This window comes from Paramormyrops kingsleyae, chromosome 22 (genome assembly GCF_048594095.1).
Source record: "Paramormyrops kingsleyae isolate MSU_618 chromosome 22, PKINGS_0.4, whole genome shotgun sequence".
NCBI classification, from domain to species: Eukaryota; Metazoa; Chordata; class Actinopteri; order Osteoglossiformes; family Mormyridae; genus Paramormyrops; species Paramormyrops kingsleyae.
The window spans coordinates 3,688,151-3,800,288 of NC_132818.1; the positions used below are offsets into that span (position 1 = coordinate 3,688,151).

Consider the following 112,138-nt stretch of genomic DNA (forward strand, 5'->3'; position numbering starts at 1 on the left):
CCATACTGTGGTCTGTGTGGATCCCAATGTCTCAGTGCAGTGATGGGGACACTGTACCGTTAAGTGTTGCCGTCCTTCAGATAGACATAAAACCGAGGTCCTGACTGTCCCAGGTTATAAAAGATCCCTGGGCATCTTTCCAAACAGTAGGGTTGGTACCCTGATGTTCTGGCTAAAATTGCCCACTGTTGCCTTATCAAATCTTACCTAAGGTGGCTTATCAAATCTGGCCTCCTAATCATCCCCCGTATCTAACTGGTAAATTCTCTCCTGCTCCTTCACCACCTTAGCTACTGTGTGGTGAGCGTAATGGGGCAGAACGGCTGATGTCACATCATCCAGGTGGGTGCTACACAGTGGAGGTGGCTGAAGTGGCTCCCTATTGCATCTATAAAGCACTTTGGGTGTCTATAGTTCTATATAATGTAACTTTCATTCATTCTTTCATGAAAAGTAATGAAATCCTTCAAAAACAATTCATTATGACAGCTTGCTGGAATAGCATTTAAATAGATATAATTTTGTCTTAAGTATTTCTCTGTTTATTGATGTTCCACTAGGATGTCCAGAGGACAGCCACAGGATATCCTTCAGCTTTGACCTTCTTTGAAAAAAAAATTAAAAATTCGTTGAAATATATATTTTTATTGTAAGAACGTTAGAAATTTTCTTTAAGTTTCTAATTTAACAAATGGCATTAAGAAAAATACAACATAAATATTAAGACAACACATTTTAAAGGTCTTCTTGTGAACATTTCATTGTGAGTCATCAGTATCGATGGCCGGATATTGCTTCCTTACTTCAGAACCTGTGCCCTGTAACAAAAGCATTTATGGAATGTTTGATCCCAATCCATTGATTACTTCATTACTGCTGATTAAAACTGTCAGCACAGGCGATAGATATCTCCTCAACTCTTCCTAGAAAATGCATAGCGATACCGTTAGCTCGTTCTGACAGGAATTTTAAATGTTGATTTAATCGGTTTAATACCAATGACACTAAAAAATAATGTAGGATTACGCCTAAATGTGTTTCAACCCATCGTATTTTATCACTTTATACACGTTAATATGATACTTAGAGGATTTTATTAAAGTTTTATGCACAAAGAAGAGTGTCGCGTCTTACCCGTGACAGTGCTTTGAACTGCGCGTGAGGGTGAGCGAGGGAGCGCGAGCCGCAAAAAGCGTCCCCATAGCAACCAATCCTAAAACGCAGCTGGCCTAAGTTTGAATCTGACTGCAATTCACTAGCATGTAGCATGCAATTCACTCGACAGCCATGCATATCCAGTCAGTTTTTATATATTTATAAATACTGTTCCTGCGGGCTGTCATAATAAATTGTTTCTGAAAGATTTCTTTATTTTTCATAGTGGCACAGAAGAACGGGCTTCACTCCTATAGTTCTATAATTGTTAGAGAGCTAGACCACAAAAAAAAGAATAAATCAAGTTAATAAACCGTTACATAAAACCGTGCGACCTCTTTTTGTTACTATATTTTTCATAGTAACACGGACTTCCTTGGGTCATCCTTAGGACGTCCTCAAAGGACGAGTTTTGGACATCCTGATGGAACATTAATAAAAGGAAGTACTTCAGATAAAATTATTTATTTAAAATGCTATTCCTGGAAGCTGTCACAATAACTTGCTTTTGAAGGATTTTTTTATTGTTCATAGTAACACGGTCGTCCTTAGGTCGTCCTCAGGATGTCCTCTTTTGGTCCGGAAATCGTCCTCAAAGGACGAGTTTTGGACATCCTGATGGAACATTAATAAAAGGAAGTACTTCAGATAAAATTATTTATTTAAAATGCTATTCCTGGAAGCTGTCACAATAACTTGCTTTTGAAGGATTTTTTTATTGTTCATAGTAACACGGTCGTCCTTAGGTCGTCCTCAGGATGTCCTCTTTTGGTCCGGAAATCGTCCTCAAAGGACGAGTTCTGGACATCCTGATGGAACATTAATAAAAGGAAGTACTTCAGATAAAATTATTTATTTAAAATGCTATTCCTGGAAGCTGTCACAATAACTTGCTTTTGAAGGATTTTTTTATTGTTCATAGTAACACGGTCGTCCTTAGGTCGTCCTCAGGATGTCCTCTTTTGGTCCGGAAATCGTCCTCAAAGGACGAGTTCTGGACATCCTGATGGAACATTAATAAAAGGAAGTACTTCAGATAAAATTATTTATTTAAAATGCTATTCATGGAAACTGTCACAACAACTTGCTTTTGAAGGATTTCTTTAGTGTTCATAATAACACGGTCGTCCTAAGGACGTCCTTAGGACATCCCCAAAAAAGGGACGTATTGCGGACGACCTAAGGACGTCCTCTGGATGTCCCTTGTTTGTTTGTCACTGTCACTACCGAAAATGTTACACCTGTAACTACCGAAATGTAACTTCCGCTACTACGCATGCGCAAGCTTATGACTTCTGGATTTTTGATGAGAATGTCGACAGCGAGAGGAAAGAGAAGATTTAACCGGATAATGATGGAGACCTAAGACTTTAAAAGATTTTATTTCGCACAGGGCATTAATGCCCAATGTGCCTCAGAAGGAGCGACGTAAAATACGGCGTATGGCCATCAATTTTACAGTCAAAGGTGACATTACTTTAATGTTTTTCTCTATGTGCTAAATGAAATTACCATTATGTATTACACGCAGTTCCATGTGCTGTGAAGTTACTTAAACTAAGCCTGCTTTTTTTCTCCTTAGTCATTTCTTTTCTTAATTGTATCAGTGTAATTACCACACACTCGTGTCAGTTATGGCAGTTGTGTCTTGTGGTGCTAAATGAAGCAAATTATATTTGTTTCTGACAGACGACCGATTGTTTTATCTTGGGCCAAACCGTACACACATGCGTTTGGTTGTTTATGTTGTGCAAATAAAAGTTCTTAACTAATATTTTGGTGTGATTTTTTTTTTAGGAAATGCTGTACATACTGTATATCACCCCTCGATCAAAATAAGATATAAAATGACCTAAAGTATAATAATAATAAAAAAAATAACCAGATGTACAGGAATTAGGGTAAATAATGCCCATGTCCATAACTAAGGGGAACATTTTTTATTAGCTTCCTTTCCCTTCATTTTAGCCCAGCAGGCAAAGGAAAATGACTTCCTTCTTGAAACACAAGGAACAACGGACAGGTTAAGAATTTTGTTTCATGAATAAAATTAAGAACTTATTTTTTTTTTAATTAGGATTCAAATATGGGTACACAAGATTGATATACACCCCAATTTTATTACGTCTAAAGAAAAGGCATCTATTCAGCAATACCATTGGGAAAACCTTATGTAAGATTACTGTCAGGCACTTAAAGCAACGCGCACACAGATGCAAATATTACAATCGGCAAAGCAAAATGGTTTAAATACCACAATAAAGTGATGGCTGAACTACAAATATAAACATTTTTTTTTTATTTTATTAAGCAAACGGCAAGTATACAGCATATAAACAGATGAAGTATACAACAGAATACAGTAATATAAACAGCCGGGGGTGTTAATTATACAAATGAGTGCAAAGATTTACATATATAAATCGTTTTGAGAGCCTGATATTGATTTTATATACAACTCCACATCCTTAAGGAAATAAAGAAAAGATGGTGTTTTATTAATAAATTTACATCTGTGGATAAAAAAAAATCCCAGAAGAATTAACAAATTTATTATAAAGAAACATTTATCATTATTTTGGGGATTTTGAAATAACAAAATAAAATATCCGTAAGGAAAAGTCCCTTAAAATATGGTTCACAACAAACCTGCTAAATTCTTTCCAAAACCTCTGTATGAAAGAGCAATACCAGAAGAGATGAGTCACAGTTTCCGGATGATCCCCACAAAAACTGCAGTTAATATTTATTTCTCTTTTAAATTTTACCATATGGTGCTTAGCCGGATAACATTTATGGAGAACTTTAAACGACACTTCCTTCACCTTATTTACAATTAAATATTTATGGGGGATCATCCAGACCGTTTTCCAGTTTATATCTGGAACATAACAGTTCCAATAAGACGTTACATACGGGCAGGGGCGTTGCTAGAGATTTTGGGCCCCATGAAAGCATACCATATTAGGCCCCCCAGTCCAAACCAATCCAGTTATTTTCCTAATTTTTTAGGGCCCCTGTCACTCAGGGGCCCTTAGAATCGTCCTAGCTTTCCTCCCACTTACGGCGCCCCTGCATACGGGAGAGAGAGACGATATCCCTTTTGGAACAAACCGCGCACTCTCTTATTGCTATATATTACTAAGCTCCTGTGAAAAACAGATTTTTCACACTATTGACTCGGCTGGGTCAGGGAGGGCGACTGAAGTAGATAGAGAGCTGTCAATGTTTTTATACAGCATTAACGTACCTGGGGGTATGGCCGCAAGTACCACTGAAAATTCCCGGGGACTAACTGGAAAATTATATAATGAAATGAATTCGTTGTACGTGAGTAGTTGTTCCTCTCTATTAACCAGCTAAGCCACCAATAGGATTCCATTTTGAACCCATGATTCAAGGAATAGTGATGTATTTTTATATAAAAGATCTTTGTTGTTCCAGATGAGGTATTTATGTGGTGAGAAGTTATGTTTATAAATGAGGGTCCAGGCTAAGAGGACCTGCTTATGGAAGGATGAAAGTTTTATAGGGAGTTTCTCAAAATTGTAATTACAATTTAAGATGAAGTTAAAGCCACCAAAACGAGAGAAAATATAATGTGGTATAAGGTTCCAGATAGAAGCAGGATTTTTAAGAAAATGTTTAGCCCAATTAATTTTGAATGTGTTATTCAAGGTAGTGAAATCCAAAAAGTTAAGCCCACCTGAGTCGTAGTTATTCATCAGAACAGTTTTCCTAATATAATGTGTACGATTTTTCCATATAAAGTTAAAAAGCATGCAGTCAATATCATTACTAATCTTCTTATCCAGGTGCAAGGAGAGACTAGCATATGTCAATCGGGATATCCCTTCAGCTTTAGTAAGTATAATGTCTCTCGGCTAGCCTGGGAACGCTTCGGGATTCCCCCAGAGGAGCTGGATGAAGTGGCCGGGGAGAGGGAAGTCTGCAGAGGGACTTATCTCTGAAAGGCAGAGTATTAGATAGTCCCTCCAGCGTGTCCTGGGTCTTCCCCGGGGCCTCCTCCCAGTGGGACATGCCCGGAACACCTCACCAGGGAGGCGTCCAGGAGGCATCCTAATCAGATGCCCGAGCCACCTCATCTGGCTCCTCTCGATGTGGAGGAGCAGCGGCTCTACTCTGAGTCCCTCCCGACCGACCGAGCTCCTCACCCTATCTCTAAGGGAGAGCCCAGCCACCCTGCGGAGTAAACTCATTTCGGCCGCTTGTACTCGCGATCTCGTTCTTTTGGTCACTACCCACAGCTTGTGACCATAGGTGAGGGTAGGAACGTAGATCGACTGGTAAATCGAGAGCTTTGCCTTTTGGCTCAGCTCCTTCTTTACCATGACAGACCGATGCAGCGCCCGCATCACTGAGGACGCCGCACCAATCCGCCTGTCGCTCTCCCGTTCCATCGTCCCCCGACTCGTGAACAAGACCCCGAGGCAGGGACGGATTACGGACCGGGCCAGCGGGGCCGCTGCCCAGGGGCCCTTGGGGTGCAGGGGACCCCTAGCCCAAAACAATTTGCAACGCTTATGAATGTATTTTCGTTTGTCTATTTTAGAGGGCCTACATTCTTTGATCCTCTGCCTACAAGGGCCCCTGACCCTTTAGGGCCTCTGATGGAAACATGGAGGGAGGGCGTTTGGCTGCCAAGGGCCCTTGAATTTATTTGTTCCTGGCCCTGCGCATGATATGACTGCCCCCTAGCTACGAGGATGTAATTGTCTTCTTTGGGAAAGCTGCAAAGCAACAATTGCAGATTATAACAGGTAGATGGCATTTTGGTTCACTTTTATAGACATTTCCATTTCTATTTCGAACTAGCACATTCTGGATTATTCAAACAGATAATGTTTGTTATGGTACAATCTGGTTGTGCTACGTTGCTACCTGTCTCTATAAACAGAGATGTGTAACCTGGTGCTAACATTAACGTGAGGTAATGGCATTAGGCTGTACTGATTATAATTTGAGATCCAACTTACTGTATCAACTTAAGCCACCTTCTTTTCACTTTTTCCGAGGTAAAAAGCGGCAAAAGATAGTTTTGTCAACATCATTCTGCTTTTACAACACGGTACGCCGCACTAGTTTGGACCCACAAGTGGCATGATGACGTAGCAACTAGCCATCCCAGACAATGTTGGCGTTTTTTTTTTTTTTGGGGGGGGGCGCCCTCGCGAACGTTTTGCCCAGGGGCCCACACAACCCATAATCCGTCCCTGCCCCGAGGTACTTAAACTCCTCCACTTGGGGGAGGACCCCATCCCCCACCTGGAGAGAGCATTCTACCCTTTTGCAGATCTAAACTGAAATATTCCAGAAAGCAGATTCAAGTTTAAACATTAACACTAACACTGTGGTAAAGTTAGCTTTATATTTTATACTTTTAAAATATTTTTAAATTTTATATTTTTTCTGTTTTCAGGCTATAATATCTTTCAATGTTTTAATATATTTCAGTTTTTGTGTTGCACTTCATGTTCAATAGCCCACCTGTCTTGCTTAAAGTCACTGGCGGTGAATGGACACAGTGCAATTATTAATAAATGAATGCATATACATATAAACACGTAATATGAAAGTTACATAGTATACATTGTCCCCCATAGTTTTATTCTTAAAGTACACTATACAGGACATGTCTGTAGTGTTTAGGGTTATATTTTTTAGTCCATAAATAAATTCCATCTTTTATACTTAAAATGGGCATTGTGCAGATATTACAGTTTTTCTCTATTGCTTTGATGCTGCAATCAACTCAAACTCCACATTTTCAAATCAGTTAACACACAGGCCTAAACAGTGGCACTCATGGTCAAAGTGGCACGTTTTGTTTGCAAAAGGCTCTAACCGTGCCAAAACATTTAAAATATGAAACAAAAGCAAATTTTGCCTTCAAACAACACAACTTGCAAATAGTGTTGTTTTCGTCAACGAAATTTTTGACGAAATATCTTCGTCAACGAACCTTTTTGACATGACGGAGACGAGACGAGACGCAACGGAAATGCTGGTCATGCGACGATACCTATAACGAAATATATCATGTAATATTGTTGACGAATAAAAACGAGACTAAATTTGGCTTACAAAATAAAAACTATACTAAAATGTCTCTTCATTTTCGTTGACGAGAGCGAGACGAGACGTTATTTCCTCTCGTCTAATCGCGTTATTATTATTATGCAAAATTTCTGTTTCCTGTGTCTCCCATTTGGGCGCACAGATGGCGTCACTTCCTCAATACGTATTCGCGGCATTTTTTAGTTTTCAGTGGTGCGTTAGCAGATGGCTGGGAGGAAAAGACGAAGCGACCTTTGGACGCACTTTCTATACATCGAAGTCGAAAAAAAAACAGAATGTCTGGTAGAAAAAAATGGGGAGAAATGCGGCCACAGAATGTCTGGAAAAAACACTACAAATCTCAAACGACATCTTAAGGCATTCCACAATGACATTCAGGTAGGTAAAGACATTAACGTAACGTTACTTTCTATTTTAGAAAGCTCGTGCCAATTGTGGTTAACATGTTATCGTTAGCAATAGATGTTAGCCTGCTAGCTTTAGTCGTTTTGGAGAAAATTATATTTCATAAGCATGGACACTTGGCGATCTGTACAAAACATCCTTTCTGATAAGATGTCTGATAAGAATACGTGGGTAAAGGGAACATTTTGAAGCTATGTAGGCATTTTAACAAGCTAAAGCTAAGTAGCAAACTGAGAAGGACACCTCAGTTGTCTTGAATCCTGGCGATCTAAACGTTCAAGCTTTCATTACTGCGTGACTAGATATATGTCTAAAGGGGTAGTGTTTGAAACATTGAAAGAGCGTTTTTCGGAACGACGTGTGTGGGTCTGGGTAGTGACCTTCCACGTAGAGGTATATTCTCTGGCTACAGCTCATGTAAATACCTGCTAATTGTGAAAAAATGTTCTTGTGGAAAGGATGTTGGTGAATGATTCAGAGCATGATGCATTTTGATTGGCATCCCTTATAGTCTTGTGAGGCTATTTTTTTAAACAATTGTTGCTGAAATAAACAGCCAAATTACAACCAATAGTTTCAGTCATTGAGGGCAAAATAGGCCTAATAGCAAGGATTTATGCTACTATTTACTATTTAGTTAGATTTTCCGGAGGCTGCATCTATCCTGTATCTATTGTATCTATTCCTGTGCTAGTTTCCAGAAACAGCTTCAGTAAAGAAGGTCCTATGCAAGAAGATGGACAAGCCAACTATTGCTCAGGATTTCTTTGCCACAAGGAGGTACAACGACAATTCTTCAGAGCAACGAACCAAAGAGGAGGGGATAGCGCAGTGGATAGGCCGCACAGGACTCCCAGCACACATGGTCGAAGATGAGGAGTTCATCGCCATGATGGCAAAAATGGACAAAAAGTTTAAAGTGCCAAAAAGACGTAAAGTTTTAAACTTGATTGAAAAAATGTACAATGAAGAGAAAGAAAAGATCAAACAAAACCTGGCCACAGCACGCAGAATAACTACAGGGTTGGATATTTGGACTAAAAAGGGGCTTACAGCTTCCTTGCTGGCAGTCAGTGCCTGTTACTTCAACCCTGAGAAGAACAAGCCTGAACACAAACTCCTGAACTTGAAGGAGATGGTTCACCCTCACACCGCAGAGTCGATTAGTACACTTGTGGAGGAGTCAATGCAAGAATGGGGGATCCCCAGAGAGAAGGTCCTTACAACGATTACTGACAATGGCAGCAATATGGTGGCTTCATTCCACACACATGCAGAAGTTGCCACAACTTCTGAAGAGGAATCAGAGATGGAGGAACAAGACAATGGCAATGATGATGATGACGAGCATCAGGAAGGGGAGGGTGACAGGTCTGTGTATGAAACTATGCTATTAATTAATTCAACATTTATGTAACTGGTCATATTTTCTATGAATAAAAAAATAATTCCATAGAAAGTTAAAAGATAAAAAATTATGCCTTTAATTCATTCAGCATTTATGAAACTGGTCATGATATATTTTCATATACATAAAAACTAAAAGGTTCATATAAGTTAACTAGTAGAACTGTTGGTTCAATAATGTAAGGGCTAAAATGGTCAAATATTTTTTTTTTTGTTTTTTTTTTTTTTATATATTTCCATGTAGGTATGACTATGGAGCCATAGAGAGGACCCCATGTGTGGTTCACACAGTACAGCTTGTAGTGAACATGGTCCAGAAGGAACCCTCAATCCGAAGGCTGTTGGACAAAGTGAGGCACTTGGTGAACAAGTTTAGGAAGTCATCTGTCGCCACAGAGCAGCTATTGCAGAAGTGTGCTCTGGTTCTAGTAAAAGACTGTCCCACCAGGTGGTCAAGTCTCTTTGCTATGATTTCGCGCTGTCTTGAAGTCAAGGAGCACCTCACAGCTGTGGTTGAGTACATGGGCTGGGACAACCTGCAGCCCAGTGAATGGCAGAAGATCGGGATGCTGAGAGAGCTGCTTCTGCCATTTGCGGAGCACACTAAGTCACTTGAAAGTGACACTCAATCACTTTCCCTTGTTGTGCCAGCACTCCTTGATCTAAAAACCACCTATCAGAGTTCTCTCTTGCACATGGGAGAATCTACAAAGATGCTGCTGCTCTGGCTCAGAAGATGCTTTCCAGCATGGATAGGCGCTTTAGTGTGTTTCTTGACACAACAGCTGACAACTTTTCACCACTTCCTGCAGCAGCATGCTTTGTGGACCCTTGTGTAGCTGAAACCCTTCTGGAAAATGATGACAATGAAGTACAGAATGTTGTCAGAAAGGCAGAGGACTACATTGCTCATCTTGTGCCACGAAGAGTTCACGTACGAGAAGAGCATTTTACAGATGATGAGCAAGTCGCAAATGAGGGTACAGAGGAGCCAGAGTCAACCCCTGCAAAACGGTGTAGATTTAAGTTCTTCAGTTCCAATCGTCCATCGAGGCCCAAGGCAGCCAAGACAATAAACATTAGGCAGGAGATTTTAAAGTATAAAGAGGGACTGTCTGCTACTAGTGCTGAGGTTGAAGAATCTGGCATTGAATATTGGTTAAGTCAATGTTGTTCCACTGTGTTTCCAACACTGAAACCTCTAGCTTTGGACCTCCTGGCCATGCCAGCCTCTCAGGCATTTACAGAAAGGGTCTTTAGTGTAACTGGTTACCTCTCTTGTGGCCGCAGGAACAGGGCTAGAACCATTTTGGAAAGAAGCGCTTTCCTCAAAGTAAACAAGCCTAAGTAGTAGTTAATGACTAGCCTGAACAGACATGCAAGAAGCATGCATGTACTTTACTGTATACGCACACTGAGGGTGAAGACTTTATGGCAATAGACATACACATTTTCATTTTATTTGCACTTTTTAGTGATGCGATTATTTTGTTTATTTTATTTAAATTTGTGTGTGCTAGGTCGAACATGTTTGGTTGGCAAAATAAATGTTATAAATTCAAATCAGAGCGTCTTCCGTGTCTGGAATGGATGTAGAGTATTCTTGAGTCTATAAGGTAACAATAATATAATAAGAACCTTGTTTTAATTGTGAAATGCGTTTGACTAAAAGAATTTTGTTTTTGTCTATTCTACTAGGTACTTGTACTATATTGACTAGGTAAAATAGAATTGCATTAGTAAAATGAAGAGACTAAAATACAATTTTCATTGACTAAAACTAGACTAAAATGTCATCAGTTTTCGTTGACTAAAACTAGACTAAAATAGCCATGGATAATTCTGACTAAAATATGACTAAAATGCTCGGACTTTTAGTCGACTGAAACTTGACTAGACTAAAATGAGTATGACGTGACTAAGACTAATAACTAAAATGACTAGACTAAGACTAGACTAAAACTAAAATTAAGACAGGCCGCCAAAAACAACTATACTTGCAAATAAGTGTATGAACTCTTCCAATCAATCATTACACAATGGACAACGAAATACAAAATGCAGCGCTCAGTGCGAATCAGTGCACCATTGCTTGTCATTGTAGCCTATTACATAGCTGTCATGCCAGTGCCATCTGTTATCTTTCTACATAGGCTGTGTCAAATTTGACTTCTTGCAAAGAACTGGATCCAGAATCAGAAATGCTTTGATGCAAATTTTATTGATTCCAAGACATTCTTTTTTTTCAAACTGTGGCTAAAAACTGAAATACTGTAAATATGACAGAAAATGCATGTAAACCAAAATAACATCTATCAGATGTTAAGAAAATAAAAATAAAATCTATTACAATAAAGTATAAATAAAAAGAAATAGCCACTATTGATACTCAGTCTCTTCTGCCTTGACGATGGGGCCGCATGGCTTCATCCACATCACATTCAATATCCTCTCGTGCACCCGGTGAAAAACCTTGATATACGCCTTGATTTATAGGTGTACAGATTGATTGCTGATTGCAGATTTGTGTGAAGGAGTGTCAAACAGGTGCTGTAGTGATTTCATACTGATCTAGGTAGGTTCTAATAGTTGGGTATAGATGGTTTCTGTTTGGTCACCATAGTTAAAACAATGGCGTTTGGGCAGCTTGAATGACATCTATGATAACTGTTTTGAAAAGGCCCACTCCTGGCACGCCCTTATTGCTCCCCTGGGCCCAACACCACATTTCACACAACACTAGGGCCTTGAGGGGCGGTGGGGAGGTGTGCCGAGACACTGCCCCTCAATTTTTACTTGCATGTCAGACACCACATGACACTAGGGCTGAGGAGGTGGGTTGAGCCAGGTGGGACTCTGCCATCTGCCAGCGGTGGGGTGCCCATACCTCAACTGCTCGCCCACTTTTTGCACCTTAGTCATATATACAGTCCATATTACATTAGGGCCTTGGGGGTGTGGGGAGGGGGATGGGGGACTCTGCCATCTGCCAGTGGTGGGGCCCTCATACCCGAACTGCACCCACTAATTTTAATGCATTGTAGACATAAACACACAACTCTCTCACACATGTACATGCACACTTCACACCAACATGGGTCGGGGAGGGGATGGGGGCCGAGGGGCCCCCCCTAACTCTCTGTCTCTGGCCCTGCGTGGGTGGGGTGGCCCGCCGGGTGGAAGACCCATAATGGGGGGGTTCGGGCGGCTCTGGCGGATGTGGGCGGCCTCCTCTCTTGGGCTGCGGCTACTTTTTAGTATGTTATAGAGTTAGGAATTGAAATATACATATATAAGGGTACGATCACGTGTGTGTATGCTACATATATATAATACCGATTTGTCACATTATTAATTATTATACTGATGTTATAATTTTTGTTGTTTGATGAGTGTTATGTTTCTTATGCTTGTTTGTATTCTGTATTCCCCTATACTTCATTTTTTTCCATCCCACCTACATTATTAGTGTTGTTATTTCTGTATACCTTTTTTTCTTTCTCTCCCTCTCCCCATGGTGATTGATGCCGGTTATTGTTACGCTTGTTGCTTCTGTATCCCCCCCTGTTTTTCTTTTCTTTTTTTTTTTTCCTTTTTCCACGGGACGGGTGAGTTCGGAGCGGCCACACTCTTTGCTCTTGAATTTAATGTGAAATAAAGTTGTCCTCCGAAGAGGGGGGGTGGTGGGCAATAAAAAAAAAAAAGAAAATGGGTGTAAAAAATGTGTGAATCCAACGAAAAAGTGTTAAGACATTCGCAGGACGTGACTTCAGGTCTGCTGAGATGGTGATGATGAAGACCCAGTTGATCCCAGTTTCTTTCAGCAGGTCAAAGCAATCATGAAAAACTGTAATGGTGATGGAAAAGTATTGCGAGATTGCAAACGTTTTTGCGGGATTTCACAAAAGTCCATCCCAACTTTGTGAGATTTCGCAAAAGTGCATGTTTTATTTTTAACCACCAATTTTTTTTTCTTCCATTTCTCTTCCGGGGCTCAGGTACAAAGTAAAATGGCAGCGTAATGGCACATTTAAAGTTCAATTATCATTTTACATGAACCTCAACTCAAACGCACTAAGGATACTCTTCTTCCGAAACATACAGGTAGCACAGTGGGTAAGAAGCCTTGTTTATTTCAGTAGTAGTTAGTATTGATTATGATAATACTCAGTGCTGTGCGGGTACTATTTATACTCTGGCCTGTTGTTTATATGTTTGTACTGTTCATTTTACACTAATACCATTATTACCACTAATACCATAGCTATTTTGACTACAGCTCTTTATCAATCATTTTTGACACCAGGTTTCTGTCATTATATAAATATAAAAACATACATTAATTACAATAAAAGATACAATGATATAAATATCTGTGTTTACATAATGTAGTGTAAGTGTGGGAAGCCCAAAACAGTGTGATAACTGTTTAAAGTGTGTAAAGTGTCATGCTGACTATTAAGTGCTCATTTAGCATACAGACAGACTGTTTAAAGCAGGGGTGGCCAATCTTATCCGCAAAGGGCCGGGGGGTATGCAGGTTCTTAGGATAACCTGTAGTTCTGCTGTTCAAACCCAGGTGTGAGGACTCTTCAGCCAATCAGTTTTCTAATGAGTAATATAATTAGGGAGTTGCAGCGAAAACCCGCATACACACCGACCCTTTGCGGATAAGATTGGCCATGCTGACTATTGAGACTTCATTTAGCATTCAGACAACCGGAGTGAATAATTGTTGGCCCTCAGGCTGTGGTGATGCCTCCCCTGGCTCTTATTTGGTTGGGTAGGACATTTATTTTTTTTTGCCTGTGCAGGTTAGGAAGTACAGTGCTGATAGTCTGTTGAACTGAACATGTCACTCTGCACAGGGGCTGTGCTCATTCCCAGTCTGGATTCTTTCAACTGGACAGGGAGTAAAATGAAATGATGCTTTATTTGCCATTTGTACAAGTATATGAACTGGGCTAGGTTTCCTGATAACAGTGACTCTTAGTGTCTTATGAAGACTTGAAAGGTATATACCTTACTAAAATTGTTCACATTTTCACCCGAAAGACATTGCTTAAAAGAGGTCTTCTTAATTATGGCGTTCCTGGACACTGGAACACCTGATTGGTTGACATCCATGACTCAAGAATCGATTATTCCCTCCCTGCAGCAATTGCTTGAATGCAGCATGAGAAAAGGTGTTATTTATAAATATAGCACTGCAGATATGCTTCAAAATGTTGCATTATCTAGAACTGGGGAGAACCTAAAAATAAAATACAAAATTAACAAAGTTTCACTGATTTGGTGCACAGACCCACCTCCCCAGATTGTAGTATCACCATTTTATTTTTATTTGTCCCATAAAACACATTTGCGTGCAGCAATATTTGTGCATGTCATTGATATTGCGCTGAGCATAAGCACAATGGGCGAATGTAAAGTTGCGTTACTGTCTTAATGTAAGAGAATGTCCAGTGCGCTTCATTATTGACTATTAAGGACTATTCCAGGGTGTTTTTTTGGGGAAAATATATTAGACTTACAGTACATGTAAATGAACCTGCAGTGTCAACTCATCAGCATCATGAATCAAAGTTTTGATTTACTGTGACTTTGGCACATTAGAGAGGTATGTGCATTCCAGGGGCGCCAGCAATGGTGGGATCCCCCCCCCCCCCCCACCACCACCTTCCCAACAAACAGACAAAAAAATAATCAACATTGCGTTCCTTATCTTTCATTATGAATACACGCAATTCTGAGGCCAATTCTCTGCACATTCAGAGCGCAAGGACGAAACCTAATGATGACTGCAGTCTTGTATCAGGCAAAATAATGTTATCATGTAGATCAGTTATTTTTTATTTAAGTGATTATTAGTTGTGAAAATGTACCCTTAATGATGTTAGTCTTATTTTAAATGATGGCATATTTTCTTTATTATTTGAAAATTATAATTAAAATGTTTCTTACGTTGCATCCTTTCACAATGTGTTGCATGTCTATCGATTGCGCTGTCACAATATACACCATACCCCAATCATCCCCACAACTGTTGAATGATTAGAGTACGTACTGCTTAACAGCATTTTGCTCATTTCAGAGCCATGCAGTCTGAACAGTGGGGGCCAGTGGTATGAACTAACAACAGTGATAAGAAGAAAAAGCTAAGAGCAGCTCAGACCAACCTTAGTAAAGTATACTTAACTAAGGAAGTTTTCTGGGCACGTGGGAATGTTAAGGTAGAACTTACCAATAACATAGTATTAAGAAGGCTTCAGGACACCTACAAGACAACGTTACCTACAATGGAAGGTATCTTTTGCTCTCCTCTCCAACATATACAGGGGAGAGCAAAACCTGGGGTCCAAGCACCAGATCAGCCAGAAGGCAGCACCCCTGGAGCCTCAGCCTGCTGCCATTTAGGCATATCAGCATCAATCTTTGGGCCCCAGGATTTGAACCAACGACCTTCCAATGATGAGCACATAACCAACCCACTGAGCTACACACCATAACCCATAGTCAAAACCTTAAGACAGCATGAACCTCTGCCCCCTACTGAGGTAGTTGAAGTGCTCATGTGCTCGTAAGCAGTGCCCATGTCAGCTCCTCTGTAAGGTGGGTACACAAGGAAGACAGCAGGCCACTCAGAATATAACCTTAGGCAGTGTAGAACAGATGTGATTCTTGAGTAGAAACTGCAAATACTGCATTACTGTTGAGGAAAGTGCAACTGGACATACTGGGTCATGTTTCTTGGGGACGGGGATGATAGAGGGCATGTTGAAAAACACTGGTATTCTGGCTTGGGACAGCAGGTTAAATATATCTAAGAACACTGGAGCTGGTTGGTCAAAGCAGGCCTCATTCAGGAATGTCATCTGGTGTTTCATTCATGCCAAGTTGGGGGTTTTTTTATGTCATAAAAATGCACCACAAGCATTCAGTAAGTTTTCAAGGTGCTGAACCTTGGCGATGGTACCTGGTGTCAGCAAGGCCATCTGCGTGGAAATGGAATTCTTTGGGACCCAAGTTCTTTCTGAGCCACAAAACCTTGTCAACCTTTATGCAAGTTGTCATTTGTTTATAAACAATGTTTACGTCTTCACCACAGACCCAGATTTGGTACCTTGTTTATACTGCTTCTATTTTTATAGTAGAAATTTCATCAGCAAGGAGTAAACTCATTTTACTGAAAATGCTGCCACCTTCAGATGGGTAAGTCATATACAGTATGCGCCTTATCTTAAGACAACCCTAAAAAGCCTACAATATTTACAGTCTTCCAGTCTGTAAATAGATTTCTACTGCTGCTTCATGCCAAAGATCCTGTTTTCTGCTCAGCAGGGTATAAATCAGTAATTATTGTTTAGTGTTAAAATGATATTTTAGTGTGAAAGTGATCATTTTTTGCTGGAGTTTGTTAGGGTTAGCTATCCTTTGAGCAGCAGAATGTGACCTGCCTGCAAAATAATTTGTATCACCAACTAATTTTCAGAGGAAGTTGCTACGGGCAGGTCCATTTGTTGCTAAATGAGATTTGATGCCTATTACATGATGACATTATTATGTAATGATGCAAAACTGCATTATTACATTGAGTACTCAACAACATACTGTCACGTCCCTGCCCACTTCATTTGTTCAACCCTCTTGTTTCCCCTCGGGCGTGGCCTCAAACATGCCCCACCCGATGTTTATGAGCCTTACCTTTCCTCCAGCACCCAGGTGTATGGCTCTAAGATGTGTCTTGTTAACCCTAGTCAGTGATTGTATTTAAGTTCCACATAGTCGTGTAGTCCTGAGTTCTGTCGTTTTGCTTGTTCCCTGGACTGCTTAATGAATGCCCCAATCACGGGGTTTCACTGCATCAGCTACATTGTGGGTCATGCTTCTCCCTGCCGATGTGACAGAATGATCGAACTCCATAAACGAACCAACAGTTGTGTTCTGGATTCACCAATCCCACTCTGGATGTGCTTGCTTGCCCCTTGCCCTGGTAACGATTCTCTCCTTGACCCGGCATCCTACAATAACCAGGAAGAGCCCTGGGGATCGTCGATTTGGTGAGGAGATCATCTAATCTCCTAAGAGGAATGGATCCGAGGAGTATGAACTTGACCCTCCATCTGCTGATTCCAGGCCCCTGGAGAAGGCTCTGCCAGCCATTTCAGTGCAGAGCCGACGCTGCCTTGTCTGCCTCTCCAGAGCCCCACGAAGACGCTTGGCTCTCTGTGTCCTCACCATACCGGACTGGTTTTACCTTGTTTATCTCGGCGACTAAGCTTTTCACCCTTCAGGAGCTGTACTAGAGGCTGGTGGATGATCCCCTCACTCAGACTTGTCCAGAGGCAACGGACCTGCTGGAACGGATTGACCGGGGGGATGGCAGCCATTACCCCGCTCTCTTCCTCCCAGGAGTTGCAATAAATTTCCGACGGGAAAGGGAGGTGCGTCACCTACTGAAAGAGGCAAGCATGCGATCCAGTCCATCGCATCGCTCTGACCTCTTTTCACCTCACCTCCCATTAGAGTTGCAGCAGGAGGACGTGCTGATCGCAGGAAATGAGGAAAAGCAGGCACCGTCTCGCCAGGGCCTTCCACGTGAAGTCCAGGTGAGGCCACCTCGTCCCTGGCTCCCAATGTGGGAGAGCTCACAGTCACTTTGCAAGCACCCTACCCTGCAGAGGCTGCCGCCACTCTGCAGATACCCGGCCCCGATGTGCTCTCCACTGTTCCACCTGGTCCCTGCTGTGGCTTGCTTCCTGCTTCAGGGTCCCGCATTGCTGCACCAATCACCAGACCTATTCAGAGTAACTGCTCCACTCACGTTCTAGCCCCGGTCAGCTCACCCACCAGCTTCAGCCCGGACAATTTCTGCCGGCCTGCCTGCGGCTGTCGGCCAGATGGTTCCAACCTGCTTGCCTGATCCCCTGTGGCCATCACCTCGTCGACTCCTGCCTACTCACCTGCGGCCCTGCCTTGTCCACTCCTGCCCCAGTAGCTGTATAGAGCTGTGGCCATAAGGTTGTTGGTGCCTATCGCAGTGGCAATCCCTAAACCTGGTGGTAGACACCAACAATCAAGGGAGCTGTCAGGCTGAAGAAGGAGGCCTTCTGCACTTGACTGTCTGGTGAGACTCTGGACAGCTGATAAGTACTGGCAGGCCAAGTGGAATGCATCTTCTGAAGCAAAGAAATTTGGAGAGGCCATAGAAAATGACTTTCGTTTAGCCTCAAAAAGATACTGGCAAACTGTCAGGCAACTCAGAAGAGGGAAGCAGAACCCATGATGTTTACAGTGAGGGGGATAACTTGACCTCAACTGGGGATTTAGTCAGGCAGTGGAAGGAGTATTTTGAGGGCCTCCTGAATCCCACAGATATGCCTTCTCTGGAGGTAGAGCTAGAAGCCAGAGCTAGAAGACTCAGAGGAGGACTTATTTACCCTGAGTTCTTGAAAGCTCTGGATGTTGTTCGGCTATCTTGGCTGACACGCCTTTGGATTAGCAGACTGGGGTGGTGGTCCTAATGTTTAAGTAAGGGGACCTGAGGATGTGTTCCAATTTCAGGGGGATCACACTCCTCATCCTCCCTGGGAAAGTCTATGCTGGTGTAATAATTTACACTGAGCAAATTTTATGATCAAAATTTCAATGTGGAGGGCAGACAGGTTATGGCAGGCGGGTGCTGCTCCTGATGGCAGGCGAGAACGGTGGGCACAACGTCTCAATTTTTATTTTTTTTTTGGGGGGGGGGGGTCTCCAGGCAGAATAAAAAGTGCCAACAAGACCATATCATCTGCAAAAAAATGAAGACACGATCCTGAAGTCACCAAACCAGACCCCCTCCGCCACCTATGACCTCAAGTTCTAGTATTTAAACTAATATTGAAGTAGCCATTTGACCCGAACATCATCTAGACCTGTTACAATTTCAAATGAATGATATATGTCATTTAGATGTAAAATGCATGCATTTTAGCGTTTATATAAATATCAATAAGTTGCTAAGAGTTGCAAAATAAAATTTTCAAGTGCCTAAATTTTGTTGCTAATCAAGGTGTTAAACCTAGCACCATAATTGCTAAGTTGGCAACACTAAGAATAGTTAAGCTTTTCTTTAGGCTGACCGCGCTGTCGCGGCATTGGCTAATAACGCTGAATCAGGGATGATGTGCCGTTGCTTTCTGCACTTTAAAGTTTGGCGAGGAAATTTTTGTGTGTTCTGCTTGTTGCATCAAAACGGAGATGTGTGCTTCTATTTTGTATTTGTGTACGTGTTATATGTGTTATGTCTTTGTTAAACTTTTTTGTTAGCATGATAGTAATGTGTTTAACACTAATGTTCGAACTGTGTGTCAATTCAACTACAAGTCAAATTTTGCCAGTGCGTTATTTAAATCTTTCCTGAGGAGTACTGTCGATATAAATTTTAGTTACTGAGTACTGCATCGATTAACCTTAGTACATGTTAGTTTATGGTAATAGTAAGAGCTTTGCCAACTTTGGTCAGCTGGCTGCACTCACATGAACACGCATTTAAATGTAGGTAACAGTTTTATTACCTTGTAAATAGTCTGTACAGTACGGTGTGCATACTACCTCAACATTAATTTTAGGTTTATAATGGAATAAACATGTGGCTTTGCAGCGCATGCTGCACTAAAATCAAAGCATATTCTGAAGCCCCATTTACTCCAAGAGACACTAAGCTTCCCTGGAAATGAAGCTTTGAAGCATTAAATTACCAATAACCTTAGCATATGTTAAGGAGGACGGCACATTTTCTGTGAATGGGATCAGAAGTGCACGATTCATTGTGGTGTTTAAGCATGCTGTCAGTGTTTACGCATGCTGTCATTGTTTACATTTTGTTTCCAATGCACCATATCTTATGATTGAGTTGGTGTTGTCGTCGTACAGTCTGCATACCTGTCATAGCCAAGATTATTAGATCCATATCGCACAGTGTGAGAGGTAATGATTTTATAAGATTACTGAAATCACACATTGTGTACCGGGCATTACACTTTAGAAGCATGGTGTGGCACGCTGAAAGTAAGCATGTCTTCCCTGCATTGTTTAATATGACTGTTTGCAGTTACAGTAAGCTGCACTTACCTCTAGATCAGGGGTATCAAACTCCAGTCCCGGAGGGCCGGTGTTCTGTCGACATATGCTGCCTTGTCGAAAAATGCTACCGTAGTGCTAATAGATAGCCCTAACCCTAACTCTTATTATAACCCTAACCCTAACCCCCCAAAACCCCTAAAACCCTTACCTTAACCCTAACCCTAACCCCTAAAACCTAACCCTAATCCCAAAACGGTGGAATTGCACATGCGCAGAAAGGCTCGATAGCACGTCTCGATAGGTAGTATTTTCCGACAGAACACCTGTCCTGGAGTTTGACACCCCTGCTCTAGATGTTTCCTTAGGTTGGACATGGACTGTTTAGATGTCGACAACATCTTTACAGCTGGTAAACACGCACTGCATTGCACAGTTAAATTTGTGCCTTTTTCCGTAATGTATCGAAAATGTTTTTTATATTATCAGCAATGGAATGCATTCCTTTACTTGTCTGCCATTGCCTGCAACAGAAACTCAGACAGCTCAGGCAAGTTAATTAGCAAAATGCAAATGTAGCGCGACAGGATAACCAATCAGAAGCATCGAATAGTTTCAAACTTTCGGCTTATGGAAGGAAATAGCAAAGGAGGATGTTTCGCATAAGAAAAACATGAAAAGCAATAAAAATACTGTTATTAAAGATATTCACATGGTTTTGCATACAATCTTATGATGTAACTAAAATTGTAATCATGAATATTTCCATAAGTAACTAATTTAATTACACTTTTTTCTCTAGTAACTGTAATGGATTACAATTACATTTGTTTTGTAATTAAATTACTTAACACCGTTACATGTAACTCGTTACTCCCCAACACTGTACTCAAGATACCACTTAAGCTTCTGTTACGTCACAGCTGGCGTCATGGAGTCTAACCCTAAGCCAGGGATCGCAGGGTGGACCCTGTTTCGCTACCCTTAGTTAACAAGAAACAAGATTAAACCATGCTTTGTTTTTTAATTGTGTTCTAATTTGAGATTTTTTATTGGATCTTAGGAAGATTAGTTCAAGTTTTAACTAGTCTTAAATATCCTCATTAACAGAGGAGACAAATTTTCCTGTTAGAAAATATTTTTGTGTGTACTGTACCTTTAAAATAGTACACTGGAGGATGACAACGCATGAACCCAGATTAAAGCATCCAGCTGCATGAAAACAAAGGCGAGTCTCTCGCTGCCATCATATTGTTGTCAATGTTTGACTGATCCTCCGCCTTTGCTGGAAATTTTTAACATTCCTATGGGAAAGCATGCACTCGTGACAGTCATTTCAGTGAGATCCAAAGGTCACCTCACCAGCCTGGCACAAAACCTCAGAATGTCTCCTGTGCTGGTCACCGCTTTATTTCTCTGTGTCTTAGGCAGGACTCACGCGGTGTACAAAAAGTGGGTCCCCAACACCAATTTTGAGAATGGAACTAACTGGGACAAGGGAACAGTGCCTTGCAGTAGTGATCGGATTCAGTTCTTACCTCAGAAGGAAGTGTCTGTGTATGTGGAAACCATCCACGGCATTCAGGAGATGAACCTGCCTGTGGACGGGGAGTTTATTTTGCCCCAGGGGGCAGGTTTCGCTGCCAGCAACGGCCAGAACGATGACTGTGGACCGGGATCTGAGGTTACATTCAAGGACACTGAACTGCTGCTCTGGTTTGACCCAGCCCAATGGCAGGCGGCCTCCTCCTGGGACAACCTAGAGAAAGGTCCTTTCCTGTTCTCAGTGCATGGGGAAAGCGTGCCATGCCCGCAGGACGACGTGGTCTTCTGGGCGGACTCCTCATTCCGGGTGGACACCACGGCCAACCAGCTAAGCGTGCCCGTGAAAAGCGTGTCCGTGCTGGGGAACAGATTCAGTTCCTCTGACGACTTTGCTCAGTACCTGAGCTCACACTCGGGCCGGCTTCAGTTCCATGGAGCTTCCAAAGTCCATGTTGGTGAACCAGGCTGCAGCGACAAAATGGGCTGTGTTTGTGACAATTCTGCGAACCATGACAGGATCTGCTCGGCCGTGAAATGCGCGCCCACAGACTGTAAGAAGCCCCTGAGAGCTGCGGGACACTGCTGCGATGTGTGTGGTGCAATCGTGCATTTGCGATGCAAAGTTGGCTTTGACCTGTCAACATACCAACAACGGCTGCATCACCTCTTCCTCATCCAGCCATCCTATCAATCTGTCCAGCTGGCCATGTCAAGGCTCTCTACATTATGGCCACTCAGGCTGTTATCTCAGGAAGTGGTGGCTGAAATTCAGGTGCTGATCCTGGATGGGGAAACGGGGGGCGAGTCTGGTAGGGTAGCAGAATCTCTGGCTCGTGACATCCTGAGGGATGTCAGCTCCCAGGGAACACGTCTAGGCATTGAAGGTGCAGACTACCAGGCGTCATCAGGCGGCAGCAGTACAGAGGGGACCAGCAGCAACGCAGGAGCTGTGGCAGGAGGCGTGGTGGGGGTCCTGCTACTGGTGGCTTGCTTGCTCCTTCTGGCCGTCCTCATCCATCGGGGCATCATCAAGACCCCTAGCCTTCTCTCCCTGTCCAGCTGCAAGAAGGGCAGCGAGATCGGGGAACTGGGTGGGCCCCTGGATCATGGATTTGACAACCCCATGTTCGACAAACCTACACTGATGCCAGCTGAGCCTGAATTATACGTCAGAGAAACAGGTGGCTCCATTGTTATGACCAATGCAGGCATTCACTTTGTGAATCCCAGTTATGATGAAACCGATTTTGAGACCTGAGCTTTTTCTCAACATCACTGATTTGACTTGACTCAATCTAGAAACACCTACGATGATCTTCCGAAGCATTTCTCTGGCTAATTGTCACGACTTGTGCTGTTTTGTCTCCAATCAGTAAGTTCAGCCTAAACTTGATTTTAACTTACTTTATCTGCTATAAGAAGAAGATCATATTATTTAAATATCAGCTCTGTGTTCCTATTTAGAGTTTTATACATTTTTTATGTGAAATTTCCAGAGTATCTAGTCCATTTCATGTGATCTTTGTCACCTAAGCATATTCCATTATAGAAAAACACAAATAAAATCTTCTGAATGTGAATCTCTGAAATATTGTCATAAACCAAACATCTTTCAGTTTTGTGCATAATTTACGATAGGAACACTGACTGTAGTGGTCGTCTTCGGTTGCGAACGTTATTCTTTTTGGCACAATCTAAACATTTGACCACTTCTGTGAAATGAACTGTTTTACGCGTTAAAATGGTAGGTTACCAGTCACGGTAAAACAACCGTGTGGCTCCCAACGTCCACGTCTTTATTTTCACATTCAAAAAAAACTTTATTGTTCCTCTGACCCATATCCCTTACGGCAGTCGCAAACCAAATAAACTAACTGGAGAAGCACTTTCCTGTATGAAATGCTACATACATTTCAAATTGTAATGGCAGGTTTAAAACAACATATTCTAACCATTTAATTAAACAAAAATTACACCATTCTGCATAAATGGCGCTTACACTGACCTGGACTTGGATGTATAAAAGTAAACTTACTAAAATGTGTACTTTGACTTTATTACTGCAAAAGCATGTGTAATGACAATGGTTTAACAGTTAACAGTAATTAGTGCTGGTATAAACATTTAGCAGGGAGTGCATGTTTTTACTGAGGTTTTCCAACACAGAAAACTGGTACCACTGTGTCCATGTACCTTTGCTTAGTTTAAATTACTTATTCTTAGAAATGCATTCATCATTTAATGGTGGGATTATTTTCCAGTTCAGTGGTTAGCAAAGTGGCCCAGTATCTAGATATGTCACAAAATATCATTGGTTCTCAAAAAATAAATGAATTTATTCTGTACAAAATATCTATCCATTTTGCAACCAGTTATCCTGGTGAAGGTGGCAAGGTGCGGCCTGGAATGTACAGGACTGGCGTAGACCCAAACAGAACCGTATAAATCAGCAACATCTGAATTTGTTAAGAACATAAGAACATAAGAACTATACAAACGAGAGGAGGCCATTCGGCCCATCGAGCTCGCTTGGGGAGAACTTAACTAATAGCTCAGAGTTGTTAGAATCTTATCTAGCTCTGATTTAAAGGAACCCAAGGATTCAGCTTGCACTACATTATCAGGAAGACTATTTCATACTCTGACTACACGCTGTGTAAAGAAGTGCTTCCTTAAATCCAGTTTGAAATGTTCTCCCGCTAATTTCCACCTATGGCCACGAGTTCTTGTATTGGAACTAATGCTGAAGTAACTATTCGGTTGAACAGCATCCAAACCTGTTAGAATCTTATAGACCTGGATCATGTCCCCCCTCAGTCTCCTTTGCTTGAGGCTGAACAGATTTAGCTCAAATAACCTTTCCTCGTATGACATTCCTCTAAGACCAGGAATCATTCTTGTGGCCCTACGCTGAACCTTTTCTAAGGCCGCTATGTCCTTTTTAAGATATGGTGACCAAACCTGCACACAATATTCTAGGTGAGATCTCACCAAGGAATTGTATAATCTTAGCATTACCTCCCTTGACTTAAACTCCACACACCTGGAGATATACCCCAACATCCTATTGGCCTTTTTTATTGCTTCCCCGCACTGGCGAGAATGAGACATGGAAGCATCAACATACACACCAGCTGTACTGTATGTGAGCTGCTTGTTGATAAGAGCATCTACTAATCAAAATGTACACTGTGAATGGATGGAGGGTGACAGGGAGGAGGGGGCTGGGTGGAGGGTGACAGGGAGGAGGGGGGCTGGATAGAGGGTGACAGGGAGGAGGGAGCTGGGTGGAGGGTGTCTATATGGAGGGAAACTAGGTGGAGGGTGACTGGAGGGAGGGAGACAGGGAGGATGGCGATGTGGTGGAGGGAGACAGGGTGGAGGAAGGTGACATAAGTGGGGAGTCCTCAATTGTAGGGGCCTCTTTGGGGCTGAGCAGCAGGATGGCACCCTCCTTCTTGGGGAGCCAGACGGCTGGGTGGAGAGGCTCCAGGAACTCGGCTCGGAACTGATGGAGGAGCATCATGCTGTCGGTCACACCATAAAAAGCCAGCTGTCCTCCATCATAGTCCACATAGACCCCGATGCGCACAAGCTTGCTTGCTGCCAGGGGCATCTCTACATCCGCATGCCAGGCAGAGAAGCCGTTGCTCCTCCACTGTAGACACCAGGAAAAGTCGTTGCCCGTGATACAGCCATTGCTCTCTTGGCTCTTGCGGTTGATTCTCTTGTAGCTGAGGCCCATGTGGGCACCATCCCCCTTGGCTTCCACCTCAAAGTAATGGCGGCCAAGGTAAAAGCTCTCCACGGCCAATGCCTGGCGCCAGTGCTCAAATCGTTCAGGGGAGTCGGAGTAACTCTGCTGCCACGGTGTGCTGTTGGTCACTCTCCTATTCTCCATCGTTAGGCGCAGGAATTTGTGAGCAGTGTTTGGGTCAAAGGTCAAAGAGGCACCATCTACAGGGTATGCCCAAAAAATACAGCAGGTTATGCACAACTGCTCACAGGTGTTTGATTTAACCCAGTTACAAGCTTCCACAAAGTTATGGAGTGGGATTGTCCAATGTCTGTTTAATTTTGAAAATTCTAATTGAATTATATTGCTGTTCTGTTCAGAAGAAATCCTACATGCTTTTTTGCACTTTTAAAAAATGTCATAACAAAATTCATCAATACAGTAAGAGCACTCACATTTCAGGAAGTCCTCTCGAACCTGGGGGTGGGGCTCAGCAGCAATGACTGAGATTGTACTTCTTATCGCCAGCTTCTCTGGATGGTGGAGAAGCAAACAGACTGACACAACATGACTGCTACAACATCCTTTCATCAGAATCAGGCCTTTGGCTTCGTAAGGGTGGGGAAGGACCCAGCTTTGTACTCCATTTGTATAGAGTTAGTATATAAAAACGACAGTAGAGTTCAGCAATTGTGTAGCATGACTGTATAACAGGAAACTAACACCTAATTAAATTAAAACCTACTGCAGCAGCACAGGTGAGCTTGGATGGTTCAGGGTGATCAGTTCACACACACCCAGTGAACGATACATAATGACAAAACGATTGTGTCTGACAGGAATGTGTGTGTGTGGTTAGATCAATCGGAGGAGATGTGCTGTTGAGAGGTAAACAGATTTTTCTTTCTCTTTGTTCATTTGGTGTTTTGTGAGACTGTGTGTGATTTTGTTGCCATGTGAATTGTTACTCTCCCACCTGGTTTCCTGCTGACCCACTCACACTATGATTTCTGGCTCCGCTATTGATAATATTTTTTATTTTAATCAAAATTAAAATGAACCAACAAACATAATACATGAAAACTAAACTGAAATTAAAACAAGACACTCCTACTAAAAATCAGCAGGAACAAAAATTTGTAGTGTCCGTGTTTCAGCTTCTCCGTTATAAAAGCCTGTGTCTGTTTTACAGTGCTCAGCTTTGCCATTATTCATAACACATAGTGTGCTGTGTGTTTTCATTTCAGGGCCTCTTTCTTTTAAAAACTAAAACTCCCTGACTAGAGGTCCCCGACTTTGGAACTCCCTTCCCCAGTGACATTTGTCTATCAGTTATAAACCTTTTTCTTTGCTCAAGCCCGATGTTCCTTATCCATAATGTGCTTTGTGGTCTTGTTATCAGTTTACTTTATTCTATGTAAGCCTCTCTGAGATCATGAAAAGTTGACATGGGGGGGGGGGTGTCACCAACTGGAATGCTGAGATGTTTCCCTGTGTGGTGAGCGCACCAATGTGAGGTACCAGAGCATGATTCCCAACCTGTCTTGAAATGACCTGCTGTATAAACTGTATCTACGGTTGTTAGTTAGGTAGCTAACATGTTAGCTATATATGCTAATTAACAATAAACTACACAACAACGTTTTTCCTCGAAGTGTATTTGTATGTGGATAGAGCCCTGCCCAGGCCGTCATTCCCAGAGGCTCTCTTAGCTAGTGTGAGCAGCACATGCACTCACCCCTCTTGTGGGTCTCGATGAGCTTCTCCTTATACATGGAAGGCAGCTTCTCACACAGCTCCTGGGTGGATTCAACAACCACAAGGCTCACTGCAGCCAGCTGCTCCGTCAGGCTGATGTACACGCCAGGGAGACTGAAATCCAGGCTGCCTGCCTTCAACTGCAAGTACTCCTGCAACCACCAGAGGGAGCACAGACGAGCTTTTAATGCTCTCAGCAAATACTTTGTCAGGAAATAAGCAAGACTCAAACAACCAGAAAAAGTAACTTAATATGGGAGAGCTTTCTCATTCGATTTCCTTAAATTTTTATGTCTTGTGGTCATGTCGGACTGGCTGTTGGGAAGTTTGCGAATTTTCCCAATGTGACAGTCTTGTCAGGGCCGATCTTCATGCCAAATGTCTGTATAATTTAGCATACATGATCTCGACCAAATGTCTGCTCCTACTTGTGGGAACTTGTGGACAAACTTGGAAAAAACAAGCCAGCAGGTATTTTAGAAAATTTCGAACAACAAGGCATGTGTTTCAGTTTTATGTCAAACATTTCAATCTTTATATGATTTTATCTTTGCTTAGCAGACTATGTCAGTGAATTTCCTTGTTTCCAGCTTTTTTTTCCCCTCCAGATCACTGCAGCTATGATCAGTGATGAGCAAATGGTGGGAAAAGACTCGGAAGTCCGGTTTTTTAGTTCTTGTTAATTATCTGATCAGTAGGAGGATGGGCTCCCCCTTTGAATCTGGTTCCGAGAATGTAAAGTGCTTTGAGACAATGTAATATTGTGAAAATATGCTATATATGCATTCTTTCTCGAAAGTGATCTCTGCTCTGCATAGTCCTGGTTCTTTCTGCTGTCTTTCAGTCTTTTTGACCCACCTGTATGAAGTCGATATCATTATTATTCCTGCTCATCTTGTCTATCTGGGCCCGTATCTTCTTCAGATCAGTGCTCTTCTGCTCCAGGTGTAGCCGGACGCCCTCAGCTTGCCTTGTGGCCTTCCTCACGTCCTCCTCCAATGCTTCCGTCATCGCTCTGTGGGCCTTCATCACAGCGGCCGCCAGCTCCGAAAATTGACCGCTGATCAGGTTGAAGACGTCGGCCACTGAACGCTAAGGTTGGGAAGATATGGTAGAGCAATAGTGAGGAAGTGGTGGTCATGGCATGCAGGCACAGGATAGACTAAATTCAACCTGGGTTTGTATTTGCGACACCCCCTGAGATGATGAGATGGTTACAGCAATGCAAGTCATCCACTTAACTGGATCTATGTGTCCTTCACTAGTCATGTGAAAATAATTACAATCACCAATGGCTGTAGGTCAAAGGTTTAGACCCCAGAAGGGGCTATACTATTGTTTCTTCCAAGTATCCTATCTACAACACCTATTATTATAATATAGTACAGTGCTGTAAGGACCTGGAGGTTCAGCAGGCTGGACTGGGCGGACAACACAGCAGCACTCTAACAGAAAGGCCAGAGCAGACTCAGGTCTTTTTTGCGTGTAGTAAGCTGCTGTGTATGTTTTATCGTTCATGTTTCCCTGGCAAGCTGCAGTAATATTAACATCAACAAACATGAATGCCACAACATGTGAATTCAACATTATTCCCTTCAACTGAAGTATATTTTCTGTATATTGCAACGGACACGCAACAGGTGTGCCACAAAAGAGAACTTTAATGGAGTCTGTATGGCCAGAACCCACATCAAACACAAACCATAACGAAGAACACTAAACTGCTAGCTGTCTGCTCTTACCTGCCTCACCCCCAGGCATTCCCTAGTATGTATAGGGTAGTGCAGTGCCCACCACTTCTCCTTTCCCCCCACTCCGCAGGTGCCCCCATTCCTGCTATCTCTGAAACCACCCAGAGATAGGCTGAAGAGGGCCAGGAGGTCTGCCCTTTAATAAGCACCCCAAGTCCTCCAGCCACTACAATATCTTTAATGTAAATAGTTTCGATTTCCAACACAAAAGAGAATCTTTCAAGTTATGAAACTGTCTTTCAGTTTCTGATTGTTCGATATTTCCTGTCATGGGGGGGGGGGGGGGCAGTTCAGACAGTTCATAAAACTGTAGTTTTATTACTATAGTTAAGGCACAATAACTCTGTTGCCAGTGAATATCAGGTTAGAAAATACAATTTTAATGGGACTTCCGGTATAAACCACACCCACTTCTGGTCTTCTATCTGCATACAGATACAGAGAGAGATCATTTTGTTTGTTGAACAGATACAGAAACAGATAATGACATCGCTGTGCAGCTCTACTCTCCCTTAGCAGCTCTAGCCACTGGCTCATTCCACCATGTTGGGCTAAAAATGCTACTGGGAACCGTTCCTCTTTGCTCTGTGTGCTTTGCAGACGAATTTCCTCATGGCATTAATTAGGTTTACTTAATCTAACCAACTTCAACTGAAGTAAAACAGTTGTACTACATTTCTATGTGCATGTGCTCAGTAAGGGCGAGGCTGCAGTGTACCTTCAAGGACATGATGTTGTCCTGCAGCTTGACGATGGCATTCTCCGCAGAATTGGCCACTTTCTCTACCTCTGCCTCTTTTTGCCGTAGCTCTTTCTGGACACATATGCCAACAGGCAAAAGGCAGGAGAGATCGCTCTTAGAGATGGCAGGACACGCACAGACATGACACACCGAATTCCATCCGCTGAGAGGTGCTACATGTGATCAGAGGCATGCTGTCACTGGTGGGCTTTTCTTCCCCAGGTAGCTTGCATACCATTCAAGGCTCTGCATGTTAACTGATCATGTGTCAAGATAAATATTTAGATTCAGAATTTGTAGCCACGGTTTAACTAAAAACAAAGCTAGATTAAATGGATTAAATTTAAGAGTCGAATCTCCAATAAAAAGCCAAGCGCTTTGAAAAGTAAAAGTTAAAATAATGTTAATTATATTTGGATAAGTGCTTAGTGTGTGCACTTAATATTTGGCTCATCATTGTGAAAAGCTATCTTCATTTTTACTTTCACTTTGCGGAATCCCCAAGCATGGGCCTGTGACTATATTGTCAGGCCTCATGTATCTTACCCAGCTTTCAAAGGGGATTACAGGTTGTGCTTTTCTTTAAAGAATTAATATGGTATCTGAATGATGGCAATGTAGCATGTTCCATAACCATGGCCTCTGACAGCTATGATGTCTAGGAAACAATGTGCGAAATACGGATGGGGGGTCCGACACCCCGATTAACCCATCAGACACCCTGAAAGCCTCAAAAGCAAAATTTTAAGGTGGTCTCAAGATCATTATTGTGCAACAATAGGGAGATGGGGACCCCCCCGAATATTGACAGGTATTTCACACACTGCCAGGAACCATCCTGTTAATGGTTAATTGATGCTGGTTAATGACTTAAGTTTTTCCAGGAAGTTATTTCCTCTAAAACCATTTAAATCAAAGGCATACAAGCCCTGGAGCTTTCATGCAATTTGGTGTGTTTGGAAAGCCCCACACCCTCTGTGTGTTCTGGCCTTAAGCCTGGAAGGTCGGCCCATCGTGGACATATAATGACTAAAAAATGACTGGATATTGGTATAATCCAAGAAGTTATGAAACATGCAACCCTGGGATTCAGTTGCATTCCTACTTCTGCACAGTCTGTTCCACAGCCGTGGACACTGAGGGCCACTAGGTAAAATCTACTTCCCAGTTACTGAACGCCAGGATATATGACTATAATGTACTGTAGAATAAAGGAAAAAAGGAAATAGATCATTTCCTGGAAATAGAGAGGGACTTATTCTACTGCATGCTGGTTAATAGTAATTTAAGTACATGGTATCAGTTACTGGTCTAAAATGAGACCATTCCCAAGAGTAAGGAAATGCTTCTGTAAATAAGCAGTTACAACTGGGACACACCTTTACTTAGGACTATTAACAGAAGAAAAACACAATAGTATTGTACAGCAATGAATAATACCTCCATCAGTCTCCCATAACTGCTTACCCAGTACATTATTACACAATTATGGGATATAATTCAATTCCGCACAATGATGTTTATTTAAGGGATTATTTTAGTAAAAACTGGCTTTTGACAGGTTTCTTGCTATGATACTTGTAATATTAAAGTCTGCCCTCTTTATTTCCGCACCAGCATGGCTCTCGGCGTGACTGCTGTGCTGCATGCACCCCTACCTCCATCTGCTTGCGCACCTCCCCCAGGGGTGTGACCTGGTGGCCCTGGTGATTCTCATCAGCGCATGCCCTGCACATGCAGCAGCGGTCCTGGTGACAGTACAGGTCCAAGGGCCTCCCGTGGCCCTCGCAGGCAGGGCCCTCAATGTTGCACAGCGGTTCGACCAAACGGTGTTTCTGGAAGCGCGTGTTCTCCAGGTGAGGCCGCAGGTGCTCCAGGCAATAAGACACCTGGCAGGTAAGGCAGGACTTGAGCGCCCTCCTGGGGACCTCGATGCATGAGTCGCACCTCACCCCGTCTGTCTCCAAGCTCTCTGCTTCACCCGCCTCCTGCGCCTCTTCCTTTTTGGACTCGGCTGGGCCTCGAGGGTCTGCTGAAGGGAAAGGTCTCGATTCTGCACTGTTGTCCCTTGCACTCTGGCAGGAGAGCCATTCCAGAATATTTTTACCACTTGAGTCACCGTTCATGTCTTCAGGATCTTTCTGGTTCTGCTGGTTCCTGTGCTGCAGGGACCCTTGCAGGCCGTCCTTCGATCGCATTGCTCTGGTGCCCTCGATTGCGGTGGCCGGGCCTGAGACCTCTGCAGTGGTGTCTGCCATGACTCCACAGACATATACTCACTCTCGTGTTTGGCTGAGCTCTACACCAGGGAACCCGAGAATGAAAAAGTTAATCAGGCCACACCTCCAGCGTGCTTCTCGGAAGGGCCTCCCCTCTTCCCTCCTCTCCTGCCTTCAGCCCTGGGGCAGTGCAGGAGGAATGGGAAGACAACCCCGAAAATCCCATCAGCAGAAATGCTTTGTGTGTCTGTTGTCTTATGTGTCCAGTGAAATTGGGTCAGGATCAGGTCAGTATCAGGCCTAGTGTCTGTCTGAGATAATATGCATACAGTAACTGGATAATTCTGGAGACCAATGCCAATCGATCACTTATACGGATCGAAAAGGAGGCACGTTATTTGAAGGGGGAAAGAGCCCATTAAGTGAGTGTCATAGTGGGCCAATCCAGTTAGTCACTGGCTATTGCTGACCTGTAATCACATATTTGCATGTCAGATAGCAATACTGAGCCCTGATTACACTGACATGTTCAGGCAGATTGAAATTGAAAGGCCCAAAATTGTTCAGGGTGTCCTTTCTGGGGTTGCTCAGCTGTGGGTTGGGAGCAATAGAACAATTTCTTTGGCTTCACATTAATTGTGTAAATACATTCTTCCCCTTTATCCCCGGGAGCGTATATCTGGGTGAAGAGGTCCAACCTGAGAGAGTCCGTAATGATCCTGGAGCGTCTCTGCTGTGCCTGAAGAAGTGGGCTCCTGCAACATGAGCTTCATATTTGTTAGACTGCCATATACATTTCCCTACACTTGTCTGGTCTTGTAGCATAACCTAATAGTCTTTTTTTTTCATTTTTTATGGGCTGTGTAATTCAGACAACAGAATACCTCATTCTTGGAAATACGTATCTTGCAAAAAACGGGAAGGGGCGAGGGCAGAATGTGGGGGCGGGGGGGGGGGGGGGGGGGGGAGGCAGCAGAGGCAGGAGCTGTGACTAAACTGACAAACACTCAACTCTATGTTAAGTATAAGGCAGGTATGGCTGGGAAAGCCATTGCCTCAAATACCCACGGAGCATGTCACCCTTCAGTGGCTGCTGGCACTTAGACTCCCATGTTTTCTGGAACGTTCTTGCTATCAGGTAACCAGAGAAGATGTCGCCACAGGAAACAGGCCCTGCCCCCTCCCTGCTGGCCCCTGCTGGTGTGTGTTTCAAGCCTGCAATGGGACTCAAGGCCTTGTAGCCAGGGAGGGACACCTAAGCCCCCCTGGAGGGCGTGGCCTGAGGGGTGTCCTGGACTGAGGGGTGGGGCATCCAGCCGCAAAGGCAGTGGTGCTGACTGGATCTAACCTGGTCCCACAGGCTGGTAAAACAGCCCCATTATGCATAATGACACATGTGGGACGAGCTCACTGACATCTGCAGTAAATGTATATGGAGGCTTTATCTCCCATTTATCAAATTATCCACGGCTACAGTTACAGCTGCATGGACGCAGAGGCACGTATACTGGGGCAGCGTGATGGATGGTACGGGGGGGGGGGGGGTGCTGCAGGGCAGCCTGTGTGCCTGCAGGAAGGGAGAGGATGGCCGAGGCTGGGCCCCTCCCCCACCAGCTGCTCTTTCAGGGTGGCCTTTGGCAGTGGTATGTTCAAGACCATCTGTTTCGAGATCAAGACAAGATCAAGATTCATCTAACCCAAGACCAAATCAAGACCAAGACCCATCCCAACCAAGACAAGATCAAGACTTTTAATTCACAATCAGAATTCAGATGTTTTTAGGTATATTCCACCCATATTGGGGCTATATTTTCATTTATGTAATTCCAAATGACACTATTATTGAAAATGTTTAATGTTCACATACTCTAAACAATAATGCAGATATAAAAAACACACAATATAATGAAATCATATTGTTTTGTTTTCTGGGTGGTAGGCAGTGTTAAATAGTTCATATTAAGTAATTGATGGTTTAGGTTACAGCAAGTTATGTGGAGCTATTTTATGAATGTACCTTATTGAATGAATTTAGGTCTATGTCATAACATTACTGAGCAGTAAAATATCATGGGTGTGAAGCATGTTACCTTTTTATATTATGGATATATTATGGCAACCTTCCCAGCGTCTTTCATGTTCATTTTTAAAGGGCCCGTTTGCTTAATAACTCTTCCCAGCAGCCCCTGTGCCCTCTGAAGCTGTCCAATAGTGTTATACCGCCAAGCCAGCTGGAAGATGTAGTACATTTTAAGTAGCGCTGCTACAAGAGGACAGCGCAGGAAAATTTATATCGGCATTGTGAGGGGAAAGAAGTATATTTGCATATCAATTCAGATAATATGTTTTGTGGAATTTCAAGACTTATGGCCCAGACCAAGGCAAGATCAAAACAAAATGGGCTCAAGACCGAGACGAGGCTGAGGTTAGGTTCAATTCAATTCAAATTATTTTTGTATAGCGCCTTTCACAACAGTGCTTTGCATGGATGTGTTACATAAAACATCAGGTTGAGCCAAGACTGGATCTCGAGAAGTACGACTTTGGCCTTTGGACCAGCCCTCTTAGCTCAGGGGCTTCTCTCCTGACCTGTCGTTACCCTCATAAGGGACATCTCAGGGCTTGGAGGCCCTCTGCTTAGGGATGGCATGTGGCTCAGTGAGTTAATCAACCTTGTTACTTTGTTTAGGCCTGTAATTACTCTGTTACACACATCTTGGGTCACTCTCTTCTCCCAAAATAACTCTTGGACACGCTGCTGATTTGTACCTGGCTTGGCCTCTTTGCAGATGAAATCTTTCATCATGTGTCAAACAAGCTCAATGGGCTTCAAATCTGTTTAATTTTCATATACCACACTGTCCCTCATTGCTTGACAATTTCAGTCTTATTACTTTGTTTAGGCCTGTAATTATTGTATTGCACACATCTTGCGTCCGCCTCATCTCCAAAGGGGGAAGTAAAATAAAATTCTAATTTCATCAATAAACTGACTAAAAACACATTTTGCTAGTTTTAGGCCATCTTTGCCTCACAACAGAAACAATTTCTTAAATTTCACAGGCCATTTATTGCAGTGTAGTCAGTTTATTAATGAAATTGGAATTTTGTCTAAATATAAGAAAATTATACTTGCTTAGATTTTCATTTTTTGCAGTGGAGTTACAATATCTGATTTCAGGTATCTCACCTGATTTCAGGTAAGTCACTTCAGCTTTCATAATCACTGCTCTCTCTGGTGGATGGATAAATCATTGCAAGTACTTTACGCACAGAGAGTTAAGGGGCGGATCATGCCGGCCCCCATGTTCATTACATCATCGTGGGGGATCTCATTACAGTCAAGGTCCCACCCAGGACCCAGCAGGGACCTGTCATGGACCAGCCAAGGCCCCATCCTGGAAACAGGGGAAAATTCAAGTGGCTACATCTGTAGCTCGCTGTGCCTGTGATTGGAAGGTTGTTCATTAAAACCCCATGGTTACATAAGAAATTTACAAATGAGAGGAGGCCATTTGGCCCATCAAGCTCGTTCGGGGAGAACATAACTAATAGCTCAGAATTGTTAAAATCTTATCTAGCTCTGATTTAAACGAACCCAGGGTTTTAGCTTGCGCTACACTAACAGGAAGACTATTCCATATTCCAAGTGCTTTCTCAAATTCATTTTAAAATGTTCTCCTGCTAATTTCTTCTTATGGCCACGAGTTCTAGTATTTAAACTAAAATTGAAGTAGCCATTTGGCTGAACAGCATCCAGACCCGTTAGAATCTTATATACCTGGATCATGTCCCTCCTTAGCCTCCTTTGCTCGAGGCTAAACAGATTCAGCTCAGCTAACCTCTCCTCATAAGACATTCCTCTAAGACCAGGAATCATTTTGGTAGCCCTATGCTGAACCCTTTCCAAGGCAGCAATGTCCTTTTTATAGTATGGTGACCAAACCTGCACACAATATTCTAGGTGGGGTCTTACCAAAAAACCATCACCTCCCTTGACTTAAACTCCATACACCTAGAGATATAACCTAACATCCTATTGGACTTTTTTATTGCTTCCCCACACTGGCGAGAGTGGGACATGGAAGCATCAACATACACATTGAGGTCTTTCTCATAATCAGCTACCTTTATTTCAGTCAAACCCATAAAATATCTGTACTTTATATTTCTGCTCCCTGCATGGATTACCTTACATTTATCTACGTTAAATTTCATCTGCCAGATATCAACTCAGTTGCTAATTAATTCAAGATCCCGTTGTAGCCTCTGTGCTGCTAGAGGGTTGGTAGAGTGGCGTTGCCATTGGGCCCCAGAGCAAGGCCTTTATCCAGTGATTGGCTAGCCATCAAAAGCTCTCAAAAACGCATATCACTTTAGATAAAAGTGGCTGTTAAAATAAATGAATATTCTTGGTAGGCTCTTTATTAAAACCCCACAAGTGCATTTTGAAAAGTGAGACAGGGAGCTTTACCAAGCAGTAAGGGAGGTAGATTAGCTATGTGATTCCTGCACCATCCTCACATCCGAGTATGAGAGCTGGCAGCACAGTCAGCCCCTCCCCTCTCTCAGATCAGCCTATCAAAATCCCCGAAGCCTCCTGTCACTCAGCTCCCCCAGTCACCCCCTACATCCAACACAAACAACACAAATAGCCCGAGGAAGATCACTTTCAGCTGCTCACCGATACACCACATTACCTCATTGTGTCTCCAGCTTCAGTCACCTCCTTTCCAGGCACTCCTGTGGGGGTTTGTGTGTGTATGTGTAAATGCCAGTCAGTGTGTAAAGACACTGAAGCGAAGAGTAATAAAAGACGGATAAGGAACTCCAGGACCTAAAGAACAATACTGCAAACAGTATTGGATCGATAAATGTGACATCTTTAATAAAGTCTGCTCATTAAGGATAGTCTTCATTATAAAACAAAAGATATATCATGTTGACCTTCTAAATGATCACCATAAATATATATTACAAAAAGACACTGGTTGTAAAAAGGGTTTACACAATGCCGAACAACACGGAAAACAGTATATCAAGCTGCCTACATTGTTCAATAACCTACAGCAGGGGGAGGTATAGAGCTTTATACAGTAGGTGTCGCAGAATGTAGTAAATGGACTACATGTTTTAAACAATCCTGACATCAATCCTGACACAAGAGGAGCCGAGAAGAGGCAACCATTTTCAGGAAATGACCCTGGACAGAAACTCATACATACGGCGAGAAGACACTCAGAAACATGTTATGGTACAGCACAGGCAGGACATAAGAGGCAGAATATCACTCTTGCAGGGACTGTCCATGGAAAGGTTTTTAATAAAATCTTTACAAAACACAAGGCATCTCAGCCAGGTCCCTGTAAAACGGGACTTGATCCATTCGATCTCACAACTTTCATTTTTGTGAAAGTTACAGCAAAGGCTTCACTGTGTTTTCTCAAGCACTACACCTGGACAGCATGTAAACTATGGTCATGAGCTGCAAGCCTTGGCCTTTAGTGTGAGGATGTCAGCATTTGGTCAAAATGGGGTTTGGCGGGATTATCTGTGTAAGAAACGGGTGAGTGTCATTCCAGGGATCCATACCCCTTAGTGACACCTCTGTGAAATGACAGTGACAGGAGTTAATGAGCCAGCCACCATCCCCCAGGTGACACTGTACCATGGAGGTCTGACCTGAGGTCAATGTCTGTAAACATCTTGCAGCAACACAGCTGACACATCACACATCTGGTCAGGCAGCTTGGTGGATAAATGAAATTGCGAAAATAAAAGGATTACATTTACATACAGTAAATCTACAAACACACTGAAATACCCAGTGTTAGATGCTTCCTGAAACACAGGCACAATGAGGATTGTATCCATACCCCACAGGGGCAAATATACTGAGGCGATATTCATGCAGTGGTGAGAAGAACACCCCCCACCCCCCCATCTCCACGATGTGCTTCTTCAGTCCAACTGGCGTAGTCCAGGGCGTCAAGCTTCAGTCTGGCTCGCTACATTCCTCCATGCGCCCCAACCCCCCTCCTGCCACTGGCTGGACAGGCACCAGCACGAGCGACACACAGTGCAGCTGCTGGCATCACCCTTGGCAGCGGTGCTTGTCCCATACGGCCAAATCAGGCTATTTATCTGAGTTTATCTGAAACTCAAACAGCACAATCATCTCAGTGGAAAATCTGATTTATATCAGGATTACCATCAGCCATTTTTTATCTGGTTGCTTAGAAGACAGACTTTACCAAGACAAACTGCACCTTTATATATCTATATATCCTGCAATATTTTACTAAAGTAGTTCAATGACATTTCCACCAGGAATGCAGTGACCTTAAGTACCTTTGAGACTACAACGGTTAATCTTTCTCTTGGGACCCAGAACCTTAAACCCCAGAGGACATCTAGTCAGATGCACTGTAAACTGTCCCTCCCATCCACCAGGTATCTCTACCCAACAATATAAGGGGCTCATATTAAAGGCATCTGGTATTTCCCATGAGAACCTCCCCACCCTCTGGTGACAGTATTGTCTCTCTTTTTTAACTGTATTTATTCATGTATCCCATGCTGTTATCCAGACAGTGTTTTTCATTTTCATTCATTCAGTGAAACCTGTACACTCGTATTCCTGTGACATACCAAAAGAGGCCAGAGGGGTAGCTGGGGATACAGGGTGGGGGTTAGATGTCAATGGGTACATCTTTGGAATCAGGCAAGAATAGGAAACGATCCTCTGGCACGGTTGATGGGAAGACTGTGACGTCACAATGGAGTGAGCAGTTAGTTGCCTCCGCTCCAAGATTACAGTCCATGCAAGCCCTCTGAAGGCTACACCAACAATTTCAGTTAAAATTTGGTGTTTCACTTGCTGTTAGCATAGCCACTGATAATAGGATGATGGCGATGATATTTCCATAACCAACCCCAATAGAACTTGTTCAAGTCAGAAAGTGGTTAAGAGACTAGAAAAAAACTGTTTCCCCATCTACCCCTGAAGCACCTCAGTGCCGAGGATCTACTCACAGCTCAGTGTCCTCCATCATATCGGGGTCCTCTATAGTCTCTGCACGTCGCTTGCAGGCATCCAGGATCTTCTTGCGGGGCCCGAGCGGGATGTGGATGCTCTTGAGGTCATGGTCAGAGCAGAGCAGTAGTGCCTCCAGGTCGATCTTTTCCCTACGGAACACTGGGATAAACTCATTCATGGTCAGGGAGGCCAAGAAGACCTCCAAGGGTGTGGTCTCTGGCTCATCGTCATCCAGGCCAAGCTCCATCTCTTCCCAGGGTAGCTCCTGCAGGTTGCGCTCCTGCAGGCTGCCGGCGCTGCCGATGCTGTCGTCCAGGCTTGGTGAGCGGAGCAGTCGGCTGCGCAGGTGTACATCAGCTGCCCGTCGCGCCACACTGCCCTCATCCCGGGAGCCAATGTCGAACAGGCCGCTGCTCACATAATTCCGTCGAAAAACCATGGTTCCCAGGCCGGGCCGGTTGAAGAGTGAGTCACGACCAGAATCTGCACTGACCTCCGAGTAGGCGGCATCCACAGCATGAAGGCCTGGCTCGCTGATGGCACGGGAGATGGCATCGTCATTGCTAGGGAACATGTCGCGGACGTTGCGCCGCAAGCGGTCTTTGGGGCCAGCATAGGTGCCCTGCTTCACAAACATGACATCGTTTCCCAGCTGCAGACCCGATAACGAGCGCACACTCTTGCGTCCATCTTCGTAGATCTTGAAGGTTCCATCCCCCTGTTTCTTCTTCTGCAGCTTCTTCTGGATCTTAGTTTTGCCTCTGGCCGTAGCATGGAGGGTGGCCTGTGGACAGAGTGCAAAGTCAACATGCTGTTATTTCAGAGATTGTTGTGCCTAGTAAATATTGTGACCCAAATTGATCTACGTAGCGTGAAATTTGAATCCATACATCTAAGCATCTAATGCTGTGACTTGGGGTCTAGTTTAAAGGCTGGGGGTTCAGCCTTCACATACCTGGGAGTATGGCACACTGTTGGCAGAGGTGCCCAGCTGCTGTAGTTTGCGGCTCAGAGTGCTGCTGGCATAGCTGGAGAAACTCATGGCATCCGAGATGGAGGCCTCTGACTCGCCCTTGAGGAACTTGCGCTCCATGCGCCGGTGGTGTTTCCTCTGGATCTTCACGCACTCCTTGATGCGGCGCTCGGCCTCGCGGAAGGCACGATCTTTCAGCTTGCTCACCAACTTGGGGTTGAGTGCCGTCTGCTTGGCAGCGATGGAATCTAAGTAGCGCACGCAGTCCATGTGGCTCTTCATGGCCGCCATGTCCAAAGGCGTGTGGTAGTCATTGTCCAAGCACCACACATTGGCACCGAATGACACCAGGAAGGAGAGGCAGTTGAGGTGCCCATTGGCTGCAGCCAGGTGGAGTGGGGTATTCCCCCAGATGTCGCACTTGTCCGGGTCACCCCTGCAGGAGGAGTAGAGGGGGCAGGAGTACCATGTAAAGACCACAGGAATGAGCTACGTGGGAGATGGGGGAAGAGAACATCTGTATCTCCCAAAATCACTTGCATGAGCAGCATATAAACACTAATGTTTTCCATGGGTTTCTCCCGTATTACAAGGCCGTCTCCCAGCGCCCTCCCATTTTTCCATGGGTTTCTCCCGTATCACAAGGCCGTCTCCCAGCACCCTCCCATTTTTCCTGGGTTTCTCCCATATCACAAGACCGTCTCCCAGCTCCCTCCCATTTTTCCTGGGTTTCTCCCGTATCACAAGGCCGTCTACCAGCTCCCTTCCATTTTTCTCTGGTTTCTCCTGTATCACAAGGCCGTCTCCCAGCTACCTCTCGCCTTCTTGTTTCTCCCCAGAAACTCCAATAATTTGCATAGCCCTCAAAGTTTTATTTTGAATAATCATCATACACAGATCCATAACTTGTGTATGTCTGTCTGATGTTACTGTATAAAACACCTTCTAGACACATAACCCACACACTTTATATAATTTCAACCCATCACCGTAACCTGGCAACCCACAACCCGATTCAAGGGGTGTACACAGCTGCTCTCTGCACAGGCCGGCAGGCCAGATGAATACTGACTGAACTAGCTAGCTAACTTAGCAGGTGTCAAAATGTCAGGACATGACAGTACAGCGTTCCATCGAAAATACCAAATACACCTAAACTGATCTTAATATTTTGTCATTACATAAATAGGAACTGTTTATTTATTTGTTTGTTTGCTTGTCCTCCCCCAGCCAAAAAAAGTCCTGTATTTTGAAATCCAATGTTGGCAGCCAGTGGCCTTTCACCATTTCATGCCCTGATTACTCTCACAAAGCCACTGGCAGAGGGCATGAGTAGTTTCCTACATCTTTTTCCAAGTAGTTAATAACAAGATTAAGGAACATCCTCATTATCTGCAAGGCTATACAAAAAGAATAAAGATCTCATAATCATGCACACACTTATAATGATTCAAATTATGAGAGTTGTATCCAATCTCAGATAAGATCAATGGTGTTTTACCACTGTCCAGGAGAGGGCGATGTTAGTAACTGTCATGCAAAGCGAGTGATAAGTGGCTAAGGAAATGCACAAGTAATAAATAGATATCTTAAGCTGCTCTACTGCTACACCAGCTTTACATTACCTGAGTAAACTACTGGCAGTTAGTTTAAAATTAAACACACACATGAGCAAAAAAAATTGCTATATTTTGCAATCAGAATGAAAAGAACACATCATAAAGTAAACATCTCTGTTTCACAAAGGGAGACGACAGAGGGAAATTACCCAGACAACTGAGGAAACGATCACATTAGCCAGGCCCATAACATGCAGAGCTCCGCAGAGGCCACACCTATTATCTTTCACAATGTTCTTACTACAGTCTGATTAGATGTTGCTCAGTGAGGAATGTATAATTTATCTCTCAGACTCCTTAAGGCACAGAAAAAAAGAGTAATATGGGTATGACACACAGGCATCAAGATCCCCCCTACCTGCCCAAACTAACAGTGCCATATTCACAGGTCACCAGGAGGCCTCTGTGTATCACCTTTCAGGGTACCCCGACAGAATGTCACATGACCCCAGAAGTGGCGGTGGTCACGTGTGGGATGGCAGCATGACAGGGCTGCAGCTCCCCCCGCTCACTGATCACGTTCATATACAGCCTGTTAAACGTGACACTCTTACGATGGCTTTACAGCTGTAGACCTCATATATTTAGTCAGCATCAAAGATCAATTATATTTTCACCCACATAGCTTTATCAGTAAGTATAATAATAAAGTTATTATAATAACATTACGACTAACAAATACTGATAACAATGGATTCCGATAAACCTTTATCCTATCCAGAGTGGCCACTGTCTCATGCCCGTGCTTCCTGGAACAGGCTCCAACCTCACAGTGAACCCGTACTGAATAATGCTTAAAATGAGCTTTTTGTAATTTTGACAGACACAGACACAGACCACAGGTGTTTTACTGCCTCATCATCTGAATTGCTCTATAAATCTCCCCCGCTCACCTACTTCACCCACTACACATAAACAAGATGCAGTTTAGGCCACCTGCACCCCTCAGCTGGGGCTAAATGTGTTTGGGGTGTCTTCAAAAGGAAGCACGTTTAAGGGACATCGCGGGGTGACATGCAGCTGCGGAGCAGCTGGGTGGTGCCCCTGCCTGGCCTGGCAGAAGGCTGAGAGCGCGAGCATGAACATTTCACGGGCTTGCTGTGAAGCAGAGCTGCGTATTACCAGAAATGGGTTGGGTTAACCCTGTGTGAAATTCACCAGGCAGTGAAAATATTGATAAAAAATGAAGGACAGGTTTTTCTCCGCCCGTGCCCCCATACCCTGTAAGGCCATCCCTAACAAGTAGGGGTGTATCGATTCTCCAAATCCACGACTGGGTTCAGACCATGATTCTTGAACCACAGTTCAGTTCATACCTCAGTGTTTTGTTTTTTTTTTTGGGGGGGGGGGGTCAATAAGAAAAAACAGGGAGTTTTTTTTTGTTTTATTAATCACAAACAATCTGGAACACTAAAGGGGGTTATTACCCATCTTGAGATAATGAAACTAGCCTAGCTTGTACTGCATGCATGATCACTCAGTCATGTTTGGAATAACGCAGTTGGGAAACAATAAAATAGGTGCAATGTGTAATATTTACCAAATGTACAGCTGGCCCTAATTTTAAACAGAATCGTGATTTACGTACGCTGTAGTGTAAATTGTGAAATGAAAAATTAGTTGTGTAACAATAATGTAATGACAACTGAACAGGCTGCAGCAGTGGCAGTGACATGACATCACTTCCTTATGATCCTAGTGGTGCCAAATGAGACCCCCATTCTACCCCCCCCCCCCCCCCCCCAATTATCATACTCTGCTAGCAATGTCTGTATTCATTTATATTTGATTTATTCAACATATGTTTTTGTGAAAGCAGAGTCAGACAGTGAGGTTAAGGGGTTTGCTCAGGGCTCAATGGTGAAATGACTCTGCCGACTATAGAATCTGATGTGAAGACCTTCCCGATCGTGGGCACCATGCTCTAACCTGCCAAGCCACATTCCACCCCTCATTAACCCAATAATCAACACTGGGGCATCTTTTGTTCTTTTCCTTTTAAGCCTCACAAAAGATGAAACCCCACAAAACACAAAGTGAACAGATACCTAATAAAAGGGTAACACTTTACTCGAAGGGGAACAAAACTTATTAGTAACTTAGTTTCTACTGAAATATAAATCATGAATCATAGTCGCTACTTGAGATAAAAAATGGGTCACGATTCACGATTCATTAATAATGAACAAACATGAGATAACATTTGTGTTATTCATTACTTGTTCCTTCAATAGTTCCTTCAGTAGTTCGCAAAGTTTACAGAATTAACAAATATAGTAACATATAGTAACTGCTTGAGAAAAAAGATGTGTGCGTCACAATTTATTAATAATGAACAAACATAAGGTCAGTATGTACTGTAACTAAGACTTACTCAATTGGTGATATTTTACCCATGTGGCAGAAATAATATTGTATTATAGTCTTACTTATGTATTAATTAACCACAAACTAACATTTTTTGCCTTGTTGTAATCATTTCACATTGAATTGTGGCATTATTGCAGTTCCTGCTTCATTGCAGCTTAAATAAACAATCTTTCAAAAGCGATAACTCTATCTCTTTGCAAATATCATTCATAGGCGTACACTTCCTTATACAGCACATTCAGGTTTTGCTCTGTGTGGATTTATTCCCTGAGGTGTCTGTTTCAGCTCACTTCCCTTTGCCAAATGTCAAAAGGGTGCAATAAATATGGGAGAGCGAGGGCATGATCGATATGGAGGCAGTGGAAGGGGGCCTCACATTGCCCCCACATCTTTCACAGTGACCTTTCAACCTCCTGTCTGTCATTCCTCAAATTACAATCGCTTAATTGCCTCTCGCCCTATTGCTCCACCAATAAACCTGTCAGCCAGGCCATCCCATCATTGTGGCTAGTCTCATCGTCGAGGGCAACGGTGGCCATTAACGTTATTATACCATACCACGAAATGAGACTGCTCCCCACCTTTCCAAATGGGGTGTGTAGAATTCGGGGGCATCTTGGGGCAGGGAGGAGGCTTTGTTTCTGGTTAAGCTTACATTAGACGGGAAGGCAGGGTGACCCCTGATGACCGTGACAGGTCCAACTGGACTTAGAATGAGAGATCAGAAAACATCTGAAATATGCTAAAAAACACACCAGCATGCAACCGAGCACAGTGACCTCATCTCACCAGGCTGCAGTGTTCCTGGGCAGTGACTAGGAGCTTAAAATCCAAAACTCACCTGTTCCAACTCTACACGGGTTAAAATCCGCATCCTTCGCCCCAGTGCTTGGCTGACGGCAAATCTGAAATTGAGGTCAGTGGGTTGCACTGAGAGGCAGCCTATTGTGTCAGACTGTTTCCCTGCTAATAAAGGGGTGATTTTGTCCCTTATAAAATGGCTCTTACATAAAGCAAACACCATGCTGTTTTGCCAGAACAAAGGACACACACAATGAGGCAAAAACCACCTCATTAGAAGCAGGAATCCAATCAGGGTCCTGTCAATTAAAATCAACAGCTGAATACTAGACCCCGACAGACTATTAGTTAGGGACGTTTGAGGAACATGCTGTGTTCCTCACAATGGACCAGATATAAATAAAAATATAAATGTAAATATAAATATATTGCTTTACCCGACAAATCTGACAAGGACTAGAATAAGAAAGGAGGTTGATGATAAGAAGGCCTATGATGTCATCTACTTAAATTTCCAAAAGGCTTTTGATATTGTCCCCCACAAGAGGCTCTTACTTAAACTCAAAGCGACAAGTATTTTAGGAACTGTAGCGACCTGGATTAATAACTGGTTAACAGATAGGAAGCAGCGAGTAGTATAAGAGGCACAATGTCACAGTGGGCCTGCGTTCATAGTGGGGTACTGCAGGGTTCAATTTTAGGACCACTATTGTTCCTAATTTACATAAATGATATAGACATCAATATATACAGTAAACTGGTGAAATTTGCAGATGACACCAAGGTGGGTGGTGTAGCAGATACTGAACTAGCAGCTCAGCAGCTACAGCAGGATCTTGATTTAATTAGTGACTGGGCCGATACCTGGCAGATGAAATTTAACATAGACAAATGTAAGGTACTCCATGTAGGGAGCAGAAATATAAAGTACAGGTATTTTATGGGACCTACTGAAATAAAGGTAGCTGATTATGAGAAAGACCTTGGTGTGTATATTGATGCTTCCATGTCTCATTCTCGCCAGTGCGGGGAAGCAATAAAAAAGGCCAATAGGATGTTGGGGTATATCTCCAAGTGTGTGGAGTTTAAGTCAAGGGAGGTAATGCTAAGATTATACAATTCCTTGGTGAGACCTCACCTAGAATATTGTGTGCAGGTTTGGTCACCATATCTTAAAAAGGACATTGCGGCCTTAGAAAAGGTGCAGCGTAGGGCCACAAGAATGATTCCTGGTCTTAGAGGAATGTCATACGAGGAAAGGTTAGTTGAGCTAAATCTGTTCAGCCTCAAGCAAAGGAGACTGAGGGGGGACATGATCCAGGTCTATAAGATTCTAACTGGTTTGGATGCTGTTCAACCGAATAGTTACTTTAGCATTAGTTCAAATACAAGAACTCGTGGCCATAGGTGGAAATTAGCGGGAGAACATTTCAAACTGGATTTAAGGAAGCACTTCTTTACACAGCGTGTAGTCAGAATATGGAATAGTCTTCCTGATAATGTAGTGCAAGCTGAATCCTTGGGTTCCTTTAAATCAGAGCTAGATAAGATTTTAACAACTCTGAGCTATTAATTAAGTTCTCCCCAAGCGAGCTCGATGGGCCGAATGGCCTCCTCTCGTTTGTATAGTTCTTATGTTCTTATGTTCTTAAGGATGGATGGATGGCTTCACTGCTAAATATGACTTCCACAATGTCTATGATTAAAACTGGTTTTCGAAACAATAACAGATTTCAAAACTTCAAGCACTCTGTCCACCGATGCCATGGGCACCGCATCACATTACATTTAAGGCAAGGTAACGATACCACTTTAACAGGCCTATGGAGGAAACTGCCACTTAATGTTCTGTATGTCTGGCTGTGGCTCCTCGTGAAAAAGAACAAAAATGTAGCATTCCTGCAATTTCCGGTTAGAAACACCTGAAGCCAATCACCCAAAGGACAGCTATATGATATGGGACACTGTAGGGGATAAAAATTCTCTGATAAACAGTCAGCAGTCAAGCACAGTTACAAACTGTAGCATTAATGAAAAACACTGCAAGATCGCCTGGTGTGTATATGGCTCTCACTGCAAGATCGCCTTGGTCTGTATACGGCTCTCACTGCAAGATCGCCTGGTGTGTATACGGCTCTCACTGCAAGATCGCCTTGGTGTGTATACGGCTCTCACTGCAAGATCGCCTGGTGTGTATACGGCTCTCACTGCAAGATCGCCTTGGTGTGTATACGGCTCTCACTGCAAGATCGCCTGGTGTGTATACGGCTCTCACTGCAAGATCGCCTGGTGTGTATATGGCTCTCACTGCAAGATCGCCTTGGTGTGTATACGGCTCTCACTGCAAGATCGCCTGGTGTGTATACGGCAAGGTGAAGAATGCAAGGTCAAGGGTAATTTAAAAGAGAATTGCCTTGGAAAGACAATTTATGAAGGTCCAGTTTCATATGACTCATGGGGGACTCATGGGAATGACCAGCTATCTCTCACTCTCTCATGGCCATCCTCACATGAGCACTGAAGCATGCATGGGCTGTCATGCCGACCTGACAGGAAAAGATTTGCAACGTAACTATCGCTGACGCCCGACATACGGTGATAATAAAATGGCGAAAGAATCAGATATACAGCTCTTGAAAAAAGTAAAAGACCACAGCAAAAATTTCAGTTTTACTCATTTCTCAATTTATGGGTATGCGTCTTTGTAAAATGTTTTTTTTTTTTTTTGCAAACTCCAGCCTGGCTTTTTCCTACTTCTCACTGATGAAGGGCTTCTTCTTGCTTTATGGCTCTTCAGTCCTGCTTCCAACTATCCTAGCAGTGCACTTCACATCACTTTTTGTTTCCCATTGTTTTTGAAGGTCACTTGAGGTCATCCTCCAATTTATGAGGCACTACCGGATAAGCTGACGATCATCTCTGGCATTGGAAAGTTGCTTCTGCCCTCTACCTGGCTGGTTATTGGTCATTGCCAGTGTCTCCTGCTTCTATACCGCTGTCTGGAAGCAGCCTGCCGTGCAGTGTAGCTTTCTGCCAGCAGAGCCAGGATTTATAAATGCAGATTTTAAAACAATATAGAGTGGTCTCTTAATTTTTTCCAGAGCAGTATTATAATACTCTTTTTAGGGGCAATCCTCTCATACCAACAAGCAATACGTATCCAAATGCACAGGTTCAGCAGTAAATACACACACTGTAACAAAATGCTGTGGAAAAACAGTGAAATTATTATAGTAACATACTGTTTTTCAGTAAAACAGTATAATACTGTAGAAAGAAGCATTTTGGGCAATATTTAGGGGCACCTGGCTATTTCCAATAAAATACTGCAATATACTGTAATTCAGTACATGCAATGAAAAAAATAACCTATAGAATTTGCTCAAATAAAATGAGGTAACAATTTGCAGTTGCTTTTTGGGGTAAATTTAAATTATTTCTTATGAGTAGTGTAACCTCATCAACATTTGATGCAAAGCAGTACCAGGCTTTGCTGGCGAGCCCATAGAGATGTGACTATCCTGCTGTGTCTGGGCACAAACTGGCAACCTTCTGACCACAGGACAAGACTCTTAGTCTGCTGAGCCACATGCTATCCCCCATAAAAAAGCCTGGTCTATAGTCAATGGTGCATCATTTCACTGTTATTTTAATGGTGCACTGAAAAAAGATGCTATGTAGAATTTATTTTTAAAAATCCTTGTAAGTTTTTGCACAAGCTTTTTCTAAGTAAGTTTAACTGCAGTACTAATTAGTAAAAGTCATTTAATTTTAAGCCTTAAGAATCACATGATATGCGTAACATTTACTTTGTTGTATATCTTAAATAAAACCTGAATAAATTCTCTCCATCCATCTACCTCCCTACACTAAGACGTATTGTTGGATGTGATTAATTTTAAGACAAGTGGTTACATGAAATTAATTTATCTAAGAACAGTTATGAATTTTACGTTCATAGTTCAATTGTATGTTATATAAACTAATTTAAGTAGTTTGCAATTATCTTTTTTATTATTATAATTTCAACAGCACCCATGTTCAATCTACTTAAATGCAGTGTTGCACAAGTTCCAAAAGTAATCCATTACAGACTGAGGTGAAAAGTTCAGGTCCAGAAAATACCGATCCAGACAAAGGATTTGTTTCAACCAAACAGATAAGTATTGGGATTCTTTATGGCATTATAACAGTAACATACTGTAAAGTAGATTACAGTGGATGAACTGTAAAATTAACAAACTATGGGCAACTCTGCTGCCAGTAGTTTACTGTTAATTTACGTGACAATTTTTACAGTGATACTGCAAAAATAAATGCACACTTCACTGTATGAACAGTGAAGGAGATACTGAGACTGGTGTTAGTTTCTTCGCTTGCAGGGGAAATCGGGACTCAGTACCTCCAGCCAGGCCCTGACCTTTTGCTTCAATTTAATCCCGACCATGAGAACTTTAGTGTAACAGTCACGGGTAATATAACGATAAATCTCCAGAAAGCACGGTACTTAAATCTCAGCAGAGCCTGCAAACACTGCCCGGGTCGTAAAGAAATATTCCTTGTATTGTTGTTTATATTTCTTTATGAAACGTCATGAATAATTTAAACTGATTATTTTGTCATTTAGATAAAGGACCATAGAGACAATGTCAATATGCAATATCACCTTCTCCATGTTTGCAACTTTCATTGCTATGCCGACTGCGCCTGCTAAAGGCGCGTCTAACGGCGACAGTTTTCCCTGCGTAGTGGGATCCGCGGGTACACGCGTGTCCTGTTTTGCGCGTAACCGTGACTGCAGGGCATGCCTGTTAACGCGCACAGTGTGTCACACACAAACCCGCCGTGAGAGACAGGGGAATGCGCAGGCAGTCAGTACACGTTCTCCCGGCTCTAATGGGAACTCCAGAAGGGTGATTAAGAACGAGCGTAATATCACTTAAACTTCCATGCTGTGACACCGTTTGATATTTTGGGTATTTTATAATCTCCCTACGAAAAGCCTCAGAGCAAAAAAAAAAAAAAGAAAAGAAAAAATGGCAACTGCAGCAGGAATGTAACCAAATGGCGAAGAGTGCGCGAGACACAAAACTGCAGATGTACAATAAATGTCAAAAGCATTATAAGACACACCTTTTAATACAGCGTCTGGCATAACGTGATATTCTTAAAGGCATGACGTTAAGCCGCTATCATATTGGGTGGTCCTCACTAAAGGTCGCGGTGACGCACAGTGGGTCCCGAACCCACCGCCCCCCGATCACCTCTAACCCCCCAAAGGCGAAAGTTTTTGCTCCACGTCAGATTACCAACCGCAAACACCTGCCACACTCACCCCCTGCCCACTATAAGACGCAGAGCCTCTAGGTTTCCGTGGTAAGCGGCCCATAGCGTAGGTGTCATGCCATCTTCGTCGGGAGCGTTCAGGTCCTTCCGTGTCGCCTCCTTCAGTAAGTCCAAGTACCCGTCCCGGGCCGCCTTGTGGTACCTGTCGCTCATTGTGCCTGGCGAACTTCTCCCCCTTACAGTCGACCATCTGGCACTAAGGAGAATCAGGAGAGCTAGCCCCCCATCCAAGAAGGATCGACCGGCTTAAAGCGCGGTGAGGTGCCGACCTGTCTCTATGGCCACCCGGACGCCCCTAAATGGGGAGTGGTTTCGATGAAGGGATACCCCACAGCATCCCCCGGGTCCTAACAGGCGCGTTAATGGTCCCCGTTATTCCATTTTCATGCAACCCAGTTATTACCTGTATGCATGGAGGCTATTTGCAGCAAAACACTATTCAAAATAATGAAAAACACATAGGTTTTATATGAACTTTTTAAAAGTATTGTATAATTTTGACAATTTAATTGTTTCACGGATCAAAAATAAATACAAATAAATGTGAAAATACTGAGATGAGACGTGAACAGCTGTAATTCATCTCAGTCAACTGAATAAAGCAATGTCTTTTTTCTGCCTAGAATGCACTGACTTATGATTTACTTCGTGTTATACGATGGGGAAGTATACAATCAATGTAAAGTTGACGTTAACGTAATTATAGTTTACTATGCTGATTGTTAAAAATACTTAAGAAGATTTACTACTTAGAGAGGAACGAATGCCTTGCAGGAGCCTACAGTATGTCATGTCATGTTGTAATAAACTGGCAGCAGTGCAATATGAATAACAGTGGATATATTTTCATAGTCACCAAGCTACATTGTTCAGAATTGTTTTGTACTGATATGTTTATCCTCGTTTTTTTCTGCAATAAAAAGAATCACTTTATTTTAAAGACACTATCCAGGATAATATATATATATATATATATATATATATACATAAATATAGGCTACAAAACAATGTAAGCACTCAAAGAAATGTCAGCTTCCATGAAAGATTTCCCCACTATTATAAATTTCTGTAAGTCAATTGGTGCTTATTAATAACAAAGACAAAAGAAAGGTAACCCATGTAGAGAGAAGAAATATAAAGTAAAGATATTTTATGGGCTCATCTGAAATTAAGGGAGCTGATTAGGAGAAACTTCCATGTCTCACTCTTGCCAATGCGAGGAAATAGGCAAACAGGATGCTAGGCTACATCTCCAGTTTAAATCAAGGGAGGTAATTCCCCTGGTAAGACCTCCCTTTCAATGCTGTGTCTAGCTTTGATCACCTTCCTTCAAAAAGGACATCGCTGCTTTAGAAGTGGTCCAACATGGAATGTTGGAGCATGGAATAGTCTGCCGAAGAGGTATTGCAAGCAATATCCTAGATTCCTTCAAATGTGAACTTGATAAGATCCTGCAACTTTAAATTATAAGTTTAATTTCCTCCAAGTGAACTCGATGGGTCGAACGGCTTCCTCTCGTTTGTAACTTTCTTATGTTCTTATATAATCTGAAAACAATGAATGTAGCGCAATGAAAACTGCAGTGGGCACATGAGTTGCTGTGCCACTGAGACTGTAGTTCATCATTTTCCTAAGGTTGTCCATAAATCATTTTCCAAAGCTTGTCCAACTTAAAATCGCCAGAAGACATCTTTGTGTTGACTTCAGCAGGTGAAGTCCAGGAGTTTCTCTCAGAGCCAGTGTTATGCCGAGTTCTGCATGCCTGTGGAGAACTGCATGCACCTCACAAAAAAGGGGGAGGTCATGGCTCCAGGTAGAAAAGTGCTCAGATAGAGAAGCTCCTCTGCAGGGGCTGGGGCAAGAGAGGGCCTCATGAAAGTTAGAAACCCGCTGACAGGTGAGGTCAGAGCGGCACAGCAAGGGAGGCGCTGCCCTGTGCTCCTGAAGCGCCTTGGACTGCAAAGGGGGCGGGGCATGGTGCAGGAGTGAAGGCGGCGAGCCACTTAACTTAGCAGGTTTATTAAAGAAGCAAAATATTAACAAAACCCAAGGGGGGCAGCACTTCCAACATGCAGGAACACACCACACTCAATGACTAACTAAAGAACAGAGGCAACTCAGGCACTTAAATAGAAACAGGTAACTCACTCACGAGAGGGCAAGTGTGGAACATGGCAATTAATCAATCAACTGAAACAGAGCAATAAGCAACAGGTGGGCTGAGTTTTTGGGGAAGATGGTGGCACAGGAGGTAGTGCTATCGTTTGGCAACTTGAGGGTTGCAGGTTCAAGCCCTCGTTCCTCCTGACCCCATCAAAGTGTCCTTGAGCGAGACACTGAACCCCAAGTTGCTCCCGGTGTGCAGGTTGGTGCCTTGCATGGCAGCCTCCAACACAAGTGTATGGATGGGTGAATGTGAGGCATAAATTGTAAAGCACTTTGAGAACACGTGAGCACTATATAAATGCAGTCCATTTATAACAATGAACACAGAACAAGGGATTTCTAACAAACTATGAAACACTAACCACATTAGGAATTATTACACTAGGATAATTTACAGAACCAGATAATATAATGTGAACAGGAAAACAGAAAGGAAAACAAGGGGATCAAAACTAATAAATATAAATAAACCTTACACCTTACACAGTTAGCAGCATCTGAGCAGCAATACCTGCTGGCCAAACAGGGAAGAGACACAATGGGCACAGCTGGACAAGCAGCAGGAGCAGGACCAGCAGTGGCTGTATGAGTCCATAGAACCAGAGCAGCAGGGGTTGTATCAGCTGTGCAGTGAGCTGGCCAACTGAAAGCAGGAGCATAACTGCTAGAAGCATCTGGCCAAGGCAGCAGTGATGGCTTTACCTGACTGCAAGATGGGTCCGGTGGGATGGCTTCTGCATAGTTTCCAATCTTCGAGCTAAGAGTTTTGTAACGATCTTATAATCAAAATTTAAGCAAGCTAATGAGCAGTCTAAAGGAGTTTTATCCTTTTTTAAGAGCAGCCTGATCGCAGTGTATCTCCAAGAGTTTGGGATGCCATCAGGGGCAATATTATGGAGAACCAGCATAAATACTAGGCTAATTGACGGCCAGAACTTTTTATAAAATTTAAGAGGAATGCAGTGGTGGCTGGCCCATAGGGTGCGCTCAGGCACCGCCCTCCCATATGTGGGGGGGAATATAAAGCATATAAAACTAAAAAAAAATATATATTTTTTTTATCAATGTTAGTTTTACTTAATAGTGTGTGCCTACATGAAATCTGAATTATTTAAACCCTATTTCCACCAACTGACTCTCATTCAACAGTGAATTTCCACCAACAGATTTCCACCAATCATTTCTCAAATCATCAAAGCGCCCCAGAAGTGCAGCGAAATAGCCAATCATGTATGGTTGCTAGGCGAAAATAATAAAGATTTGGCCTATCAGCATTGCTTAATGAAATGGTTTTGGGGCGCTGGAAATTTCGCCCCTGCTACAGGAAAAAAGGGAAAATTTTGGATTGCTCTCAGGGCAGTCAGAGAGAGATGATGGCGATGACGACAGTTGAGGGGCAGCTTCCACCGAATTCGGTGAGATCGTTATTGAATTACCCTTTTGCGAGAAGGACGATGATGGGAAAAATCCACGTTAAGGAGCTGGGACCCGACAAGCCCGAAATAACTGTAGCTGTAAATTGTTAATTTACTTTATCTGTGAAACTGCTGATTTTGAGAAGGAAATTAAATTATGATTGTGAAATTGTTGTCATTTTCTGACTGTTCATTTGAATGCTTATACTGGACTAGGAAGGGAAATATATTGGTACGTCAATCCTACCAAGAATTTTTTTCACCAGCCGCCACTGGAGGATAGCCATTGAGGCCTGGTGATTTGCCTGTTGGCATATATTTCAATATAGCGGCGCATGATCTGACTGCACAATAGATCCCATATCACAAGACTGTATTACATGCAAATGATGTTTTGGAGCGAAAAAATAGTCCAGCAACACCCTCCAACCCCATCCCCAAACGAGGGGATACGGCAACTTCAGTTATGTCACAAAGCCTAATGCTTAACCATATAAAGAGAGAACAATAGTCAAATTAAACACATAAACTCCAGATCATGCTAACAACCCTAAACACTCCAAGTGAATATTACCACTACAACCCTCACACTGAACGTAGTACATTAAAATATAGTACATCCAGGCCTAAACACTATGCCACTGAGAATTAAAAAAAAAGAAATAATATAATTAAATAGTAAATTAGTAGATAAAGAAGAGATCCCCATAGAGGCGCATGTAAGTGGCAACCATGCACGAACCGAATGGTGAGGAGACTGCCATAAAAGGGCATACATGTTCAGTAATAAAAATTAATAAAGAAACCGTCAAACCACTATGGTGTAAACATTAACTGGACCCTACAGTACATCCAGGAATAGTATATACACATATGTACACACAAACACATGCACATACACACTATTGTCAAAAGTATTGTGACACCTGCCTTTACACACACATGAAGTTTAATGACATCACATTCTTAATACTTAGGGTAACGAGTTTATCCTGCTGGGTGAGGACTGTTTCACCGTCACACACAACCCGGCAGGGTCGTCACGGAGATGTCCGTATTACATAAATAAAAGGACGAACACAGTTTCAGGGAACCATCAGCGGGATCGGTTTATCGCACAGAGCACCGTACACATGTGGCTTCTTTTCCATCTTCCATTTCCTCTCTCTTCTCTCACGCAACCCCTACGTCATCACGTTCATCATAATAGGTGATAATTTGGAGTTGGCCCACCATTTGCAGCTATAACAGCTTCAACTCTTCTGGGAAGGCTGTCCACAAGATATAGTGTTTGTAGGAATTTTTGACCACTCTTCCAGGAGAGCATTTGTGAAGTCAGGCACTGATGTTGGACGAGAAGGACTGGCTCGCAGTCTCTACTCTAATTCATCAGGTTGAGGTCAGGGCTCTGTGCAGACCAGTCAAGTTCCTCCACACCAGACTTGCTCATCCATGTCCTTATGGACCTTGCTTTGTGTACTGGTGTACAGTCATGTTGGAACAGGTAGGGGCCATCCACAAACTGTTCCCACAAAGTTGGGAGCATGAAAATCTTATGTCCAAAATCTTATGTTTTCTGTAAAGAGGTCAGGTGATTGCCATGGTTACTTTTCTCATCTTCAGTTGATGATGTCCGGCCCTCAGCTTCATCGACATGCTTCTCTATTCCCGCCAGACAGGATGGAAAGAGAGTTCTTGATGAAGGAAATGGATTATTTCATATCATTTAGGATATTTAAAGACTTTCCCACATTGCCAACCAGGCACACCAAGTTTTTGGCGCAAGTGTCATGGTTGGTCCAATGAACCAGTTTGGTGAGGAACAAGGTCTTTTTATTTTCCCTTTTAAGTCCGTCAGCCAACAAACAAAATTGGCCAACATGGCACTTGAACAGCGCAGCACTCGCATATGCGTTTACACATGCATTTACCAGAACCAACTTTTCCCAGCTCCCTTTGTGGTCTCCTTACCCAGAATGCTGTGTTATTTAAAGCAACAGGGCTCTATGACATAAAGAACTATGAGACAAACTGTTTTCAAACTGTTCGCGATTCCCATTTAATTGCATCAGTTACTAATAGAAAAGACAAATAGGCAGTTAAATTTTTGATAAATAGTAATGTCACATTCGAACCACAATTGAGACTTGAGACTTGACTCAGATTTTGTGACTCATAAACATCTCTGGTAAATAGCCCCTGTTTGTATATGTTAGTGTAGATACTTGTGCTGTGCAATTTTGTGCAAAACTGTCTTCCCTCATTTCTTCCCCACCACTGTGATGCTTCGGTCTGCCAAGTACCACAGTATATTAGAACAGCCATCTCAAAATCTCACCTAAACTCATCCCAGTAGCTATTTGGGGTAATCATCCAATGTACCCATATATTTGTTCACTCAACTATAAGCACAACATGTTTGGCTGTTCAGTATTTCATCAAATTATTTGACTTATAAAGTTAGTCAGTGAGCTGGTGGTGATATTAAGCAAATATATTTAATGAATGCCCTTTTGGGTGCCCTTCAGGAGAGATTTGGGAAATTAAATAGTGTTCTTTTAGGAAGAAAATCTGCCTTGAAATTCCTATTTCTTTATTGTGTTACTGTTTATTTGAATTTATTCTAATGTCTTGTGTCTTTTTCTTTCTAAGGAAATATGCATTTACTACCCAGAAAATAGCTTTAAACATTTTCACTGGCTGCTTAAGACTTTTGCTCAACATGTGTCTTATTTTGTTTTAGCATGAAACAGTTATAGATGTTATCTTCAGAGTTCATGTTAATTTATAATGTAGCTGCACCTTTTTTTCTTACTTCCTGCCAGCAGTTTATAACTGAGATAGACAACTATAAAAGCAATTAAAGTTACAAGACAGCTAGCTTGAGATAATCTCCATCGTCCACCAGGTAGGGTGATCACACAGTTATTAGTTTAACCTCCTATGCTCCTTACGCAGTTTGGCGTACAGGATTTTGATCAAGTTTTCAATTTGAGGTAAAGAAAACTATTTTGGATGCCATCAATACTTTCTCTGTACACAACTTAGATTACCATAACTCAAAATTAGGTATATAGTTCTATATAATGATTATTTTGTAATTTTGTAATAGCACTGGAATTTGCACTGACTGTTGTTTGTTATCACTGTAATTTTACTCCAATTCATTTAAAAGTCTGTCTGTAATGCATTTTAGTCTTTTTATTCTTCTTCAATAAGCTGTACTTTATTTTACAGTCACAGTGATGGCAGAAAATGTAGGACATTTATAAATCATTTTCTTTCTAGGATTATGTTGATATTAACTGATCTTAACTGATATAAAACCAACTGATATAAAACTAACTGATATAAACTGATATAACTGATATAAAACCAACATGAGTGTAAATGACTGTGACAAGTGGGTTTGTGAAGGTCTGCTTTTGAGTAAAAGTTTCCTGGGCTTTATGTCTAGAAACTTGAATATCCATGTAGAGTATTTTATGTTTGTTAAGAGAATGAAGTAATAGAATTATGATAAAATTATGGGATTAATGTTATACCACACTGTTTGAATATTCCTGTGTAGCTGAAATATTTTGAGACATAGCTTGTTAAAACTTTTTGTCCATTTGTTTATACTGTTGTTTAGCATGGTGACTAAGTGGGTAGCACCTCCAGAACTGGGGGTTTGAATCTCATGCTCACTCTGTGTTTTCATTCTCCCCATGAAACATCGGGTGTCTTGTGCACCCCAAAGATGCTCTCTAAATTACCCGTAATATAACTTTGTGTATGTACCCTGTGGTGGACTGGTGTCCCAGTCTTGTGACCTGTGCTGTATGGGTTTGGCTCCAGCATCCAGAGCCTGACTAGGATTAGTAATTATAAGATGGATGTTTATGCTATTTTTCACCCACCAGAGGGCAGCACAGGCTGAAGGCCTCCCATAATCAGAACGGCAGTTGGTATAAAGTAAAATTTTATTTCCTCAAAGTATTCAAAATATAATCTTTAGCCAATGAATTCTAAGAAAATTAGGATTTTCCTTGTGTATTGTTCAGGCCCAATTAAGGTCAAAATTATTATTTACAAATAATAAACAACATTTTGTGGTGTAGTTTAAACAACCTCTCTGGCAGACCTAGCTCAAATTGCAACACCAAATGAAGCGTTTTGGAAATTTTAAAGCTGGTGACGTATGACTTAAATCGCACATAGATGGTATTATAACACATTGACACTTACCAAGTGAAGGAATGAATGTAAATACGTTTAGCCTGGAAGTTTGACTAAACCTTGGGGACCTGATATGGGGTCCTTTCATGCAACAAAGGGGTGTTTACATAGAGGTCTATGTGTCTTCAGCATGGCATTATTGCTGAGCCTCTACATGCCCCAGGAAATTATTGGGTGGAAAGATCTCATTCGTAATATGAGCACTATAGTTCACTGATGAACAATACACAAATGACCCAGTGTGAAATGATTGGCTAGAAAGTCTGCAGCAAAGACAACAGAAGCAAACAGGAAATATATAGGAACCGTGGAGAACCCAAATCATATGATAATTACTTAATGAGCTTTGATTCTAAAACTCAAGTTCAAAAATGAATAAGTTACCAGTTAAGAACAAACTGTGGGGAGTCTTATATAAACTGTATAGCACTGTAGGGACAATCAGCAGTAAATGACACTTACTTACTTTTTCAATAGCTGAACAAGCAATGCCCTCCTGTTTTTAATACTTATATTCTAGTGCCTTTTATATGAATTGGCTAGACAGGTGTGGATTTCACATATCTTCACAAAACACAGGGAAATAGTAGACAAGACTGACGTTAAATCAGGGTGGGAAATGAAACTAAAGTTAACAGGGATGGCCTGACTGTCAATTCAGTGTAAAAAAAAATTACTTGATCCTATGTTCTGCTTAACTGGAGAAATGTAATGCAGTGTGGGAATGATCTTCCTTGTTAAATAACATTATCATTGTTGTGATACACTTTGACATGGCTGTGATCCAATGAAAGTAATATCGTAAGTTCAAGTGGAGTCTCATTTTATGTGTAAATAACGTCAGTGACACAGGAGACCCGATGTGTGTTAAAGGGGCGGTTACAGGAGCAGGCTATTAGCTTAGTCATCTTAATGACCCCGAAGAGGTGATGTCAAGAGCCGGGCCATTGATTATTGGCTAGCTGCCGGAGAGGAAGTGAACAGGGCCAAAGGCGTGCCAATTAAAGAGCGTGTCAGCTGTCAGTGTGACCATTGCTGAAGTCTTTGTCATGAGACTTTCATTTTGACGGTTCAGCTGACGTCCGTCCTAACAAACACCATCAGAGCCTAAAGCCTCACATCAAATGGGTCGCAGAAATCAGAAACTGAGAAGAGACTAATGTGGGGTTGGCTTCTAACTTTTCCTCAGAATCCCGAAAAATGACAAACGCAAGTGAAGTGATGCCAGCAGGAGACCTTGGGGAGAAGGTCCATCGATCGCCAAGGCTGGCCCCCTCGACCAGCGAGGCTACCATTCGAGAGCAGGGGCACAAACGAGGCTGTCTACTGTCGGGAATCATCTGCACCAACATCCTGTTCCTTGTCAGTGCCCTGGTGAGCAGCACAGTCTTCAACCCAAAAGGCGTGTCCTCCATCCACCTCCAGGGCTTCCTGTCCGCACTCATCCTCCTCACCACAGCCTGGATCATCTACTACATGGGCTATGTTGCTAACGAGGACAGGGCAGTGCTTTACAAGGATGCCCACGCAGGACCCATTTGGCTGAGAGGTGAGTCTCTTTGCCCCAGAGTGCGAAGTAACACTGTAACACTGTGTGTTTCGGGGGCCAGAAGATTGGCGATTAGATTAGTTGTTAGAGATGAAGACTTTCAGAGGTGCCTTGTTGTTGTGCCTCTGAGCATAGTTGTTAACCGGAGTGCTATGATAATAAATGTTATGCGATTTTCTTGGAAAAATAGATGACATAACAATAAACTCAAACAGCTGCAGTATTCACAAACCGGCAATCCTGGTGCGCTGAAAATGCATGCAGTGCAAAATTCAATAGAAATGCCTCTGATATGCATCCATGCCAAAGTCAGCATCATCTTTATCATATGTTATCAGCAACTTGACAAACCCTGTTTTCCAGAATGTTTATACATAACTACCATTCATAATCGGCAAATAGCACGCACTTCTGTTAGCTTATACTGTATGCTTACCCTAAAGCTATGCTCATCTCTTACTGCTATTACTGTTTAAATGTCTATGTATTTTAGGTATGATGGAGCAATTTTAAAGAATTTCATGAATGTAGCCTGTAATTGATAGTGTGTGTGTGGCTTTCCCCTTTATATGTCATGGTCGCTGTAATTGAAGGGCATACATTGGACAGTGTAGACAGTCTCATGATCAGGACATCTATGACTTGCCTTTTGGTAGCTCCAGGAAAAGGACACCTCTGTCTGAAAGAACAGCTGGTAATATGGCATTCATGTTGTATATGTCTTATCAAAATCGTCGCTTGGCTTTGTTGAGGCTTGCACAGGCACGGGGCTCTGTAGCACAGCAGCCTTCTGGCACAAATTTAGGAGACTTGATGGATTTCAATATAAAGCCATTGTTCCCATTACAGTGTGTGTAGTCAACTGTCATGCACAGCAAGTTTGCGACGTAGTTTAGGAACGCAACAGGTTCTATTCCTGAGAGGAATTCTATCACAGACAGTGAAATTTTGGAAGTCTTTTGATTTCAGATTTTGCCATGAGGCTACTTAACAGGTGACTAAGTAGAACTGGCCTTGTGATTCGATTTCTATGTGTGTGTCGCTTTAGGAGGATTAGTGCTCTTCGGTGGGTGCAGCCTCATCATGGACGTCTTCAAGATCGCAAACTATGTGGGCTACATGCACTGCGAGTCACCCATGATGGTCGTATATCCCGCTGTTCAGGCTGTGTTCATACTCGTACAGGTGAGTGCAACAGTTTTGTTTGCATTTTTGTGTTTTTTCTTTCCTTCCAGGATGGCAGGGATATAACAAAGTGATTGTTTTGCTCTGTCGCTGCCCAAGTGCCAGTGTGATTGGTTGAATCACTTCTATTGCCATTTCAGACGTACTTTCTCTGGTTCCATGCCAAGGACTGCGTCCAGCTGCAGAGGAACGTGACTCGGTATGCGAAGCCTTTCTCCAACACTATGGCAACACACACTTCCTTTGTCTCAATGTGCCTTTGAAATGTCATGCGATAGCTGCTGGAAAGTCGAATATCATTATTCGCTGTCGACATGACCATTTATGAAATACGTTTTGTTTTTAAGTAACTAAACCTGCTTTGAAGCAGATTACCGGTTCCGTGGGAAAGATTTTAAACAAGCCGGCCTTTGTATGAAAGTAGCTTAATCATGCATGTTGTCCTGTCAATGAAGGAAGGTGAAACCTTAGTTGGTTGAATATTTCTGACCGAGTTTGTCAGTGTCTGTTGCTTCATTGCAGAAACATAGGACTCTTTCACACAGACTACATTATTTCCATTTCACTGGATAGCTGTAAAGCTTGATCTGCTGCTAACTATTACAAAATGACAGTGTCCACTCTCCTGGCCCTGTTCTGCAGGTGTGGTTTCATGTTATGTCTTTCTACTAACCTGGTGGTGTGGATGACAACGGTCACAGAAGAGTCACTGCACCAGACTGTGTATCCCGATGAGAGGAACAAGTCCCACATGCATTCTGTAACCGCAGAAGGTATAATTTCACAATTTTTCACTAATTCTTGGGCAAATGTAACCCCCAGTAGCGTTCAAAAGAGGAGTCTCAAATTCAAATCATGACGGGACCACGGACTAGTCCCAAGGGAGCGTGAGAGAAGTTTATAAAAAAAAAAATGGTATAATGATAATTAACTCCTAAACAGCATGCAGGATGCCACCAATAAACATGCTGACATGGATGAGTGGTTTGGTAACGGCAGTATAGCTTTCTGAATGGGGGGGTGGGGTATGGAGCCATTACAATAACTTGCCGACTGAGGTGGGGGTTTGGTACTGGTTGTATAACTTGCCGACCAGGGTGGGGGTTTGGTGTGGGTGGTATAACTTGCTTACCAAGGTAGGGGCTTTGGTACCAGTGGTATAACTACAAGTGAGAGGGCATGTGGGGGTGGGGATGGATGAGCAGAATATACAGATGATACATGAAAGATAAGTTGAGCAAACAATCAGTGTCCGCTATCTTAGCCGCAATGTTTGCTTCGCCAATGGTAATTAAAATACCTTTCTGGTCACTGCAGCTGACAACAGCAACGGGAGCTGCAAGTGCAGCCACACAGCTTGCGGGATCTTCAAGCAGGCCTACTACTACCTGTATCCCTTCAACATTGAGTACAGCCTCTTTGCTGCCACCATGATGTACGTCATGTGGAAGAACGTGGGCAGGCTGATGGATGCCCATGCACATCATCAACACACGCATCGCCTCCACCTCAAGGGCATCCTGGCTGGGCCAGTGGGGGGGATAATCATGCTGGTGACTGGCATTGCTACCTTTGTTTATTATGATGTGAAGGTCTCAGAGAACAGTGACGAAGCTCTGATGCTGCACTACATGGTAAACACGGTGGTCGTTTCTCTCATGTCTCTAACCACCCTTGTTGGCTGTGTCATCTACTGGCTGGATGAGAGGAACCATGTGTTGGAGAAGAACCCGTCACGTAGCCTGGATGTGGGCCTGCTCTTAGGTGCCTCCCTCGGCAGCTTCCTCATCTGTTACTTCAATGTGGTAGCTGTGATAGCCTCAGGAAAAACTGAGACCCTCAATGCAGTCAACCTTGCCTGCTCGCTGGTCACTATCCTGCAGCTCATCCTGCAGAATGTTTTCATCATCGAGGGGCTCCACCGGGAGCCTTTCAAGGAGACCCATGCAAGTCCTATATTTTCCAACCCTCACGCCCTCCACGCCAACCAGGAGGTGCACCAACGGCAGAGCACAAGGAGGAGCACTGTGGTAATCATCACTGCAGGCATGCACATGCCTGTAGCCCTGGGACTGTGCTGGAAAAGGCGGGTCCTCAAGGAAATATGCGTCTTCCTTCTGCTTTGCAACATTCTGGTAAGTGCCTCTCCTGGTCTCCTCAAAAGCCAACAGGCTCCATTTGTTTTGTCATCCTCATCGTTGTCTGTCTTCCTACAGCTCTGGATCATGCCAGCCTTTGGCGCCCGTCCCCAGTTCAACAACCCTCTTGGGTTCGACTTTTACAGCGTCACCACCTGGGCAGCCGTTGTGAACATCGGCCTCCCCTTCAGTATCTTCTACCGCATGCACTCAGTGGCCAGTCTCTTTGAGGTGTACCTTATCTCATGATAGTCTGCACTCTTGAAAACACGAAGGAATCATGCTGACCTTCATTATATTGTGGTCAGATTTTTAAGCATTTCTTTGTCTTTTTTTGATTTGCTTGGTTATATACGGTCAGCACTGCTGCAATGCGTCTGTCATTTCGTCTTGGAGCAGCTTGTGACAGACTCTCACGTCACTTACGAAAGTGTTCATGGATGAGGGGGGTTTCTGCAAGGAGCCGAGGTTTTAAAGCTCACCTGCGAAGCACTTTATTCTCAAGAACAAGTTACTGTGTAAGGAAAGAGGACCCTTTTGTTTGTGGTTCTTCACATTACAATTCTATCAAACTCATAGTTATCCATGGTGTGTGTCAGATTCCCAATTGTACCCTGACCTTTTACAAGCGCTATGGACTCGAGTTCAGTTTTTGAGCAATCTGAGTCACATGGTATTAAACTGTCCATTTCCACATTTGTGGGAAAAGGCAAAATACCTTTTATGTAGTTCAAAGTTCATGCATATTGCAAGTGGAGGTAGAACTCCCAGCCTATGACGCAGGTCTTACAATAAGTCCTCCACAGGCGTCACATGTCCAAGGACACTTTCTAAGAAGTGCTGCTCGTGGGAAAAATCTAAGTGATATGGCCTTCCGTCTCCAACCGCCCAAGGATGTGGGAGCTCCAGGGAGGGGCAGAGGGGACGGCCGTGACATCAGTGGGCCGGTCGTCACGCTGGGAGGGGAGGGTGGGGATGCCGATTGTCTCATTGAAAAGTCATAAAGTAGCCAATGAATAACTTCGGGGAGCAATTTGAGAAGAAGAAAAGACAAAGACAGGAAAACTTCGGAAGGATTTCCACAAGAAGTGGTTACATTCTCCTGAAGGTGTTTGGGCTCTTTGGAGACTTCTATGCAGACTGGATGTTTTTGGTTTAATTAAGAAGGCATTAAGCGTAAATCTAAAATCGCTTTTTATTAGTCTGTGTGGTAAAAAATGTTTACAGGGGATCATATGCAATGTATATAAGGGTATTAGGTGCCATTGTTTTTTATACAATGTTGCATTGGACATTTTGACTAATTTCACTCTGGGGTGAATTATAAGGCTTTGAAGTTTTCTGATTATCACAGAACAACTCGGCAGGGTGGTCCATCACTGTGATAGACTCCCTCCATAAATAATAAAGCAATCATTTGCCAATCATGCTTTTGTCATATTTCTTCACCGTTTACTTAGGTCTAAGTCACATCAGTAACATCTTGTTGTAGAAATTTATGAAGCTGTAATCCACTGCTGTCCCTTCATTTCTGCAACACAGTTTTAACCTTGTGTGAGCTCTTTGGTAATTAATGAGGGCTTGCTCTCTGCGATGGAATGGTAGCTTTTCAATAATCCACGTGATGTGCTTCTAGAGAGTGTACATTTATCTTCTACGCAGTCTTTGCACCATCCAAACAGGAAATGATTAACAGTAATCTGCAAGCGAAGTCCTGCCTTAGTCTGAAATAGACTGTGGTGCTGCAGTATGTTAAAATATCCGTCTGGGTTAATTTTGAAAGTCAACTTTTATATCGAACCCCACAGGACTGAACAGGTTCATGTGTGCCCCCCCCCCCCCCCCCCAAAGTCAGGAGAAACCAGACCCGGAAGAACAGAAAGTCGTCACCCCACTGGCCTTATGGGTCAAAAGTCGGGCGCAATCTTTGATAGCAATCCTGTACTTGTGAGTTAGGCTGTTTACTGTACACAAACACGGCAATATAAACATATTAAAAACTGTGACATGTGATACTGTACCTGAGAGCTCATAAACCTAGTTAATGAGTAATATAGATTGCATGTCTTTAAAGCAATGGCAGGTCTGTCATACACACTTAATAAAGAGTAAACGAGGAAACACAGACCAACCCGTATAGCATGACATTTTCATGAAATCCAATGCTCCCCAGAAATTCAGGAAATAATCTTATATATCTCTGGTACACACGTATTCAGTGACAAACACAGGCAGTAATGTCATGCGATGAAAAGGAGTGCAGTTAATGGGCTTCCCACCAAAGTGGATAAGTAGCTTGTCATCCCAGCAGCTCCTCCAAGCTGGAGTCAAACAGTTAACAAGGTGCTACATTCTGAGAATTTTATATGGTGAAACACACCTTTTAAGGCAATGAAATCCTAAACTTGGATTCTAGGCATGCAGGCATCACAAAAACGTACAAGCTGGACTGAAATTCATTATCAGGAAACGTTACAAGACAATGGCTCCTATAGCTAATTCATAATTTATTACATTTCACATAAATAAAGTTACTGAACTGCAACAAATGCGCTATTATATACATGGGATGTTCAAATAATCCAAAATTATGCGAAAATCAGGTGAGCATGTGGGTCATATATGACTATATTACACAGATGTCCACAGAAATCAGCTGCAAAAAGGAAATGTGAGATGAGGTGGCCTCATCTCTAAAATGTTCTCCTGGCCATCTTGCCTTTTTGGACCATCATTGCAGAAGTGCCAATACACTTCAACATCTGTAGGATCTGGCCTTCAGTCCTCCCCCACCTGAGACCTTTGACCTTGAACAAAAGAGCAAATTAGAAGCCGGGCAACAAGTATGACATTGGGCCAGCAGCATTTAGCAGAATTAATAACGTGAGGAGACGAGGTCCGGGAGCAAATGGAGTGATACCTACTCAGTCCAGCCAATAGTCCCCCAGGAATTTCTCTACACCCTTTGGATCTCAAACAGGCGAACATCTGTGTCATACCAGATTGGAGGATCCACGTTCCTACAGTGACACGACAACAGGTATCACTGAATCAACACAGAGTCATGGATCATTTTATACCACAAGAGCACCCCCTCCTGGCACTATTTGATATCTCTCAGTGCAGGCATTTACCGAAGCATCTATCAAGCAGACTGGCTTGATAAATGGACTGGACTTCATACCAGTGAACAACAGCTGAAAGTGGCTTTTTCAGCTATACAGACTCAGGACGAGGCTTGCCATGTATACAGGTTTGAATATTTTAAGTAAATAAAAATAAACTCAGTGGCTCTTCCCAGCCCTCAGCTGTGCGCACCTCAGGTAGACCACTCCCCACGTGTAGGTGCGGAACCACATGGTGGTGCCGGCATTGGCCTGGTACTTCCGGATCAGGATGGGGTGCGGGACGGGCAGGAGACCGACCAGCGTGCCATGTTGGAGGAACTTCAGGATTTCCGACTCATCAGTCAGACCCCTAGACGAGGGACACAAATCTTGCATGGACTGGCGCTCACAATAATGAGCTCGAAGGGAAGCCTTAAACCAGGAGTAAGGCAATGATTAGCCTGCATTGTACAGCATTTTTCTACCTTACTGGTATATCAATGTACTGTCTAAATACTTTCAGACTATCGAGGCCCATTGTGGCAATACATATAAGACCTTCAGGAGTGCTTTCTCCAGTTTTTTCTGTATGATTAAATTCAACCCGTCATCACTCAGCCTGTTAGATCTTCACAAAAAGCCTCACTTGTCAATGCAGATCTTCTCAACCTGGGGAACCAGCACCTGCAGTAGGCGAAGGATTGTCTGTAGGGGAAGCTGGCTCTTCCAGGAAAGCACCTGTCAGGAAGGAGAGTGTACCACAGCTCCGGTCAGGCATCCACTCTGGTTGCCGAGGGAAACGCCTCTGCATGTGCATGACTTGGATACAGGACCTCACCCAGTCTGGCGTGGGGGTCCAGCTGCAGGTGGACGTCACAGCAGGAAGATTCTGCTCCATCTCTGTGTCACTGTAGAAGACATCCTGAGAGGCAGACACACACCAACGGCTCTTAGTGCATATGAACATACCCATTTGTATTTAGATAAATGGCTACACCTGTACTTCAGCTACACCCTGTGCAGCTCCTTCACCTCATTGTCCTGTGCCAAATTAGACTCGGTGTCGCTACCACTGGCCACACCAGCATGGCTCGAAGGGGGGGTCTGAGGAATGTCAGATGGCTGAAGCGAGATCGTGACCCGTCCCTCCAAGACCTGTGACTTCTCTATCAGCGTGTCAATATCTGTGAAGAATCAGTCTGACGTTAACCATAACTAATCCACATAAGTAGGTGGACAAGAACAGGCTATAATATTATGGTCCCCATGTGGTACCTGGCATAGCGACAAGGCTGGTCTTGAGGGTGCCTGGCCCAGAGGCCACCTGTGGGCACAAGCCCTCTATGGAACCCCCCTCTTGGGAGTCGGAGAGAGAGATGCCCCCTGCTGGTCGCTGCTTGCGCTGCAAAGCTTTCTGGATAGACACGTGGTCAGTCGGCAGGCTGGCCAGTTGTTGAAAGGTGGTACGGTTGCGGATGATGGCATAGACCAGGTTGCTGTGGCCTGGATAGAGGTGGAAGAAGAATAAGAGGAGATACTAGGCAGAGAAAAGTAATGCCCATTTGTTCAATGAAGATGAACATTCCTCTACCATCAAACTGGTACTGAACAATGTTGTTGAAAGCCTCAAGCAGGAAGAGGACCAGCTGGTGGTTTTGCTGGCTGGAGAAGAGGAACCAGCTGGTGGAGAAAACTTCCAGAAGGTGCAGAAGCTTGTTGGAGGCCACCATGGACAGACTTTTCAGGTAGGGTGAAACTACAATGAAAGGGTTTAGGATATTAGGGGCAGTACTTTTGGGTAATGTCTAAAGAAGGAAGCTATTGAGTAATAAAGTCTCTTCTAGTAAGCACATACACAGGGAGAGAAGTTTCAAATTTCAAGTTTTATTGTCACATGTGTTCTGAGGAACACAGTGAAATTCTTGTGCCACAGTTGCAGGGGAGGTGACAGATGCATGGGAGACAATGGGACCGACAACAGTGCAAAGAAGGGACAAAACAGCAGTGCAGTAAAATACAAAACCATGCATAACAAAAGCGCAATATGGGAATTTTTGTCACCTCAAGGGTGTGTGTCATCCATTATTAAATCATTCATGCAGAACCGTACACGAAACAGGAAAAAAGAAAGAAAGAATAAGAAAGAAACACTAAGGTCATGATCAAAGTCACATTAAAACTTGAAACCTGAACCTTGAAAAGGATCTGCTGTAATCTGTGATAATGGAGAGATTACTGGGAATTTTTTGAGAGCTCAGTGATGTGTGTGTTCAACAGACCCTGATTAATGATGGTGCGTGGCGCTTACCGTTGGCGATGATGGTGAGCAGGCAGTCATATAATGGCTGCAGACGCTGGTGTCCGTTGGTGATGATCTTGTGGAACACCTGCAAGTGGCACCCATATCAAAGTAAACCTGCCATGTGCCCCCAAAAACCCTGGTCAGCACGCGCTACAGGTCTATCAAAACCATCACAATTCCCAGAACAGGCATCCGAGATAACAAGCAACCCGACCAGAGCCTCACCAAGACAAGCAAGTCGGCGTGCGTCCCGGTGAAGACAGGGACATCCATGGCCACGTGCGCCGTATACGGCTTGTTCAGACGCACGCCGAAGTTCCTCTCACCACTCAGCAGCAGCAGGATGAAGACACCGATGTGCAGCAGGCCTACGCGGGCTGCGGAAATGCTAGAGCATTGCACTACAGGGTCCAGCAGGCAGACTGTTTCATGAGTGTCCCAGCTCTCAGTTACCCACTGACCATTTCAGGGCCCATTTAGCTAAATCAAGGGACTAATTGGGGAAGCATGCGACTGAGGGCTCGGGTAGGAAGAACCCCAGCACAGCGTGGGCCTCCCAAGGTTTAGCTAAAAGGGGACGCTTCAAAAAGTGAAATACATCATGACCGCACTCACCCTGGTCGGCACGGGAATCATTCAGGTGGTACAGAATGGGCACCAGGACATCCAGCACATCACTGCTCTTCAGCACAAAGTACAGGAATTTCTGAAAGGCATACAGAGGCATCTGGCCACTTGGAGTGTGGGATGTCTCTGCCCACGGGTGAGAAGGTCAACAAACCCTCCAGATGGGAGCATGAACAGGATGATCAACAACCACCGACATTATCTTTATTCTTGAGTATTTTGGTTTTTGTAAACAGAACAAACCTGTGTTCTTACCATGGAGCAGACATGCTTCTCATCTGTTGGATTTGTGTATTTTGGTTTAAAATGACAGCTTCTGTACTATGCTATAGGTATCCCCCACTTAATGTTCAATTGGGCCACTTTGGGCCACTTTGCTTTTAAGAAAGACCTACACGTATTTTCATTTAACTGAAAAATCTGCAGAGGATTTTCACTTTTATGAAAAATGGAGAAAAGCAAAAATTGCGTTTAGCATTTGTTAATCTAGGAGCCAATTACAGATACATAGTTATGCGTCGTCAACTACAGACCGCATATGCAATGATGGCCCAACAAGATTATAATGAAACTGAAAATTTCTATCACCAAGTGATGTCGTTGATATTGTAACATCATAGTGCAACACATTACTCACGTGTCTGTGATGATGCTGGTGTAAACAAACCTACTGCACTGCCAGCAGGGTTCGAATTACACATCGGCTTTTGGGAGAGCCCTATTTTCCAGTGTGCACCATGACTCCCCAAGTCAATGCATATCATACATATAAGCACGCGGCAGCGCAGCCATTAAAAGGGTGAATAACTGCGAAAAACATTCTACTATTACTACTGCAGTCAATTTATACTGTCAGTAACGTTTCATGTAGGCACAACCACAATAACATAAAAATCACACAGGAAGTTTAATAGCCTAATCAAAGTAAACAAAAGAGAAAATCACAAGGCAGAGGGACATAGGTAGCATCTTTCTGCTTCTGATACAAACCCTTTGAAGAGCTACACATCACTTGAACAGAAAAAACGCTGCATTATTTAGCTCACCTTTTTATAACCACAGCGAAATAAAATAACTGTCTGTGGCTCAGAGCTCCCCCTCTCTCTCCCTCTGCCTCTTTCTGATGCTCTGGCAGGACTGTTTCCAATTTGACATTCTGACTATCTATAAACTGCCCCAAAATACTGAATCAAAACACTGTTTGTTTTCTTCATTCAAATACCGCACCCACTCAATGATGAGGAGTTAGCTACGTAAATCTTACAATTCAAGGGCAGTACTGCCACGCATGGATGGCCACAACAGACCCAGAATTGCGTAAATTAATGGAGACACACAGCACTGACATATTTATTCAATTTTTTTTTCAGGAACATTATTGTATGGAGAATAAAAAATAACCTGTAACACAAAAGTGGACAATTTTTAGAGCTCCCCTAAATGTCTCAGGGGAGACTTACAAGGGGGCTTGTATCTTTTTCATGGGAGCCAAGTTCCCTTTAGCTCCCCCATAATTTAATCCATGGCTGCCAGTCATATAAAATTATAGCACATTAGTGTTGTTAAAAGTATTGAAATTACTGCAAGTATCGATTTCATCATTTATAAAACTGATTCAATAACAATTTTTCATGGTATCAATTCTACAGCCTGCACAAGCGCGTGCCTAGACCTGAGGCAGTGTCACACACGAGGGGTGTTTCGCAATATGCGCACTTGACTGTGTTTCTGTCCCTTTGTACCTGTTTTACGTCGTCTTCCATTGAAGACCAGGTCCAATACTCAAGAACAGAAGTACAAAGGACGGTAAAAATCCCTGTATGCCGCTCTTGTCCCACCCCAAATATGAAGGATACATTGGTTGATTTAATTTGGCCAGCGAATCACACCACATACTGTTGTTTTGGTATACCATGGAAGTGATAAGCACTGGAGTGGTGGTGAAGAGAGAAACAGCTCCGCAGCCATAACATCTTTTGAAAGAGGAGATATTGTGGACAAGCAAGGCAAAAAGACTTTGGTGGTGTGGTGGTACTTTTTGCAGTTGTAAGTCCCACATGTTTATTAAACATAAGGATATGCTGAGTTTATACAAATTACTTATGTTTTAGTAACACTTCTAATCTGCTTACCAAATTGTGGCCGTAAGTAAACATCTGTATAGATATAGTAACATCTAAAGCCCTGATGATTACTGCACATGCGCCATTTAATTGTGAGTATATTGCGATGTGATATCGTGCAGCCCTTGACTGACATGGCAATGCACCAACTATCGCTGTGCAGTCTGGGAATTGTAGTGCCAGTGATGTGTATGCTATACACCAGTGGGCCAGTTCTTATATTAAGACATTATAGCACGGGCTAGATGCAATTGTACCAAAGGCAGGATGTGGCCCGTGGGCCTTGAGTTTGACATCCCTGTGTTAGAAACTTCCCCCTGAAACAGTGGTGTTAGCATACAGATATTTAACTGGTCTTCTACCTTGTTGAAGTCACACAGCTTCCAGAAAAGCACCAGCAGCTCCTGGTGGAACTGGATCTTTTTTGTAGAGTTGGGTAGGTATGTCTGGGTGAGGGGGTTTGTCAGAAGACGAGCCAGGCCTTTCAGGACAAACTCATAGTCCTGGTGAGAGAAGACAAGAGGCTTCAGAAAATCTTCCATCTTCATATTTATTTCCTCCACATCTCTAAGAAAAATCGAGAATCGACAGGCAGACAGCAAGATTGGAGAAGGAAGTTACCTCTTCTCTGTGGATTCTCGATAAATAATTCACAAAGAGGTTCTCTGGTCCCTCTGGCTGGAAACAAAGCACGGAAATAACCGTCAACAAAACCCAAGGCATTCCTTGCTAAGGGGACATACCTTTTAGCTTGAACTGGGGACCAAGCAAGTTCATCCCAAGTGTTTGTCACCTGCATCATAGGAATCAATTTCACTGTTAGTCAAATGAAGTTAGTAAACCAGTTTTGCATTTTAACTCCAAAAACAACCTTGCAGCCGATAAGGATATTTCTATACTTGATCGTTAAAATTGTTATTTACATGCATAATCAGGGCCGGATCCAGACAAGCAAACTAAGCAGCTTCCAGGGTGTCCCAGACAAAGTCAAAAAATATAATAATAATAAAGTCTGTCCCCAAATTATGATCTATGCAACTTACAACCACTTGCACATATGACCGAAAAAAATAAATAGTGTATGTATGTCAAAATTTTGGGCAGCGATAAGATAAATGGTAATAAAATGATAAAAGGGAAATTACTGAATCATGTACAAAAATGTTCAAGAAAACTATTGAGTATCCGAGAAGTTTTTTTGCGCCGTATTTGGACTTTAAAAACAGATGTTCGTTTTCACCTCGAAAACATATGAGCCTTCGGGTTTCCTCAGCTGTCCCTATACAGAATATAATTTACAAAAATGTTGTCATGTTACAATAAGTACGAATAGTGTAAGCACCGTTCATTTACATGTACACATATGGCCGTAAGCAAAACAAAACAACGCGTTACCACATGCAGTCAGTCACCGGGTAACGTTATATGACATAAAAATATATTTCCTAATATTGTGCAATCAGTGCTATCCGCAAGCAAACTTTAGCGATTTTTTTTTTCCAAACGTTTCTTTACAGAACATCACCGTAAACACAAACACAAGATTGATGGTAATATACATGTAATGAAAAAATGTCATAAAAATCCTTATTAATGGCAAAAATTACTTAACATTTATGGGTCTGCTTGCTTGTTTATGGGGCAGCAATGTTGTAAATTTCTCTTAGCCCTTCGTTTGAAGTGAGGTCCCGAAAAATCTTCGTTTCGAGGGCTATCTAGCCCTTCCCCTTACCCCTACCCCTCCAATCAAAAGAGAATTGAGACACCCCTACCCCTACACGTGAACGCGCCAAACGGAGGGGTAGGGGAAAGTGTAGGGGTAAGGGGTAGAATTGGGATTGGGCCTAAGACACCTCTCCCCATCCCAGAACACCACCAAGAAAACACAAAGAATCTTAGCAATATGAGAGAAAACGAAGCAGTGTGAGTTAGTAATGCACGACAGACTACGACTTTTGGTTTCTTACGCTATTTCGATTAGGTTAAAGATTTAAGCGCAATGTTTTTCATACTTTTTAATTACAAAATTATTAAAGAATTCATGTCATATATATGACATAAAGAATTACTTTTTTGAAGCCTGGGAACCTATTTCTTCATGTAAGAAGTTGTACTGCATATACCAATTCCAATATGTGTCCATCTCAACTAATTCCTGTCTGCCAGAATAGAACCCAGTCATCAATCAGGGACAATCTGTATATTGTATACATGGCCGGCTCTAGCTACAGAGGAAGTGAAATGATCATTGATTTTCTTCCTCCCAAGTAAAGCTCTGCTAGGGACCCTGGAAATCCGGCCCTGTGCAAAATGCCATTTGCCTAATCTGTAAATCCTAAAAAGGACAGAGAAATTCCGAACGAAGATGCCACCTCCTCATCGCTGGTGCTGGACGGGGTCCTGGGCCGCTCCGTGCTGGGGCTCTCTGCAGGGCCTCCGTACTGGTGCTCCAGGGTCACGATGAGGATCTGCACGGCGTGCTCCACCAGCTGCTCACGGGAGTCGGAGAAGAGCAGGTGGTTGTAGGGGATGCCATAGCCCACAGGGTCGTAGGCGCAGACCACATTGAGGAGGGAGGTGAAGAGGGGCAGGGCATGCCTGCGGGAATGGGGCAGCGGGGGGTCCTTTTAAACCGGGTTCGGTGTTAAGAGGGATTTCACCAAAGAACACAGGAGAGAAAGCTGGGAGTGATGGCTACCAGAAACCAGGCTGGAGTGTGGCTCAGGGGGTTAGATCTCAGGGCTTGTAAATGAATGGATACTGGTTCAAAAATCACGATGGGCAGAATAGTCACATTACTGCTGGGCCCCAAACAGGGAAAGAAATGCTCCAGGGGCGCCTGAAAAACAGCTGAGCCGGTATCAGCCCCACCTGTGCGTGTGTCTCACGGGAGAGCAAGGTATGTGAGCACTGAAGAATTCCTTCCTCTGTATGACTGCCAAATAAAGCATTGCTTCATTTATAAAAGGTGTCCAAAATCTTAACGGTCTGTGTCTATCAAACTTTTTAACTTAAGTGGATTCTGATGTGAGTTTGTTCAGGAATGAGGGATAAATACTGCATATCCTACTCAGGAACACAGGGGGGGATTGTCACCTATACCAGGTATATATTAACATTATTTAACAAATCCTGTCTGTTACTACTATAGGGTATTCCATCCATCTTCCAACCTTGTATCTGGCCACTGTGGGCTGCCAGTCCTTTGCAGGATACACACTCACACATACCCATCTTTAAAGCACCAGAGTGTGAGGGCATGAGAGGGTCTGTGAGTCAGGGCTCCTGACCGGTTTTCTGTGGAGCAGAAGAAGGTGACCCAAGGGTTGAGGGCGCTGTGCTGAGGAGAGGGAGGCAGGAACATAACCTCCGAGAAGCAGGTCAACAGCAGCCTGAGCAACTCAGTCCTGCATGGTAGCGAAGGAGTTGAGGAAATAGGGGAAAGGGTTAATAACAGCAAACACAGCGGGAAAGGGGGCGGCAGAATGAAAATCAGAGGCTCAGCACCCCCTACCTGTTGAGGTCGTGCACGTAATCGAGAGGGGGGGACTGAGCGAACCCAACACCGGCCTCCCAGATGTACTCACAGCTGTCCAAGTGGGTGCTCTCTGCTGTGTCCTATGGGGAGCAACAGTCAGCTCACAGCTCCACACCAGAGCCTCCCTACAACCACACAAGGTATGCTGTGGATACCAGGGCGTGTGTTTCAGAACAGACCCATTTTTTGCTTGTTTGGTCAGATGGCCAACAGAGGGACCCATCGCAAAGGGCAGTGCAAACAACACGGTGAAGCAGAGAGCAAACATTACCCTATGGGGTCACATTTACCCTACAAAAAACTCCAGACACAGAGATGATGTGACATTAACGGCTTATTTATGCCAACTTGTCAGGTTCCCTAACCAGCCTGCTCCCACATCTAACATCCAGCACAGGATTTAGCAAAGCCAGTTACCCTTTCCTCATCCTCCTCTCCCACTGATTGAACCCCGAGAATGCATTTCTTGTCTTACAACTTTTGTGGTAATTATGTTGCGATTTTTCCCTGTTTTGCATTGATTTACTGACCTATTACCCGTTTTCTTGACTCTTGTGATTTTGAATTACAATCCTGGAGTTGGAGTCCCCCATTACGGTTTGTTTAATGATTTATGCTACAGGTCACAGCGCGCATTGAACTCTACCTGGTTCATCACATCTTCCTGCAGATTCATGTCTGCTGCAGCTGCTCAGGGTGAGTGCTGAGATCAGGAGAACAAAAGAAATGCCCCAATGGTGGTAGATTTCTAGCACTGGGGGGGGGGGAGATATGGACCAGTCAGTCCTTAGACAGCAGTGGGGTTTACTATGAGTTCTACATATCCGGGGGAAGAGTGTACATCAGAAAGCGCAGCATAAACATGGTCTTGGCCGGTTCGCAGATAGATGTTTCCTGTCATTTAACATTGGAGGTGTTTCACCCAGCTGAAACAGTGCTATCTACCATAGATAAACAGGGCTTTTGGAAATGCATGGTTACTTGGGACACATTATTTTTATTTATTTCATAAAAAATTATTGGCAAATTTTTATCAGCCAGCTCCATTTCAACTAGTGTTCGATGTATTTACAATAAACAGGAGACGTCATTTATGCTTCACATATATTTAAGGTGATGGTGACTATCCCCAACAGTCATGGCTAACGATTCTGGTTAGCAACCGTGATACACTGAAAAAATAAAACAAAGCTGTTGTTCGTTCAGTGTGTTCCTTCTCATTCCAATAGTCAAAAATTATTTGTTTGTTCATTTGAGCATAACTTTCCTATGTTTACAGTTGAACCTATTTTTTACAGGTTAAACTGGCAAATTGAAATATTTCATTTCATGGATCGCTTCAAATTTTTTAAGTGACTTTATACATTTCCACCATTTTGTTTTTTTTTTACTGTGTGATGGACAGAGCCAGGATATTTTGCCACAATGTTTGTGATCTGTAATTTGGCATCACATGTCACTTGCACATTAATGGAATATGTATGTTTTCTGTTTCTGTAAAAGTCCTTGTGGATTGAGAGGGTGACCACACCTTGTGGATATTTTCCCTATATACATAAACACGGAGGCGGAGAAATTCCAGCTCAAACCAGACTTGCATTTTCCCCTGCAGATTTCAAACATGCGATGAAATATGCAGCATGCGATGAAATATGCAACCAGTCTCTCTTTGCACTTCTCCTCCCATGTTTTTGTGTGAAAATCCTGCTTTTCCCTTGACCCACCCATGGCTTCTTGTCATTTTGAGCTCTTCTGGCACATAGATTGCGATTTTAGGCATGTATGGTCTATTCATACATATCATGCTATGTTTTTAGGGGCATGTTGCTACAAAATTATACCTGAAAAAGGAAAAAACACGATATTACATCTGCCTCGCAGAGTTTACATACCCAGAGGTTTATGCAGGCCTACTGAGAACTCATCAGAGCCGGGTAAATCAGAGTTAAAAGGTAGTACAATGGTCCTTATCTGTTTGCTAAGTTGGCATAGGGTTTCCTCAACAAAGTTCATCATCAACACCCCCACCCCCATTCCAGCAAATTTACTGTGCAACCTGGCAAGGGGTCACAAAAGGGTTGCCACTGAATATCAATCTCGGGATACCTAACCCAGTATTACTTGGTACAAATAAAAAAAAAAAAAAATCAGTGGTATTGTCCATCCCAACCCAGTACTCAGATGTAAGCCTCCAGAAATCTGGGTAGGGCAGTAAACTCGCTTGGTAGTTCACCCCCCGGATCAGAGCTAGGCAGGTACAGGGCCCGGTTCTGGGTGCTTACTGGGCCCCCTCCCCTCAGCTGGCTCTGTACAGTGAAATCAGGGCAGAACAGCAAGTCGGCGAGGGCCAGCAGGAGAGACTCAGCCAGAGGATGGGGGTCTTCCTCATCGTCCTCCACATCTTCCGCCTGTGGAAAGACAGCTGTTAGTGCAGGAGCCTGATGTATAAACACAAAGCATTTGCCAGTAACGTACCAGCTCTGTATGAGAGTGACAGTGCAGCCACGTAGGGAACAGCCTATACTTAAACAACTGCTACCTATCCTCTCTCGCCATTTGTTATTTACAAACAGCACACATAGCTGGGCTTGGGTGGGGGGGCTAAGGGGGCACCACCAGGTTACCCTCATGGCCTCTCAGTAGTGTTCATTCAATCACAGAACAACTTGACTTCCTTTCTTTCTTTTGCAAATCTGGCTGACCTGTTTGTCATGTAAAACTTTAACCTAAATGCGCTGAACCCCAACCCAAATCTGATTACCCCCAGCCCCTCCCCCCAGGAAAGACAGTTCAGTACAAGGACTGGTCAGTGTTCCGTAGCCTCACACGTGGCTACATAATCCATCTGATATTGCGGCTCCAAGAGCAGTAACGGAGTAACGGTATATAAAATTCATGGTTTGGTACAATTTCAGGACAGCAGGATTATACTTACTTGGATTATAGCTTCCATTTCTTTTCCAGTTAAATTAACTGGCCTATAGTTTGCTGGATTACTTCTATCCCCTTGCCATTATATTAGCATGCTTCCAATCAGAAGATTCCACACCAGCAGATAAAGATTTCTGAAGTAGTAAAGGTCGGCAAATAATATCCATCATCACTTTTAAAACTATAGGCAAGGTGCCATCAGGGCCCTGTGATTTATTTATTTTGAGCTTAGCTAGGTTTTGTAGCACATCAGCTTCAGTTATACATACATTAGTCATAGACAACACTAGATTAGTAATGAGAGTCGGTATGTTATTTGTGTCCTCTGCGGTGAATACCCGTGCAAAACAATAATTAAACTACAGTGGTACCTCAGTTCTCGAACTCATTAGAACTCGAATTTCTTAAAAGTCGAACCAACCAGTTCAAAAAAAAAAATTACCTAGAACTCAATCTGAATCTCAGAAGTCAAACCGTGAACGCTGACCTAAGATAACTTGTACTCGTGGGGAAATGAGTCGGGGCACGTCTCTCAGCGGAAACAAAGGGTAGCACTTCAGTCTCAGCCTCGCATTCGCTGTGATAGCACCGTGCATGTTTACACTAGCTGAATACATATATTTAGACAGAAAAAATACATTTAGACAATGATAGACAGTAACAGTAATTATTATTATATAATAAAATACACTTAAAAATAAAGATTTCTTATTTTAATATATCGGGGGTATCGGGGAATACGGGGTTTAATTACAGGTAAGGCAGGCAAAACGCAGACGGACAATACAATGACCGGACTGGCAAAACAAACTGAAACGCGGACTAAATGCAGAGGACAAATGACAACAAGCAGGAACAGCTGATCACAAGAGGATTCCACACGGGGTTAACGAGGGGGCGTGGCACACGGAAGGAGCGGAGGATCGGGGCAGGACACATTGTTCAGATACATTTATTTTCTTGCTTTACAAATTATTGTTTGTGTGCTTAGATGTGTTTAGTACAGTATATGTTCTTCTTGTTTTATCTGCTTCATTTTGTGTTTAAATGCTAAAAAAACATATTTAGGTGTAATTTTTTGCGGCTGGGAACCAATTAATTGGTTTTCCATTATTTCTTATGGGGAAAATTTGATCACAACTCAAACTTTTTAGGATTCGATCCAGAGTTCTGAACGTATTAAATTCGAGTTCTGAGGTACCACTGTATATCAATTTCATTTTCAGTTAAGAGCATATGAGCAGAGTGGAGCGGAGCGGGCGGAATTTGGTCAGAGCGCGGAGCGGTATTTTAATTAAGGCTAGAGGGGTCACTCTGTCTCGCTACGATACCGCTCACACTACGATTCTGAGGCGGGCCAAAATCTACCCAGAAATTCTCACCGCTCCACTCCGCTCACATGCTCTGTTTCATTTATAAGACCCTTAGCTTTCCTGCAGATTAGTAATTTCAGCTTTTAGTGCTCTTTTGGAGTTAAAATATTGGCAGAAACTTTTAATGTCATCCTTAGCCTTCAATGCAACCTTTCGACATTTCTCTTAGCGAGTCTAACATTAGTTTTTAACTCAACCTGTAGACTTAGATACTCCTCCTTTATTCAGACATCATTAGTTATTTTCCATCTGTGGAACAGAGCCCTTTTCCTCCTGACTTTATTCTTAATTTCCTTAGTAAACCACCTTGGCTGCAGTTTCCTAGATTTAGTTTTGCTGGAAACAGGTATGAAGTCCTCTTGCACTTGAAATAATGTGCTTTTAAAAAATTCCCGTGTGTCTTCAACAGTTACGGAATAATGTGAAACCATCCATATTATGTTCTTCTCCATCATTGTCACTCATGTTTCTCTTATTCCTATAATGTCATAAATAAAAAGATGAAATAAAAGCCTCTAAATCATGAACTTTGTTGCTAACACTCCTAGAGCTTAAGTACAGACAGCAAATGGTATGCCATTTACAGTGCCCACTTTTAATATTATTTGGGGCTTACCCACCTATATTCTTTGCCAACCTTCCTGCCTCCCCAGTTCCTAGTTTAAACACTCCTGAACTACTCTACACATATGCCTCCCCAATACACTGATTCCCCTCCGGTTCAGATGCAACCCATCCAGCTTGAACAGGTCCCAACTCCTCCGGAAGGTCCTCCAGTGCCCCATAAACCTGAACCCCTCTTTCCTACACCACCCTTTTAGCCATGTGTTTAATCTCCTTATGCATGGCATGGGAAGTATTCCAGAGAACACCACCCTGGACGTTCTGTTTCTAAGCCTATCTGCAACTTCTATACATTCACTGGATGTGTTTCCAGCAACACAGCCAACAGACAGTTTTGGTCTTTTCAGCTACTCTCTCTCTCTGGTGCTGGTGCATTTTATTAACAAGGTGGCAGGGAGCTCGCGGATCTCACAGCACGGACACCATGCCACCCTCTAAGGATAGCAGAAGTCAAAAGGCTCATGAGGGACGCAGGAATGGAGGAACACATCAGCCCAGTGACCCATACTGAAAGCACAGAACTTAGTGTTGTAGGGATTCCTGGAAATGTTAAAAGGTGGCGTCCCTCAGGCCAGACAGTTACTGTGCCATGTCAGTGAATTATAGTGCTGGACTGGCATACGATTTCACTAAAAATCACCCCCAAATTTGTTCCAACATGGGGGTGAGTATGTGTATTACACGCCTCCTATGCTCACCCTGTCCTGACTAATGCCGGACACCGTGGACCAGAAGAATCCCCTCCAGTCGGGGTCCTCAAAAATGTAGGGCAGGATCCGGGTCAGCAGCCGGGCACAGCTCAAAACCACCTGCTTCTCCTTCTCAGTGGGGCAGCCTGACTCAGCTCCTTGAACCAACTTCTCCACTGCCTGGCAACAAAGGAGTAACAAACAGGGACACACAGTTACCTCATGAAACACACTGACTGTGTGCACACAAAAAGAAGCAAACTCAGTCAGGTGACACGCATACTGATATGCCATTGAGAGACAGATGTCACCCAATCAGTTTCTGCACTTATGGTGCGTTCGATTATTTCTCTCCAAGTCGGAACTCGGATGAAAACGTCACGAAACGTCACGAAAAACGTCACTTCCCGTCGGAAACACGCCCCTTTTATGAGCTTGAAGTCGGACAAGATTTTGTTGTCCGAGTTGCCCCTGTGACGTAATTTCAACATGGCGACTTGGTTTGTTTGTAGTTTGTTTACCGATCGAAAAAAGAATATCGCTATGAATGTACTAAAATATTTTATAAAGCTTTTAATGTGGTTTGACTAGTTCATGTTTCTTGTTTGTCTCTCGGAAAAATCTCCATTTCTCCATTTTCTCCATTTGGAAAACTCCAAATCTGCTAAAATATAAAGCAACAACACACAGCAACGTGTTTATGGAGGCAGCCATGTTTGTTCCGAGATGTGGGTAGCTCGAACGGGAGATTGTCGGACGTGATGTCACTCAACTCGGAATTTCCGAGTTCCGAGAGAAAAAGGAACGCACTATTACATAAGCAGTAATTAAGAAGCCTGAAGCACAAAATCAGGTTCCAACTTTCAACTCAAAGGAAGACCGGATGGATAGAAAAGTGTCCGTGTGTCACTCACACACAGGCATAAGGTCTAATGTCAGAGTTCCTCAAATTGACAGGTTAGTTTATGAAAAGTCTTGCGAGAGTCTATTGTTGCAACTTGTGTCTCTCTCCGGTTCAAACCCCCTGGTTGGCAGAGTGATCTCATCGTTGGGCCCTTGAGCAAGGACCGACTTTTCTCTTTTGCTGGTTGCGCATCACCTTCCCAGAAACAGCATGGTCCTTCAAAGACCTTACGAAACTGCAGGATGCACAGCCCTGCTGACAGGCTGCTCAGGACAGCTTACCTTGTAGCAGAGAGTAGCGAGGTTTGAGGGCGACTCCTCACGGACAGCTCGGATCTCAGCAGCTGGCACCATGGTGAACACATCCTGGACAGAGTTAGCCGTTTCAGCAAAGAACTGGTCCCAGAAGGTGTGGTCGGTGGCCTCCACGGGCTTGGGGACAAGAGGACTGGGTTAAATGACCATGAGAGCAGGACAGTACTGGAAACGTGGAAAACACACCAGAAACACCCATTTCGGAATTAAAAACCATACCATTGTATAACTTGCAAAGAGCAGGGAGCTCATTATATATATATACATACACACACACAGGCATATGTATATCTGATTCATTTAGGTAGCATATTTCACAAACAATATATTGCATTGAGTTGCAATGCAGGAAAAAACTGAAACTATGTTAAGTTCATTCTTTGGAGGACGATAAGCTAGTTGTAATTTCCTCTATCTTTCCTCGCGCATTCACTTTAATACACCTGCCGCATAGGGAAGCCATGATTTATTATATAAAAATATTATGTTAACATCTGCTGTCAACAAACCTGTTTTTTTTACAGCCAAGACTCGTCTAATGGTCATTCTCATTATTAACAGCATTTCATCTGCTAAAAGATGGAACTTAAAGTATTTGCATAGCGCTGCACTTTATAGCTTATTCAAATGTCCCTGTTTGATTATATATATGCAATCACATTGATTTATATCTTATATACATTTGCATATGTCATTTATCCATGTCCTGACCATTAGCTCTCCATGCTGTCATATTTTTACTTTGCACAGATACGGATAAGTAGTATATTCCACTGGCAAAATATAAATTCCTCATCCCAAACGATTTAATGACTGGAAAGTCGACGGTGAAACATCGGAGTCAGCAGCGCAGGTCTCCGGCATCCCCCCATGCCAGTCACCGTCTCGATCAGTCTTTGAAACACATCTACACATACATCGACTAAACGAACCTGGGTCTTGGTTGTGAGCTGTACCACCGCTTTCCTGAAGTTAAGCTTGGAGTCGGAGATACCCATTTTGCTTCTCTGAATCCTCGCCAGCTGAGAGTCTAAAACAGCCGCTTCCCCCGCAGCTGATGCCGGATTCCTAGATGACGGACTTCGGTTCCAATACCAGCCTCTTCCGGGTCCCAGATCCACGCAGTTGCAATAGGCTCAAAGCATACTCGTTTTTTTTTTTTATCTTAAAAAAATACATTAGACATTAAAAAACAGCGCGATTGCAACGTGCGTGTTAGGGCTTTTTAGTATTAATACAGTGTCATATGAGTAAAGTAATAATGTGATGATTAGATTTTCATTGCTAACAGAACCAGTCACCCTTCCTCGATCATCCTTATTAAGTCCATATCCTGTGTAATCGTTAGTACCATGTACGGTATTGCATGTTTAACGCCGTATTGAGCGGGTTCCTTGGTTACCAGTGTACTTAGTATTTCTTGACTCTTTCTGGTATTGCTCTGTCCTGCTACAGTTTACTGACTGATTGCCTATTATTGGCTTTGGTTCATAAACAACCACTGAATGCTTTGTGCGAGAACCTCTGCCAGATTTATTAGGAAATACCTCACCTTACAACAGAGGCATTGCTAGACTGGGGAACGCAGGCAGAAGCCCCAAATTAATCCAAAGAAGCTCCAAAATGATTTGTTTAGCTCAGATATTTTAAAACATGCTCTTAGTTAAAAGCACCATACATGACATAGGCTGTGAGTGGTCTGGAGCCTGTCCCAGAGGCTACAGGAACAACCCAAGATGGAGTGCAAATCCATTACAGGGCACACTCACACATCTGTAGGCAATTTGGTAACTCCTGCCCCCATATGCTCTATATATTGTATATTCTGTTAAACTTCTACAGACCCACGGAAACAGCTGAATTGTTGAATCTCAACTAAACAGTTGAAATGTTATGAATACTGTTAATCCTCTGTAGGTGGATTATCCAAATAAAGTATTACCAGTTTTTGTGCCTGTGGTCAGAAGGTCGGCCAAGATTGGGTAGGCAAAAAGAGAATTTCCTCACAGGAATTAATAAAATATCACTATTCACTATAATATACAATATCACTGTAATGTAAACATTTAAAAAAAACAGGTGCAAAAAAATCACCATTTTAATGTTATGATTGACTGTCAGAATTAAACATTCAGATCGAAAAGAAGTGATATTTCAGCATCAATTCAAACATCCTTAACAAACAAGCCAATTTTACTTTGTCCGTGATGGCACATGTTGTGTGCAAGTGAAATCGGCTGAGCTGAGCTCCTCAGAATTTGGTGAGAACCTGTGTACGTGTGTCACAGAGACCAAGATGGGACAGGAAAAACAAAATTTGCCCATATGGATTAATAAAGTATCACTATTTTATCTAGAGGAGTCTTATCCTGTCATCAGATTACGATGGACTTTATTGATCCCAGGGATTCAATGATATCAATAATGTACACTACATTGTGAAAAGTATTGGGGCACCGTCAAATGTTTCTATGGTTACAAGCATTTCAAATGCTTTTATTGACAATTACGTACATTAAGTGTATGCAAATATTTGCAATCCTGGTCCTTCTTTTTCAAGACTTCTGCAATTCGCCTAGGCATGCTGTCAATCAAATTGTGAGCCAAATCCTAACTGATGGCAGCCCATTCTTGCATTATCAATGCTTGGAGTTTGTCAGAATTTGTGGGTTTTTGTTTGTCCATATGCCTCTTGAGGATTGACCAAGAGTTTGGAGGAGAGGATTTCTGGGATAATGGAGTTCGGCAACAACACCATTGTCCCAGAAATCCTCTCCTCCAAACTCTCCCAGCTGAAAGTATCTCCTGCCATCTGTCAGTGGATCACCAGCTTCCTGACTGGCAGGGAACAGCATGTGAGGCTGGGGGAGATCATCTCTGTTGTACGGACCATCAGCACTGCTACTCCTCAGGGTTGTGTCCTATCCCCCTTGCTCTTCTCCCTCTACACCAATGACTGCACCTCCATGAACCCAGCTTTAAAACTCCTGAAGTTTGCAGACGACACCACAGTCATCGGACTCATCCAAGATGGCGACGAGTCTGCATATTGAGCGGCTGGTACTTTGGTGCAGCCAGAACAATCTGTAGCTGAACACACTCGAGACTGTGGAGATGACAGTGGACTTTAGGAAACACACCTCAGCACTGGTCCTCCTCACCATACATAGCACCCTTGTGTCACCTGTGGAGACCTTCAAGTTCCGGGGAACTATAATTTCCCAAGACCTGAAGTGGGAGAGCAACATCTCCTCCATCCTCAGAAAGGCCCAGCAGAGGATCCTGCGACAACTGAGGAAGTACGAACTCCCACAGGAACTGCTGATCCAGTTCTACTCAGCAGTCGTCGAGTCTGTCCTGTGCTCCTCCATCACAGTCTGGTTTGGAACAGCAACCAAACAGGACAGGAACGGACAGTTAGGACAGCAGAACAAATCACTGGTGCCCCCCTGCCCTCCCTCTAGGACCTGTACACTTCAAGAACGAGGAAAAGGGCAAGAACAAATCATCACTGGCCCATCACACCCTGGACACTGTCTTTTTGAGCTCCTCCCCTCTGGCACATGATTCAGAAGTCTGCAGACCAGGACCAGTCACCTCAGGAACAGTTTCTTCTCTCAAGCCATCACCCTTACAAACATCTGACCTGCAACATCAACCTACACCTGTTTCCCTGACTGCTGCACCCTGCTCCACTCACAACACACAATTGAACTGAATCTAAGACATCCCATACACTTTGCACCTTGTATGTTGTTTGCAATTTATTTACATTGTCTGTCTGTATATAAGATGTCTTATATTGTGTTTAATGTGTATTGTTTTGTTCTATCGTATTGTATTGTACCGGAGATACACCAACTGCCGGAAACAAATTCCTTGTGTGAGCTGCACACATACTTCCTGTTACACACATACTTGCTGTTATTGTCTGTTCTTAAAAGTCCAACCAAGGACTAGGTTTGCAAATGAGCCTTTGGCTAGAAAACCTCCGTACAAAACAACGGTTGCATTGTTTTCATATGTAACATTGTCTTTTGTGCTGTACTTGCTCAATAAATCCAATACATAAAAATAAATACTTGACCAATAAACCTGATTCTGAAAAGTTCTCAATGGGATTAAGGTCTGGGGAGTTTCTTGGTCATAGACCCAAAATGTTAATGTTTTGTTCCCCGAGCCACTTAGTTATCACTTTTGCCTTGTGGCGCGGTGCTCCTTCATGCAGGAAAAGGCATCATTCATCACCAAACTCTTCTTGGATGGTTGGGAGAAGTTGCTCTCGAAGGATGTTTTGATAGCATTTTTATTATTGGCTGTGTCCTTTGGCAAAATTGTGAGTGAGCCCACTCCCTTGGCTGAGAAGCAGACCCACACATGAATGGTCTCAGAATGCTTTACTGTTGGCATGACACAGGACTGATGGTAGCGCTCACCTTTTCTTCTCCAGATAATATTTTTTCCGGATGCCTCAAACAATTGGAAAGGGGATTAATCAGAGAAAATGACTTTACCCTAATCCCCAGGAGTTTAATATCAGTCTGTCCCTGATGTTTCTCTTGGAGAGAAATGGCTCCTTTGCTGCCCTTCTTTACACTTGGCCATCCTCCAAAAGTCTTCACCTCACTGTGCGTGCAGACGCACTCACACCTGCCTGCTACCATTCCTGAGCAAGCTCTGCACTGGTGATGCCCTGATCCCACAGCTGAATCAACTTTAGGAGATGGTCCTTGTGCTTGCTGGACTTTCTTGGGCACCCTGAAGCCTAATTCCCAACAACTGAACCTCTCTCCTTGAAGTTCTTCACGATCCAATAAGTGGTTGATTTAGGTGTAATCTTACTAGCAGCAATATCCTTGCCTGTGAAGCCCTTTTTGTGCAAAGCAATGATGACTGTATGTGTTTCCTTGCAGGTAACCAGGGTTACCAGAGAAAGAACAATTATTTCAAGCACCACCCTCCTTTTAAAGCACCCAGTCTACTATTCTAGCTCAATCGGCATGACAGAGTGACCTCCAGCCTTGTCCTTGTCAACACTCTCGCCTGTGTTAATGAGAGAATCACTGAAATAATGTCAGCAGGTCCTTTTGTGGCAGGGCTGAAATGCAGTGGAAATGGGTTTTTTTTAGGATTAAGTTCATTTTTATGGCAAAGGAGGACTTTGCAATTAATTGCAATTAATCTGATAACTCTCCATAACATTCTGGAGTTCATGCAAATTGCCATCATAAAAACTGAGGCAGCAGACTGTGGGAAAATTAGTATTTGTGTCATTCTCAAAACTTTTGGCCACAGCTGTACACTTTGCACTTGTGGCACTAAGATGTAATTTGTAAAGCCAAACAGTGACATCTTGTGTCCTATATGCATATTAACCAAGCAACCTGGTCCATTACACATACAGCAGGAGAAATTCCAGGATTTGACCCCTACAGAGGCTCAGCACTGTGAACAAATAGGGAACACCCCCTCCCCCCCACCACACAGTGAGTCCCCCATGATTAAATTTGCTGAAAGGAGGGAGGGGTACAAAATGTATACAAAAAAACATACAAATCACTAAATGAGTTTAGAAAAATTACTTTTCAGGGGTTGAGACAAAAAAAGAGGCAGGCCGATGTCCTCCTAAATAAGCTCTAGAACCATGACATATAGTACTTAAAGACATACAATTTCCAGTTCAATGCAGCATATGGTTGCTGTGGACCTGGAGTCTGCTCTGGGATGGTATGGGATGTCTATCAAAAAATATACACTGCATCCATATCTGTGGGCCAGAGGTTCATGGTGGTGCATCACTCCATTTGTAACAGGGTGGTGTGGCTGCGTGGCTCAATCCAGGGTGATGCATAACTCTGTACAGGTTGATGCACGGTTGCATGCAGGGTGGTGTGGCTGCGTGGCTCCATCCGGGGTGATGCATGGCTCTGTACAGGTTGATGCACGGTTGCATGCAGGGTGGTGTGTGACTGCGTGGCTCCATCCGGGGTGATGCATAACTCTGTACAGGTTGATGCACGGTTGCATGCAGGGTGGTGTGTGACTGCGTGGCTCCATCCGGGGTGATGCATAACTCTGTGCAGGTTGATGCACGGTTGCATGCAGGGTGATGTGTGACTGCGTGGCTCCATCCGGGGTGATGCATAACTCTGTACAGATTGATGCACGGTTGCATGCAGGGTGGTGTGTGACTGCGTGGCTCCATCCGGGGTGATGCATAACTCTGTGCAGGTTGATGCACGGTTGCATGCAGGGTGGTGTGTGACTGCGTGGCTCCATCCGGGGTGATGCATAACTCTGTACAGGTTGATGCACGGTTGCATGCAGGGTGGTGTGTGACTGCGTGGCTCCATCCGGGGTGATGCATAACTCTGTACAGGTTGATGCACGGTTGCATGCAGGGTGGTGTGTGACTGCGTGGCTCCATCCGGGGTGATGCATAACTCTGTACAGGTTGATGCACGGTTGCATACAGGGTGGTGCGCAGTTGCGTAAAATTTTGCCTACATGCATTTATCCGAAGCGACTTTCAAACTATGCCTATTATTTACCAACCAAGGTACTACACATTTACCAGCTCATTTACCAGAAATTTATGGTGGCCCTGAAGGCCCAGAGCACGCCAACATTAACACAACGCAAAAACATTAAGAAGATACAAAAACAAGAAAACAACATAAAAACATCAGGATAAAAAATGAATTTTAAAATGTGTTGTTTTCTCTTAATGTGTTGTGTTTCCGTAATATGTTCTGTCCTGTTATTGTGTGGTATTTTCTTAATATGTTGTGTGGTTTTCAAAACAGAACTGCTCCATGCCACAGGAGGCAATATTCAACTGATATTCAGTATTAAGAACATAAGAACATAAGAAATTTACAAACGAGAGGAGGCCATTCGGCCCATCAAGCTCGTTTGGGGAGAACTTAGCTAATATCTCAGAGTTGTTAAAATCTTATCTAGCTCTGATTTAAAGGAACCCATGGTTTTAGCTTCCACTACAATAGCAGGAAGACTATTCCATACTCTGACTACACGCTGTGTAAAGAAGTGCTTCCTCAAATTTGTTTTAAAATGTTCTCCCGCTAATTTCCACTTATGGCCACGAGTTCTAGTATTTAGACTAATATTGAAATAGTCATTTGGCTGAACAGCATCCAGACCCGTTAGAATCTTATAGACCTGAATCATATCCCCCCTTAGTCTCCTTTGCTCAAGGCTGAACAGATTCAGTTCCGCTAACCTCTCCTCGTAAGACATTCCTCTAAGACCAGGAATCATTCTCGTAGCTCTTCGTTGCACCTTTTCTAAGGCAGCAATGTCCTTCTTGAGGTATGGTGACCAAACCTGCACACAGTATTCTAGGTGGGGTCTTACCAAGGAATTATATAAGTGTAACATCACCTCCCTTGACTTAAACTCCACACATCTAGAGATATAACCCAACATTCTGTTCGCCTTTTTTATTGCTTCCCCACATTGGCGAGAGTGGGACATGGAAGCATCAACATACATACCGAGATCTTTCTCGTAATCAGCTACCTTTATTTCAGTGGAACCCATAAAATATCTGTACTGTATATTTCTGCTCCCTGCATGGATTACCTTACATTTATCTGTGTTAAATTTCATCTGCCAAGTATCAGCCCATTCGCTAATTAAATCCAGATCCCGTTGAAGCCTCTCTGCTGCTAGATTAGTATCTGCTACCCCGCCCACCTTAGTGTCGTCTGCAAATTTAACCAGTTTACTGTATGTATTCGTGTCAATATCATTAATGTAAATTAGGAACAATAGTGGTCCTAAAATTGAACCCTGCGGTACCCCACTATAAACGGAGGCCCACTGTGACATAGTGCCTCTAATAACTACTCGCTGCTTCCTATCAGTTAGCCAGTTTTTGATCCAAGCTGCCACAGTTCCTAAAATTCCTGCAGCTTTAAGCTTTAACAAGAGCCGTTTGTGGGGGACAACATCAAAGGCTTTCTGGAAATCTAAGTAAATCACATCATAGGCCTTTTTGTGATCAATTTCACTTGTAGCTTCCTCAAAGAACTCAAGCAGATTCGTTAGGCAGGATCTACCTCTCCTAAATCCATGTTGGCTATCCTTTATAATGTTATTTGCATCTAGGTAATCTACCATTTTCACTTGAATTATAGCTTCCATTATTTTTCCAGTAATGCTAGTTAAACTGATTGGCCTATAGTTTGCTGGATTACTTCTATCCCCTTTTTTGAATATGGGTGTTATATTAGCATGCTTCCAATCTGATGGTACCACACCCGCAGATAACGATTTCTGGAATATTAAAGTCAAAGGTTGGCTAATAATATCCCTCATCTCTTTCAAGACTAAAGGTAAGATGCCATCAGGCCCCTGCGATTTATTTATTTTGAGTTTAGCTAGGCTTAGTATCACATCAACCTCAGTTATACATATATTGGTCATAGACGATGCTGTATTCGTATTAATTGGTGGTAAATTACTTGTGTTCTCTATTGTGAACACCCTTGAAAAATAATCATTAAACTCGTTTACCATATCAATTTCGTTATCAATTATAAGGCCCTTACTATCCTGCAAATTAGTGATTTCAGCTTTTAGTGCTCTCTTGGAGTTAAAATATTGGAAGAAACCTTTACTGTCATGCTTAGCCTCCAATGCAATTTTTCTTTCTACATCCCTCTTTGATAGCCTAATGTCATTTTTTAACTCTGCCTGTAGACTTAGATACTCCTGCTTGATTTTGAAATCATTAGTTATTTTCCAGTTGTGGAACAGAGCCCTTTTCCTCCTGACTTTACTCTTAATTTCCTTAGTAAACCACCTTGGTTGTCGTTTCCTAGATTTAGTTTTGCTGGAAACAGGTATGAAGTCCTCTTGCACTTGCAACAATGTGCTTTTGAAAAATTCCCATGCCTCTTCAACTGTTTTGCTATTTAACTCTGTCCAGTTTACAGTTTCTAATTTCCGTCTCATACCATTAAAGTTAGCCTTCCTAACATTGTATACTTTTAATTTAGACTTTGCTCTTCGGACACTAAAATTAACCTCGAATTTAACCATGTTATGATCACTACCGTACAATGGGTCTAAAACCTCTAATTTTCCAATCCTATCCTGGTTATTACAAAAAACGAGATCAAGAAGGGCTTCTCCCCTGGTAGGAGTATTAACAAACTGAGTAAAAAAACAATCCTGTACTAATTCCACCATCTCAAGTTCATTTACAGAAGAGCCAGAGACTGTGTCCCACTGTATCCCAGGTAAATTAAAATCACCCATAACCACCACATCATTTTTATTACTCATAATCCTGATATCATCATATAATATTCTGCTTTCCTCTACAGCTACATTAGGTGCCCTATAACAAACCCCGACAATTAGGCCATTTGAATCTTTAGCATCAAGTTTGATCCATACAGCTTCTGAATTTTTATTTATATCAGTGAGATCCCTTGCCTGCAAGTTTTCTTTTACGTATACTGCAACACCACCTCCCTTCTTGCCTATCCGGTCTCTACGGAACAACGTATAACCATCCATATTATATTCATCACCATCATTGTCACTCATCCATGTTTCAGTTATTCCTATAATGTCGTAATTGTCTGAAGAAATTAAAGCCTCTAAGTCATTAATTTTGTTTCTAATACTCCTAGCATTCAAATACAGACCACTAATGGTAGGCCTTTTACAGTGTCTACTTTTAATATTTATTTGGGCTTTCCGTCTCTCCCCACATAAATTCATAACTGACCTCCCTGCCCCCCCAGTCCCTAGTTTAAACATTCCTCAACTATTCTGCACATACGCCTCCCCAATACACTGGTTCCCCTATGGTTCAGATGCAACCCGTCCGGCTTGAACAGGTCCCACCTGTTCCAGAAGGTCTTCCAGTGCCCCATAAACCTGAATTCAATTGATATTGTGCATCTGACACCAATATCTACACTAGCTGATTAGTGTCAATGCACTAAAAATTCTGAATACACTTACTCACATGTTAAAAAGGTTTTAGATTTAGTTTGTTTATGAACAGAAACAAACCTTAACCTTATGTTTTGAGAGCAGTGTCATAAACGGACAAAAAATGAGTCGGTTGGTGGTCATAGTTCAGTGAATCACTTTTATGTCGCATATTTAACCCATGCAACAGATACAGGCATCCATTTGTTTAATGTTTTATCTTGGTGTTTTTGTGTCGTAATGTTTTTGCGTTGCGCTAATGTTGATGTGCTCTGAGCTTTCAGGGTCACCGTAGACATTGGCTTTCAGTGTCTTGTTGGAGCACAGAAGGCCTGGGTGCAACCCAGCAACCACTGAACCACATATAGGGAAGGTAGGGTGGGTAGGGGGGTAGAAGAGACCCTACTGCAAGGCCTGATTTTGACGAGTTCAACTCATCCCTGGGTCAACAAGGGAGGGGCTTGCTTTTCACTTCTTTAACTAATCACAGTCTTCATTGTAGGATATCTATACATTAATTAAAACCAGTGTATTCTGTTAGGGGGCAAGGTGCACAGATTTATAATGGACCTGTTTTATTGTGTCTTTTGTTAATGGACATGTATGTCACAGACACAAAACATAGGAACAGGCTTACCTACAAAGGCTGTATGGAGCAATGTAAGCCCATGTCTTTATTTCACAATGATGATGATAATAATTTACTATTTATAATAATTGTAACAACAGTAATAGAATAATACATTAATAATTACAAAAATTACAATAATTAAAAAAAAATAATTACAACAAAAATAATAGTAACAAGGCTTGAATCAGAAAGCTTTTGATCACAAACCCAGAAGCCAGATGAGCCACAAGCCCACCCCAGGCCAGGTGACTGAATGGCTGGACCAATGTGGTGATGTCATACAATGAAGATTGTGAATGGCTAAAGTGAAAAGCAAGTCCCTCCTTCATTGACCCAGAGATACATTGAACTCGGCAAATCAGGAAGTCTAGGTACTCTTGCCCAGCGTCACTTAGTCCTCTGAATCTGAAGCTCTGAATCCAAATGGTTTCACCCTTGTTCCCTTTGACCCCAATTGCTTCAGGGACACTGGTAGAACCTGTAGCTGTTCATCAGTCTTCACTTGGACATCACTTGGGACAAAGTGTCCGTTACAGAAATGCCTTTAAGAAAAGCACATTTGTCAGATTTTAACATCCAGGTATTTTATAAATGTATATTTGCCTTTGGTATTAATGATATTGCTTACAGAAATTGAAATATATGAAAATCTTTCAATCAGCCTGTTGGAATACAGTTTGTATTTAGTGCAACAACTACATATGTATGTACATAGTATTGTGAATTGAGTTTAAATGTATACTAAGTCGTCTGTAGATGCAGATGTTAATTGTAGTGAAGGTTGTTTAAGTTAAGTGCGATGCAAATATCCTCTTTAAAAAAACAGCCATGTGTCACGCCCAGCTCCGTCCGATCCTCGTGTGTGTCACGCCCACCTCATTACCTCGTGTTAATCCCTGATTGTGATCACCTGTGTCCTATTATTTCTGGCTAGTCTGATGTATATGGGTCCGCGTCTTCCTCTGTTTCCAAGATCTGTCAAGTGTATTGTTGTGTGGTTACCTGTCCGCCCTGAATAAACCCCGTTTACCCGTAAGTCTGGCTCCGCTCGCCTGCTTCCCGGCTCGCCTGTTTCTGAACCGTGACACCATGTTAAGTAAAGAGAAGCTTTGAATAAGAAGTAAAGACTTTATTTCTGCGTGCACTTTATTTCTGTACAGTTTTATGAAGGTTTTTCCAATACAGTCAGTACCCCTTGATTAACCTGTCAAAATTTGCTGGTATGGTTACGCTTGTAAACCAAACGTGAGATGGGCTCCATGATTACAGTGCTGGAGGCTGAACCAGAAAGGTGGTTTGCCTTAGTTTGACAACAAATATACATGTATTATGGACCGCCCGCCTTTTTGGGGCTCTTTGGGGTCCACACTGTAACTGTAAATGCGGGAGCCCTGGTTTCGTTTGTCCTCTACCATTGAGCGGTGCCTCATGCCAAGCCAGCATACCTATACCCAGTGCGGTCTTCTTCCGAGCGATACACAATGACACAGTTAACTTTAAAACATTTACTACACAACGCCAGGGATGGATTACGGACCGGGCCAGCGGGGCCGCTGCCCAGGCGCCCTTGGGGTGCAGGGGGCCCGTGGGGCCCCTAGCCCAAAACAATTTGCAACGCTTATCAACAATGTATTTTCGTTTACCCCGAGATACCTATGGTCATGAGCTGTGGGTAGTGACCGAAAGAACGAGATCGCGAGTGCAAGCGGCCGAAATGAGTTTTCTCTGCAGGGTGGCTGGGCTCTCCATTAGAGACAGGGTGAGGAGCTCGGTCATTCGGGAGAGACTCAGAGTAGAGCCGCTGCTCCTCCGCATTGAGAAGAGCCAGATGAGGTGGCTCAGGCATCTGCTTAGGATGCCTCCTGGACGCCTCCCTGGTGAGGTGTTCCGGGCATGTCCCACTGGGAGGAGGCCCCGGGGAAGACCCAGGACACGCTGGAGGGACTATGTCTCTCGGCTGGCCTGGGAACACCTCGGGATCCCCACAGAGGAGCTGGAGGAAGTGGCCGGGGAGAGGGAAGTCTGGGTTTCCCTGCTGAGACTGCTGCCCCCGCGACCCGACCTCGGATAAGCGGAAATAAATGGATGGATGGATGGATGGTATTTTCGTTTGTCTATTTTAGAGGGCCTACATTCTTTGATCCTCTGCCTACAAGGGCCCCTGACCCTATAGGGCCTCTGATGGAAACATGGAGGGAGGGCGTTTGGCTGCCAAGGGCCCTTGAATTGTGGTGGTTGTGGTGAACGTTTTGCCCAGGGGCCCACACAACCCATAATCCGTCCCTGCACAACGCTAATCGACACAAGGCATACAGTAATATATTCAAACACATTTAGAATGAGCAACATAAATGCAATAACCCTCAGTCCGTTTGTCCACCAAACACTTAGATATCCCGCGCTCCACAGCTCACAGTGAGTCTCCGGCAAGACGGGCAGTCTTGTCGCCTTCACTTCAGCGAGCCTGTCCCTCCTTTTGGTGGGGTGTGCCGCCGGCGACTTTGGCGGCTCCAAACTTCAACACAGCGCAGAGAGGAAGTGGTAGCAGGATCCCCTTGAACTGAGAATTATGCCTTCCTGAGGTGACCAAATGGAAATAGCATGGCAGACGGCAGAGGGAGCCGCAGCTCTGCAAAAACTGTAAAGCTGCCTTTGAAGAGGAGAGAAGAGCTCATGGAGCCCTTCATTGCCCAAGTACACAGGAATCATTATATCACACTCAAACTATCTTTTCTCCTTCTCAAATGTTTTTTCCTATTCAATATGATAGTTATCTGTGTGTGCCAAGTGAATTACCTTCTCCCGCTCTCTGCGCTTGAGTGAAATTTTGATTGTGGTTTTGGGGGTAGGTTCATGGCTGTTTCTGTCGGCGAATGCTATTGGCTGATGGCTCCTGATTTTTAGATTGACTGCACACTACAAAAAGCTTCACCAGAAGACAAAGATTATGGATGATAATGATGGAAATTCAGGCTCCTTTTAGTGAGCCAGGTGAAGGTTATGAGATATATCTGTGTAACAGTCACTGAGATAATTATAGGGTAAGATTTGCATCAGATTCAGACCAACATAATTTCATTTTGCATGTGTGCACTAGGTTTAGCAGCACTAAAATACCCATATTGCCAGATATAATGTCATTGATCTGTTGTAAACATTAAATAAGGTGATGCCATATCTCTCTGCTTTGTCAGTGAATTTTCTACTTTGAATTTACCCTCCATATGAAATGTGTTATGTAAGTAAAGTTGCCTTACCTTTAGGGCAATTCATACAACACTTGATCTTGATTGAGGCAATCAGAGATCACAAATACAATTCTTGTATAATTGTGCAAGCTTGTGAAGATGTCCATGTCAGTAATGTGCCCCATCCATACTAGACATGGCAATGAAATATACAGCAGTTTATCGTAAATGCATCACTGGCTGTCGTTGTGGTGCCCAATGGTGTGGGTTATACAGTTGGGTAGGCCGGGCTGGTGCCGATCTCATGTCCAAAACCATAGCTCTCGAGGCAAATCGCTGACTAGCCAGAGCCAAGTCTAGGCAGCAGGCAAACTGGCATAACCTGACCGCCTACTAATCGCTTACAGTCTCCACCTAGGGTTCATGTTATCAAGATTATGTCTGTTCCCCACACTATTAACCGTGGAGGTCTATTCCACTGGATTGTATGTTATAATAATTTCATAAAAATTAAACCAAATCCATTATTAGATAATAGGTGTAATGCAAGGCTAAAATTTGGACTTTTGAATGTAAGATCACTGACTCCTAAGGTCCTACTAATAAATGAAATGTTTATTGATATTAGTCTTGGTGTTACTTGGTGCCTAATGGCTTATGCTTTATGCCTAGGGCTTAAACCTCCTGAAATCATGGCACTAAATGAATCTTCTCCATGTGTAATCAGTTCTAAGTATAACCCTCAACCCAACCGCAAAGGTGGTGGTTCTGCTGTAATATTTCAGTGCAACATAGGAGTGTCTGAAAAAAGTGGTTATAGCTTTAGCATGTTTGAAATTCTAGTTCTTAGTTATGCCTGCTGATCTCCTTATGGCTCATCTCCTTGTGGCTCATCTCCTTGTGGCTCATCTCCTTGTAGTCCTTCACCTCCAATCATCATTATTATTGTGTATAGACCGGCTGGTCCATACAGCAGAGGTGTAAAAAGTACTTAAAAACTTTACTCAAGTGAAAGTACAAGTAATGTGTGAAAAATTTACTCAATTAAAAGAAAAAGTATTCAGCCAGAATCACACTTGAGTAAAAGTAAAAAAGTACCGCATTAAAATTGTACTTGAGTATTAAAAAAGTAAAAGTAAAAGCAAGAATGAAAACTAGAGATTCTTGTTTACGTTTTTAATCTCTAAAAACATGACGCGAATGAACCACATACAAGGTTTTATCCTGCTTTAGTACTGTTTAGATTTAACCATTTAATTATACGACAAGGCACACCTAATGCAAATATGCAACGTGCTACTCAAAGGATGCATTTCATCTTGTATGAATCCTTACTAATACCGCTAAAAGAAAAGAATTCACTAAGGCACAGCCACGGGGGCTCTTGACCCTGGGATTCAGCACAATTCAATTGGTTTGTTAGCAAGGGAAAATAGAATGAACTGATCTCCAAAAATGAGTATTTTAAAATGATTTACTTTTTGACTGTAAATAAAATTGTAAGGAGTAAAAAATAGTTTTTTTTCTTTAAAAATGTAATTAAGTAAAAGTATTTTACTTTTTTTTTTATTTTTGCACTTAACATGATTTTATTTTTTAATTGTACTCAAGTAAAGTAAAAATCCCCAAAAATAATACTTAAGTACAGTAATCAAGTAAAATTACTCAAGTACTTTACACCTCTGCCATACAGTAATTTTCTAAAGGAGTTTGCAGATTTATTAACAAATCTGGTGGTCACTACTGACAAAGTTGTGATTATTGGTGCTTTTAATATTCCTGTGGAGAATGACAGTGATCCTTTGACAACAACGTGTGCTGCTATTCTTGACTCTTTTTGTGTGTGTCAGAATGTATTCTGGCCTACTCATGACTGTGACCATACCCTGGATTTGATTCTTAGCCATGGTGTCCTGGTGGAACACATATCTTTTATCCGTCAGAATCCTCTGCTTTCAGATCATTAACATTTGAAATACAATATGGCCTCCCTTCAGCTCCAGCTCTGAAGTACAGTACCAGACGTTCCATAGCTTCATTATCCACCGCATTGTTTCTTGACCAGCTTCCACATTCCTTCACATTTACATCTGAAGCCTCAAGTGAAAATGAATTTGAAGAGGTAACTGTGAAAATGGAAAGCACTGTTGATCTTGCAGCTCCACTTATGAAAACAAAGCATAGAAATAAATTCCCAAGAAATTCCCAAGAATCAGTGAGTTAAAAAAGTTGTAGTTTTATACTGTTTAAGCACTACTTCTCATTTGTGGCTCATTAAATCGGTCGCTCACACTATACCATCCAACTTATCTGTGGATGTGTTGCTACAGAGTTTTATATGTAAAGCACGGCACGTAATGTGTTATCAACTGATATTGCTAACAATGGCAATTAACCGGGCTAGAGTTGGACTTCATGATTAGTTGGATTATTTGTCGGATTTACGGTAGTTCGTGCTAATTGTAAGCGAACGAAGATAAAGACCATTTAAACTGAGGTACCTTAAATCCGACAAGTTGTCCGGCTAAGCAAAAAATCTTGCTTTTTGATATGGGTCCATGGTATTGCACTTCTGTGGCAAATGGAATGCATCCGACTCATGTTCAAGATGTTCAGTAAACATGTTAAGTGCATATATATTCCCTTTTTTCATGAGTCTGTTTGCTCATGCAAAATTAAATGTGATTAATATAGATTAAAAATGAATGATATTTAATCATGATTAATCGAAATTAATCCACAGGAACCTTGTGATTAATCTGATTTTAAAATTTTATCGTTTGACAGCACTAATATATATATATACATTATATACATATATATATGTGTGTGTGTGTGTGTGTGTGTGTGTGTGTGTGTGTATGTGTGTGTGTTAAACCGGTGATGCATCGCGGCTCTCTGGGTTGGAGATCTTGGCATCCGTTTTGATTCAGATCTATGTTTCGTTGCTAATGTAAGAAGCATTACTAGAACTGCATTCTACCATCTACAGAACACAGCCAAACTTCGAAAGATGCTCTCCTTCCATGATGCAGAAAAACTTTATAATTTACAGGCCGGACTACTGTAATGCTGTCCTTTCTGGTTAACCATCTGGGTCCTTAAAAACAACCAAATAGTCATCCAGCGGATGTGCGAGATTCAGGCTCACTCTCAATATTCAAATGTAGACTAAAAACACCCTTGTTTAGTGTAGCTTATAGGGACTCTAGTTCTAGCTCTAGCTAACAGCTCACTCCATGTTAGACATATAGTGTGAGTCAATTGGCTGTGAATGAACTGAACTGTCAATGCTGTCAGTCTAGCTTCACACCCCCCCTTATGGAATTGCTGACGTTCAGGGACTCCCCATGGCCTCGTTCCCACTTTCCTCTCCCTCCTACTTATGCTGCCATAACCATATCTGCCAGAGTTTGCATATTGTACTTACCTAACTGTTTGCACTGCCTCTAGTCTCCCCTACTTAGGCTAACGCACTTCTTTATTTCCCCAACCCCTCCTGGGGTATGCTCCTGGAGACCCAAAAATATCTAAATATTCTGCCTACCGTGCTACCTGCAACACCTCTACTACGTGTGACATCCTTCTGGCCTGCCCACCTGCCTCTATCATCTCTCTTTCTTTCCTTGCTGCTGTACCACTGTTCTTGTTCATTTGACTTCCTCTGCCGGCCCCTGGAGGATGGGCTCCCCCTTTGAGTCGGGTTCCTCCCAAGGTTTCTTCCTTCTGGAGAGTTTTTCCTTGCCACTGTCACATCATGCTTGCTCACTGGGGGCTTTGGGCAAGGATAATGTAAAGTTCTCTGAGACAATGTAATATGACACATTTAAAACAAACTTGGTTGACTGAAGTTGTTTTGGCACAAATCCTGCTCATTCTGCCTTTAAGAAACCCAACACGACAACGGCTGCTGCTTGTGACTGGCTTGTTCTCAATGTTCATGTAAAGGGGAGTGGAGTGGATTTAGGGCAGGTAGTGCAATTCAGGCACAATGATAAAAAGAAAGGATCTCATGTATGACTTGGTTGCCTTCATGTGAGCCAAAGAGCCGTTGAAGAGAATTGGATCATTTCTAACATCATTATATCATTTGGTTCAGCTCAGCAAAGTGAGCTGGTTCTTTTAGCTCCCAAACTGCTCTCCATTTAGTACCATTTCAGGCTTTTATTCAGCCTGAAATTAGCATGGTTTTGACCTATAATTGGTATTTGTGCACGTATATCACTTACATTTATTCGGTGTAGCTATACTAAACCTTTTTTAATTTTTGGAATACCATTATTTTACATTATGTTTGGTACAAAAACATTAATGTAAAACATCAGATACTGTTACACATGTGTACTGAATGCTTTATTTATATTGAACATAACTGGTTAGCTACTAAACACAGTGTATCTGATGCCTGTACATAAATGCATGTTACAATTCTAATCTCGCGTCCAAGATGTCCATGGGACTCAGGTCAGCCACTAGAGGGAATTGGGAGAGATCCTCAGGCATCTCTCAAATGTCGTTTATCACCTACAGCTGCTCATGTGACAAAAGGCTGTGGTTCGGCACCTGGATCGCCTAGCACTGTATCGCCCCCAGGCCTCACCTGACCTCCCTTCAGAGGCTGTGGAGGACACGCTGGCAGTGGATGGTAGGTTGGGCTCTAACACATTAGTGTAAATTTATGTGTCTTCATGTATTTACTGTATGTTGTAATAGTACATGTCATAACCCACCCATCTATCCATTTTCTGCAACCACTTTTCCTATTCAGAATCAGTCTCTGAGGCTATGTGCACAAGGCAGGGAACAACACACAATGGGTGCCAACTCATTGCATAAATTTCATAACCATGCAATGTATACTGTTGAATGTGTGTGTTGTTTGTTACCATGAAAATGTGAGCTTGACTGAGGCATTAATTGTTGGCCATGTCTGTTCTGCTGTTCTGCTCTAGTGGTGAGTTCAAATCAAATCACTTTTATTTTCACATCACTATAACGAGTGAAAGTCTTTGGTACAGAGTTCCCCATTCACCGTGCTATACACTAAATACATACAAACTGTATGTATAACAACTGCACAACAGTATGTGCTACACATATGCAGAAAAAACAATACAATACACAATGCAACATAATATGCCATAATACAAAGAGATAGACTATAACAATAACAGCACAGTTTAGTGCACCAAAAGGCATTCTACTAGTGCAGGAGAGTGGAGGTAGTGTCATGGGGGGCCTGGTATTAGATGGAGTATCCTGGAGAAAGAAAATGTCCCAGATCCTGCTAGCCCAGCACCAGATGCTGTGGTACCAGCTGCCTGACGGTCGCAGGGTGAGTAGAGCGTGGCTGGGGTGGCTAGACTCCCTGATGATTATTGCGGCTTTCCTCCGGCACTGCCTGGTATAGGTGACTGGCAGGGGTGGTAGTTCTCTCCAGTGACCTGTTAGCCAGACTGCACCACTCTGCATCAATTTGCGGTTGTGGGCAGTGCAGCTTCCGTACCAGGTGGTGATGCATCCAGTTAGGAGGCTTTCAATAGTGCATCCGTAGAACGACCTGAGGATGCGGGGGCTCATGCCAAACGTCCTCAACCTTCTGAGGTCCTCTGTGACGTGCAGAAATTAAAGCTACTGACCCTCTGACAGCATTCTCTATATGTTCCTCCTTTCCAGGTGAGAGAGGGCGGTGTGCAGGGTCAGGGCTATGGCATCGTCAGTAGATCTGTTCTTGCCATAGGCGAACTGTAATAGGTCCAGTTTGGCAGGCATGGTGGAGCAGATGAAGTCCCAGACTATTCTCTCGAAGCACTTGTTGACGATTAGGGTCCAGGCAATTGGGTGACAATCACTTAAACAGGTTATTCTGGTGGTCTTTGGTACAGGAAAAATAGTGGACAGCTTGAAGCAGGCAGGGTCAGTCTACAGTAGTGTAACGGTAGCCCTGTTGCCTCTGGCTTGCTCACTGGGGACTTTGGGAAGAGATGATGTAAAGCACCAACGAAATGTTGTGAAAATGCACTGTACAAATAAAATTGAATTGAAAAATTTTGATTGTTGAAATTATATGTATTTAGAGTACCGATATGTATGCCACATTGGGTACACCATGGCACGTCTGGTCTGCCAGCTCTTGCCCAACCCCATATTTTCTCCCGAGCCACCACTCTGTGTCTATATTATTAAAAGCCGGATAATAATAATACCACCTGTTTCAGACTAGGTAATCCACCTGAAGATAAGTAGCTTTGGACCTGGCCAGAACTTGGACGGGTGACCAATCAAGCTAGTTTGCTTGAGGTGTTGGTATGGCCAAGAGGTGAGTCCATTCTATGGTCTGTGTGGGTCCCAGTGTAGTGATGGGGACACTGTGCTGTAAAAATGATGCTATCCTTAGAATGATATGTAAGATTGAGGTCCTGACCCTCTGAGGTCATGAAAGATCCCTGTTTATCTTTTGATAGTGGGGGGGTGGTACCCTGGCTGGTTCGGTACCCTGATCCCTTGGTGAAAATTGCCCACTGTGGCTCTTTCAAATTTGGCCTTCGAATCACCTACTAAACCTAACTGGTGAATTCTCTCGTACCCCTTTACCACCTTAGCATACTGGTGTAGAATGATTGCTTTTGGGTGGGTGCAGTGGTGGTGGTTCAAGTGGCTCCTCATTGGTTCTGTAAAGTGCTTTGGGTGTCTTGAAAAGCACTAAATAAATGTACCATTCATTCATTAACATCCTTGGAAGTGTGGACATAAAGTATTTCAACCTGTTACATTAAAATAGATTGACAGGAAAATGTATAGTTTAATTTCTACAGTGTTTTACATAGACTACATTCATCGGTGATTTATATAACGCCTCAATTTAACAACTTAAAATGCCTCAACCTTTTGGTAAATAAGATGTGTTTGCTGTGCTCATCTTCTACACAGTCTAACAGAAAACAAAAAAATGTGCACTGTGATGACACCACAGGACGTGTAATGCTCCAAATGCAAGCAGTGTGTTTATTTGGTCATTTCTTGTGGAAAAATTGCAGTAAATTTGAAAAACTCTTGCAAATTCCTCGGAGTTTACTTGACATGGCATTAATTTGTGTGATCCAAAAATCCTGAAGGGACTGGTTTATATAATGATGTTTGTAGAAGTAGGGCCACCTGCTATTTTCCCTACAGTTTTTTTTTAATCTCTAACAAGCATCGGTCACTATTGAAACCATTTTTTCAAAACTGTTCGTATAATATGCAGTACCAACACAGAACTTGGCCAAATACGTAACCTCTCCTCAAAAATGCACTGCACCAAAACAATGAATCCATGTCTCAAAGTAGACTCATAACAGCAAAACATTAACACTTAATTTCTTTCTGGAAGAACACTATATCACACACAAGAGAAAGAATGGCCTTCAAAACACTAACAACAGACAGCATTAGTTAAATTTCAATGTCCTTTATTTCTTACTATATTGTAATTACAAAATATTCAGTAGTATTTTTTTTTTTTTTAAATGCAGTTTTTCTGGAAATACTAAAGAAACAAAATAATCTCTGCATACACATATATACCCACACATGCAGTTGGTCCACAACTGTAACAATAATGTAGCCGTACTGCTAACCTATCCTCATCCACATCAAATCTTAAGTCCTCTCTAGCGATACAACGAGGGTAGTATCTCTTGGCATGCCTGATCTATCCTTGACATTGCTGTGGAGAAATATCTTGGCATCCGGCATTCATAGCATCTAGCAATGACATGTGATCATGTGGGTGGTGGTCATAAACCTTCCACCTACATGCAGAAAAGAATTCCTCAATGGGGTTAAGGAAGGGTATGTGTGGTGGTAGAAACAATGAGGAAATCCTTGGATCCTTGCTGTAAACCACACTGTGACTGCAGTGAAGTGCTGGAATGCCACATTATCCCACACCACAACAATTACTGAAGAATTTGCACTTGCATCGTCTGGTACCATTATCCTGTAAAGTTCATCAAGGAGCAGGATGAGGTGCCCTGTGTTGGTTGGGCCAGTGACTGGTCTGTGTGACAACACACCATCATTGCATGTTGTTGCACACATTGTGATGTTGGCCATTGGCCCCTCTCTGTCCTGGGACTTGCACTGTTGCTCTTTGCCCTACAACATTTCATCCCTGCTGCCGATGTTTTGCCAGGTTAAACTCTCCTCAAAGATGGACGCATGGTCTGTTTGCATAAACTCCAACTCCATGACTCTCTAACAGGAAAACACAAGGTACCACATAAGAATCACATTAATTATAGTAGCTCTGTATAGTATGACCTTTTTGGCATACTGTAATTGAAAAATGTGTATGGGACATGTATGGAACACATCTTTATTCAGAGCTGCTTGCATTTAAGCAATTACTGTACAAGCAAAATCCTTCTGGTGCAACTCTGGCTTATGAGGGTCTTGCTCAATGGCAGGGTAGTTGGGCTTGAACTGAGTTTGAACCCTGGACTGCTCTTTTCATAGTGTTTTACCTTCAAAGCCACAACCTCTATAGGAAAAAATCACCAGTATTATACTGAATAGACCTCTTACCTCGACATATTGGTACCTGAGTTCCTTCAGTCTTCCTCATCACTGAAAATTCTGCCTCTGTCCCCTGTGTGAGGTAATCTTTGGATTCTATAGATGAATAACAATACTGAATATACAGTACTATGCAAAAGTCTAGCCTACAGGTTAACCAGTGGCCTGGTATTAGTACTGTCCTCCATTGTTCGTCACTGTAGTAGTCATTTTCTTACAAACAATGTTGTTACATTTTGGAGTTTTATAATTGTAATAGGGTTTAAGAACTTCGTAGAACTTATATTGTCAAACTTTGAAGCGATGTGCTAAAGCCTAACGCTTTAACTGGAAAATGTTCAGCCGTATGGCTGCAGGACCGGATGAATGTTTGTCTATGCTGGACTACCTCCACCTCCCCATTTCCCTCCCCTGTTGCAAGTCACGACTTTTTATGTTATAAGGTGTAGTGACTATGTGCTTATGCTGCTGAGGTGTTTTTTTCTGTTCCTACATTGTACTCCCTACTGGAGTACAGTCTGGGGGCTGTTTTTTTATTCTCCTCTTCTCTCCTCATCGAATCCTGTTTTCTCTGTTTTTTTTCCTATATCCCCCGTCTTCCTGACCTGTCTACCCCCTATAATGTGACGTTTGTATATGTATGGTCGGGTTGATAGCCTGCTTTTCGCTGGTATTTGTGACTAGTGACATGGTGCATTGTAACAGCAATAAAGGGTTTTCATCATCATCATCATCATCATCATCATCATCAAAAGGAATAGTCTGAGTTCATTTAGCAGATAAACCCTGCTAAATCTTAGTATCATGTTAGGAAAAGGAATGAGAAAATATGAATATGTGTTAATAAATATAGATATTAGTTTTATGGCTAAGATACATCCATCCATCCATCTATTTTCTAAAACCACTTATCCAGTTTAGGGTTGTGGGGGGTTCAGAGCCTGTTCCAGAGGCTACGGGCCCAAGGCAGTGGTCAAGATATATTATCATAGTAAATGATTATAAAGATTAAGGATCATATCTTGTGATCAGTATCTAACATTAAATACTGAATTCGACATGTGTACAGTTTGGGATTCTTTTATTTGAAGAATATTACTATTGGTTGAGTGGTAATGTTGTAGACTACATGTGTTCATTGTGGTCACATATAGTATTGATTCAGTTATTATGAGCTTGTGTAGTATTAGTCTTGCAAACACACAGGCTGTTTTTTTGACACAGTTGTTAAGGAGAAGTGCCTGTGGATTCCCTTTATCCCAACCTCATTGGTTTGGTAGGATTGAGGGTACACCCAGACTATTCTGGAAAGGAAAGAGCTATTGGTTCCAAAGAAAACCTGACAATTCCAGACAAGGAACAAACTGACTGGATGTATCGGCATATTTCATATTTTCATATTTTATGAAAAAGTCAGTGAGATATTGATTATACTGATTAGCAATACGAGGGATGCTAGTGGTCAAGTGTACACATGAGTGGAAATAGTGGGGTGAGGTTTTGAAATGGCTTTGACGGGCATAATAGCATAGTTTCATACCTTCATGAAGACCATTTAAGATCAGCCTAGTATTTTTGCACAGCACTGTATGTCAATGAACTATATATATAGTACATACTGTAATATGCGGTTCTGTTTGACACTGCTGAGGGATTTGCATCTTATATGTTGGCCTGGTGGAAAATTCTTATGATCAATGCAATTGTGTGCGCTGCAGATTTGGCTTCACTCTTAACCCTGCCTCTCTGAGAGTCCATGATTGATAACATGGTCAATGACTGTAGTCCTTATTTTATCTGTGACCACTGCCCTTGGTTTTCCGCTTCTTTATTGGTCACTCCCATTTCATGCAGCAGTTCTTCCTCTATGTTGTTGTCCTGCTTGGTCCGTGTATGCATGCCTGACAACGTCAGAGTATGCTCCTAATGAGACGATGGATGGTGGAACGTCTGTCACATGTGCTCAGGATGAACCTGCTCTCATCTGTGAAAATCACAGGGCGGCAGTGGCGGTATTCTGGTATTCTATGGCAAATGCCAGTCAAGCTCCACAGTGTCAGACAGTGAGCACAGGGCCCACTGGAGGACGTCAGGCCCTCAGGCCACCCTCATGAAGTCTGTTTCTGATTGTTTGGTCAGAGACATTCACACTAGTGGCCTGCTGGAGGTCATTTTGTTGGACTCTGGCAGTGCTCGTCCTGTTCCTCCTTGAATAAAGGAGCAGATACCGATCCTGTTGATGGGTTAAGGACCTTCTACGGCCCTGCCCAGTAACTGCCTGTCTCCTGGAATCTCCTCCATGCCCTTGAGACCTTCTGGCAGTAGCACGTATTGATGCACCATCCTGGAGGAGTTGGACTACCTTTGCAACCTCTGTAGGGTCCAGGTATTGCCTCACTACCAGTAGTGACACTGATCGTAGCCAAATGCAAAACTAGTGAAAAAACAGTCAGAAAAGATGAGAAGGGAAAAATGTCAGTGGCCCCCACCTGTTAAACCATTCCTGTTTTGGGGGTCGTCTGTTGTTGTTGCCCCTCTAGTGCACCTGTTATTAATTTTATTGACACCCAATTAGCTGAAACTGATTAACAACCCCCTCTGCTACTTAACTGACCAGATCAATATCCTAGAAGTTTAACTGACTTGATGCTATACTATGATTAAAAAGTATTCCTTTAATTTTTTTGAGCAGTGTATATTTAATAGTTTTGAGAACAGTATGTATGTACAAAATAGCCTAAATACATAAGGGTTTGATTGTGATGGATTTTGAGTGAGAGGAATCTGTGAATTTTGAGACATTTAGTCATTAAATGCATGTTGTATGAAGGCAATGAGAAATGATTCACACTTCAGTGATGTTATGACAACTGTGTGAAGAGTTTTGAGAAAGCGACCTCAGTGGTTCTCCATTTCCTTCAGCGGCTGAGGAGGGCAAGTCTACCTCCCCCCATCTTGACCATGTTCTGAAGGTGAACCAATGAGTGTCCTGACAAGCTATATCACTGTCAGGTTTGGGAATTGCAACATCTCTGACCACAAGGACCAACTATAGATAGTGAATGCAGCTGTAAAAATGATCAGGATCCCTCTACCCTTCATTGAGGACATCAGCGTTGCACCTGCAAGGCCTCCAGCATTTTGGAAGACCCCTCCCATCCTTCACACTCTCTCTTTGTCCCATCGCATTTGACAGAAGGTACAGGACCATCTGAGCGTCCTCTACCAGGTTCATCAGCTGGTAACAGCTTCTTCCCTAAAGCTGTTAGGACTCTGAACTTTTTACTGTCCATTATAAACCTGGCTTATCAACAGCACTACCATCTCATCCAGTGGACATTGTCCAACACGGCACCTTTTCCTACCTCTGTACCATAAGTCATATTGTTACATCTGTTGTATTTTCTATTTCTACAGTAGCCACCATATCTGTTATATCATGTGGGTACCCTTAGATCCCCTGTGTGTCAATGAATAATGTGTATTCTCTATTTTTATTAATTAGCTATTATCCTGCTTTCCCCCTCTCCTTTATGTGCTGCACTTGTTTTGTTTACAGTCTGTCTGTCTGTCTGTCTGTCTGTCTCTCTCTCTCTCTCTCTCTCTCTATATATATATATATATATATATATATGTCACACCACAGTCCTGGGGAATGTTATTTCTTGCCACTGTATGTTATGGATTGTATACAGAACATATGACAGTAAAGACCCACTTGACTTGACTTGCTTTTAGTAGTTATTTTGTTGAGCATGAGCACCAGTTAATCGGTTTCAAATGCTCAGTACTGGGCCATTTAGTAGTGTTATGCATGCTGGGAATACTAGTTTTATCCTACATAACAGTTACTAGTCAATTCAATGTAGCTTTCCAAAAAGACCTACAGGTAGTGGTGTAATGTCATTGCTTAGAACAGTTCGCTCACGTGTGAGGGAATCCATCCCATCCATCCATTTTCTTATTTGGGGTTGGGTTGCAGGGGTAGCAGTCTAAGCAGGGATGGCAAAACCTCCCTCTCACCAGCCACATCCTCCACCTCCACCGGAGGAATACCAAGATGTTCCCAGGCCAACCAAGAGATATAATCTTTCCAGTGTGTCCTGGGTCTGCTCCAGGGCCTCCTCCTGGTTGGACTTGTCCAAAACACCTCCCCAGCGAGCCGTCCAGGAGGCATCCTAGACAGATGCCTGAACCACCTGAACTGGCTCCTGTCAATGCAGAGGAGAAGCAGCTCTAATTTGAACCTCTCCTGAATGTCAGAACTCCTCAGCCTATGTCTAAAGCTGAGCACAGACACCCTGCAGAGGAAACTCATTTCTGCCGCTTGTATCAGCGATCTCATCCTTCAGGCACTATCCAGAGCTCATGAGGGTAGGAACATAGATCAACAGGTATATCAAAAGCTTTGCCTTCTGGCTTATCTCCCTCTTCACCACAGCAGAACGGTACATAATACTGCCGAAGTTGCACTAATCCATCTGTCGATCTCCCACTCCCTTCTTCCATCATTCATGAATAAGAACCTGTGATATTTAAACTCCTCCCCCTGAGGCAGCAACTCATCCCCAACCAGAAGAAGGCAATCCACCCTTTTCCGGTCGAGAATCATGACCTCAGACTTAGAGGTGCTGATCGTCACTGTCCCAAATGTCCACACAATATTGAAGAGGTTTGTCAGCTAAGACAGCTCAACAATGTCAAGAGCTTTTGAAGAACTCAGGGAGAATCTAATCCACCCCCTGAGCATTACCACTGGGTTTTTTGACTACTTCAGTGATCTCCGCCCTCGTGATGGATGTCCTCCTCCAAGTCTTTCAGCTCTACTTCCTCCAAGAAAGGCGTACTGTACCATTGAGATTCTGGAGGTCCTCAAAATATTCTTTCCACCGCTTGACTATATCCCTAGTTGAGGTCAACAGTTCTCCATCCCCACTGTAAACAGCTCAGATAAAGCCCTGCTTCCCCCTCCAGAGTCACCTGATGGTTTGCTAGAATCTTTTCAAGGCCAACCACAAGTCCTTCTCCATGTCCTCACCAAACTCCTGGAGAGGACATGCCCTTGGTAGACCCTACCAAGGGCAATTGCCCCAGACAACCTAGCCTAGGATCACAGCACCACGATAAGGTGGTGAATCATGTAATTTGCAAGCATTGATTTTTAATTGTGTATGTCACAGTACAGAGGCCTGTAGACATGTCTGTTGCAGGGTCACAGTGGTCTGCAGCCTGTCTCAGAGGCAATGAGTGCAAGGCTGGGAATAACCAAGGACAGGGCACCAATCCATTACAGGGCACACACACATGCTCAAACTATACCACCTACTGTATAGTCCATTCATATTAACATGTTTTTGAACTGCGGTGGGGAAGCATCAAACCCGTAGGACACCTCAACATGACACGGGGAGAATATGCACACGCATATAACCTGGCCACCATGCTGCCCCTAGATTTATATACATTTTTTGTTTATTTTGGGAATTTCATAAAAAGCCTTATGCATGTGTTATCAGTCTGGATTATCATTATTGTGTAAAAATAGATTAATCAGTTATATAATGAGAACCACAATCACAAGCTTTTACCATATTTTTTTTCGGTCCTCCAGCAGGGGGCTCGACTTGCATCTGCACCATTGGATAGCAGGAGGAGTCACCACATCCTAGGCTGTCACATAAAGAATTCCTTACATGTGTGCAGATTGGCTCAGGGGCCAACAGACATTCAATTCAATTTCAATTCAATGTTATTTATTTAGCTGTTTTTCACTATATTACATACGTCTCAAAGTGCTTTACATGATCCCTGACCAAAGCATCCCATGAGCAAACCAGAGGCCACGGTGGCAAGGAAAAACGCCCTTGAAGGAAGAAACCGTGGAGGAACCGGACAAAGGGGAGCCCATCCTCCAGGGGCCGGCAGAGGAACTCGAATGAACAAAATGACAGAATCCTAATTTACACTGTCTAAGTTTTAAGATTTGCGTGTAAAAGGAAAGGGCAGGCAGGCGATAGGGCTGCTCCTGACAGCAGGATGAACAGTGCTACAGTAGCAGGGCAGGCAGGAGAGATGTCACAGGCAGAAGGGGGGGCAGGCCTGAAGGACGTCACAATTGTGATTATTCGGCTGAGGCCAGGGCTCAAACAGGTGACCTTCAGATCACAGGCAGACAGAGCCCACATAGCCACAAACCGCTCCCTTACAAAAAGACAATCCACTGTTACCATACAGGGCCCATAAGGGGGAAGGAAGGGGCCCACACACTATAGTGACTAGGGAACTGGAACAATCAATATGCCAGCATGTCTCCTACCCCTTTAGCAAATTTTATGGAATATCACGATCTTAACACTTTGTATCTGATCAGAAAGGAAATCAGTGCTATGGCCCATCCCTATTGCTCACACACTTAGCAGTACCCGCGCTCTCTCGGTGCCTGCACAGAACAGCTACACGATGTGAGGTGCAAGCTTCTGCGGGGGCTCCAACTTGCCTGTTAGGTTCACTTTGTTTTGGACAGGGGGCACTGCCTTGTTACAATGTGGGGGAAGGGGTTTGGTGTTATGGATTCTGTTAGGTCAGCATGGTATGAACAAAAGCAGAAGAACACTGTAAGTGAAGTGGAGACAAAAAGAAGACCAACATCTCAAAGTGACCAAAGATTGTTAATGGTATGAATAAGTAGACAGGAAAATGACTTTGACTATATCCCTTTACATCCATTTATAAAGACTGACATGATTGTGAAAACCCAGGCAGGTCTTATAAATTCTTTAAGAGCTCATGGAGTGCTGAATCCAAGTAACGTTGCTTCTGACCTTAATAACACATATAAGATGTGCGCTATTTTTGGAAAAAATGGCAATTAATTGTGTGTTTAATGGGCTTCACAAGCAGACTCCATCGAGCAGCTCCACTGCAGACCTTTGTATGGACATTGAACATCCTGTAAGGTCATATTTCATCACCGCAAACATGCTCTGCAGCATTTCCTCTCCCATAAACCAGCCGCTGGCGAGAGACATGAGGCGTGTTGTCCAGTGTTCTTGCAAAACGAAATCTGGGGGAGGACAAAGAGCTGAAGGAGGTGGGGGGAGATTTAAAATAGAGACATTAAACACCTCACGGCTTTTGGTAGATGACAACCATGAGATATGAGGCATGTGGGGAAGAAGAATGTCAATTAGCAGGGTGTAAAGCCCCGGTCTAGTGCAGAGTCCACAGCAGATAGGAGGGTGCGGTAATGCAGACCACGTGTCTGCAGTCACAGCCCACTGGGCGTTCTCATTTACCCACCTCCCCCCCCCCCCCCCAGGAGAAATCCTCAGTCCCTCGTTAGTGAGACGTAAACGATGGATGGATCATAAAAACTTGTCACTCTAATGGTTCAGCTGAAAGGCCATTAGGCTGGGCCTTATTGCCAAGGCGATCATCACCGCGGAGGCCAGAAGGTTCGCTTTGAAAACAGCGAGCTCCGGTAACCTCGGGCTTGGCCATCGATTGCAGGATGCCATCCCATTCCTTGCCTCTCTCTCTCACCATCCCATTCTCATGCTAAATGCTAATCACATGTGGGATGGCTATCCTGGGGTGGCGTCCGCTGAGCGTCTGTAAAATTCTGGACTCTCTTTTCATGTTGCCAGCTAACACATTGTAATTTCTGGTTCTTTTATGCGGGGACATAATTCTTCACCGATTGTCTAATGGGAAGGACCGGCAGTTGGCATGGCAACAAAGATGAGGAGTGTTAATTAAAAGAGTCTTGGAATAGTTCATGATCCCACTAATCAAATCACCTCATAACACATGGCTTTTGCTAAGCAAGCCCTTGAAATAAGTCTTGAATTCAAGCACAATATAATGCCTTAATTATTACCTTTACAGAGGAATATACTACCAAAAACATGCATGATGACACTTTGTGCATTGCCCTCTCCCTTGCCCTCTCCATTGCCCTCTCCATTACCCTCTCCATGGGTAACCATCGTACTGCAAAGTCAAGCCCAGACACCATAGACCTGAGTTACCCCCAAGACCATGGGAATTTCTTTCTGTACCTGAAACTAAGTTGACATTCTCTGGTTCATAGATTGTAGTGGGAAACTAAATTAAAATGGATAGGGTATACCTGTAAACCTGACCTGGACAAGTGGGTGGATAGAGATCCTTGTGTAAGGATCACCACCAGTTGTTCCAGAAAGGTCCCAGTATGCATTAGACTCCATAGCCCCACGTACACTACTCTGAAGTAAAGTTCAGAAGAAGTAGCCAATCAAAATAGGAAATAGGAAAAATAGGAAAAATCCAACCACATATCTAGTTCAGGGTCACCAGGAAGCAGGAACCAGTCCCAAGAAGCACAGACCATAAGGCAGGGGACACCCTGGCTGGGATGTCAGTCAATACGACTGTTTTACATAGTAATACAGCAGGGTTTATAAATCTCAAGATAGCCGCTGGTAGAAAATGTTTATGAGCACATGGTAGGGAGTAACGTTGAGGAACAAACTGACCGCTTGAAGAGTGCATACATTTTAATGGATTTTT

At 43.0% G+C, this 112,138-nt stretch overlaps 6 protein-coding genes across 12 annotated transcripts; 3 read left to right on the forward strand and 3 right to left on the reverse strand.

Annotated features, from left to right (window-relative positions):
- The first annotated feature begins 7,442 nt into the window (after window positions 1-7,442).
- On the forward strand, window positions 7,443-10,632 carry LOC111846403 (E3 SUMO-protein ligase ZBED1-like). Its single transcript, XM_023816529.2, has 3 exons — window positions 7,443-7,632; window positions 8,354-9,030; window positions 9,311-10,632. Exons 1-3 carry the CDS (start codon window positions 7,459-7,461, stop codon window positions 9,903-9,905), a joined length of 1,446 nt encoding a protein of 481 aa, XP_023672297.2. The 5' UTR covers window positions 7,443-7,458; the 3' UTR covers window positions 9,906-10,632.
- Window positions 10,633-21,466: 10,834 nt separating this feature from the next.
- amn (amnion associated transmembrane protein) lies at window positions 21,467-23,255 on the forward strand. Its single transcript, XM_023816528.2, has one exon. The coding sequence runs from the start codon at window positions 21,515-21,517 to the stop codon at window positions 22,931-22,933; it is 1,419 nt and encodes a 472-aa protein (XP_023672296.2). The 5' UTR covers window positions 21,467-21,514; the 3' UTR covers window positions 22,934-23,255.
- Window positions 23,256-23,470: 215 nt separating this feature from the next.
- Window positions 23,471-31,964, reverse strand: LOC111846398 (tripartite motif-containing protein 16-like protein). Its single transcript, XM_023816523.2, has 6 exons — window positions 31,321-31,964; window positions 29,639-29,734; window positions 28,028-28,261; window positions 27,150-27,321; window positions 25,867-25,944; window positions 23,471-25,632 (listed from the first exon to the last, which is right to left on the reverse strand). The coding sequence occupies exons 1-6, from the start codon at window positions 31,918-31,920 to the stop codon at window positions 24,989-24,991; spliced, it is 1,824 nt and encodes a 607-aa protein (XP_023672291.1). The 5' UTR covers window positions 31,921-31,964; the 3' UTR covers window positions 23,471-24,988.
- Window positions 31,965-36,743: 4,779 nt separating this feature from the next.
- Window positions 36,744-50,318, reverse strand: ush1ga (Usher syndrome 1Ga (autosomal recessive)). 3 transcript variants are annotated; one of them, XM_023816509.2, is made up of 4 exons: window positions 50,019-50,318; window positions 39,876-40,329; window positions 38,917-39,704; window positions 36,744-38,035 (listed from the first exon to the last, which is right to left on the reverse strand). In XM_023816509.2, the coding sequence occupies exons 1-4, from the start codon at window positions 50,180-50,182 to the stop codon at window positions 38,032-38,034; spliced, it is 1,410 nt and encodes a 469-aa protein (XP_023672277.1). In that variant the 5' UTR covers window positions 50,183-50,318; the 3' UTR covers window positions 36,744-38,031. The 3 variants fall into 3 exon arrangements, with proteins under 3 accessions (XP_023672277.1, XP_023672275.1, XP_023672276.1); XM_023816507.2 differs by having other exon boundaries at window positions 36,744-38,041; XM_023816508.2 differs by having other exon boundaries at window positions 36,744-39,704.
- Window positions 50,319-59,052: 8,734 nt separating this feature from the next.
- Window positions 59,053-63,240, forward strand: otop2 (otopetrin 2). Its single transcript, XM_023816540.2, has 6 exons — window positions 59,053-59,380; window positions 60,429-60,565; window positions 60,706-60,764; window positions 61,208-61,338; window positions 61,883-62,700; window positions 62,782-63,240. Exons 1-6 carry the CDS (start codon window positions 59,053-59,055, stop codon window positions 62,950-62,952), a joined length of 1,644 nt encoding a protein of 547 aa, XP_023672308.2. The 3' UTR covers window positions 62,953-63,240.
- A 640-nt stretch (window positions 63,241-63,880) lies between these two features.
- Window positions 63,881-82,390, reverse strand: LOC111846414 (protein HID1-like). Of its 5 annotated transcripts, none has more exons than XM_023816553.2 (20): window positions 82,168-82,390; window positions 81,203-81,352; window positions 80,027-80,197; window positions 76,683-76,808; window positions 74,377-74,480; window positions 74,093-74,269; window positions 73,235-73,460; window positions 71,484-71,540; window positions 71,225-71,365; window positions 68,728-68,818; window positions 68,338-68,489; window positions 68,119-68,197; window positions 67,402-67,566; window positions 67,086-67,313; window positions 66,843-66,994; window positions 66,649-66,732; window positions 66,457-66,548; window positions 66,022-66,180; window positions 65,624-65,723; window positions 63,881-65,510 (listed from the first exon to the last, which is right to left on the reverse strand). In XM_023816553.2, the coding sequence occupies exons 1-19, from the start codon at window positions 82,231-82,233 to the stop codon at window positions 65,660-65,662; spliced, it is 2,484 nt and encodes an 827-aa protein (XP_023672321.1). In that variant the 5' UTR covers window positions 82,234-82,390; the 3' UTR covers window positions 63,881-65,510; window positions 65,624-65,659. The 5 variants fall into 5 exon arrangements, with proteins under 5 accessions (XP_023672321.1, XP_023672320.1, XP_023672323.1 ...); XM_023816552.2 differs by having other exon boundaries at window positions 65,628-65,723; window positions 82,168-82,389; XM_023816555.2 differs by having other exon boundaries at window positions 65,628-65,723; window positions 74,153-74,269; window positions 82,168-82,388.
- Between the last annotated feature and the right edge of the window lie 29,748 nt (window positions 82,391-112,138).

What these genes read in the sequence shown, in the direction of transcription:
- LOC111846414 (XM_023816553.2), bottom strand. Translation starts at nt 82,233, where the DNA reads ATGGGTATCTCCGACTCCAAGCTTAACTTCAGGAAAGCGGTGGTACAG. An exon ending in TGATTCCCGTGCCGACCAGG is followed by an intron (nt 68,490 to 68,727) that starts GTGAGTGCGGTC and finishes GCATTTCCGCAG; the next exon opens with CCCGCGTAGGCCTGCTGCAC. An exon ending in ACGCCGACTTGCTTGTCTTG is followed by an intron (nt 68,198 to 68,337) that starts GTGAGGCTCTGG and finishes TGCCACTTGCAG; the next exon opens with GTGTTCCACAAGATCATCAC.
- ush1ga (XM_023816507.2), bottom strand. Translation starts at nt 50,182, where the DNA reads ATGAGCGACAGGTACCACAAGGCGGCCCGGGACGGGTACTTGGACTTA. An exon ending in CGTCTTATAGTGGGCAGGGG is followed by an intron (nt 40,330 to 50,018) that starts GTGAGTGTGGCA and finishes CTCCTCCTGCAG; the next exon opens with GGGTGACCCGGACAAGTGCG. An exon ending in ACAGTGTGCCATACTCCCAG is followed by an intron (nt 39,705 to 39,875) that starts GTATGTGAAGGC and finishes CTCTGTCCACAG; the next exon opens with GCCACCCTCCATGCTACGGC.
- LOC111846398 (XM_023816523.2), bottom strand. Translation starts at nt 31,920, where the DNA reads ATGGCAGACACCACTGCAGAGGTCTCAGGCCCGGCCACCGCAATCGAG. An exon ending in AGGTGCGCAAGCAGATGGAG is followed by an intron (nt 29,735 to 31,320) that starts GTAGGGGTGCAT and finishes ATATGTGTCCAG; the next exon opens with AAAGAGCTACGGCAAAAAGA. An exon ending in CATCGAGACCCACAAGAGGG is followed by an intron (nt 25,945 to 27,149) that starts GTGAGTGCATGT and finishes TCCACCATCCAG; the next exon opens with AGAAGCTGGCGATAAGAAGT.
- amn (XM_023816528.2), top strand. Translation starts at nt 21,515, where the DNA reads ATGTCTCCTGTGCTGGTCACCGCTTTATTTCTCTGTGTCTTAGGCAGG.
- LOC111846403 (XM_023816529.2), top strand. Translation starts at nt 7,459, where the DNA reads ATGGCTGGGAGGAAAAGACGAAGCGACCTTTGGACGCACTTTCTATAC. An exon ending in CATTCCACAATGACATTCAG is followed by an intron (nt 7,633 to 8,353) that starts GTAGGTAAAGAC and finishes TTCCTGTGCTAG; the next exon opens with TTTCCAGAAACAGCTTCAGT. An exon ending in CAGGAAGGGGAGGGTGACAG is followed by an intron (nt 9,031 to 9,310) that starts GTCTGTGTATGA and finishes ATTTCCATGTAG; the next exon opens with GTATGACTATGGAGCCATAG.
- otop2 (XM_023816540.2), top strand. Translation starts at nt 59,053, where the DNA reads ATGCCAGCAGGAGACCTTGGGGAGAAGGTCCATCGATCGCCAAGGCTG. An exon ending in AGGACCCATTTGGCTGAGAG is followed by an intron (nt 59,381 to 60,428) that starts GTGAGTCTCTTT and finishes GTGTCGCTTTAG; the next exon opens with GAGGATTAGTGCTCTTCGGT. An exon ending in CTGCAGAGGAACGTGACTCG is followed by an intron (nt 60,765 to 61,207) that starts GTATGCGAAGCC and finishes CCTGTTCTGCAG; the next exon opens with GTGTGGTTTCATGTTATGTC.